At 42.1% G+C, this 144,179-nt stretch overlaps 2 protein-coding genes and 1 long non-coding RNA gene across 4 annotated transcripts; 2 read left to right on the top strand and 1 right to left on the bottom strand.

The window, feature by feature from the left end:
- Window positions 1-17,245: 17,245 nt before the first annotated feature.
- LOC120920541 (embryonic protein UVS.2-like) lies at window positions 17,246-78,638 on the top strand. Of its 2 annotated transcripts, XM_040332679.1 has the most exons (25): window positions 17,246-17,383; window positions 17,876-17,903; window positions 18,217-18,335; window positions 19,455-19,665; window positions 20,418-20,483; window positions 22,589-22,723; window positions 22,810-22,927; window positions 23,429-23,604; window positions 23,685-23,766; window positions 23,865-23,992; window positions 26,704-26,819; window positions 27,761-27,986; window positions 29,129-29,247; window positions 30,593-30,803; window positions 69,330-69,395; window positions 70,679-70,813; window positions 70,900-71,017; window positions 71,515-71,690; window positions 71,771-71,852; window positions 71,951-72,078; window positions 73,322-73,437; window positions 74,078-74,303; window positions 75,518-75,636; window positions 77,408-77,618; window positions 78,309-78,638. In XM_040332679.1, exons 1-25 carry the CDS (start codon window positions 17,303-17,305, stop codon window positions 78,314-78,316), a joined length of 3,201 nt encoding a protein of 1,066 aa, XP_040188613.1. In that variant the 5' UTR covers window positions 17,246-17,302; the 3' UTR covers window positions 78,317-78,638. The 2 variants fall into 2 exon arrangements, with proteins under 2 accessions (XP_040188613.1, XP_040188614.1); XM_040332680.1 differs by lacking the exons at window positions 18,217-18,335; window positions 19,455-19,665.
- A 26,592-nt stretch (window positions 78,639-105,230) lies between these two features.
- LOC120920545 lies at window positions 105,231-118,605 on the bottom strand. The gene is made up of 3 exons (XR_005744736.1): window positions 118,559-118,605; window positions 118,122-118,321; window positions 105,231-105,433 (listed from the first exon to the last, which is right to left on the bottom strand). It is a non-coding gene; the product is annotated as an uncharacterized LOC120920545 (long non-coding RNA).
- Window positions 110,818-131,472, top strand: LOC120920543 (embryonic protein UVS.2-like). Its single transcript, XM_040332682.1, has 10 exons — window positions 110,818-110,932; window positions 111,016-111,133; window positions 112,248-112,423; window positions 112,506-112,587; window positions 112,687-112,814; window positions 116,264-116,379; window positions 117,410-117,635; window positions 124,141-124,259; window positions 128,298-128,508; window positions 131,012-131,472. The coding sequence occupies exons 1-10, from the start codon at window positions 110,854-110,856 to the stop codon at window positions 131,017-131,019; spliced, it is 1,263 nt and encodes a 420-aa protein (XP_040188616.1). The 5' UTR covers window positions 110,818-110,853; the 3' UTR covers window positions 131,020-131,472.
- Window positions 131,473-144,179: the final 12,707 nt, after the last annotated feature.

A 144,179-nucleotide genomic window follows, 5' to 3' on the forward strand; every position in this document is an offset into this window, starting at 1 on the left:
ATCTATTTTATTTATTTTTTACATTTTTTGTAATGACTTTGTGTCTTTCTCATTTTATTATGTCACACTGCTTAGTAAATATCCAGTTGTATTTTGTATGCAGTAGAATTGATTTTTACAGCTGACATATAATGACATGTTTTTCAAGAAGGCTATGGATTACATTTCCAAGCTTCAAGGCAAAAGAATTACATTTTAGACATGGGAGATAAAGAATAGAATTATATGTAAATCTTTAAAGGGATAGTTCACCTTTCCAGAAAACATGAAAAGGTGACCTGACACAGGACGCAATCCCCTCCTGCAAGCCCCTCCACCATTCCGAGAATTTGAAATCCTCACTGCTTTCTTTCCTCTCCATCCAGCACTGTAAGGACGGACCAGATGGATTCTGAGTGGACACCGTCACATGGATGGGGCACATCCTGTGATGTACAATAGAGAAAACTAAATTTTTGAACTTACCTGTAAAATAATTTCTTCGGGGCATATGTCACAGGACACAGATGTCCTTCCCCTCCATGTTAGGGTGTATGTCTTGTTTTTTTGCCTGTGTCCAATCACCTATAGGTGGTGTATAACCTTTATGAGTAAAGATTAATATAGCTGCTCTGTGTCTCATGATAAACTCAAAGAAATGGGTTTTACTGGTAAGTGCGTAAATCCAATTTTATTCTCTATGACAGTCCATAGCACTGTCATGGTGATATTAAAATATTCCATAAAGAAATACCCTTTTCATAAATGTTATTTGAATGGATATAGGGGGCCTCAAGTGCTGCTCCTGACATAAACAAGTGGTATAATTTTCAGTAAAAAACAAAGGGATAGAGAGGTGCCAAACAGCCTCATAATGTAGTAATACACTATACAGGTGAAACTCAAAAACATTTGAATATCGTGCAAAAGTTCATTTATTTCACTAATGCAACTTAAAAGGTGAAACTAATATATGAGATAGACTCATTACATGCAAAGCAAGATAACTCAAGCCGTGATTTGTCATAATTGTGATGATTATGGCTTACAGCTCATGAAAACCCCAAATTCACAATCTCAGAAAATGAAAATATTGTGAAAAGGTGGAATATTCTAGGCTCAAAGTGTCCCACTCTAATCAGCTAATTAAGCCATAACACCTGCAAAGGGTTCCTGATGCTTTAAATGGTCTCTCAGTCTGGTTCAGTAGGAATCACAATCATGGAAAAGACTGCTGACCTGACAGTTGTGCAGAAAACCCTCATTAACACCCTCCATAAAGAGGGAAAGCTTCAAAAGGTAATTTCAAAAGAAGTTGGATGTTCCCAAAGTGCTGTATCAAAGCACATTAATAGAAAGTTATGTGGACAGGAAAAGTGTGGAAGAAAAAGGTGCACAAGCAGCAGGGATGACCACAGCCTGGAGAGGATTGTCAGGAAAAGGCCATTCAAAAGTGTTGGGGACTTTCACAAGGAGTGGACTGAGGCTGGTGCACCAAGAGCCACCACACACAGAGGGATCCTGGACATGGGTTTCAAATGTTGTATTCCTCTTGTCAAGCCTCCTGACCAACAAACAATGTCAGAAGTGTCTTACCTGGGCTAAAGAAAAACACAAGTCATCTTTTCTGATGAGAGCAAATTTTGCATCTTATTTGGAAACCAAGGAGCCGGAGTATGGAGGAAGAATGGAGAGGCACACACTGCAAGATGCTTGAAGTCCAGTGTAAAGTTTCCACAGTCTGTGTTGATTTAAGTCGAGGGTCAACGCAGCCGTCTACCAGGAGATTTTGGAGCACTTCATGCTTCCTTCCGCAGACGAGCTCTATGGGGATGATGACTTCATTTTCCAGCAGGACTTGGCACCTGCCCACACTCCCAAAAGCACCAAAACCTAATTCAATGACCGCAGGATTACTGTGCTTGATTGGCCAGCAAACTCGCCTGAGCTGAACCCCATAGAGAATCTATGGGGCATTGCCAAGAGAAAGATGAGAGACATGAGACCCAACAATGCAGAAGAGCTGAAGGCCGCTATTGAAGCATCCTGGTCTTCCATAACACCTCAGCAGTGCCACAGGCTGATCGCTTCCATGCCACGCCGCATTGAGGCAATAATTGCTGCAAAAGGGGCCCAAACCAAGTACTGAGTACATATGCATGCTTCTACTTTTCAGAGGTCCGATATTGTTCTATGTACAAACCTTGTTTTATTGATTGCATGTACTATTCAAATTTTCTGAGATTGTGGATTTGGGGTTTTCATGAGCTGTAAGCCATAATCATCACAATTATGACAAATCATGCCTTGAACTATCTTGCTTTGCATGTAATGAGTCTCTCTCATATATTAGTTTCACCTTTTAAGTTGCATTAGTGAAATAAATGAACTTTTGCACGATAATATCATTTTTCGAGTTTCACCTGTATTACGAAAAGTAGGATGCCTGCCTTAAAGCGGAGTTCCAACGACAATTAGCATTTTTTAAATGTATGTCCTTTCATCCTGCGTTTTTATAATATAAATCCGGTCACTTGCGATTTTACAATCCGCCGCCGATCTGCATAGATATTCAAAAAAGATCGTTTTATAAACTATGTCTACCCCGTTGTCATTTTGCTTTTGGGCATTGTGAAGCCCACAAGCACTTACTTCCTGGAAGTCTTGGATGGGGAATGATAATTGGACAGCGCACTGCATCCTGGGAAATTATGACACACATTTCCCAGGAGCATTAGAGGGAGATGATGTCAGAATCCTAGGTGGTTTCAAAGGCAGATTTTGTGGGACTGCATAGCAACAGGCATTTCCAGATGAGTAAAAAAAAAAATATTTTATTTTTTTTACTTTTTTAGGTCTAATGAGCACAATAATGAAAAAAAAATTTGGGATGGAAACTCCACTTTAACACGCATATGAACTTTGATGGCTTATGCCGCGTACACACCATCGCTTTCTGCGATGGAAAAAAACGTCATTTTCAAAAACGTCAATTTAATTGACTGTGTGTGGGCAAAAACGTCGTTTTATGTCTTGTAAAAAACGACAGAAAAAAATTGAAGCATGCTTCAATTTTATGTGTCGTTTTTGGCCGACGTCGTTTTCTGTGTTCTAAACATTGACCGTGTGTACGTAAAAACGTCGATTTAAGCCCGCGCATGCTCAGAAGCAAGTTAGGAGACGGCAGCGCTCATTCATGTAAAACGACTGTTCAGAATGGAATCAGCACATTCGTTAAGGTGTTTTTCAGCTTATAGACAAGAAAAGAAAGCGCTTCTTTAACCCCTGCTTTTAACTGCTACCCAGAAATGGACGTTTGTTGCGGCTGATCTTGTTACATAGTTATGACAAGCTTTTAATTAGTTTCTTTCTTGTTTGATAATGTTTATGTTTGTGTTCTGTTATTTAGTTGTATCTTCCATCTTAAACATTTTAAATATATATATTGGTCCACCTTTGTTTTTCTTATATTATTTTTTGTCACCAATTTGATTTGTAATCTCTATTTTGTGTTTATTTAGGAGTGTGTGAAGTGTCTGCAACAACCTAATTTTTTAGTTAACTCACCCACAAGCATGTTTTTTTACCTTGTTAATGTTTGCATTATTTATTTTGTAATGGGTCTGCCCACTCAATAATGATCTCTAAAATCTACAATAAAGAAACATGGTGAAATTTGGCTGAAAAATAAACATTTATTTTAGTCTTCCTAAAAATTTGCAAAAAAAAAAGGTGGCAACCCAAAAACACAACATAATAAAAACAAAGATGCCAAGGTAGGCAGCACATTAGAGCATGCTTGATTTTTTCTGAAAACAAGGGTCCCTGAAGCCACAAATACAGCCTGTGAGTCCACATTAAAATTCCATCAGGGGCACCGTATTATTTCTTGGGCTTTTTCTTCCCAGCAGCCTTTCCTGCAGTCTTCCCTGCAGCCTTCCCTGTAGCCCGAGTCCTTGGGGGCTGGGTTCCTGGAGGAGATGAGGTGGCAGGAGCCAGAGCAGCCTCATGAAGTGGAGGAGCAGGAGCAGGTGCAGGAGCAGGAGCAGGAGCAGGAGCAGGAGGAGCAGCAAGGACAGGAGGAGCAATCCGCACAATGTGGGTGTCGTCATCGAGCTGCCCCAGGGATGCCATGGTTATGGCTTGGAAGATGAGGAGTTTGCAGCGCACACGCTGGCTCTGCTCCAGATTGTACAGCTTGGCTGCAATGAGCGCTGCGAACCCCTCAACTTCACTGGGTGGCTCTCGGATGGCTGCAGTAGCTTGGCGAAGCAGGCCCTGGGTCTCCTCCTCCATTTGTCGCATACTCCTGAGCCGTTTATTGGGATTGCGGAATGGAGGGATCCGGGAGATGGTATCCCGCCGGCGTGCCTCCTGGGTCCCACTGGGGCCTGCCACCTCCTGGCTCCCAGTGGGCTCTGCCACCTCCTGCCTTGCAGTTGGCCCTGGCTCCTCCTGGCTCCCTGTGGGCCCTGTCTCTTCCTGGCTCCCTGTGGGCCCTGGCTCTTCCTGGCTCCCTGTGGGCCCTGGCTCTTCCTGGCTTGGGTCTGCCTGTGTATCAAAAAAAGGAACATATGTTATTTGTGTTTGTCATTAATCACACACATTTTTACAATCATGAGTGATGCAAATTGAATGTCAATATATATTACACACAGGGTCGCCATCCCTAATTATGTGGCCCCTTAAACACCTTCAGACATGGTCCCCCTGGAATTATGTGGGTTGTTGCATGCCTAATTTAGCAAATAAGTGGCCTTTTCCCCAAAAAATATTTTATTCAATTTAGTGTCAACTAGATAGTACTCAAAAAGGGTGTCTTCCATCTGGGACCCCTTGCAGGTGTATTGCGTTACTCCCCCCTACTGGCCTATCTGAAAATGCCACCCACTCCTTCATAAACATTATTAATTTGCCCATTTTGACCCCATCATGTTTTCCCACTACTGACTATTGATCCTATCCCTAAACTTACGAGATTCACATAGAATTTAGAACAATAGTAACATACATTTAACATTATTACTATACTTGTCATATACTAACTAAATTCATACAAAAAACACATACCATTCTCCATGGCTCACAATTGGGGTCCTCCAGGAACTCTTCCTCTTCCTCCGAGCTTGCCTGCTCTTGTCTGCAGGGAACACTGGAGGATTGGCTGCTGGGAAGCTGGGAGCTACCTCTTGGGGGAAGGGTAGACATGGATGCCCTGGTCTCAATGTGGTCGTCCAGGAACTGCAGCTGACTATAGTACCACAGGGTTGGTTTGTATATGGAGTCAGCTGCAGCCCCAGACCTCATTGAGGCCAGGACTTGGACCCGTTGGGCCCTGTAGGTGCCCCTGATGGAATTTAGTTTGCTTTTCACAGTGTCTGTTGTGGCGTTGGGGACCCTTGTTTTCAGAAAAACAAGCATGCTCTGTCTAGCTTTTTCCCTGGCATCTTTGTTTTTATTTATTGTGCTTTTGGTTTGCCACAGAACAGGATGTTCCTTCCATTTTTGTATGAATTCTGTCAGGAAATCAGCATCCTTGAAGGGATCCATTCTTTCTGCACATGAAACAGAAGCCAAAACATAATGTAATTAAAGCCACTAGCTTACTTCCCCTAACTAGCCCACAAACTCATTCCCTATTCACTATAATAAAGTCGGAATAAAAAACTTACGTCTCGTCGTTATGAAAGATCGTGATTTACGCCTTCTTCCACAGACTATGCACGCCGTTTACAAACACGTCCCATCCCTTTTACACTACGCACGCGTGACGCTCCGCACGACACCCCGCCCCTGACGTTCGGTATCGTCCTTTCCACGCCCCTTCTCTGTCGTTTGGTGAGGGAGAAAAGATGGACAACATGGAGGTGTATTCTAGCTCAAGCCAGGAGGCAGGCCAGGCCCAACCACGCCGCAGATTCCGCTGCAGAGCCTCCAATATGAGTTTTAACGAAATGGTGGAGATGGTCACCATATTGAGGAGGGAGGACTATGATGCCAAGCATGGCCCCTACATGCATCCCAATAAAGTTAAAGCCCAAATTATGGAGAAGGTCATCCGTAGGCTCCAGCGGAAGTTTGGGAAAACCAGGAGCAGAGAGCACCTGCGCAAAAGGTGGTCGGATTTAAAAAAAAGGGAACCCCACCAACTTTACAAAATTAATAGGGTGATTCGAAGAAGAAGTAAGTTTTTTCCATGTGTATTAATTATTTTGGTGTGTTCTTTGTGCCATTTTTTTTTTTTTTGCAGGTTGACCATAAAATGAATATTATGAATGTGGACGCATGATGCAGTCGTCGTAGTCGTCGTTCATTCGCTGCCTTTCAATAATCCAATACCATATTAATGAGAAATGGCATCATGCCTAGTTTGCATGTGCAAAGGGGAGTTGAAGCACTGTATCTGAACTAAAATCGTAAATTTAGGAATTGTGGGCGAATGAACGACGACTCCTATGACCAATTAGTCGACACAAATATGAAAGTTGTGACATTTTTGGGGCTTAAAAAAAAGGTGTATTCAATTCTGGTATTGATGTAAATGTGTTTCAGCTTATTTTATAAGAATACCTTGAGATTCCCAAAAAGGAGCGTTTGCTACTCCTTTTTTTATTGAACATGTGTACTCAGTAGCACAATTGTTTGTCACAATCACAACCTATGTTGGGTCACACACAGGGGTGAGCAGATCCAGGGGAGACTTGGTTAGCTTACATATCTAAAAATAAAAATTTGGTCAACAGATTTGACATTACTTTGTGAATGTATTAAATACTGGTCTATTTTCTGGATAATTGTTTAAAAATCAACAATATTGCCCTTTTGTTTATAATTTAGGAATATTTTGGGGTCATTTCAGGCCGCTCGTAATGTTTGAACCTCATGTTTTCCCTTTCTTCAATCTTGTAGGGCACAATGAAGCAGAAAGGCAGGAGGCACAAGCCAATCAAGCCACACCCCCGAGGGATGTAGAGGAAGAGGAACCTGCCTCAACATCCGGTAAAGTAACATCTACCACATTTTCTGTGAATATAGATATAGGCATACAATCTTTTAACACATGTTTTGGTTCCACATTTCAGGAGGAAATCGGGCTGGTCAGGGACTGGACACGTATAGTGCCCAGCTCCTCATCGGCGAGGTTCTCACCTGCAGGGCCCAAGTCGAGGACATACGTCTGGCCTGCCGTGAAATACGCCACAAAGCAAAGACGCTGGAACGGCAGCTTAAAAATTTTATTAATGTTTTGGGGAGGGTTTAATTGTTTGTGTAATTTTTTTTTACCTTGAATTTTAAAAACACCAAAAAAAAAAAAAAATTTTTTTTGTACTAATCAAAAAAAAGACAAAAAAAATATAAAAAAATTATATTTTGTACTAATCAAAAAAAAGACAAAAAAAAAATTAAAAAATTATATTTTGTAATAATCAAAAAAGACAAAAAAAATATAAAAAAATTATATTTTGTAATAATCAAAAAAGACAAAAAAAATATAAAAAAATTATATTTTGTAATAATCAAAAAAGACAAAAAAAATATAAAAAAATTATATTTTGTAATAATCAAAAAAGACAAAAAAAATATAAAAAAATTATATTTTGTACTAATCAAAAATAAAAAAGTAAAAAATAAATAACATTTTGGACTCCAAACAATTTGTGTGTAGTTATTGGTATCAATGCAGACTCATTCAATTACTCAGGCATATTTGTAGAGTTATTAAGATTTAACACTCATGTGAATTTATGACATCCCAAACACATGGCTGGATGAGAACCTAGGAAAAAGAAACATTACCCCCCAAAACTTAAAAATAAAGAAAATTGAAAAAATAAACACTGTTTAATCAAACAAAAAGTAAATTTTATTCTTTAGTCAAGATCAGGCATTTCAATGGCCCCCCTCCCCATAAAATAGTCCACATATGATTGACGCACTGCACGTGCGGTTTGGGGGGCCAAGCCTCTATGGCTAGCCTGATGTCCCGGCTCCGGAGCCACAACATCAGCCTCATCAGGCAATACCGTCAGATAAGTTTGTGAATTTCGTTTTAAAAAATTGTGTAAAATGCAACAACATAGGATGATGTAATTCCATTTGTATTCCGCAAGGTTTATTGCTGTTAAAAACAATCGGAATCGGCTGGCCATGATTCCAAAGGCATTCTCTACCACACGTCTTGCTCTGGCCAGCCGATAATTAAAAACCCTCCTCTCATGGGTGAGGGTGCGTACGGGAAATGGCCTCATGAGGTGGGGACCCAAACCAAAAGCCTCATCTGCAACAAACACGAAGGGCAGACCCTCTTCGTTCTCCTCCGCAGGTGGCAATCCTAGGTCCTCCGACCGAAGCCGTTGGGCGAACTCCGTCTCCGCAAAGACACCGCCGTCCGACATCCGGCCATTTTTCCCAACATCCACGTACAAGAACTCGTAATTGGCAGAGACCACCGCCATCAAAACAACGCTGTGGAACCCCTTGTAATTGAAGAAATGGGATCCACTATGGGGTGGGGGCACAATGCGGATGTGCTTGCCATCAATGGCTCCTCCGCAGTTCGGAAAGTTCCAACGCTGGGAGAAGTCCGCTGCCACAGTCTGCCATTCCTGTGGCGTGGTGGGGAACTGGATAGAAAGAAAATAAAAAATACATTCAAACAAAGATTTTCAACAGAATATAGCTAAAATTACAAGGGATCCCACCAACAATTCCACAAAAAAGGTTAGTATTAAAAAATAACATGTGAACACTAAGCATATTAATCACCCCCTCTGATGTTCAAAAAATATATTTAGGGGGAGTGGGGCCCAAGATGAGTTTCTCACATGAGAAACAACCCCACAACAAAAAAAAAATTATAATAAAAATAAATATTATTATGTAGTTCAAAAATCTAGGGGGGGGGGTTTGGACAATGGAGGCCACAAATAAACGGGGATATAGGGACACACAAAATGCAGCACTACAATGGAGGCCACAAATAAACGGGGATATAGGGACTATGCTAGGTGGGTTTGGCCACAACATAGAATGATGGACAGGTTGGCTAAATTAAATAAACATGTAGGGCTTTACAAATTGTGTAGAACAGCATACATAGAGACAAAGTCAGCATTCTGAGCATATTAGAAACATTTATTTTTTTATTTTTTTGGGACATAGTTTGACCATTGAAAGAACACCACTTACCTTAACATAGTCCTCCTGAAGGACCTGAATGATGGCCGAACAGGTCTCCGGGATTATGAGGCCCAGAGCCTGGGGGGAGATGCCCGTTGAGAACTTCAAGTCCTGCAGACTTCTCCCTGTTGCAAGGTAGCGCAACGTAGCAACTAGCCTCTGCTCAGCAGTGATGGCTTCCCGCATAACGGTGTCCTGCCTGGTGATATATGGCGACACCAAAGCCAAAAGCTGCTGAAATACGGGGTCAGACATCCTAAGAAAATTCCTGAAATCATCAGGGTTATTTTCTCGGATCTCCCGCAGCAGAGGCATATGAGAGAACTGGTCCCTGCGTAGCAACCAGTTCTTGGTCCACAACCTCCTCCTCACCCTGTTCATGGACCGTCGCTGGGATGCAGCACACATCCTAACAACAAGCACAGCACGATCTCGGCGACGAGTTCGTACCCGCAACATGGCTAGAAAACGGTCGTCAAATCAGATCAGACTAAAAATTACGCCCTGAAGTAAAGAATGACCTTTGAAGAACGACCTGCTAAACAGCACCGTGCACACAAAACGTAATGCCAAAACAAATACGTCCTTAGTACAAGCACTGTATCACAGATCCGACAACAAATAGACAAACTGTACGACAGAAAACGAAATTTAAAGCACAGTCACTGAAAATCACGAATCGTATCTCACCAAACTTTTACTAACACGCAGCAACACGATATCAGCAAAAGAGGCCGTCTTCCGCATGGAAACGACCCTTTATAGTGACGTCGTGCGTGATTGACGGAACTGCGCTGTGCTAGAGCGTTGTGAAAAAGCGATGGTGTGTATGCTACGTCGTTGTTCAAATTGAAGTTTGAAAAATGACGTTTTTTTAAAGCACATAAAGCGTCGCATTTTTCCATGGTGTGTACGCGGCATTAGACTTATGCTGCGTACACACCATCACTTTATGTGATGAAAAAAAATGACGTTTTTAAAAACGTCACTTTAATTGACTGTGTGTGGGGGAAAACGTTGTTTTATGTCTTGTAAAAAACGACCAAAAAAAATTGAAGCATGCTTCAATTTTATGTGTCGTTTTTCAAAAGTGCACTTTTTACTTCACAGAAATTGACCGTGTGTAGCAAAAAACGTCTTTTTTTAAGGCCCCGTACACACGACCAGTTTCCTCGGCAGAATTCAGCTTCCGACCGAGTTTCTGGCTGAATTCTGCCGAGAAACCCGGCCGTGTGTACACTTTCGGCCGAGGAAGCCGACGAGGACCTCGGCGAGGAAATAGAGAACATGTTCTCTATTTCCTCGTTGTTCTATTGGAGCTCTCGGCCCGCCGAGCTCCTCGGCGGCTTCAGGGCTGAACTGGCCGAGGAACTCGATGTGTTTGGCACGTCGAGTTCCTCGGCCGTGTGTACGGGGCCTAAGACGTTTTTTCATCCACGCATGCCCAGAAGCTACTTATGAAGCAAGCTTCAATGGTAAAACGTGGTGGAACGTAACCTCACTTTGCAAGATCATTGTGAGAAAACGATGGTGTGTAGGCAACTTCGTCTTTGAAAATTGAAGTTTCAAAAACGTCATTTTTTACTTCACAGAAAGTGTCGTTTTTTTTCATCACATAAAGTGATGGTGTGTACGCGGCACAAAAGTCCTGACCTCAACCCGATAGAACACCTTTTGGATGAATTAGAGCAGAGACTGTGAGCCAGGCCATCTTGTCCACATCAGTGCCTGACCTCACAAATGTGCTTCTGGAAGAATGGTCAAACATTTCCATAGACACACTCCTAAACCTTATGGACAGCCTTCTCAGAAGAGTTGAAGCTCGTAAAGCTGCAAAGGGTGGGCCAGCGCAATATTGAACTCAGTGGACTAAGACTGGGATGCCATTAAAGTTTTTGCGCTTTGTAAAGGCAGGTGTCCTAATACTTTTGGTAATATAGTGTATTTTATTCAGTAAAGCAATCTTCAAACCAGTAAACATTGCACTTACAAGTCAAGAAGGAGAATGGGCATATGACCGAGTAGAGAAAGTCCCATAACCAAAAAGCCGACTTCACCTGGCAACTGCCAACCACCGGGGAGAAGCTGATAGTGCTGGCTGGAAAGGACGCCTCTACACAGAATCGCAGTGCAAATCTCTTGCTGCTTGTGATTAATTGCAGAGAATCATGGGAGATGCATTTCGGAGAGCAACTTCTATCCTTCTTCAGACAAACTAACAGCAACCTCCGGGATGTAAATACCTGTCCAGCAGGGTGGGTATTAACCATTAATCATCCTACCAGATGCTGATGATCGTTGTGTGATCTATGGCATATGAAAAACGCATGGCATACTAAATTTAAGTTAGGAAATACCTAAATAGATAAAACCAAAAAAACGATTGATGGAATTGTGATGGATCAACCTCATCTATGTACATACAATAATTTTATATAATTTTATCTCTATGCAATGATAATAAATCCCTTTCGTGACTAAGCCTATTTCTGACATTTGTTGCTTGCAAGTTTAAATCTGTATGATTTGCTAGAAAATTACTTAGAACCCCCAAACATTGTATATATATTTTTAGCAGAGAATCTAGAGAATAAAATGGCGATTGTTTCAATATCCTATATCACAATTCGATTCAGTTCACATTTGTAGCGCTATATAAGTAATTCATTCACTCACTCACAATATATTTGCGCAGTGGTCTTTCAAATGCAATTTGTTAGGAAAAAAGACACGTTCATGAACTGAAAATAAACTAAACAGTAAATTTAGCTCAATTGTTTTGTATCATGTGAAGGATGATGTTACGCCAAGTGAATAGATACCCAACATGTCATGCTTTAAAATTGCGCACACTCGTGGAATGGCGACAAACTACGATACCTAAAAATCTCCATAGGTGGCACTTTAAAAAAAAATAATGGGTACCAGGTTGGAGTTACAGAGGAGTTAGAATTATTGCTCTCGCTCTGACAATCATGGCAATACCTCACATGTGTGATTTGAACACTGTTTACATATGTGGGTGCGACTTATGTGTGATGCACGAGCTCACGGGGACGGCAACGCTTTATTTATTTTTTGTTACTTAAAAAAATTAATTTGATCACTTTTATTGCTGTCACAAACAATTTAAACATCCCTTGTGACAGTAATAGGTGGCGAAAGGTACTATTTATTGATGGATCGGGGGTCTAAAAGACCCCAAATCCCTCGTTTGCATTTCAAAGTATTCAGATCGCCAAAAACGGAAATTCTGAATACTGTCACTTTTTTAAAAACTGGCATCATTGGCGGCCGAGTAAACAGGAAGTGATGTTGCTTGCGTGTTTACAGAGAAAAGACTGAAACAAAGCCGTTTCCAGCTTTGTGCCAGTCTCTCTCTAGCCGGCGGAAGTGGACCGGGTATCTCGCTCCTCCAGTAAAACAGCCGAGCGGCTTTAAGATGCTGATCAGTTGTTATCCCTGAAGAGCCAACTGCCCACTCTAAAAAACAGTACTGGGCTGATGCCTGCAATTGCAGGCAACATCTAGGTATAACCCCTGAAAGACAAGGCAGCATATATGGTATGCGTACGCTCAGCGGGAAGGGGTTAAATTAATTAATTGATAGTAAATTTGGGCTTAAAAACCTATAAGTATAACAAATGTATATAAATATACTTGAGGTGATTCTACCCATATTAGTGCAATTGTGAGAGAGATAATTGAGTACTGTTCGTGATAGTTTTATATTTGCACTAACGTGATTTTTCAGGACAAGTTTTCGGGGTATGTCCCCTTCTTCAAGGTCCAAGCAGTACTGCTTGGACCTTGAAGAAGAGGACATATCCTGAAAGCTTTTCCTGAGAAATTGTTTGTTAGTGCAAATAAAAAGAGTATCACGGTCACTGTTCTAGACTGATATTCCGAACTGATGATCAATTGGACCAAATCAGCACTGTTCCTACTGGATGGTGATTCTACACAACCAATTGCCCCCGCTTGTTATACCTATAACAGATAAATTTAAGTATTTGGGATTCTATGTGACGTCCTTTCCCTTAGATTATGGTTCACTAAACATCTCCCTCCTGCTAAACGAATTCTTTGATAAAATAAAATTTGGAATAAATTGCCATTGTCAATTGCAGGTAAGACAAATCTCATTAAAATGATTTTGATGCCCCAGCTTTTCTACCCATTACACAACTCCCCTATGGAGCATATCACAATGTTCACTCTCCTGCACTGTGTGGTAAGTCCAAACTTGTTATCAGACTCTTATCTTAACATATTAGTATATGTGGATAATGCACACCTCACTGCCTTCCAAAGACTGGGGAAGTCCAAATGAACAACTCCCCTACGGTTGTCCCCTTAAAAACAGTAAATTCCATCTTTAGAACTCTGCTATGGGGAAAGTGAACATCACAAATCAAATTGGAACATTTACAACAGCCTAAGGATAGGGGGCCTAGACCTTCCTAACCACATGGCTCTATTATATAGCTGCACAACTGCAGCATTTAATTGGCCCTAGGTTTGCCTCTACACAATCTGTTGGCGATCACATTCCCTCCATGACCCATATTATGCTGGCCCATGTCCAGAGAGACTCAATCTCAGAGGGTCTTGAGGCCCTTAGTTTTGCTAAACCAAATAAGCTCCTACCGACATACGATCTTATTCAAAGTATAGCCCGATACGGCGTAACGATAACTATTCAGAACTCGCCAAGTTAGTGCATGGCGCTCAGTTGAAGGCAAGTGGGATAGTTACTATGTCTCAGGTTTTTAAGGATGTTTTTCTGTTACCTTTACCTGCTTCCCTGCAAGACGTATACTCTCTACCTGCCCATATGCAGTTTTTGTACTTACAATCTTGACATGCAGTCAAGGCACAGGCCATGCAGGAATGGTATCTCCCCCCCCCCCCCCCGTATTTTCAACTCTATCAAAATGGCTGAAAGCTCTAAAAACCTTATTTCACAATGTTATAGCATGTTTGTTGTTCCACAAAGTCCACCCTAGCAAAGCGACTTTGCTTTGAGAGAGAGCTAGGTCCGATGAGGTGATCAATAGTAAGTGGCGTTTCAGGCTGTGGTAACCTGCTCTTTGGCCCAGAAGCTCTCTCAAATTTACATTCTCCTACACTCTCACTACACTCCCCTGAAGCTTTATAAGATGGGATACAGTACGGAGCCATCTTGCCAAAGATACAGAAGGGACCACTGTGATATAATCTATCTATTATGGCATTGCCCCAAACGTCATCACTATTAGGGGTTGGTTTTAGATACATTAAACATGGTATTTAAGGTAAACATCCCACTGGACCCCAAATGCTTTCTCTTAAATGTTTTAGAGGAAATCATTGAGGCTGAATACTCTAGGATAGCAGTGGGAAGGTCCCTTTTCCATGCCCACAGATTCATTCTAATACTGTGGAAATCCCCTGACCCCCCTACACACTGGGTGTCTGCTGTGGGTAATGCTCTGCTTCTAGAACACCATATTTTTACATGACAAGGTTTCCCGGTAAGATAGAAAAGGTTGGAGACTGTGGTTAGACATCTCTGGTTTCAGCCCATGGGAACTTGTTTATCAGAGGTTGTTCCTGTGTCCAAATAGACCATAGGGTTCTGTTTTTCATTTAAATTAGGATGATTATATGCGCCCCTGTTGCCCCTTAGGTGGGATGGAGTCAAGGATGCACAATACCAGCATTGTATTTGATATGAGTATGTGGACACGGCATCTGTCTGTGTCAATGTTTCTGTAATTACTGCCTTTGGATATCTATGTGGATGTAAGCTTTTTTGTATTGTCTTGTTTTGGACTTTTATGTTGCCGTTTAATGCAATTAACCGTTTCCTTATTTAAATGTGGATAAGAATAAAAAAAATCGAATACATGAATGAAAAAAATATAGCTATATTTGGAATTTAATTTAATATATCTACAAAACTAAAATGAAATGTCGAGCATCATTATTGCTTCATTAGCAGAAACAGGAGCCATTGGCTTGGATCCACTAGTTCTGGGACTTTCTCTGCTTGGCTATATGCCCATTCTCCTTCTTGGCTTGATAATGCAATATTCATTGGTTTTAAGATTGCTTTACTGAAAAATGTATTACTACATTATGAGGCTGTTTTGGTCTCCTCTCTACCTTTGGGATGATTTGGGCTCCTCTGTGCAAAACCACTGCACAGAGCAGGTAAGTATAACATGTCTGACAGTCTACTGACTGGAATGCTACCAGCTGATTGGAGAAAAGCCAATGTAGCACCAATATTTAAAAAAAGGGTCAAAATACATCCCTGGGAATTACTGACCAGTTAGCCTGACATCAATAGTATGCAAGTTCTTGGAGAGGATGATAAGGGACTATATACAAGATTTTAGTAATGAAAACGGTATCATTAGCAGTAATCAGCATGGATTCATGAAGAATCATTCTTGCTAAACCAATCTATTAATCTTGTATGAGGAGGTGAGCTGCCATCTGGATAAAGGAAGGCCCGTAGATGTGGTGTATCTGGATTTTGCAAAAGCATTTGACACAGTTCCCCATAAATGTTTACTCTACAAAGTAATGGACCATAGAGTGAGTACATGGATTGAAAAATAGGTAAAAGGGAAAGTTCAGAGGGTGGTGATAAATGGGGAATACTTGGAATGGTCAGGGGTGGGAAGTGCGGTCCCCCAGGGTTCTGTGCTGGGACCAATCCTTTTCATAAATGACCTGGAGGATGGGGTAAACAGCTCAATCTCTGTATTTGCGGACGACACTAAGCTAAGCAGGGCAATAACTTCTCCGCAGGATGTGGGAACCTTGCAAGAAGATCTGAGCAAATTAATGGGGTGGGCAACTACATGGCAAATGAGGTTTAATGTTGAAAAATGTAAAATAATGCATTTGGGTGGCAATAATATGAATGCAAGCTACTCACTAGCGGGTGAAACTCTGGGGAAATCTAGGATGGAAACTAACAAACAGAATATTGGCATGCATTAAAAAGAGGATTAATTTGATTAAAGCAATAATTGTCACATTCTACAAGACTCTGGTCGGGCCTCACCTGGAGTATGGTGTCCAGTTCTGGACACCAGTCCTCTGGAAGGATGTACTGGAAATGGAGTGAGTACAAAGAAGGGCAACAAAGCTAATAAAGGGTCTGGAGGATATTAGTTATGAAGAAAGGTTACAAGCACTGAACTTATTCTCTCTGGAGAAGAGACGCTTGACAGGGGATATGATTTCAATTTACAAATACCGTACTGGTGACCCCACAATAGGGATAAAACCTTTTTGCGGAAGGGAGTTTAATAAGACACGTGGCCACTCACTAAAATTAGAAGAAAAGAGGTTTAACCTTAAACTGCGTAGAGGGTTCTTTACTGTGAGAGCGGCAAGGATGTGGAATTCCCTTCCACAGGCGGTGGTTTCTGCAGGGGGCATCAATAGTTTCAAATAACTATTAGATAAGCACCTGAATGACCGCAACATTAAGGGATATACAATGAAATACTGACATATAATCACACACATAGGATGGACTTCAACCTCACCTACTATGTAACTATGTTTATTTTTTTTAATGAAAAAAATAATAGATTTTAATATCACTTTATGCAATCAAATTTTAATTTAATACAATCAAATTTCATATTAAAAGAGAAATGATCTCTGTTAGTATACTATGGGTTTTTGCATTTTGCAAAACATCATTGCTCATGGCACTGTAGTGATGAATTATCTCATAGAATGGGTATAACCTTGAATACAAAAATACATGTAAAATTACATTGCCAGTCCCAATTTATTTAAATTTTAGCTGGACAAATCAGTTGATGATGAAGGACTTTTTATGTAATTATAGACAATATTCAGGAGACCATGACAATCAGTTACAAGCTGGGCAGCTGAACGCCAAGACAATAATAAGATAATAATGACCATAGTGTCACACATGAAATAATTATATGGTTCTAATTCCCATACACGTCCACTTAGGTCATTCTTGAAATTTGGTTTCCTGTCTCATGATTGGTCAGATTTTCTCTGGTACCTGTATAAAAGGTGATAGAGAAGACGAGTGTCAAACCAAGCTTCAGAGAGAAGATATTTCACATTACAGTGAAGGAGAATTCTGAACAAGATGAATGAAAAAGTCTTCCTCCTGCTTCTGGGCTGTGTGACGGGGCTGGTGACCAGTCTACCTCTATCTGCACAAATACAGGTGAGATGATGAGCTGATATGAACAGTACAGGGGACAGGTCAAAACTATATTTAGAAAAGTATAACATCCAATAAGTTACCAATATTAGTTAGTAGTGAAGTGTAACTCTAGCCAAAATTCTTTCCCCTTAGTATTGGATGAAGTGGTGGGGGGTTAGGAATCCTCTTAGAGTTTAACACTTTCTTATTACTGTTTGGATCCACTATAGGGAGATTTGACTTTTGTATAGGCCATTGCCACTAGGACAGAAAGTGAGGGGAAATACAAAATGTTATAAATGTGAACAGAACAGGGAATACGGTAAAATCTTCCAATGATGACTGTTGTGGTAACATTTGTCTAAGAAAGGATTTTACCTCACTTTTGAGAGATTCCCAGTAGGGCTGAGGAGGGCTCTGCCGGGTGTAGAAGAGTTGGGGCCAAGACTTGTTATCTCTTATTATTGTATTTCATTTGAAATAAGATATTGATACAAAACATTTACTTTTCAGTACAATCTACTTGAAGTGAACAAAGATGGTAAGCTTTTTAACATTCTTATTTAAGGAATAATGTTTGCTTTCTTTCTGTTCTCTATCATCTGTTTTGTTTGTTCTGCTTTTCCCCCAGTTCATTAGACTTTTTTAATAACATTCCTAATCCTAAATCCTATTTCCTAAATCAAAATTGCTTGCACTGCTCCATTGGCCCTAATCAGCCTAGCCTAAGAGGAACCTGGAACTCCGAAAAGGGAGGATGAACTATGTATATACAGTATACACATAAACATAAAATGATGTCATGTACTATTATGAATCTCCTTACTATAATGATTATATCTATATTCTTACAGTGCAGTGTGGAGGATCCTTCTTTGACTCTCAAGGCCGCTTCACATCTCCGGGATACCCAGGGAACTACAGTCCAAACATGAATTGTAACTTCACCATCACAGCTCCTGTTGGAAATAAGGTAAAACAAAATGCCTTCAAAATTCTCCCTAATTATTGGACTTCCTCATTCTCTAAAAGTGTTGGTGGTAATTTGTGAAGCTGGCTGAGAACTGGTGGTGTGACATTTGTAAGTGGTTTATGAAGATTTACTTGACTTTGCAGCACTGGACTCATTTCTGCCATCCTGATTGGGAGTAACAGGAGCACAGGGGAGAGGAAGGGAGGGGGCTGATCAGTTTCTTGAGTCTATTGTAGACCGGTGAATGACAAAGAAATCAGCCAGTAATGTAGGAGGAGCACAGAAGATCTCCCAGCTCTGGATTTTTCCTCCCTTGTCCGGAAATTGTAGATTGGTGACCATTACACCGCAGGAATAGAAAGGACTTCCTTTTTCCAACAAGATTCCTAAGCACTGTGCAGTGTAATTCCTAAAGCGACATAAAATTCTTAAAACTAAAAATATATTTTTTTCACATTAGCAATCATTAGATGTGGTGGCTACATCCGTTTTCTTTGGCTTTTCCTCATTTTCACTTGGTGATCTGACCAGTAACACGCCTCCTGTATTAGTGAGACGCTACTCTGGATGAATGAGAACAAGAGGTACAGCAATCAGCAGCACTGTATGTTTGGGGGAGGGGAGTGTTAAATATATTAACAGATTTAAATACACTAACAAGTTGAATCCAAATTTCAGTTCACATTTTGAAATCAGTTACAGTTGTTTTTTTTCCTTTTGGGATAAAGGTTTTACATGAATAAATAAAGCTGGTCATTTTAAGCATCACTGTCAGTGTTGAATGATTTGGCTTATCCATGTAAACTAATACATTCTGCACGATAGCTTGTGCTTTTGAAAAACAACAGACTTGCTGGCTGGATCACTAAATGAACATAGAAAAAAGACTACAAAAGAAAAACAAAAGCAGCCATCACATGTAAAAATTGGTAAACTGCAATATAATAAATGTTTGCTCTTGGGTTTAATGTGGCTTTAATGTCAAATATTATTTCAGGTAGACTGTAACATCAATGAATTGTAAGAAACAAAATACTTACTTTAATGCTATATAAAATGATGTGTTTGTTGTATGAACACAACACTGTCATGTTAGTCATAAATGTATTTCTTTTTCAGATTGCTCTGACCATAAGTGACTTCCATTTAGAGTCTTCCAGTTTCTGTATGTACGACTATCTAACACTCTTCATGGATGGTACAAAAAGGGGTCCATTCTGTGGGGATCGCACCATCCCTGTGCTTTACTCCAAAGGCAACTCTATAGTTCTCGTATTCCACAGTGACCAGTCTACCCAGGCAAAGGGCTTCCAAGTCTCTTACACCTTCTGTGAGTAGCTCAGTTCTATCTGCTTATATCTAATATCAGCAATGGACGTTATAAGATAATAGAGGTCACTTTCTTGCAGTATTTTCCTTTCCATAAATTATTTATTTACCTGCAATGTGACTTTGAACTTGCAAATACATTTTGACTATTCTCAGAGTCACCTCACTAGCACAGTCCTGCTCCCTCATTGTTTCTCTTAGCCCTCCCATCTTCTGGGAGTGTCCAATTACTGTCTGTGCTGGCCCAGCATCTCTGCCCCTCACCTCCCCCCCATGAACATTGATTTAGCTGCCGTTGGAGGAGTGAAGAGGAATATTATAAAGTGTAATTTGAGTGAAATCTCTGAGTCTGCTGGGGCTGATGACATCACATCCAAGCAGCAGTTTTGAGCTTTTGGCAGTTTACACAAGGGAGATTTTTACATTTAATGACATTTCTAAAATATGTTAAATGCACATATAATCGTCTGCATGTTTTTTAGACCTTGGCAACAGGGTATTTTTTAACGTCATCTCCTATTGTTTAGGTGACAGTGTTTATGATAATCATGGTGATTAAGGCAAAGACTTAAAGAATTTCCCAACCAGAAGGTTCACAGATCAGTGATAGCTTTGTGGAGCTACCCTATAGTTCCATAAATTTATCATTCAAATTATAAAATGGGTTCAATATTTACACAAAATTAAGTCACTTGAATTTTTTTTTTGCGATTATTTCAGTAGATGTGCCTAATCAGTATTTTGTATACACAGCCCCAAAGAGTGAAGACTCCGAAGTGCCACAAGGGATCTTCAGCAAGATTTTGAAAGCTAATAAAGGTAATTATTCTAATCCACAGGATTCTTTATTGCATTATGATGGTGCTAAATCCAGGCAAGGGAACAGACAATAACCAATTATAATGCACAAAGTTATGAGTGTCAGGATCCTTTAAATCATGCACTGATGGACTAAACAATAGGGTGTGAGGAGAAATATGGCGTTATTGTATTGGGGTACAAGATCTTTGAATGAGTCTTTAAAAATCACTATTTTATTTCTAAAAAGACTGATGGGTTATTTTTATTCACTTCTACCATTGCAGTGAAACTTGTGAGATAGAGAGGTTGATGTATTAACCTGCCTGGCGGTCTTCCCGAGACTGACTCGGGGTTAGATTTTCCTGCTACGATCGGAAACCCCGAGTCAGTCTCGGGCTTGCCTCGCTAGATCCACAGGCACTTTTTACTTACCTTGTCCCTGGATCCAGCGATGCCACCGCGCTGTGTGAGCGAGCGGGACCTCGCTCGATTCACATAGTGCCTCCGTGTGACGCCGATCTCCGTTCCCTGCGACGTTACGACGCACGGGGACGGAGAACGGCGCCAAATTCAAAAATGTAAACAAACACATTACATACAGTATACTGTAATCTTATAGATTACAGTACTGTATGTAAAAAAAACACACCCCCCCTGTCCCTAGTGGTCTGTCCTGTGTCATGCATGTCATTTTATATAATAAAAACGTTTCTTTCTCCCTGCAAACTGTAGATTGTCCATAGCAACCAAAAGTGTCCCTTTATGTCAAAAATAGTTTTAGATCAGCTAAAAAACAGCGATAATAAATTATAATCACTTGCAGAATTGTGCGATAGCGATTTGTGGGGAAATTCGTCATAAAAAAAAAAAAATAATGACAGCAACAATTCTGCAACTGAGCAAATTTCAGTGATTTTAATTTGATTACATTATTGAATAATTGTTATTATAATTATATTATTATTTGTTATAATTATTTATAATTATTTATTATATTATAATTTATAATTTTGTTTTTAAAAAAATGTCATACCCGGGATGCCTATTAGAAGCTTGTTTGGTCAGATTTAAGTGAGTTATTCCTAAAAATTACAGACCTACAGTATAAAACGCCAAATTTCCTTGCAAATAATGGTACCGCTTTCAGCATGTTTTTTCGGAAAGAATCATACCGCCAGGGAGGTTAAAGGCTAATAGACTGTTCACATTCCAAACTTTGGAAATTGCACTTTGTTTGGGAATTTAGTAGAATATCGCATCAATAACTCTTGTAAAACTGTGTATTCTTCTGTTGTAATTTCTAGTTCTAAATCTACAATTAAAGCTGAACTCCAGGTAGATAAAAAAATATATATAAATTATTGCAGCTCTGTATTCCTTACTACATCTTAATTGTACTCTTTTAAATACAAGTGATGTAAGTACCTTCATTGTAGAGATCAGACTAGAGGTGGGAGAAGAAGCACAAGGAGTATGTTAGCTGTACTGTAGTGAGTGCTCCATTGTAATAGGAGGAGAGAGCAGAGTGACAGAGACATGAGACTATCATACCTGTAAGTGTTACTTCACTGCAGCAGAGCAAAATCAGGTCTCCTCCCCTGCCAAACAGGGCTGTGTGGAATCAGGTGCTTACAGATTAGCTAGTTAGTTTGTTTTGGTTGCCCAGTGGGAAGGGGTTCAGCTAAGCTTAGCATCTTCCCGGGCATTCTTTCTGCTGTGTCCTGCATGGGAAGATTCAAGAGACCTACTTCACTGCAGCAGAGCAAAATCAGGTCTCCTCCCCTGCCAAACAGGGCTGTGCTGGGTCACAGAACTGAGTAAAGCTGGGAATTTGGACTGCATGAAAATATCTAACATGTTTCTCCAGATGCACAGATTCCAACTGTGCCTATTCTATTCGGTTTTATACCCCAACACTGTACTATACTGCATCATGATTAGATGCAGCCGCTGTTAGTTCTAAAACTTTCTGTTTGGATCCATCCATTTTTCAATCAAAAGATGTCAGGTGAGAGGGAAATTACAGAACCACCCACATAGCAAAGTTCAGCCAGTTCACAGTGTATGAGCAGCTTAAATGCAATGCATTTTAGTGTATTAACTATAATTTTCTGTATTTTCAGATAGCAAAACACCCATGTATGGAGGCGATGTGCTGGTACAGAATGAGCGCAGTGCCATGAACTGTCCTTCTTGCCTTTGGCCTAAAAGTGATAGTGGTAGTGTTCTTGTTCCCTACACCATAGATTCCCGCTACAGTGAGTTCCCTCTATTTTCTCTTGCATTGAAGTATTTATTGCTATTTGTTATTTGTAGAAACCCAACCTTCTATCTCTGTTTCCAGGTGCCAGTGACCTGAACAGTATTGTGCTCGCCATGGCCGAGTTTGAAACATTGACTTGTGTGAGGTTTGTGCCTCTTACAACAGAAGATGATTACATCAACATCACTCCTGGTGATGGGTAAGGTTGTCTATTGTCTATCATAGTTCTTCACAGTAGGGAGCATCTAAAACATAAACACCTTAGACTTTACGGCACCTATTTGTGCATGATGGATTCTCTTTTGAATTTCCTCCAAAAAAAAAACAATAGAACTCTTCTGTAAATTTGAAAATACATGTGACAGTCACAAGCCAACAACAATGTGCTTCTTGGTTGTTTAATTTTTTTGTGTACCTAGCAGAAATAGCACAGGGACATAAGATATTTATCCTGGCACTGCTAACATTGAGTATATAGTAGAAAAATGGAAGTGACCTAGAGGGAGTGGGGCTTAGTGTGAACAGACTCAATGGATTCCACTTAAAATTTTACAATGAAAATAAAACCAGCACAAACAGATATTGATTGTTTTCTTTCTGTAGTTCAGATTCAATCATTGTTTCTATTAAAACTATTGTCTTAGGCTCCCACATGGTATTAAAGCATAACTCCTTTGAACTGTATATCTACAATTTCTAGCTGTTACTCATATCTTGGAAGAACTGGTGGAAGCCAGACAGTTTCATTGGGTGGAGGCTGCATCTACAGGGGGATTATACAACATGAACTAGAACATGCCCTGGGCTTCTACCATGAGCATGTAAGAAGTGACCGTGACAATTATGTTGACATCAATTTCCAGTATATCCCTAAAGGTACTGCAGACATTTACACAAAGCAAATTCAGTCATGTTTTCAAAGAAGAGACATTACCACTGCTTTTTTGTTGTTACAGGAAAATTGGGTAATTTTGCTAAAGCGGACACCAATAACCTGGGCAGTCCATATGATTACGGTTCAGTGATGCATTATGATGCGTAAGTCATGGCTTTTGTGTTAGCTGGTGAATTACCGATAAACTATAGAATATTTTAATGGTAATATGTCAATTTTTTCTCTATTCAACATTTTCCAGCTATGCATTCACCAACACTTCAAACAAACCCACAATTGTCCCCAAGCCTGACCCCAATGTGCCTATTGGGCAGACAATTGGACTGAGCGTCTTGGATGTCACTAAAATTAACCGACTTTATCAATGCAGTAAGTTTCTGTACATTCCAATTTCATGGATTTAAAACATTAGAAATTATACTTTTTTATGATTGCACTTTAAGTGAATTTTTACAGTTTTGCAAAATTTTGACAAAAAAACCCACAAAGGGCCAGATTCAGAGAGAGATACGACGGTGTATCTCCTGATACACCGTCGTATCTCTGACTTACACTGGTCGTATCTATGCGCCTGATTCATAGAATCAGTTACGCATAGATATGACTAAGATCCGACAGGTGTAACTGTGTTACACCGTCTGATCTTATCTGCAATTTAAAAATGGCGCGGGGGGCGTTCCCGCTGATTTACGATGAGAAATATGTAAATCAGCGAGATACGCCAATTCACGAACGTACACGGACCCGACGCAGTATTGTTACAACGTTTCCGTAGCGGCTTTCCCGGCGTATACTTACCCCTGTTTCTATGAGGCGCAGCCAATGTTAAGTATAGCCGTCGTTCCCGCGTCGATTCTTAATTTTTTTACGTCGTTTGCGTAAGTCGTTCTGGAATACGGATGGACGTCGTTTACGTAAGCGTGGAAACCACTGACGTCCTTGCAACGTCAGTGGGAGCAATGCACGCCGGGAAAAATCACGGACTGCGCATGCTCATTTAAATTGGCGCGGTGACGCGCCTGATTTAAATAGTACACTCCCCCTAAAATATCAAACAATATTGCGCAAACCACTGGTTGTCGTGGATCAGGCTGCCAACATAACAAAGTGGATACTTCGTGAAAAACAATATGAAAAAAATGTAGCGCCAAGAAATAAAAAGTAAATATAAATCACCTAAAAAGGATAATATAAAAGTGAATGTGACAGTCAAACGACTGGTATCAATGACTGCTCTAGTGACACAAAAATATATATAAAAACCTGTGAGGTAAGATCAAACACATGCAACTCAATTGAAAATACCAATGTGGATAGTGCAAAAAAGATGACAAGTGATCTAATCAACTATAAATAAATGAGACAGAACATCTGGTCTCTCATAAACACACACTAGTGTTGGATGAATAGTACAAGTACACAAAAAATCCTTGGCTTAATAAACCATACGTGATGGTGAGTTTAAAATAGTGCACCAGAAAAAGCGTCCGTGTAAGTACACCTTGAATGAACAAAAAACTGAAAAAATCAATAAAACAAGACTCCATACAAAAGTGAACAAAAAAGTCCTTAAAAGTACATATATGTTTCTTCAAATATTGGGGTGGAGCAAGAAATCTTCAACACAAATGACTCTCTTCATACATGGACATCAATTAAAAGGGTGGGTACTCTTACCAGAAAAGGTGGACCCTCAACCTCACCATACGGTGGGAGGGTCGTCAGGGCTTTGACAGACTACCGTCTGAATCTGGGAGTCTCCACTTGGGTTGGTCCAATCCAAAGATAACCTCACACAATCTTGATTGTCCGGAGAGAGTGTTGTAGAGGAAAATCAGCCCGTCAAGGTTGCTCCAAACACCCCGATTGGTATGCAAAAGGAAAACAATATAGAGGTGCTCCTCATAGTGTAAAAAGTAATTTATTATAAAATTTCAAATTGCACACACAGTGGCAAAAATCAAAAAATGAAGTGAAAGGCTGGCAAAGCCACACTTAGGTAAAAAATTATAAAACAGCAGCAAACTTAAAAATCAATAAAAAACCACAGCAACTGAAAAAAGGCAGCAAGCGCTCCCACCTTGGAAAGGTAAAGGAGAATTCCAAAAAGTCAGCAGTAGAGTTGTAAGAGAGCTATCACCCGACCGGTTTCGTCACGAGAGGACTTCAACTGGGGTATCTGACAGTCCCTCACACTCTACTGCTATAAATACCTGTTCATCCAGATCCGTGACAGCCAACACCTGGTCCGCCTCGCTACGATGGCGTGCGTTTCATACATGTACTTCCCTTAGCTCATTATGCGTTCCAAGACCGGAAATGGTCATAGGCAAGCGCTGATAGGGCTGTATAAATGTCATTCACTCTCCCCTCACCGGATAGGACAGAATAAAAAACTGGGTTTCTCATTGGAACGCAATAGCGTCATGACGTCAGAACGTCAGCGCTCCGTTCCTTAATGGTTGAGAAAGCTGTGTGGGTACACTCCCCCTAGCCGTTGAATTTGAATTCCGCCGGGGGATTTTTTGATCCGCCGCCGCAAGATTGGAGGTAAGTGGTTTGTGAATTATCCGCTGATCTATGTGAATCTAGCCCAAAATGTGCACTTTTGTCTCTGGCCCCTACTATGGGTGTACACAATAAATAATGTACACATATGTGGTATCCCTATGCATCTCAAATTCAATTTGGGTTATTTATTTATTTTCATTTAAGAACGATATAGATAGATTGAAAAAAAAATGATATTGCTTACAATTTGGCCAGTTTTCATTGAAAAAAAGTTAAATATCAGGAAATGTCGTTTTTACCATGAAATGAAGGCTCAATTTGCCCTGAACAAACAAAGTATAATACACAAGTTGTGACACGGCATTGAGGCAATAAGGATCTTTTATCTTCAATGTAAAGGGGTTAAACTCAAGGTTCATTTGATTTTAAGTTCAAAATTCCAGCAGTTTTAATCTAATAGAAGGTTAATACCCTTTCCCGTGTTTCCGACCAATATATTATTAATATTATTATCAGTCTATTCCTCCAATAACTAAATACAATTTATATGTCTATTTCTCCCTTCTCAGGTGTCTGTGCGACTTTGCTTAATAATAAGACAGGAATTTTCACTTCTGACAACTATCCCTCTGCTTATCCTGATAATGGTGACTGCGTTTGGTTGATCAGAGTTCCATCAGGGAAGGTGAGGAGACAGAAATGTAGAGATGCAAAATGTGACCCTAAATGTCTAGCAACCTAGCTGTGAAAATGAACTGCCATCTGAAGATTTTTTATGAATGTAAAATGTAGATGGTGTACAAAACAAAGAGACTTGACTACTAGTATAGAGCCACGCAATAGGTCCAAATACTCCCTACCTGAACATCACACTTTTGTACCTTTGTACATTGAAGTGGAGCCATTGCGGTGGTTTGACTTTATGGCTGAGACGGGGGTATAGAGAAGGTCGTTTAAGATGTAAATGCCTCTAAACCTCATACTCTGTTTCAACCACCAATTGCTCCATATGTTGGAATAATACTTCCCTTCATTATGGCCCACTTCATTGCTGGAAGCAACTCTGATGTGCCAGATTTCTTTTACCCCACATCTGATGGTGAGGTCATTGTAGGAATGGGGGTTTAGCAGGAACAAAAGGGGTTTTGGATTAATTTGTGGCTCTGGTTCTTACAAGTATGTTACCAATAGTAACAGTATTGCAATATCCACAGTCTCAGGTGTCTTTGACTTAACTCAATATAGCATAAAACAAAAGACTTCTGTTAAAAAATTCTTCCCCCCCCCAAATGTGTCTTGTTTAAGCTTATTGGTTTCCCTAAAGAAACCACAAGCAACAGATAATCAGAGGGAGCAGAAGAGTTCTGTTAACTGGAAAATCAATGGAAAATACACACATGTTTCAAGAAATATCGTAGATAGAAATGTCTATAGCTGCAAGATCTTTTAACAGAAATTAGAATCCTACATATTCTTGTGTTTTTTTTCTCTGAAGGACTGTTCAAGCATTAATATAGCAATTGATTGCATCATATTGGAATTACATATTAACCCAGTTTGCAGTTACAAGTATGGGAAGTTTGGGGTTTACTGTAGATAATACATTTTCCTTGTGTCACTTTTTAGGCTTCATTGAAATTCAGTACCTTTAATATCCAATCCACTCCTAACTGTGACTCAGACTACATGAGGATCTATGACGGTCCCTCTAAGAACTCTCCTGTGTTGTTGGATAAAATATGCGGAAGTCAAACTATCCCTCCAATCATCGCTTCCACAAGCCAGATGCTAGTCCAGTTTGTCAGTGACGGGGCTGTTGCTGGGGTCGGCTTCCAAGCTTCATATAGCTCAGGTATGCTGATTTATTTTATTGGTAAAGAAAGTGTTTAGAGAAAGACACTGAAGAATCATAGATACAGAGGAGATCCCTCCCAAGGAGGGACTATTGGCACAACAGTTTGATGCCATATAACCTCTGTTTGCAACCTTTGAGGTAATCCATGCAGTTTCTTAGTATATACAATTAAAATTACCAGTTAGATTGTTCAATGTGTATGTTGGTCAACTTTAAGAGTGATAACAATTACCTCTATGGCTTATTTTGGATCAGATACTGTATAAATTCTTCTTTCTTGTGGTATATCCCTGCTGTCTGCCCTTCTGCGAAACTAAGAAGTTGTTAAATTCCTATGGACTTCTTTGCGGTTGACAATATCATCCAAAATTCTCCAGTGTGGAGTGCAGTGACCAGACTTTCGTTTCCCCAGCACTGCATTAGTTAAATGCTTGCTTTGCTTAGGGCAGATTGGCAAAGTTAAAAAAATTACCCTGGCAGCCGGTGGTCATCTATGCTCTCCAATGTCCCAGTATGTGGGCGAGCCCTCAACAAGTTCATGTACAATGCATGACTGCTGATCCTGTGTTGTATTTGATGACATCTGAGAGTCTACAGCCAGGAGAATGGCAAAAAGAAGCAGCTTCAGGGACCAGTAGTACAGCATGGAGGAAGCCTGTGGGAGGGATAAATAAGATAATCATTTCAACTTATGTATCACCTTCTAGACTAAAGATGCTTGTATCCCAAGCAGTGCAGTGGGGGGAACAATATGGATAGATTTTACAGCATCTGTACGTATCCCATTTAGGACAAAATAATAGGTTTGTATGGTAGCCCACCCACCTCCACTACAGTTATTTATTTTCATAGGACACTCCTGTTTTCTAACTAGTGCTCTGTGAAACTCTTCTGGGTAAGGCAGAACGTGTGACTCTCTCCCATTCCTGCGCTGAAGCAGCATTTGGTGCCTGTGTAGGCCATCTCTACATCTGAGCTCTTCATTGAGGGTTGGAGAGTGGGGTCCTAGCCTAAGAGGAACTTGGAACTTCGAAAAGGGAGGATGAACTATGTATATACAGTATACATATAAACATAAAATGATGTCATATACTATTATAAATCTCCTTACTATATTGATTATATCTATATTCTTACAGTGAAGTGTGGAGGAACCTTCTTTAACTCTCAAGGCAGCTTCACATCTCCGGGATACCCAGGGAACTACAGTCCAAACATGAATTGTAACTTCACCATCACAGCTCCTGTTGGAAATAAGGTAAAACAAGATGCCTTCATAATTCTCCCGATATTGGACTAACTCATTCTCTAAAATTGTCACACAAATAAAATGTAATGTTGTACAGACACATTACAATCTGAATGTACAACCCCCTTTGAATTTACCAGTGTTCACCAGGGCCTACCTGATTGAATGGAAACGGAATGTATTGTTTAGGGCATTACAATACATGGCTGATGGCCAATTTAATGTATATTGCTCTAAGACTATCTACCACCAAGACGTTCTCGATCTTTTCCCAGTGATGACAGGAAGTGTTGGTGGTAATTTGTGAAGCTGGCTGAGAACTGGTGGTGTGACATTTGTAAGTGGTTTATAAAGATGTACTTGACTTTGCAGCAATGGACTCATTTCTGCCATCCTGATTGGGAGTAACAGGAGCACAGGGGAGAGGAAGGGAGGGGGCTGACCAGTTTCTTGAGTCTATTGTAGACCGGAGAATGACAAAGAAATCAGCCAGTAATGTAGGAGGAGCACAGAAGATCTCCCAGCTCTGGATTTTTCCTTCCTTGTCCGGAAATTGTAGATTGGTGACCATTACACCGCAGGAATAGAAAGGACTTCCTTTTTCCTACAAGATTCCTAAGCACTGCCTTTTATGTGCAGTGTCATTCCTAAAGCGACATAAAATTCTTAAAACAAACAATTTATTTTCTTCACATTAGCAATCATTAGATGTGGTGGCTACATCCGTTTTCTTTGGCGTTTCCTCATTTTCACCTGGTGATCTGACCAGTAACATGCCTCCTGTATTAGTGAGACTCTACTCTGGATGAATGAGAACAAGAGGCACAACAATCAGCATCAACCTCAGGTTGGGGGAGGGGAGAAATGTATTAGCAGAATTAAATACACAAGTTGAATCCAAATTTCAGCTCACATTTTATAATCAGTTACAGCAGTTTTTCTTTTTCTTTTGGGATAAAGGTTTTACATGAATAAATAAAGCTGGTCATTTTAAGCACACCTGTCAGTGTTGAATGATTTGGCTTATCCATGTAAACTGATACATTCTTCTGGATAGCTTGTGCTTTTTCAAAACAACAGACTTGCTGGCTGGATCACTAAATGAGCATTGAAGAAAGCCTAAAAAATAAAAACAAAAGCAGCCATCACATGTAAAAATTGGTTAACCGCAATATAATAATTGTTTGCTCTTGGGTTTAATGTGGCTTTAATTTCAAATATTATTTCAGGTAGACTGTAACATTAATGAATTGTAAGAACCAATATATTCACTCACTTTTATGCAATAAAAACGATTTGTTTGTTGTATGAACACAACACTGTCATGTTGGTGATAATTGTATTTCTTTTTCAGATTGCTCTGACCATAAGTGACTTCCATTTAGAGTCTTCCATTATGTGTATGTACGACTATCTAACACTCTTCATGGATGGTACACAAATGGGTCCATTCTGTGGGGATCGCACCATCCCTGTGTATTACTCCAAAGGCAACTCTATGGTTCTCGTATTCCACAGTGACAAGTCTACCCAGGCAAAGGGCTTCCAAGTCTCTTACACCTTCTGTAAGTAGCTCAGTTCTATCTGCGTATATCTAATATCAGCAATGGACGTTATAAGATAATAGAGGTCACTTTTTTTGTAAAACGCAGTGAGCTTAATGAAAAAACATATTGCATAAAGAAATGTAACACTGCTGTGGTGTAAATACAGATTTAATTGCAGGATCTCCGGTTAGATACAAAGCTGAATCATCTTCAATTACAACTATGAAGTACAGAACTGATGCTAGACTTTCCTATTAGATGACCCAGCAAGCACTGAAAATTAGAAACAGCATACAGTATATTGAATGTTTATATGTAAAAAAAAGATTTCCTACAAAAAAAAACAATACAAAAGAAACTAAAATACAATTGACCAAAACCCTCTATAGTCCTCCTTTAAAGCGGAGCTCCACCTTAAAGTGGAACTCCGGCTCATCGGAACCCTCCCCCCCTCCGGTGTCAATTTGACACCTTTCAGGGGGGATGGGGTGCAGATACCTGTCTAAAGACAGCTATTTGCACCCACTTCCGGCCACACAGTCTGCGGGTAGACTGTCAGATCCCGTGCCCCCCCCCCCATTGTTTTCTGGGAAACACTCGGCTCCCAGAACAAAGCGGGAGCCAGTCAGCACGGCGCAGCGCGACTCGCGCATTCGCCGTTGGGAACCGGGCAGTGAAGCCGGATCGCTTCACTTCCTGGTTCCCTCACCAAGGATGGCGGGGGGGCAGCAGAGTGACAAGGGATCGCTCGTCCTATGCTGCGGACGGCGCTGGACTCCAGGACAGGTAAGTGTGCTGATATTAAAAGTCAGCAGCTGCAGTATTTGTAGCTGCTGGCTTTTAATATTTTATTTTTCAGCGGACATCCGCTTTAAGCAGACATGATATTCACATGACCTCTAGTGATAGTAAAATCTGTTAATAAAATTCAGCATATCAAAATAAAGACCAACAAGCAATCAACCAACAATGTTCAAAAAATCATTGTTTATTGTATGGGCAGACTCTTTTTGAGTATACACCATTGATACTGGATATACAAATCCATGTAAATGTATTTCTGTTATGTTTTTTTGTTATAGATCAATGAGAAAGTATTAAGAATAAGGGCTAGGTATTATTTAAATATGGTTTTATTATTTACTGACATTTACTTCTCTTTGATTACAGTTCAATAGATGAGCAACTGATGTCACAAAGAGAAAATCTACCGGTTCTGGAAGGAAGGCGACATCACTACAGGACACAATGGGAATTTGATGGAACACGTATAGAAAAGTTCACACATTTGTAAACACATATATAATGATTAAATGTACATCAGATCATACTAGTGTTTGCAATTACATTTAAAAATACAAAATAATATTTCTGAAATGTTTTCTCATTTGATTGGTATTTTGATTGGCTTGGTTAGGAATAGGGGAGCTAATGTTGGCGTCCTCTGGTTTCATGGTGATTTACATTTATCCTATAGTGATAATTCTTATTTCTTTATCTTTCTTTTTACCTACTTATTATTTTGAGGGGGTGATTGGGATTTATATAACAGTCTGATCTGATGTTTTCCTTTCCTTTTTCAAAATAAACTATATTAAAGAATGAATCCATCTCTGTTATTATTTTCGAGTGACATCGTTTCTGATTCCTCAGCGTGAATTAAAGTGAGCATTGCAGTAAAATTAACCACTTCCATACTGGGCACTTAAACACTCTCCTTACCAGACCAATTTTCAGCTTTCAGGGCTCTCACACTTTGAATGACAATTACTCAGTCATGCAACACTGTACCCAAATGATTTTTTTGTTTTTTTTTCCCCACAAATAGAGCTTCCTTTTGGTGGTATTTGATCACCTCTGGGTTTTTTATTTTTTGCGCTATTAATGAAAAAAGACCGAAATTTTTGAAAAAATATGTTTTTTTCTTAGTTTCTGTGATAAAATTTTGCAAAATATTAATTTTTCTTCATAAATTTTGGCCACAATTTATACTGCTACATGTCTTTGATAAAAATAACCCACATTTTTGGGAAATTATTTGGTCTGTGTGAAAGTTTTAGAGTCTACAAGCTATAGTGCAAATCATAATAAATTATCACATATGATCACACCTGATGTATTGAAGGCCTATCTAATTTCTTGAGACCCTAACAAGCCAGGAAAGTACAAATGCCCCCCAAATAACCCCTTTTTGGAAAGTAGACATCCCAAGGTATTTAGTAAGAGGCATGGTGAGTTATTTGAAGTTGTAATTTTTTCCCAAAACACTTTGCAAAATTAAGATTTTTATTTTTTATTTAAAACATTTCACAAAAGTGTCATTGTAATAGCTTATTTCTCTCACATGGCATGTGCATACCACAAATGACACCCCAAAATACATTCTGCTACTCCTCCTGAGTAAAACGATACCCCATGTGTGAGACTTTTTCACTGCCTGGCCACATACCGATGCCCAACATGCAGGGAGCGCCATCAGGGGTTTTAGGAGCATAAATTGCACATCTAACTAGTTGACAACCTATTACACTTTTGAAGGCCCTGGAACACCAGGACAATGGAATTACCCACAAAATGACCCCATTTTGGAAAGCTAACACCCCAACGTATAATCTATGAAGCATTATGAGTCTTTTAAACGGTTCATTTTTTTCCAGAATTTTTTGGGAAATGTGGAAAAAAAATGAAAATGCTTTTTTTTTACACAAAGTTGTCCATTTATAAGATATTTCTAACACATAGCATATACATAGCAAACATGACACCCCAAAATGCATTCCGCTACTCCTCCTGAGTATGGCGATACCAAATGTGTGGGACTTTTACACAGCCTGACCACATACAGAGGCCCAATATCTAAGTAGCACTTCCAGGCATTCTAGCAGCATTAATTGCACATACAGTAGGTGAACCCGATTTTGTGTCAATCTCGCTCTCTTTCTCGGCGAGATTGAGCACCTACGAGCCCCATCGCGGGAGCCAGCGCCGAGCTGGCTTGCCGCGATGGAGACAGAGCCGTCATAGAAGCGACGGGAGATCCGACTTGGATTCCCGCCAATTCTACACGTGTGCGGCGTTTGTTATGAATCCTGAGGGGGAAGTCCCCGCCGGATTTTAAATAAAAATCCGGCATGGGTCCCCCCCTCAGGAGCATACCGGGCCCTTAGGTCTGTTATGGGTTGTAAGGAGAGCCCCCCTACGCCGAAAAAAACGGCGTAGGGGGTCCCCCTACAATCCATACCAGACCCGTATCCAAAGCACGCTACCCGGCCAGCCAGGAAGGGAGTGGGGACGAGCGAGCGCCCCCCCCCCTCCTGAGCCGTACCAGGCTGCATGCCCTCAACATGGGGGGGTTGGGTGCTCTGGGGCAGGGGGGCGCACTGCGGCCCCCCCACCTCAGAGCACCCTGTCCCCATGTTGATGAGGACAGGGCCCCTTCCCGACAACCCTGGCCGTTGGTTGTCGGGGTATGCGGGCGGGAGGCTTATCGGAATCTGGGAGCCCCCTTTAATAAGGGGGCCCCCAGATACCGGCCCCCCACCCTAAGTGAATGAGTATGGGGTACATCGTACCCCTACCCATTCACCTGCAAGAAAAGTGGTAAAAACACAAATAAACCACACAGTGTATTAAAATATTTTATTTTTCTGCTCCGGAGGCCGCCCCCTGTCTTCTTTATTAGCTCTTTTACCAGGGGGGGCTTCTTCTTTGACGTCTTCGGGTGGGTGGGGGCCGCCGTCTGGTTCTCTTCCACCGCCGGGGGGGGTGGCTTTTAAAAAAGCCCCCACCCCCCCGGCGGGTTTCCTCCGGCGTCTTCGGCGGGGCTCTTCTTCTTCCGCTATCCCGACGGGTCTTCTCCGCTATCCGGGGGGTCTCGCCGCTCTCCGCTGTTGACTCGTCGCACCCCGGTTCTTCGTCTTGCAGTCCGGTCCCTTCTTCCGTGCTGTACGTCTTCTTCCGCGCTGTGACGTCATGTTCTTCCGCCGAAGACGCCGGAGGAAACCCGCCGGGGGGGTGGGGGCTTTTTTAAAAGCCACCCCCCCCCGGCGGTGGAAGAGAACCAGACGGCGGCCCCCACCCACCCGAAGACGTCAAAGAAGAAGCCCCCCCTGGTAAAAGAGCTAATAAAGAAGACAGGGGGCGGCCTCCGGAGCAGAAAAATAAAATATTTTAATACACTGTGTGGTTTATTTGTGTTTTTACCACTTTTCTTGCAGGTGAATGGGTAGGGGTACGATGTACCCCATACTCATTCACTTAGGGTGGGGGGCCGGTATCTGGGGGCCCCCTTATTAAAGGGGGCTCCCAGATTCCGATAAGCCTCCCGCCCGCATACCCCGACAACCAACGGCCAGGGTTGTCGGGAAGGGGCCCTGTCCTCATCAACATGGGGACAGGGTGCTCTGAGGTGGGGGGCCGCAGTGCGCCCCCCTGCCCCAGAGCACCCAACCCCCCCATGTTGAGGGCATGCAGCCTGGTACGGCTCAGGAGGGGGGGGGGGGCGCTCGCTCGTCCCCACTCCCTTCCTGGCTGGCCGGGTAGCGTGCTTTGGATACGGGTCTGGTATGGATTGTAGGGGGACCCCCTACGCCGTTTTTTTCGGCGTAGGGGGGCTCTCCTTACCCATAACAGACCTAAGGGCCCGGTATGCTCCTGAGGGGGGGACCCATGCCAGATTTTTATTTAAAATCCGGCGGGGACTTCCCCCTCAGGATTCATAACAAACGCCGCACACGTGTAGAATTGGCGGGAATCCAAGTCGGATCTCCCGTCGCTTCTATGACGCGCTTGCTGGGATGTGCTGTCACTATTCCAGTGAGTGTGAGATGTCGGTGAGATCTCGGCACCCTGTCGCCGAGTATCAGCGCGACGCTGTCGTGCTAAAAGCACAATATCACAAACACCTACTGTATCATTTTCTGACTACCGATCACATTTTTGAAGGCCCTTCATATATCTAACACATAGCAGGTACATACCAAATAACAAAAGATTACCTGTGGTTTTAGAAGTGCAGTGGTCCACAGAGGAGAGCATCAGTCCAGGCAGCAGACAGGGATGAGGTCAGCGACAACAAAAGCAATCAATCAGGCAGCAGGCAGGAACACTGTCCATAGTTCGTACAGGCAGAGAAACTGTCAGCACAGCCAGAGCACAGCCAAAGCACAGCCAAAGCACCGCCAAAAGCACAGGTCCAGGTAGCAGGCAGAGGTGTCCCAGCAGAAATACTGTGCAAAGTCAGTAGAGGCAGCAGGCAGATATATGATCAACACAGCCAAAGTATTAGTCCAAGCAGCAGGAAGAAACATGGTCCATAATGTCATGGGTCATTATAGGCAGTAATATGGTCAGCACAGCCAAAGCATTGGTCCAGGCAGCAGGAAGGACCGTCAAGCTTAGGGCCAGGGGGACAGGGGTAGAGGCTTCTCCCACCCAAATCGCTTTGAAGCCTCCGGGCAACCAGACCCTGTTCTGGGAGCACAGAAAACTAAAAACTGGTTTTCTCTACTCAGAACGCTTTTCTGAAGCCCCTCACATATGTGAGACCCCTGTGTACTAAAAGTAAATGGCCAAAAGATCAGTCCAAGTGGCAGGCAAAAACGTGGTAGATTAACAGGCCAAGGTCGGTGCACGTGGAAGTCAGAAACATGGTTTAAATCGGCAGGCAGAGGCATCGTCGGTAAACAGGCTGAGGTTGGTACACATGGAGGTCAGAAACGTGGTTTAAATCGGCAAGCAAAGACATCGTCGGTAAACAGGCTGAGGTTGGTACACGTGGAGGTCAGAAACGTGGTTTAAATCGGCAAGCAAAGACATCGTCGGTAAACAGGCCAGGGTCAGTCAATTAACATGGAAGGTAGTTACATGGTAGCAGGCAAATGGGGAAATGGCAGTCTGTTAATAATAAGGGGAACTAATATTGGATGGATGTATGATACGTTTTGAAGCACTGTCCCAGGCACAGGCCAGGTTGGGAGGGACAATCAGGACAGTAACAGGTGGTGTCTCTTCTTACTCCTGCTCTGCTGCATACACGGCATTTTTTTTTGCGTTTTCTTCCAGATTCTGTGGGGGGGATGCTAAAGGGAAAGTGTCGCTCGTGAAGACGACTCACACAATCAGAGCGAATGCTTCCTGGGACGGGATCTTGTTGATAAATGAGAGCTTCAATGATATCCTTGATATATCTGAGGTAGGAGATTTGTGGGTTTTGAGTTGGCTGATTGGCTTTTTGGTAGCAGACAAACGAATTATAAAGGGCCATGTGAAACAAGTGAAACGCAACTTTTTTGTGCCAAAAATAGGACTTTCTTGTTGATAAGTAGGGCTGTAGCATCTGGTCATTTAAATCCACCCCACCCATGTACAAATTGTAATCGTGAACACATTCGGGCTTTGTAATAGGGCCGTGTCGTCTTTGGATCTCCACCATGGTGTCATTGTGGATGGTAGAGAGGATGTGGACATCTTTCTTGTCCCTCCACTTCATGGCCAACACCTCCTCGTTCCTCATGAATGACGATTCTCCAGTTTTCAAATTTTTGGTCAACAAATTTTGTGGGAATCCCTTCCGGTTTTTTTTGAAGGTACCGCAGGCCGGGGTTTGCTTGCTGTAAAGGTGACGAAAAAGGGGCAGGCTGGTATAATAATTATCAACATATAAATGATAGCCTTTTCCGAACAGGGGGTATGCCAACTCCCAGACAATTTTCCCACTGGTTCCAATATATGTGGGGCAATCACGGGGCTGGAGCTGGGAGTCTTTGCCTTCGTAGATCCTGAATGTGAACACATATCCAGTGGCTCGATCGCATAATTTATTTAATTTTAACCCATACCTGGCTCTCTTGTTTGGGATGTACTGCTTGAAGTGCAGTCGGCCAGTGAAATGGATGAGGGACTCGTCCACACAAATGTTTTGGTCTGGGATGAAAACTTCTGCAAATCTCTGGGAAAAGGCATTGATTAGGGGGCGTATTTTGTATATTTATCGTAGTGGGGATGATCTCGGGGAGGGCACTGTGAATTGTCATTAAAGTGGAGAAAACGCATTATCATGTCGTATCTTGTCCTGGACATGACAGAGGAAAATATAGGCATGTGTTCAATGGGGCGTGTAGACCAATATGAATGGCCTTCATTCTTCTTTGTAAGTCCCATATTGAACATAAGGCCCAAAAACATTTTAAATTCTTCCAATGTTAGACGCTGCCACTGGAACATGCGGGCGTAGGAAGAATTGGGGTTGGCGGCAATAAATTGGGATGCATATATATTGGTTTGATCCACTATATTCTGCATAAAATCTTCTGGGAAAAATAAACAAAAATAATCAAATTGAGAAAAATCTGTAGTGTCGGGCTGCACACCTGGCTGTGCGGTGAAAGGGGGGATGATAGCGGATCCTGAGTTGGCAGGCAACCATAAGGGGTTTGCCAGGGCATCGGGAAGGTAGGACTGGGGCAGGATTCTTCGAGTTGGGCGTGTATTTCCATTATTTGTACTGGGCTCCTCTTCCTGGGGTATGGCGCTGCTGGTGCTGGGCAGATCTGCAGATCTTGGTCCTGATCTTGGTCCTGATCTTGGTCCTGATCTTGGTCCTGAACTTGGTCCTGAACTTGGTCCTGAACTTGGTCCTGATCTTGGTCCTGATCTTGGTCCTGAACTTGGTCCTGATCTTGGTCCTGATCTTGGTCCTGATCTTGGTCCTGAACTTGGTCCCGATCGCATTCTTTTGGGAGGGACGGTTTCCTCCGGGGACTCATACTCTGACTCTGACTCTGAGCCAGTATCCTCCACTGGCTCGTATTCCGAATCAGAATCGGATAATGGGAGCTCCTCGCTGTTATCCGACATGGTGGAAATAATGACAAATGCCTCCTCGGTTGTGTAATGCCTTTTGGACATTATGGCAGTATGGCAGTACTTATTGTTGGGCCTGCGTAATAGTACTGCTGGTGGCCTGTGTGGTGGTACCGATAAAGGTATTAGTGGCGGGTATGGGTGGTGGTGGTGGTACCGATGGCGGTACGGGTGGTGGTGGTACCGATGGCGGTACGGGTGGTGGTGGTACCGATGGCGGTTTGGGTGGTGGTGGTGGTACCGTTGGCGGTATGGGTGGCGGTACCGATGTCGGTGGTACAGGTGGTGGTGTTGGTACGGATGGTGGTTGTACCGATGGCGGTACGGGTGGTGGCGGTACCGATGGCGGTATGGGTGGTGGTACCGATGGCGGTGGTACGGCTGGTGGTGTTGGTACGGGTGGTGGTGGTACCGGTACCGATGGCGGTACGGGTGGTGGTGGTACCGATGGCGGTACGGGTGGTGGTGGTACCGATGGCGGTTTGGGTGGTGGTGGTGGTACCGTTGGCGGTATGGGTGGTGGCACGGGTGGTGGTACCGATGGCGGTATGGGTGGTGGTACCGGTGTCGGTGGTACGGGTGGTGGTGTTGGTACGGGTGGTGGTGGTACAGATGGCGGTACTGGTAGCCTGTGTGGCGGTATCAATGGAGGTATTAGTGGCAGGAATGTGTGGTGGTACCGATGGCGGTGGTACGGGTGGTGTTGGTACCAATGGCGGTGGTACGGGTGGTGGTACCGATGGCGGTGGTAGGGGTGGTGGTGGCGGTACGGGTGGTGGTGGTAAGGGTGGCGGCGGTACAGGTGGCGGCGGTACCGATGGCGGTACGGGTGGCAGCGGTACAGATGGCGGTAAGGGTGGCAGCGGTACAGATGGCGGTAAGGGTGGCAGCGGTACGGGTGGTGGCGGTAAGGGTGGCAGCGGTACGGGTGGTGGCAGTATGGGTGGCAGCGGTACCGATGGCGGTACGGGTGGTGGTGGTACTGATGGCGGTGGTACCGCTGATTGACAGATTGGCTGATTGACAGGTGGGCTGATTGAATGGTGGGCTGATTGACAGGTGGGCTGATTGACAGGTGGGCTGTGTCAGGTCCTCTTTATTGGTGGGGGGGGAGGGGGGGCTGTGTTGTGCACAAACTACAGTAACAAACTACACTGATCTCACTTACTGATCCCTGCTCTCTCCTCACAAATCGGTGTGTGAGGAGAGATCAGAGATCAGGTACTAACTGCCCTGTTTGTTTACATTTGTGACCGTCTGTGATTGGACACAGCCGGTCACGTGGTAAACAGCCAATTTCATTGGCTGTTTACCCTGATCGGGGAAGCGCTGTGTCCATGGGACACGCGCCTTCCCCGATCCCCGCTCTTCAAGCCTCTGGCGGCGCGCACGGAGCACGCCGCCGAGTTTGTTTTGACATGTGATCAGCTGTGTCTTTGACACAGCTGATCACGTGGTAAACAGCCAATGAAATTGGCTGTTTACCGTGATCGGGGAAGCGCTGTGTCCGAGGGACACACGCCGTCCCCTATCACCGAGCTGCGCGCGCTAGGCATTATCCTGCAGGACGTTCGTGAACGTCCTGTCAGGATTTGGTAACCACTTCCCGGACGTCTATTTCCTATAGACCGGGCGGGAAGTGGTTAAGTAAATTTATTAGTTTCAGCCCATTCCCCTGTGAAATGCACGGCCCAGGGGCGTACCTACAGGGGTTGCATGGGTAGCCATTGCGACCCAGCCCCATGGGGATACCAGGGGGTCCACACAGCCTCCCTGTATGCCTGGATAGGGGAGCGGCGGGGGCGGTGGCATACAGAGGAGCCAATCCTCCATGTAGCTAATGAATTCCCGCTTCTCCTCTGCTCCCTCCCGCATACATTCAGCAGCTGCAGAAGCAAAATGGAGGACATTGGTTCATCCAAATGCTGCTCCTGCCACCTCCCTATTGTTATTCAGCTGCCCTGGGCTCCTGTGTGCTGTCTCCTGGCCCCCATTGTCCCCACAGTGCTGCTGGGTTTCCTCGCCCTACCTCTCGCTTGCTGCTACAGAGAATCTGTCAGGATGGAGTCTTGACTTAATGAATAGAATCAGTGAATGATACCGATCACTCCCTGTTTTTTTTTTTTTTTATTTATTCATAGCTGAGCCATACTAAACTGTGTTTACTATGCCTCCATTTATGAATGAATGGGAAGGTCTGTACAAGCTACTCCTGTTCATTCTGTGCAGCTGAGGTTGCATAAAAAGGGGTTGATGAATGTGTCCTCAGTCCATTTCTCTGTCTCAAAAGTGTGAAATGTCACTTAAATTTGTAAAAAAATTAAAATAAAGTAAAATGGTAAAAAAATAAAAAAACTACTGGCACCAGTGGCGGAACTACCAGGGTCACAAAAGTTAGAAGAACAAAAGATGATCAGGACAGCCGCACTCCAATCCAACGTAACTTTAATGTAAAAAAAATAGAAACAGGCACTACAAGTCACAGCAACGGAACGTAGGACAGCTGACGCGTTGCACACTAACTTCAGTGTTTACTCATAGCTGATTTTTCATGAAATGAACCTCTAATACATATATCAATCCTATCCAGACATGTGATCAAAAACAGGTGAAATTGAAAATGCAATTAAGGACTGCCAAAGCACTCCAATCCGGACTAATAAACACCTGCTGTAGTGGAGGTCATGAAGACCTTCTATTTTATAGAGCAGGTCGCAGGTGATCAAAATGTATTAAAAGGAATAGACTAAGGTTATTAATAATAAAAACACAATGCAAGAATACATATATGTTACATATAAATTAATACAGGCAACCACAAAAATAATTAAATACATACATAGAGTAGGTTTGAAAATAAATATGGTTTGTGAATACAGGTAGGGGTTCCCCACTACTTATTAAATGTGAAACGCCATTATGTGAAAAACAACAATATGTATCCTGTTTAAGTGAATATTATGGCCCAGTTTCACAAAGCACTTACGCCGACGTAAGTGCAAATGTGCGCCGTCGTATCTGTGCGCAAGACCCACAAACAGAGATGCGCCTAATAATAGGCTTCACCCTGCCGACGTAACTTGCTTACGTCGGCGTAGAGTGGGCGCACATTTAGGCTGGGAGCATGGTGCCGCTCCCATTGATTAGTCATTCAAACATGCAAATGAGGGAAATACGTTGATTCACGAACCTGCGTGCGCCCGACGCAGGCTAAGTTGTACGTCCGGCGTAAAGTTAAGCCCCAAAAAGGAGGTGTAACCCAGCAGCAGACATGCAAAGGTCTGCACCAGGGAACACAAGCCGGCGTATTTTACGTGTGTCTGGCTGGGCGTAGGTTATGTTCATGGCGTACAAAGTGATCCGGCGTATCTTAGGCAGTTGTTCCGACGTAGTTGTGAACATGCACATGGGGATGCGTCCACGTCACGGCGCATGCGCAGTTCGTTAAACGTATTTGTCTGGCGTTTGGACCATCATTTGCATGGGGTCTCATCCCGTTTGCATGGGTCAAGCCCACTTCCACCTACGTCGGCCTGCGCCTTCGAAACCTCCGCCACGCCGATGCAGCGTGGGGAGCACTGGCTTCCTAAATTCCATGCTTGCCTCTCTGCGCTGCGTCGGCGTGGCGTACATTGGTTTTTACTACCAAAATTACTTTTTTAGATGTTCTGCGGAGGGGAGAGGAGGAGAAGTGGCTGTTAGCTGCTTTTTTGAAAGACACACAGGGAGATCCGTGATTTTAACTTCCACCACCACAGTTCCGATCATCCCTGAGTCCAGATATCAGACTAGGCATCGGGAGCATTTGCAGGTGTACAAGTATTCCTGCAAATACTCGGTATCAGCACCGATTCCGATACTAATATCAGAATTGGTGCCACCCTACTACCAAAATTACTTTTTTAGATGTTCTCATCCAAAAACAAACTGATAGTCACCTCTCTAGTGAACGTTTCCGCAAACCGATAGCAGGCAATTCGCTACTTCATGCCTCAAGTTTTCACCCTAAACCCCTACTGGCCTCCATTCCCTACAGCCAGTATTTGAGGGCTAGGCGGAATTGTTCAGATGATGCCCGCTTCCAAAAGAAGCTAACATTTTGAGGACAAGACTCCTTGAGCGAGGCCATTTTAAAACCTCCCTCAAATGAGCCTACAAACGAGCATATAGTCAATCACGTCAGGATCTCCTATTCTCCCAAAGAGAACTGAAAAAAGATGATACTCTTAAGATCATCACCATCATTGCAACACAAGCAGGTAAAACACATACTAACCAAATATTGGCATCTACTGATAAGGGATGAGCTGAAAACCCCCTGGTTCAGTTCACACCAGAACATGCAAACGACAAAAAAATTGTGCGAACATGCGAACACCGTTAAAGTCTATGGGACAGGAACGTGAAAAACCAAAAGTGTTAAATTTCAAGGCTTATATGCAAGTTATATATAGAAATGGGGGGTACTAATGCGCAAACCAACGGGGGGAATAACTGGAAAAACGAAACTATAATAAGTAGAAGCCACCTGATGAATGTTCACACACTAATAACATTAAAAAATGGGGGAGGTAAGGGGGCGCTTACTAAAAAATGAATAAGACTAAATATACAAAACGTGCATTAATCATCAATAGTGCAAAATAAATAAGTGAAAATAAATAATAAAAACCTGTGAATAAATCTTCATAAAACTACATAAATAAAAATAGTGACAATCCGGTGCAAACAATTCTCCTGTGCACAATATCCATGTATGGAAGACAGATAATATGCAATGTGAAAAATATTAAAGATATAAATAAAATGTATTAAAATTAATAAAGTGCAAAAAAGCAGTCTTTACGTGCAAAATAGCAATTCTCAAAAACACGTGCAAACAGTACAAGTCTTTTTCCCACTCAGTGATTCTGTTTTTGAATTTGTTTTTTATTTTCTGACATGTTGGTGTTATATCTTTCACTTGGATGTTATAAGTTGCACTGAGTAAATACAGCTGGATAAAACAAAAATCTGTGTCTGTCTTCATTTCAGGCTGAAAAGCAACACAATATAATTATTTTAAAGGGGGGTGATTGTTTTTTATACCCATTGTATATATGGAAATGTATTGATGTAGGTAATTGTATTTCAGTTATGATTTACATGATATATATCTACCTCTGTGTTTTTCCTGAAGAAGGGGACCATATGGTGAGAGTGGGTGGGGCCAGTGAAATTAACCTGTTTCTTTGGCGTGAATGGACAATTCAAAGGTTTACTTTAGCTCACAGCTATTACTATTATTAGTATGTAAACATGTTACATGTGGTCACATGGTCATTACTAAGGTAAGGTTGTGTGTAACTGAGTTCATCTATTGTTTTTTTTTTGTAATGACTTTGTGACTTTCTCATTTTATTATGTCACACTGCTTAGTAAATATCCAGTTGAATTTTGTATGCAGTAGAATTGATTTTTTACAGCTGACATATAATGACATGTTTTTCAAGAAGGCTATGTATTACATTTCCAAGCTTCAAGGCAAAAAAAATGAAATTTTAGACATTGGAGATAAAGAATTAAATTATATGTAAAGGGATAGTTCACCTTTCCTGAAAACATGAAAAGGGGATCTAACACAGGACGCAATCCCAACCCCCTGTTCCCGCTGTACTTCCCTCCCACAATCCTGAACTGTCAGGGCTCCTGCAAGCCCCTCCACCATTCCAGGAATTTGAAATCCTCACTGCTTTCTTTCGTCTTCATCCAGCACTGTAAGGATGGACCAGATGGATTCTGAGTGGGCGCCGTCACATGGACGGGGCACATCCCGTGATGTAAAATAGAGAAAATTGGATTTTTGAACTTACCTGTAAAATATTATTTTTGGAGTATATCACAGGACACAGAGGTCCTTCCCAGGGGTCAAGTCCTGGGAAAAAAAAGTGTGGGAACTCCCACCCAAGATCCACTCCCCCACCAAAAAAAAAATGATACGCTCATATGCATAATTACTAAACCACGTGTTTTTTTTTTCGATCCACTGTACCTTAGTAATCCTGTATGTTACTGGCCGCTTCTGGTTTATGGATTTATCGGGTAGCAAGTTCTTTCTAAATCCCACAATAACTCACGGCAGACCTCCGCAATGTCTCCTGGGAACAATGACAAAAGCTCCCAGGAGACATTGCGGCATTGAGGAAGTGACGGAATACCCACACACTATCTGATGAATCCATATACAGGAAGCGGCCAGTAACATAAAGGATTACTAAGGTTCCCCTGACAGTGACTCGACGCTTAGTGAAGGATTGGCACGGGTGGCTCGGCTGCTCTAGTCCTGCAAAGGGAACTGAGTTCCTGCTGTGAAAAAAGTGCAGGAACTCCGTTCCCACGCATTCCAGCAGGACTTGAGCCCTGGTCCTTCCCCTCTATGTTAAGGTGCGTGGCTTGTCTTTTTTGCCAGTGTCCAATCACCTATAGGTGGTGTGTAACCCTTATGAGTAAAGATTAATTTAGCTGCTCTGTGTCTCATGATAAACTCAAAGAAATGGATTTTACAGGGAAGGGCATAAATCCAATTTTATTCTCTAGGACAGTCCAAAGCACTGTCATGGTGATATTAAAATATTCTATAAAGAAATACCCTTTTTATAAATGTTATTCGAATGGATATAGGTGGCCTCAAGTGCTGCTCCTGGCATAAACATATGGCATCATTTTCAGTAAAAAACAAAGGGATAGAGAGGTGCCAAACAGCCTCATAATGTAGTAATACAGTATATTACGAAAAGTAGGATGCCTGCTTTAACACGCATATGAACTTTAATGGCATCCCAGTCTTATTCCGCATACATGGACTTTTTTCATCGGAAATTCCGACCGTGTGTGGGCCCCGTCGGACTTTTTTTCCGTCAGTATTTAGAAATTTAACATGTTTTTTTTTTTTCGATGGAAAAAAAAAACGATAGGAATTTCCTATCGTCTGTGTGCAACTCCGACAGAGAAAAACCCACGCATGCTTAGAATCAAGTCAGCGCATGCTCGGAAGCATTGAAATTATTACATGAAAATTTTCGTCTGACAGTGTGTATGCAAGACTGATGGAAGTCAGCTTCATTGGAATTCTGATGGAAAATTCCATCGGATTTTATACCATCGGAAATTCCCATCGTGTGTACGCGGCTTAAGTCTAAGGCCCCATACACACGATAGAATCCATCCGCAGATAAATCCCAGCAAATGGGTTTCTGCGGATAGATTCTATGGTGTGTACACGCCAGCGGATCTGTTTCCGCGGAGAAATCTCCTCTGGGATGGATTCCAGCAGATCGGATATTTGCTGACATGCACAACAAATCCATCTGCTGGAATCCATCTCACCGGATCCATCCATCCAAAGGGATTCCCCGCACGCGTCGTAATGATTTGACGCATACGTGGAATTCCTTATATGACACGTCATCGCCAGAGGATTTCCGCACGGATTTCAATGCGATGGTGTGTACACTCCATCGCATAGAAATCTGCGGAAATCTTTGAGAGGATTTATCCGTGGAAACGGTCCGCTGGACCGTATCCGCGGATAAATTCTCTCGTGTGTATGGGGCCTTAGGCTTGGACAAAGTCCTGACCTCAACCCGATAGAACACCTTTTGGATGAATTAGAGCAGAGACTGTGAGCCAGGACTTCTTGTCCACATTAGTGGATGACCTCACAAATGTGCTTCTGGAAAAATGGTCAAACATATCCATAGACACACTCCTAAACCTTATGGACAGCCTTCCCAGAAGAGTTGAAACTCTTATTGCTGCAAAGGGTCAAAAGGTGGGCGAACTCAATATTGAACTCAACTGACTAAGACTGGGATGCCATTAAAGTTTATGCGCTTTGTAAATGCAGGCGTCCTAATACTTTTGGTAATAAAGTGTATTTTATTCAGTAAAGCAATCTTCAAACCAGTAAATATTGCACTTACAAGTCAAGAAGGAGAATGGGCATATAACGAGTAGAGAAAGTCCCATAACCAGTGAATCCAAAAAGCCGACTTCACCTGGCAACTGCCAACCACCGGGGAGAAGCTGATAGTGCTGGCTGGAAAGGACGCCTCTTCACAGAATCGCAGTGTAAGTCTCTTGCTGCTTGTGATTAATTGCAGAGAATCATGGGAGATGCATTTCAGAGAGCAACGTATGTCCTTCCTCAGACAAATTAACAGCAACCTCCGGGATGTAAATACCTGTCCAGCAGTGTGGGTATTACCCTTTAATCATCCTACCAGATGCTGCCGTTCGCTATGTGATCTATGCGGCATATGAAAATCGCATGGCATACTAAATTTAAGTTAGGAAATACCTAAATAGATGAAACCAATTGATGGAATTGTGATGGATTAACCTTATCTATGTACATACAATAATTTTACAGAATGTTATCTCCATGCAATGATAATAAATCCCTTTCATGACTAAACCTAGTTCTGACATTTGCTCCTTGCAAGTTAAAATCTGTATTTTTTGTTCGAAAATTACTTAGAACCCCCAAACATTATATATATTTTTTAGCAGAGAATCTAGAGAATAAAATGGCGATCATTTCAATATTTTATGTCACACAGTATTTGCACAGCTGTCTTTTAAATGCAATTTTTTAGGAAAAATACACTCATGAATTAAAAAAAAGAAAATACTGCAACTAAGCTTTTTCCAGCTTTGTGTCAGTCTCTCTCTAGCCTCTCTGGGCCGGGTCTCCCGGTGGGACGGGAAGCCCGGTAGGAGTGGCGGGAGGGGGGATGTCCCCTCTCGCTCCTCCGGTATAACAGCCAAGCTGATTTAAGCTGCATTGGTTGTTATCTCTGAAGAGCCAACTGCCCGCTATAAAAAACAGTACTGGGATGATGCCTGCAGCTGCAGGCATCATCCCGGTATCACCCCTGAAAGCCGAGGCCACATATATGCGTACGCTCTGCGGCAAAAGGTTAAATGAATTAATTGATAGTAAATTTGGGCTTAAAAACCTATAAGCATAACAAATGTTTATAAATATACTTGAGATGATTCTAGCAGGATTAGGGGAAAATTAAGTACTGTTCATGATACTTTTTTTATTTGCACTAACATATCATTTTTCAGGACAAGTTTTCGGGGTACGTCCCCTTCTTCAAGGTCCAAGTAGTACTCCTGGGTACTGCTTGGACCATGAAGAAGAAGACATACCCTAAAAGTAGGGAGGAGCTAAACACGGTTTGGTTCACAGCAGAACATGCAAACAGGCAAAAAATTTGTTCGAACGCGCGAACACTGTTAAAGTCTATGGGACACAAATGTGAAAAATCAAAAGTGTTTGGGGACCTGGGTACTGCCTCAGGGGACATGTATCAATGCAAAAAAAAGTTTTAAAAACAGCCGTCTTTTCAGGAGTAATGATTTTAATAATGCTTAAAATTAAACAATAAAAGTGAAATATTCCTTTAAATTTCATACCTGGGCGGTGTCTATAGTATGCCTGTAAAATGGTGCATTTTTCCTGTGTCCCTGCACAAAATGACATTTATAAAGGAAAAAAATACCAATATTGAATTGTCGGATCCTGGGAATACAGATAAAAGCCATTGAAAAAATCGGCATGGGTTCCCCTACAGTCCATTACCAGGCCCTTTTGCTCTGGTATGAATATTAAGGGAAACCCTGAACCAAAATTAAAAAAAAGTTTGTCCTAAAAATTTGGATGTTAGTGCAAATAAAAAAAGTATCACGGACACTGTTCTAGACTTTGTCCGATATTCCGAATTAATAAATAATTGGACCAAATCAGCACTGCTCCTACTAAATGGTGATTCTACACAACCAATTGCCCCCTCCCATACCTATATCAATTTAGCAGGGAGACGTTTGGTGAACCATACTAAAAAGGAGAGAAGGTCACATAGAATCCCAAATACTTAAACAAATTCTGTAATAAAATAAACATTTGGAATAAATTGCCATTGTCAAATGCAGGTAAGACAAATCTCATTAATATTATTATGATGCCCCAGCTTCTCTACCCATTACACAACTCCCCTACGGAGCATATCACAATGTTCACTCTCATGCACTGTGCAGTAAGTCCAAACTTGTTTTCAGACTCTTATCTTGACATGTTAGTATATGTGGATAATAGACATGTGCATTTCCTTTTCGTCCGAATGTATTTTGGTCCGAATTTCAGGTAAAAACGAACGTGCAGAATCTAAAATCCGAAAGATCCCTTATAAAAAAAATGCTTTATTTTCGTTTTCGTTGCTATAACAGTTCGATATAGATAGGAGATTCGACATGATGCTGACAATAGCAATCTGTGTCTATCGAATCTGCGGTCGAATGTGCCTAACCTTAACTCTATTAGTCCAAGATTATTCTACAAAGAGAGGAAAGATTCGACATAGAGAGAAAAGATTTGACATTATAGAGACAGTGTTGAAACACAGTGTTGTGTCAAAAGTTCTAAGAAGATTCAACAAGCAGATAAACTATACGACACTGCAATCGTAAATTTCCGGCCAAATGCTCGCCCCATAGGCTATAGAAGAATTTGAATGTTGGTTGACTAGTAATAATAATTTATAACTATAATTATTACTAGTCAAACAATATTACTATTCATGTATAGCTTGTAGGCAGAACATTCGACCAGAAATTGCGGCGTCGTACAGTTTAGCTGCTCCATCGAATCTTCTTAGAACATTCGACAAACACCATGAGCCTTCAATGAACAAAGGAGAGAAGGATATGGGAATCCCACCTATTTATCAAATATGTAGTACTCACCGATATTGTCGGGGGGTGCAATCAAAAATATAATGTACCAAGAGAGAAAAAAAGAAAAAAGAAAAATGACTGCTGCACACCCTTAAGAGTTATTACTACGTTTTATTAAATATCAGAAAATAGAGCATAAAAGGCATTAAAAACACACAGGTAACCAATTATGGTATAGTACCCTAGAAGTGACCTGAGAATACACTCACAAAACGAGACGGCAAAAATCAGTGACAAATTGAAAACTGGAGCTCGATCATCCAATAAGGAGATCTAAGTCCATAACTCACCCATTCACCCTCCACACAACACAAAGAGACCCCCCACCCAAAGCACATATAAAACCCCCACTGCCATCAATAATCCTAAAGATTTCCACACCATGCAGTGATTCCCTGTAACTACAGGTGAAAGTACCACCGTCTAAGTGGGAAAAGTTGCAAAAAAGAAGAAAAGCTCAAAAATGGGGACATGAGAAGGATCCACTATATAGTGGTATAGTAATACTGCTCAATTGGAGATAAATGGCAAGTGATAAATCAGATGAAAGAGATATAGTCCCAGGGACCGCAGACAATTCTACTAGGCTGGAGAAAAAAAGTGGTATATATATATATATATATATATATATATATATGTCTCTGCTCTTCAGATGGGTCGCCGCGTCTGGCGTAAACAGTTATCAGATAGTAACTGATAAGGAGGCATTCGACAAAAATATATATTTGAGACACTGTAGTAGTGATCATTATGTATCAGAGTTCACCTATGCTGCACTTAAGAGGACTATGCAACAATGTAGCCACAATTAATTGACGGGTTCCCATTACTTATGGGTAGTGTCCATTCTTTTTATTAGTGTATTCTCAGGTCACTTCTAGGGTACTATACCATAATTGGTTACCTGTGTGTTTTTAATGCCTTTTATGCTCTATTTTCTGATATTTTATAAAACGTAGTAATAACTCTTAAGGGTGTGCAGCAGTCATTTTTCTTTTTTCTTTTTTTCTCTCTTGGTACATTATATTTTTGATTGCACCCCCCGACAATATCGGTGAGTACTACATATTTGATAAATAGGTGGGATTCCCATATCCTTCTCTCCTTTGTTTATAGTTCTTTTGGTTCTGTATAACCTATTTATGGTTGAGTCCCACCCCAATATACTAAGGTGATCGTTGGATATTTAATTTGAGGCATTTATTCACGGTATTGAATACACTCATTATGGATATATTTATATGACATTTATTTGTCCACAGAATTCCACTCATTGTGACGGCATAGTGACATATATGGACATTTTTGTCTGATTTTATATGAATACTCATTCACCCATCAGACAATTACATTTGTGTTGGTGTGGGCTGTGAGTGCATGGTGGGAGTGTATATGTTGTGTTTGTTTGTAGTGTTCATATAGATACATGATTTGACCTCACTGACAATGGCTTTTTGTATTGATAGTGGAATAGAAAAAGAGATTAGAGCAGTATTCAATAAAGATGAACAGATAATTCCAAAACGTCAGAATGAATTTAGACAACTTTTTAGGAAGCATAGTAATCTAACTATCAAACATTTAAAGAGAAAATGGAATATCATTTCATTAGAGGCTTACATAGAAAGTAATATGATACCACGAGGTCTAAGGGAACGTATCATGCCTGCGGACCATTTACATAATGAGAGATTTCTAAAAAAAATGGACAGAGGAATCAGTAAAACATGGTTTACATATGATCGGTCTGATTGTAGAAGAGGAAAAAATACAATTAAATGATATAGAAATACAACTAAAAGAGAGTGTAGAATTACTTAATGAATATCAGGATCTTGAAGATTTCAAAAAATTCAATGAGAGGATAAAGAAGGAAGTCGAGGACTTCCAAAAAGAACAAAAGATTGGTAAACAAAAGAAGTTTCAACGTGACACTGCTGACTTTGAAACAGGGAATATTCTAGATTTAGAAAAAAAAAGAGGAAGAAGCAGATCACGCAATAGATTTCAAAAACAAGACCCCAGGAACAATAGTAAAGAGGGGGGAAAAAACGTGACCTTTTTAAAGAAAACAGACAAAACCACTCTCAAGGGAATAATGGTAGAAAAAAGAAACGAAGGAGAAGGAGAAATAGAAAGAACAGATATACACACGGCTCAAGAATAGAATACATCCAAGATGGGGAACTCTACTTTACAGGGGAACAGGGTAACCACACGGCTACAGAAAACACAGATATGAATGTAATTAACCTTACGGAACATACATTAAATCAGGATCAAATATCTGTGTTAGGAAAAGGCTTAGGCTTTTCACCATGTAACAAGGGTAACCCATTTGAGATATATAAAGATATATGTCTGTTTCTACGACGAGTCAATTTCAAACTCATGTTCTTTGGAAAAATCAAGGAACCACCTAGAGGAATGGAAATACTTGAAATTGAGGAGTCCCAAGTGGTTGACTTTTTGGAGGGGAATACATGGATAAATTCAGACATGTTAGACCCACCACCACCTTCAGGTCTAGCAAATAAATCTCAGAGATTCCCCAATTTCTCAAATAATAAATATCTTCAAATGTTCCTTGAAGCTACTACGGAAGATATTAGATCGATAAATTGGGAGAAAATAGAACCAATAGTAGACAATTTATCGCAGAGTGAGAGAAAGGCACTACAGGAATTAAAGGAATTATCTAATTGTATTATCAAACCCAGTGACAAGGGTGGAAATGTGGTTCTATGGCCAGAAAATGAATATCTTGAGGAAATCTATAAACAACTAAATGACAACCACTGTTATGAAAAATGGCCAGACAACCCATTCCCAAACCTTGTCATGGAAATCAATTACCGTCTTACAAAAGCTTTTGAGGTTGGATTGTTGACCCAAAAGGAATTTTCTTTCCTTAAAGTTATCAACTTTAACACACCGACATTTTATATCACACCCAAAGTACATAAAAATCGGAATAAACCTCCTGGTAGGCCGATTGTATCAGGGATGGGTGGACCTCTAGAAAGAATTGGTAAATATATTGACAAGAGAATTAAACATCTTAATCAAGAATTACCATCATATGTACAGGATTCGGCAGACATTCTGCGGAAATTAAAGGACCTGGAAATACCAGAGGACTGTCTATTAGCAGGCATTGATGTGGAATCTCTTTACTCATCCATCCCTCATACAATCGGAATTGATGCAGTGTCACAGTTTTTGGATATTAGACACCCTTTGGGGGGCCCACACAATGAATTTTTAATAGAACTCTTGGATTTTGTGTTAAATAACAACTACTTTGTTTTTGATAGTAAATACTATCGTCAAAAACGAGGCGTAGCAATGGGAGCCTCATGTGCACCCTCCTATGCTTGCTTACATTTGGGATGGTGGGAACGACAAGAAGTCTACCACCACCCTGCCTTTGAGAAACACGTAGCCCTCTGGGTTTGATTTATTGATGATGTCCTGGTGGTGTGGAGAGGTACTACAGCTGAATTTGAGAAATGTATGAGTGAACTAAATAACAATTCCAGAAATATCTTTATCACTTTTAAAGTCGATAGGGAACAGATTGAATTTTTGGATCTAATGATCCGCAAAGAAGGAAGAACAATTGTGACCAATACCTTCAGAAAACCAACAGCTGGAAATACCCTCCTCCACGCCACCAGCCATCATCCATGGGCACTCATCAGAGGAATTCCCATTGGTCAATTCCTCAGAATTCGGAGAAACTGTACACAAATTAAAGACTTCCATAAAGAAAGCAAGGAGCTAGGTCAGAGATTCAGGAAAAGAGGCTACCCTAATTCTACAATTAGACAAGCAAAATTAAGGGCAGTGAAACAAACACGTGAAAAAATCCTGGGTCTAGAACCGGATGATGAAAGAAAAGGAAAAATGGACAGAGAGAGGGTAGGCCTAGTGACTACATATGGTACTCACTGGGACTACCTAAGACAAATTTTGGGTAAACATTGGCATTTGCTAATGTTAGACAACAAACTGAAACAAATATTGGGTCCCCGTCCCAATATGATAGCAAAACGTGCACCTACTATAGGTGATACACTAGTTCACAGTGAATACACTCGAGGAAGCATAAAGGGCCAAACAACACTATCTTTTGCTAAACACATTGGAGGGATGCACCCATGTGGACATTGCTCAATATGTAAATACGTTATGAAAACTAACTCTTTTAAAAATTCTTCAGGCAAAAATATATATAAAGTTAAACCCTTTGTCAATTGCTCTACAACTTTTGTGGTCTACCAAATAATTTGCCCTTGTGGCAAGATCTATGTAGGAAAAACTATCAGGGAATTTAGGAAGAGAATAGGCCAACACATATCAAGCATAATAGGCAAAGATGATACATCACCGGTAGCAATGCATTTTATGGACCACCATGAATCAGTGGCCACTGGAATGCAATGCATGGTGATCTACAAACTGGAACTATCAAATAGAAGGGGAGATTGGGACAAAATCCTACAACAAAAGGAAGCTAAATGGATACTTCTTTTGGATTGTATGATGCCTAAGGGGTTAAACAGCGACTCATCTTTGCAATGTTTCTTGTAATTCATGCATAACTGATAGACACACGTCTTTTACTACACTTTGAACACCGACCCTGAAGGTGAGGTGCTGTCTGTGACCATTGCGATCAAATGCTCTTTGTACTATATAAATCTGACCGTGAAATAAAAATCGGAAGATTTGGGGACAGACCATGCGATATGGACAAGCATGGAACATAGAAAAGCCGGAAAGCCGGATGTAAAATGTGATTATTCGATCGGTATTATATGGACGCTTGAGTGTATGTATTATGCGCACACATGTAGTGAGTATGTTGAATGTCTCATGTTTGTGCGACCACGATCCACGTTTTCAATAAATACTATATGTGAAGGGTATATCTCATGCATATGCATTGTGTAGAATTGATAGTGATACGCCCTATGCTTTTGTAGGGAATATTGATCTACTATGGGATATGATATGTATAGCTATAGAAACTGACCGGGTGTTCCAGTCGCACTGGGTATGTATATACCCCTCACCTCTCTATCCGTGCTCCATCCATATCCCTTTTCTGGTTCCATAGAGATTCCAAGCAGTGTATTGCCTGGTGGTTAAATGCACTTGCCAGAGAATATGGAAAAGAATTTCCTCTGCGATTTGGATATTATTGTGAAATAGGAATCGGATGGTATGTGGATAGATCTTTTTGGATACGATATGTTTCAAATTTATAAAATATTATTTGGACATGTACTATATGGATGCATGGATGCAGTGTGTATGAATGCGTTTTTCCTATTGGGAATAGATTGTATGTGACAGCGCACACCAACATAGGTTTTTTGGCTATGGGTTTCTTTTTAATTGTATATTTACAAATTGATATGTAGAGCACCAGGTAAACCTAATGGTTAAATGAGATAATGGGTTGATTACACCTGATTGACATCTAGGTTAATTATGGATAGCTCTGAATTCCCTTTTTATAGGAGGTAAAGATCAATAGCCCCCCAGTTCTGACGAAGTTCCTAGTTCTAAAGGAATGAAACATGTAAACTCTTGGGGTACAGGGACCCCCCGATGCACATTTTGAACCTTAGTGCTTTTCTTTCTTTTGGAGCTCGGTAACATGGTTACCTTGAGCCACTAAGCAACTTAAGGAAAAGTATCACATGGAGACATGAACAGTGCAATCTGAACATAACTTGCACGCTCAAATTGGAGAGACTGACCCCATGGAGACCTAATACATTCTTTATTCTCAACTTTGGAGATTGGTATTTGCCCAACATCATTGAAGACACTGTATAATCGCAGTTTTATACTGGACATTACTATATTATTCACCTATCATTACTGCACTGAGGAGGAGTGCTTCAGGCTCTGTGTGCTACACATGGATGGATGGCTCGGCTGCAAATCTCTCTGGCAGCACGTGAGTACAGATTTGATGTGGTAGCTACGACTCTGAGCTACACATAACAGCCCAGCGGTGAGTACAACTTCAACCGTTTATTTTCTGTGGAATACTGATCAATTATCTGCTCACCAACAGTGTATATATCAACACATCCAATATTCATGTAAGCCTAGTTGCCACTAGCAGTTCAACAAGATTTTAATATCTGATGGACATATCTACTTGATATATTTGAATGGACACTACCCATAAGTAATGGGAACCCGTCAATTAATTGTGGCTACATTGTTGCAAAGTCCTCTTAAGTGCAGCATAGGTGAACTCTGATACATAATGATCACTACTACAGTGTCTCAAATATATATTTTTGTCGAATGCCTCCTTATCAGTTACTATCTGATGGAAATTGAATAACTGTTTACGCCAGACGCGGCGACCCATCTGAAGAGCAGAGACATATATATATATATATATATATGTATATATATATATATCACTTTTTCTCTCCAGCCTAGTAGAATTGTCTGCGGTCCCTGGGACTATATCTCTTTCATCTGATTTATCACTTGCCATTTATCTCCAATTGAGCAGTATTACTATACCACTATATAGTGGATCCTTCTCATGTCCCCATTTTTGAGCTTTTCTTCTTTTTTGCAACTTTTCCCACTTAGACGGTGGTACTTTCACCTGTAGTTACAGGGAACCACCGCATGGTGTGGAAATCTTTAGGATTATTGATAGCAGTGGGGGTTTTATATGTGCTTGGGGTGGGGGGTCTCTTTGTGTTGTGTGGAGGGTGAATGGGTGAGTTATGGACTTAGATCTCCTTATTGGATGATCGAGCTCCAGTTTTCAATTTGTCACTGATTTTTGCCGTCTCGTTTTGTGAGTGTATTCTCAGGTCATTTCTAGGGTACTATACCATAATTGGTTACCTGTGTGTTTTTAATGCCTTTTATGCTCTATTTTCTGATATTTAATAAAACGTAGTAATAACTCTTAAGGGTGTGCAGCAGTCATTTTTCTTTTTTCTTTTTTTCTCTCTTGAGCCTTCAATGACAGATTCAACCTTAATTAATTCGGATTTTCGGATGAATGCATTTTTTAACGAAATTAATAAAAACTAATTTTGGGTGTAACTAAATAATTGTATATTCGGACGTAAACGAAATTCCGAAACAAAATATTTCTAGTGGATAATGCACACCTCACTGCCTTTCAAAGACTGGGGGAATCCAAATGAACAACTACCCACTGGTTGCCCTATGTAGCACTACCCCTGGAGGAGCTGCTGGTTTGTTTTGGGTGGCACATTTACCTCGTGATTCTCCGAATTCCTAGGGGTGGATGGTGCATATAGCAGAAGTAAAGGAATGTCCGCAACAGGTGTCTTTTGCTGTGCTCTTTTTTACCCAGCCGGGTAATAACAATAAAACTTGTGGTGAAGAAGGTAGAGTTGAAAGAAGGAGCATAGCAAATTCAGGCGTACCAATAGGGAAACAGTCCTGCTCTCACGTGTAACACTTCTTGCGCCACTCCTGCTTGAGTGGGAATAGCCTCTCTCTCTCACTGACCTGGCAGCCAGAGTATCGCTCAAACTTTTGAGGATAAGTCTCTGCCACAGACCCTCCTGGAATGAATTCAGTGAGTAACCTCTGCAACAGGCCCTCTTGATTGTGATTACAGAGATAACCCGCCTTGGTGGAATTACGCCTGGATCTCCTTCAACTTCTTTCAGGTACCGACTGACAAGTGACCAGCCTCCCAGTGTCTGGATACCTCAATCCCCAGCGGATTGTCGAGACCCTATTAAATCGCCAGCCTCTCATTGGCTCTCCTCAGCCACCGAACAGCTATACCGCTTGGGATTTTCAGAATTGGAAACCCAGTCGACCACTGGGCTCCCTGCCACAGCTCAAATGTTCCGGACCAGCATGGTCCCGGAACCAGGATATCCAAGTGGCATGCACGCCCTGGCCCCTTAGGCCATAACGCCAGGGCGCTGTGGTGCAGACACCCTAAAGATGGACGCCGCACTTGAAGAAGAAGACCCAGAACTAATGGCGTCTGCCCCATAAATACCCTCCCCCAGCATGCACAGTGAGGCTCAACCCTCCTGATTGGCTGCTGGGGAAGAGCACCCAAACCTTGACTCCACTGCTGCCACCTACTGCCCTGGGGTGGAAAGACCACCCCAGCACAACAGAATGAGCCCACAGCACAGGCAAGCTGAGACAGAGACCCAATTTGAACATATCAACCAGATCAGAGTTTAACTACACTCTGATCTGCCTCTAAATTTAAATAGCACCGCTACTTTGAAGTAAACACGCCTACAACATGTCACTGGATATACAAAATATAGCCTGATATGGCGTAGCGATAACAATTCAAAACAAGCCAAGTTAGTGCATGCCGCTCGGTGGAAGGCATGTGAGATAGTTCCAATGTCTCCGGTTTTTAAGGATGTTTTTATGTTACCTTTTGCTTCCCTGCAAAACGTATATTCGCTACCCACCCATATGCAGTTTTTCTGCTTACAATTTTGACATGCAGTCAGGGCACAGGGGGACATGCTGAAATGGTAAATGCCCCCCCCCCCCCTATTTTCAACTTCATCAAAATGGCTGAAAACTCTGAAGGCCTTATGTGTTCTAGCATATTGTTATCTGAGTTCCACAAAGGCCACCCTAGCAAAGAGACTTTTCTTAGGGAGAGAGACCTAGGTTCGATGAGGTGATCAATGGTAAGTGGCGTTTCAGGCTGTGGTAACCTGCTCCCTGGCCCAGAAGCTCTCTCGAAATTACATTCTCCTACGCTCTCACTACACTCCTCCGAAGCTTTGGGATACAGTATGGAGCCATCTTGCCAAAGATGCAGAAGGGACCACAGCGACATAATCCATCTATTAAGGCATTGCCCAAAACGTCATCACTATTGGGGGCAGGTTGTAGATATATTAAACATGGTATTTAAGGTAAGCATCCCATTGGACCCCAAATGCTGTCTCTTAAATGTTTTAGAGGAAGTCATTGAGGATGAATACTCTAGGATAGCAATGGGAAGGGCCCTTTTCCACGCCCACAGATTCATTCTAATACTGTGGAAATCCACTGATCCCCCTACACACTGGGTGTCTGCTGTGGGTAATGCTCTGCTTCTAGAACACCATATTTTTACATGACGAGGTTGCCCCGGTAAGATAGAAAAGGTTGGGAACTGTGGTTAGACATCTCTGGTTTCAGCCCATGGGAACTTGTTTATCAGAGGTTGTTCCTGTGTCCAAATAGACCATAGGGTTCTGTTGTTCATTTAAATTAGGATGATTATATGCGCCCTTGTTGCACTTTGGGTGGGATGAATTTAAGGATGCACAATACCAGCATTGTATTTGATATGAGTATGTGGACACGGCATCTGTCTGTGTCAATGTTTCTGTAATTACTGCCTTTGGATATCTATGTGGATGTAAGCTTTTTTGTAGTGTCTTGTTTTGGACTGTTATGTTGCCGTTTAATGCAATAAACCTTTTCCTTATTTAAATGTGGATAATAATAAAAAAATAATTAATACATAAATGAAAAAAATATAGCTAGATATAGAATTTATTTAATATATCTACAAAACTAAAATGAAATGTCGAGCATATTGATCCAATATCAGTACATCTGGAACATTTGGAACAGAAAACTCATAATCAAACAAGAAAATATGTTATCATAAACCAAAGGGTGATCATGTGTTGAGTCACATTTTCCAGCCAGAACTATCAGTGCCTCCCCTGCACTGGAGGCTGCTGGTCCATTAGCAACAACAGGAGCCACTGGCTTGGATCCACTAGTTCTGGGACTTTCTCTGCTTGTCTATATGCCCATTCTCCTTCTTGACTTGATAGTGCAATATTTATTGGTTTTAAGATTGCTTTACTGAAAAATGTATTACTATAATATGAGGCTGTCATACTTTTTTTTTTTTTTTTTTGCAGTTTTGAGTTTTCCAAGAAGGCAGCAGCATGGCCAGTAGACATAGATAAATGGTAAATGGAATAGAGTCCATTACAGCAAGACTTGGTCAGTACATCGACAAGTTCCTTCAGCCGGCTGTACAAGCTACAACAGCATATCTAAAGGACACCAAAGATATGCTTAAGCTGCTAGAAGGAAGAAAAGACAGTGGCCCTGTATTGATGGCCACTGCCGACGTGTCTTCACTGTACACGATCATCCCCCACTACTTAGCGTGTGAAGCTACCAAATGGGGATTACGTCAACATACTGAATTGCCATGCATGCAGAGGAAATTCATTGTGAAATGCTTGGACTTTTGTCTTAAACACAGCCATTTTTGGTACAAGCACCAATACTATCAACAAAACACAGGCGTAGCCATGGGGGCCAAGTTTGCCCCCAGTGTGGCAGGACTGTTCATGTCCAAATGGGAGGCTGAATCCGTTTTCTCTGAGCAGCCAATGGAACTGCTGGTATACAAAAGGTATATAGATGACATTTTTATTTTATGGAGGGAAGACCAATGTCAACTTATCTCCTTTTTGGAAAAACTGAACCAAAACTGTAAGAACATAGTTCTCTCATGGCACATTGAAGAGAAACACATTTCCTTTTTGGATCTAGAGATTTCACGCATCAATGACCAATATACCACCAAAACCTTTCTTAAAAGTGTCGATCGTAACAGCTATCTCCCGATCACCAACTGCCACCACAAAAACTGGCTGTTCAATATCCCCAAGGGTCAGATGCTAAGATTTAGGCGGAACTGTACAAACCTAGAAGACTTTCAGATGCAAGCAACCACCATTGGTGAAAGGTTCTCTCAGAAGGGATATGAGGAGAAATACATCCAGGAGAAGATTGAAGAGACCATGAAGATACCCAGGAGCAAGCTTCTAGAAGAAAAACAGAAATCCATAAGCAGACCAGACCCTGTTCCCGTCATTCTTGACTAAAACATTCACTATAAGAAAATTGAAAAGATCATCACCCGTCACTGGCACATTCTAAGAGCAGATAACAAACTCAGAGAAGTATTGCCAGAAAAGCCGAAATTCGTTTACAAGAGAGCCCCCACTCTCCGGGACCAACTAGTTAAGAATGTCATAGACCCCCCCCCCCCCCCCAGAAAACAATTTACATTCTTCACGGGGAAGGGATTCTATCCTTGTAAGAAATGTTATGCATGTGTCCGTACCAAACGCCCAAATGAAAAGAAATCGACATTCCAATCAACCAGCAATGGTACCCATTATGAAATTAAAGATTTCATTGGATGCAACACCGAAGGTGCCGTTTATGCGTTGGAATGCAGCTGTGGGCTCCAATACGTGGGGCGGACTAAACGGCCTCTCAAGGTCCAGATAAAAGATCATGTAGTCAACATCCAAAAAGGATTTGATCAACATAGCGTATCCAGACACTTTGACGCGGTTCACAACAGAGACCCTTCCCACCTGAAATTTTGGGGGATTGCTCCCTATAATAGACCATGGAGAGGCGGACATAAAGTGAGGTCTTTGAGTCAGCTAGAATCAAAATACATATACAATATGGATACATTTGCTCCTAGAGGCTTAAATATAGAATTCGATCTGAACTGCTTCCTAAATGACTTTTAGTCCCTCATCCCTACTTTTCCGAGAGCCTTTCTTGCTTTGTCCTCTCCTTTCCTCTATCATCCTCTCACTGGTAGTATCTCACTAGTGCGAGCTTGACTCATCCAATAGCTAGTCTTTCCACCACTAGATTTCTCAAGCTGCTACCCATATATGTTGGCAATATGTTACCTTGTTCACCCATGTACTCCCACCATATGTCGAGTGTGAATGAATGAAAACTTATATAGCGCAGCACATGCGAATTTAATCGCCTCTGGGCGAGTGTGTGTGTTCTAGCACTTCTACATATTAGACTCTGTCTTCTCTTCTTTTCCATGCCAGTAGTCTGACATGGCTCATCGACTGGGACCCCCTCCCCCCCTCATATGTGTAAACGTCCTTTTTATCCCTATTTTTTATCCCTTTTTTACATATATTTTTAATTATCTTTTAGAGCCTAATCATATCCCATATATGATCCACTTTATGGCATCTTCGGTGTTAACTAAGCCTCTCCCATCCAGTTTAGCGTTCGGCTTCCAGAATAGTTACAAACCATTATAATGCACCTGGCAGCTGTGTCCCGACTGGTCAGCCATCCAGTGTTTTGACACAACGCCTTCCATGCTTTTAGTGTTGTCCCCATCCGTCCTTTAAAACTTCTCCTTTCATGTTTTTCATGTTTTTTAATGGCTTATCAATCCATATCTTATCCTTTTTGCTGATTTATATGCCAATACATGCTGTCTGCACACCAGCTGTGTTCTAATGTTAATTCATGACGGCAGTGACATTGTTCCCTATGGGCTCCGACAAAATGGCCGACGGATACCCATGTTTGCAGACATTTTGACGGCCTATTTAAGATCCCTCAGTACTATCTCCCGATGAAGTCATGTGACATGACGCCACGCGTAGAGACAGGAAGTACCAGACCTCACACACTCTGAAGGGAGAGATATGAGCTCGCTGCTCGTTTTGTTTGGATATTTCTGACATTTTAAATGTGAGTTTTTTATATGTTTTTATATTAAATACTTTTTGAAGCGGAGCTGTACTATGTGCCTTCTTCTCTCTTTGCCCATCTATACCTGCTTAGCATTTAGTGCCAGTATCCGTGGACGTTTAGGTGGAGGCCAAAGAGAGAGGATCAGCATACAATCAAGATCACAGACTGGGTCGCACAAACTCGCCGTTTGTAGGAGATAGGCCCACTGCTCACGGCCTCCATGTGAGTGCATGTGATTGATCGTTTTTTAGACCCTTGCTTCCAGTATTACGCCATATCTTCCTCTTTTTCTTGTTTCTTCCAATATGGTCATTTAATGTGGAGACTACATCTAGCCCTCATCCTGCTGGATCTTTGAGTACACCTTGAGTGGTATCCAGGCTATCCGTGCTATGGCCTTGAGGTGAGCATTCTATACCACTAGAGGTGTGCGCACCGAAGCTTGCTCTTCTCTGAAATATTGGATTTCCTGGTTTCTCATCACTTATTACTCACAGCTATCAAGGACTGCACCTTTTAAATATATGCTTTTTGGATGCAAGACTTTTATTTGCACTTGATTTCACTGGATTTTTACCCTTTATTATGTGTTGGGATCACTTACCTTTGGTCCTTAGTACCAATCCTGGACATTCATTTTGATAACTGTGTTTATTTACTTCCATGTTTATTTTATTTCCTTATAAGGATTTTGCTGCATCGTGTTAACCTTTTCCAGATCACCCACCTTCACAGTTCAGATTGCACACTGCTTGTAGAGTTCACCCTGCCCAATTGGTGGGACATTTTGATCACTGTTTTGTTTTGCTTTTTTGTTTATTGTTTTTTGTTTTTCGCCCCCTATCCCTCCATACCCACACAGCACAGTTATTATCACTCATTTCATAGATAGTATTCAATGTTTAGCAACCAGCTACACCTCCAGAGCGGCACAGTGTCAAAGTGGTTAGCACTTAGGTCTGGCAGCACTAGGGTGAAGACCAGGTTTATCCAAATTAAAGTGGTTCTAAAGTCAGAAGTTTTTTTTATCTCTATGCATTAAAATAAAAAAAAACTTTGTGCAGCAGCTCCCCTCAGACTCCCTAACACTTTCCTGAACCCCATCTTGATCCAGCGATGTTGCACGAGAGTCTTGGCTGCCCAGGACTTCCCTCCTCATTTGCTGAGACAGCAGCGACGCACCAATGGCTCTTGCTGCTGTAAATCAAAGTCAGTGAGCCAATGAGGAGATGGAGGAGGTGGGGCCGAACCATGGCTCTATGACTGAATGGACACACAGAGCAGGAGCGTTGGCTGGGGACCATAGAAGAGGATGATTTGGGCTCCTCTGTGCAAAACCACTGCACAGAGCAGGTAAGTATAACATGTCTGACAGTCTACTGACTGGAATGGTACCAACTGGATAGAAAAAAAGCCAATATAGCACTATTATTTAAAAAAAAGGGTCAAAAAACATCCCTGGGAATTACAGACCAATTAGCCTAACATCAATAGTATGCAAGTTCTTGAAGGGGATGATAAGGACAAGATTTTAGAAATGAAAACGGTATCATTAGCAGTAATCAGCATGGATTCATGAAGAATCATTCTTGCTAAACCAATCTATTAACCTTCTATGAGGAGGTGAGCTGCCATCTAGAAAAAGGAAGGCCCGTAGATGTAGTGTATCTGGATTTTGCAAAAGCATTTGACACAGTTCCCCATAAATGTTTACTGTACAAAGTAATGGATCATAGAATAAGTTCATGGATTGAAAACTGGCTACAAGGGCGAGTTCCGAGCATGGTGATAAATGGGGAATACTTGGAATGTTCAGGGGTGGGAAGTGCGGTCCCCCAGGGTTCTGTGCTGGGACCAATCCTTTTCATAAATGACCTGGAGGATGGGGTAAACAGCTCAATCTCTGTATTTGCGGACGACACTAAGCTAAGCAGGGCAATAACTTCTCCGCAGGATGTGGGAACCTTGCAAGAAGATCTGAGCAGATTAATGGGGTGGGCAACTACATGGCAAATGAGGTTTAATGTTGAAAAATATAAAATAATGCATTTGGGTGGCAAAATTATGAATGCAAGCTACTCACTAGGGGGTGAAACTCTGGGGAAATCTAGGATGGAAACTAACAAACAGAATATCAGCATGCATTAAAAAGGGGATTAACTTGATTAAAGCAATAATTGTCACATTCTACAAGACTCTGGTCGGGCCTCACCTGGAGTATGGTGTCCAGTTCTGGGCACCAGTCTTCTGGAAGGATGTACTGGAAATGGAGTGAGTACAAAGAAGGGCAACACACTAATAAAGTGTCTGGAGGATATTAGTTATGAAGAAAGGTTACAAGCACTGAACTTATTCTCTCTGGAGAAGAGACGCTTGACAGGTGATATGATTTCAATTTACAAATACCGTACTGGTGACCCCACAATAGGGATAAAACCTTTTTGCGGAAGGGAGTTTAATAAGACAAGTGGCCACTCACTAAAATTAGAAGAAAATAGGTTTAACCTTGAACTACGTAGAGGGTTCTTTACTGTGAGAGCGGCAAGGATGTGGAATTCCCTTCCACAGGCGGTGGTTTCTGCAGGGGGCATCAATAGTTTCAAAGAACTATTAGATAAGCACCTGAATGACCGCAACATTAAGGTATATACAATGAAATACTGACATATAATCACACACATAGGATGGACTTCAACCTCACCTACTATGTAACTGTTTATTTTTTTTAATGAAAAAAATAATAGATTTTAATATCACTTTAAGCAATCAAATTTTAATTTAATACAATCAAATTTCATATTAAAAGAGAAAATATCTCTGTTAGTATACTATGGGTTTTTGCATTTTGCAAAACATCATTGCTCATGGCACTGTGGTGATAAATGATCTCATACAAAAATAAATGTAAAATTACATTGCCAGTCCCAATTTATTTAAATTTTTGCTGGAAAAATCAGTTGATGATGAAGGACTTTTTATGTACGGTAATTATAGACAATATTCAGGAGACCATGACAATCAGTTACGAGCTGGGCAGCTGAACACCAAGATAATAATAAGATAATAATGACCATAGTGTCACACATGAAATAATTATACATTTCTAATTCCCATACATGTCCACTTAGGTCATTCTTGAAATTTGGTTTCCTGTCTCATGATTGGTCAGATCTTCTCTGGTACCTGTATAAAAGGTGATAGAGAAGATGAGTGTCAAACCAAGCTTCAGAGAGAAGATATTTCACATTACAGTGAAGGAGAATTCTGAACAAGATGAATGAAAAAGTCTTCCTCCTGCTTCTGGGCTGTGTGACGGGGCTGGTGACCAGTCTACCTCTATCTGCACAAATACAGGTGAGATGATGAGCTGACATGAACAGTACAGGGGACAGGTCAAAACCATATTTAGGAAAGTATAACATCCAATAAGTTACCAATATTAGTTAGTAGTGAAGTGTAAATCTAGACAAAATTCTTTCCCCTTAGTCTTGGATAAAGTGGTGGGGGGTTAGGAATCCTCTTAGAGTTTAACCCTTTCTTATTACTGTTTGGATCCACTGTAGGGAGATTTGACTTTTGTACAGGCTATTGCCACTAGGACAGAAAGTGAGGGGAAATCCAAAATGTTATAATTGTGAACAGAACAGGGAATACGGTAAAATCTTCCAATGATGACTGTTGTGGTAACATCTGTCTAAGAAATGATTTTACCTCACTTTTGAGAGATTCCCAGTATGGCTGAGGAGGGCTCTGCCGGGTGTAGAAGAGTTGGGGCCAAGACTTGTTATCTCTTATTATTGTATTTCATTTGAAATAAGATATTGATACAAAACATTTACTTTTCAGTACAATCTACTTGAAGTGAACAAAGATGGTAAGCTTTTTAACATTCTTATTAACCACTTAAGCCCCGGACCAATATGCAGCCTAAAGACCCAAGGGGTTTTTACAGTTCGGGACTGCGTCGCTTTAACAGACAATTGCGCGGTCGTGCGACGTGGCTCCCAAACAAAATTGGCGTCCTTTTTTCCCCACAAATAGAGCTTTCTTTTGGTGGTATTTGATCACATCTGCGGTTTTTAGTTTTTGCGCTATAAACAAAAATAGAGCGACAATTTTGAAAAAAAAGCAATATTTTTTACTTTTTGCTGTAATAAATATCCCCCAAAAACATATATAAAAACATTTTTTTTCCTCAGTTTAGGCCGATACGTATTCTTCTACCTATTTTTAGTAAAAAAAATCGCAATAAGCGTTTATCGATTGGTTTGCGCAAAATTTATAGTGTTTACAAAATAGGGGATAGTTTTATTGCATTTTTATTTTTTTATTTTTTTTTACTACTAATGGCGGCGATCAGCAATTTTTTTCGTGACTGCGACATTATGGCGGACACTTCGGACAATTTTGACACATTTTTGGGACCATTGTCATTTTCACAGCAAAAAATGCATTTAAATTGCATTCTTTATTGTGAAAATGACAGTTGCAGTTTGGGAGTTAACCACAGGGGGCGCTGTAGGAGTTAGGGTGCACCTAGTATGTGTTTACAACTGTTTGGGGGTGTGGCTGTAGGAATGACGTCATCGATCGTGTCTTCCCTATAAAGGGAATGACGCGATCGATGCGCCGCCATAGTGAAGGACGGGGAAGCCGTGTTTACACACGGCTCTCCTCGTTCTTCAGCTCCGGGGAGCGATCGCGACGGAGCGGCTATAAACAAATAGCCGCGCCGTGGTCCCGGATCGCTCCCCGAGCGGACCCGACCTCCGCATGTAGCGGGGGGGGTCCCGATCGGACCCCCCACCCGCTAATAGGCGAGGACGTACCCATACGCCCATGTGCCTGTACGTGCCATATTGTGGACGTATATGTACATGGGCTGGTCCTTAAGTGGTTAAAGGAATAATGTTTGCTTTCTTTCTGTTCTCTATCATCTGTTTTGTTTGTTCTGCTTTTTCCCCCAGTTTATTAGCCTTTTTTAATAACATTCCTAATCCTAAATCCTAATTCCTAAATCAAAATGGTTTGCACTGCTCCATTGGCCCTAATCAGCCTAGCCTAGAGGAACCTGGAACTCCGAAAAGGGAGGATGAACTATGTATATACAGTATACACATAAACATAAAATGATGTCATGTACTATTATGAATCTCCTTACTATATTGATTATATCTATATTCTTACAGTGCAGTGTGGAGGATCCTTCTTTGACTCTCAAGGCAGCTTCACATCTCCGGGATACCCAGGGAACTACAGTCCAAACATGAATTGTAACTTCACCATCACAGCTCCTGTTGGAAATAAGGTAAAACAAGATGCCTTCAAAATTCTCCCTAATTATTAGACTTCCTCATTCTCTAAAAGTGTTGGTGGTAATTTGTGAAGCTGGCTGAGAACTGGTGGTGTGACATTTGTAAGTGGTTTATAAAAATGTACTTGACTTTGCAGCACTGGACTCATTTCTGCCATCCTGATTGGGAGTAACAGGAGCACAGGGGAGAGGAAGGGAGGGGGCTGACCAGTTTCTTGAGTCTATTGTAGACCGGTGAATGACAAAGAAATCAGCCAGTAATGTAGGAGGAGCACAGAAGATCTCCCAGCTCTGGATTTTTCCTTCCTTGTCCGGAAATTGTAGATTGGTGACCATTACACCGCAGGAATAGAAAGGACTTCCTTTTTCCAACAAGATTCCTAAGCACTGCCTTTTATGTGCAGTGTCATTCCTAAAGCGACATAAAATTCTTAAAACTAAAAATATATTTTTTTCACATTAGCAATCATTAGATGTTGTGGCTACATCCGTTTTCTTTGTCTTTTCCCCATTTTTACCTGGTGATCTGACCAGTAACACGCCTCCTGTATTAGTGAGACGCTACTCTGGATGAATGAGAACAAGAGGTACAGCAATCAGCAGCAATGTATGTTTGGGGGAGGGGAGTGTTAAATATATTAACAGATTTAAATACACTAACAAGTTGAATCCAAATTTCAGTTCACATTTTGAAATCAGTTACAGTTGTTTTTTTTTTCCATTTGGGATAAAGGTTTTACATGAATAAATTAAGCTGGTCATTTTAAGCATCGCTGTCAAAAACAACAGACTTGCTGGCTGGATCACTAAATGAACATAGAAAAAAGACTACAAAAGAAAAACAAAAGCAGCCATCACATGTAAAAATTGGTAAACTGCAATATAATAAATGTTTGCTCTTGGGTTTAATGTGGCTTTAATGTGAAATATTATTTCAGGTAGACTGTAACATTAATGAATTGTAAGAAACAAAATACTTACTTTAATGCTATATAAAATTATGTGTTTGTTAGTCATAATTGTATTTCTTTTTCAGATTGCTCTGACCATAAGTGACTTCCATTTAGAGTCTTCCAGTTTCTGTATGTACGACTATCTAACACTCTTCATGGATGGTACAAAAAGGGGTCCATTCTGTGGGGATCGCACCATCCCTGTGCTTTACTCCAAAGGCAACTCTATGGTTCTCGTATTCCACAGTGACCAGTCTACCCAGGCAAAGGGCTTCCAAGTCTCTTACACCTTCTGTGAGTAGCTCAGTTCTATCTGCTTATATCTAATATCAGCAATGGACGTTATAAGATAATAGAGGTCACTTTCTTGCAGTATTTTCCTTTCCATAAATTATTTATTTACCTGCAATGTGACTTTGAACTTGCAAATACATTTTGACTATTCTCAGAGTCACTTCACTAGCACAGTCCTGCTCCCTCATTGGTTCTCTTAGCCCTCCCCTCTTCTGGGAGTGTCCAATTACTGTCTGTGCTGGCCCAGCATCTCTGCCCCTCACCTCCCCCCCATGAACATTGATTTAGCTGCCGTTGGAGGAGTGAAGAGGAATATTATAAAGTGTCATTTGAGTGAAATCTCTGAGTCTGCTGGGGCTGATGACATCACATCCAAGCAGCAGTTTTGAGCTTTTGGCTGTTTACACAAGGGAGATTTTTACATTTAATGACATTCCTAAAATATGTTAAATGCACATATAATTGTCTGCATGTTTTTTAGACCTTGGCAACAGGGTATTTTTTAACGTCATCTCCTATTGTTTAGGTGACAGTGTTTATGATAATCATGGTGATTAAGGCAAAGACTTAAAGAATTTCCCAACCAGAAGGTTCACAGATCAGTGATAGCTTTGTGGAGCTACCCTATATTTCCATTAATTTATCATTCAAATTATAAAATGGGTTCAATATTTACACAAAATTGAGTCACTTGAATTTTTTTTTTTGCGATTATTTCAGTAGATGTGCCTAATCAGTATTTTGTATACACAGCCCCAAAGAGTGAAGACTCCGAAGTGCCACAAGGGATCTTCAGTCAGATTTTGAAAGCTAATAAAGGTAATTATTCTAATCCACAGGATTCTTTATTGCATTATGATGGTGCTAAATCCAGGCAAGGGAACAGACAATAACCAATTATAATGCACAAAGTTATGAGTGTCAGGATCCTTTAAATCATGCACTGATGGACTAAACAATAGGGTGTGAGGAGAAATATGGCGTTATTGTCTTGGGGTACAAGATCTTTGAATGAGTCTTTAAAAATCACTATTTTATTTCTAAAAAGACTGATGGGTTATTTTTATTCACTTCTACCATTGCAGTGAAACTTGTGAGATAGAGAGGTTGATGTATTAAAGGCTAATAGACTGTTCACATTCCAAACTTTGGAAATTGCACTTTGTTTGGGAATTTAGTAGAATGTCGCATCAATAACTCTAGTAAAACTGTGTATTCTTCTGTTGTAATTTCTAGTTCTAAATCTACAATTAAAGCTGAACTCCAGGTAGATAAAAAAATATATATAAATTATTGCAGCTCTGTATTCCTTACTACATCTTAATTGTACTCTTTTAAATACAAGTGATGTAAGTACCTTCATTGTAGAGATCAGACTAGAGGTGGGAGAAGAAGCACAAGGAGTATGTTAGCTGTACTGTAGTGAATGCTCCATTGTAATAGGAGGAGAGAGCAGAGTGACAGAGACATGAGACTATCATACCTGTAAGTGTTACTTCACTGCAGCAGAGCAAAATCAGGTCTCCTCCCCTGCCAAACAGGGCTGTGTGGAATCAGGTGCTTACAGATTAGCTAGTTAGTTTGTTTTGGTTGCCCAGTGGGAAGGGGTTCAGCTAAGCTTAGCATCTTCCCGGGCATTTCTAAGTTCTGCCCCCCCATAGTAGGACGGCTATACTCGGGGGCTCGCTTTCTGCTGTGTCCTGCATGGGAAGATTCAAGAGTCCAACTTCACTGCAGCAGAGCAAAATCAGGTCTCCTCCCCTGCCAAACAGGGCTGTGCTGGGTCACAGAACTGAGTAAAGCTGGGAATTTTGACTGCATGAAAATATCTATCATGTTTCTCCAGATGCACAGATTCCAACTGTGCCTATTCTATTCTGTTTTATACCCATACACTGTACTATACTGCATCATGATTAGATGCAGCCGCTGTTAGTTCAAAAACTTTCTGTTTGGATCCATCCATTTTTCAATCAAAAGATGTCAGGTGAGAGGGGAATGACAGAGCCACCCACATAGCAAATTTCAGCCAGTTCACAGTGTATGGGCAGCTTAAATGCAATGCATTTTAGTGTATTAACTATAATTTTCTGTATTTTCAGATAGCAAAACACCCATGTATGGAGGCGATGTGCTGGTACAGAATGAGCGCAGTGCTATGAACTGTCCTTCTTGCCTTTGGCCTAAAAGTGATAGTGGTAGTGTTCTTGTTCCCTATACCATAGATTCCCGCTACAGTGAGTTCCCTCTATTTTCTCTTGCATTGAAGTATTTATTGCTTTTTGTTATTTGTAGAAACCCAACCTTCTATCTCTGTTTCCAGGTGCCAGTGACCTGAACAGTATTGTGCTCGCCATGGCCGAGTTTGAGACATTGACTTGTGTGAGGTTTGTGCCTCTTACAACAGAAGATGATTACATCAACATCACTCCTGGTGATGGGTAAGGTTGTCTATTGTCTATCATAGTTTTTCACAGTAGGGAGCATCTAAAACATAAACACCTTAGACTTTACAGCACCTATTTGTGCATGATGGATTCTCTTTTGAATGTCCTCCAAAAAAAAAACAATAGGACTCTTCTGTAAATTTGCAAATACATGTGAAAGTCACAAGCCAACAACAATGTGCTTCTTGGTTGTCTAATTTTTTTGTGTACCTAGCAGAAATAGCACAGGGACATAAGATATTTATCCTGGCGCTGCTAACATTTAGTATATAGTAGAAAAATGGAAGTGACTGAGAGGGAGTGGGGCTTAGTGTCAACAGACTCAATGGATTCCACTTAAAATTTTACAATGAAAATAAAACCAGCACAAACAGATATTGATTGTTTTCTTTAGTTCAGATTCAATCATTTTTTCCATTAAAACTATTGTCTTAGGCTCCCACATGGTATTAAAGCATAACTCCTTTGAACTGTATATCTACAATTTCTAGCTGTTACTCATATCTTGGAAGAACTGGTGGAAGCCAGACAGTTTCATTGGGTGGAGGCTGCATCTACAGGGGGATTATACAACATGAACTAGAACATGCCCTGGGCTTCTACCATGAGCATGTAAGAAGTGATCGTGACAATTATGTTGACATCAATTTCCAGTATATCCCTAAAGGTACTGCAGACATTTACACAAAGCAAATTCAGTCATGTTTTTAAAGAAGGGACATTACCACTGCTTTTTTCTTGTTTCAGGAAAATTGGGTAATTTTGCTAAAGTGGACACCAATAACCTGGGCAGTCCATATGATTACGGTTCAGTGATGCATTATGATGCGTAAGTCATGGCTTTTGTGTTAGCTGGTGAATTACCGATAAACTATAGAATATTTGAATGGTAATATGTCGATTTTTTCTCTATTCAACATTTTCCAGCTATGCATTCACCAACACTTCAAACAAACCCACAATTGTCCCCAAGCCTGACCCCAATGTGCCTATTGGGCAGACAATTGGACTGAGCGTCTTGGATGTCACTAAAATTAATCGACTTTATCAATGCAGTAAGTTTCTGTACATTCCAATTTCATGGGTTTAAAACATTAGAAATTATACTTTTGTATGATTGCATTTTAAGTTAATTTTTACAGTTTTGCAAAATTTTTACAAAAAAAAACACAAACTGTGCACTTTTGTCTCTGGCCCCTACTATGGGTGTACACAATAAATAATGTACACATATGTGGTATCCCAATGCATCTCAAATTCAATTTGGGTTATTTATTTATTTTTTCATTTAAGAACGATGGGCCAGATTCACAGTGGAGATACTATCTATGCGACTGATTCATAGAATCAGTTACGCATAGATAGCCATAAGATCCGACAGGTGTAATTGTTTTACACTGTCGGATCTTAAGATGCAATACCGCGGCCGCCGCTGGGGGGAGTTTGCGTCGTAAAACAGCGACGGGTATGCAAATTAGGAGTTACGGCGATTCCCGACGGTTTTTCGCGTTCGCTACGTCGCCGCTAGTCTAGTTTCCCGTCACAAAGTTAGTCGTTTTTTTTGGTGCCTTAACTTTACACAGCAATCGTATTGCTGTATAAAGTATGGTCGTCGTTCCCGATGTCGAAATTTAAAAAATAACGTCGTTTGCGTAAGCCGTCCGGGAATACGGAATTACGCTACGCGAGTCGCCGTTCGAAAAAATTACGTCACGGCGCGCAATGCACGGCGGGAGTTTGGAAACTGAGCATGCGCGATAGGTCCGGCGCGAGAGCGCGCCTAATTTAAATGGCACACGCCCATTTAAATTGGACCGCCTTGCGCCGGAGGCCGCCGGCGTAGGTTTTCATCGCAAGTGCTTGGTGAATCAGGCACTTGCGATGAAAAATTGCGGCGGTGTAACGTATCTACGATACGTTACGCCGCCGCTGCCCTACGTGAATCTGGCCGATATAGCTAGATTAAAAAAAAATGATATTGCTTACAATTTGGCCAGTTTTCATTGAAAAAAAGTTAAATATCAGGAAATGTCGTTTTTACCATGAAATGAAGGCTTTATTTGCCCTGAACAAACAAAGTATAATACACGAGATGTGACACTGCATTGAGGCATTAAGGATCTTTTATCTTCAATGTAAAGGGGTTAAACTCAAGGTTCCTTTGATTTTAAGCAGTTTTAATCTAATAGAAGGTCCATACCCTTTCCCCTGTTTCCGACCAATATATTATTAATATTATTATCAGTCTATTCCTCCAGTAACTAAATACAATTTATATGTCTATTTCTCACTTCACAGGTGTCTGTGCGACTTTGCTTAATAATAAGACAGGAATTTTCACTTCCGACAACTATCCCTCTGCTTATCCTAATAATGGTGACTGCGTTTGGTTGATCAGAGTTCCATCAGGGAAGGTGAGGAGACAGAAATGTAGAGATGCAAAATGTGACCCTAAATGTCCAGCAACCTAGCTGTGAAAATGAACTGCCATCTGAAGATTGTTTTGTACACCACCTACATTTTACATTCATAAAAAAGAGACTCGACTAGTATAGAACCACGCAATAGGTCCAAATACTCCCTACCTGAACATCACACTTTTGTACATTGAAGTGGAGCCATTGCGGTGGCTTGACTTTTTGCCTGAAACAAAGGTATAGAGAAGGTCTTTTAAGATATAAATGTCTCTGAACCTCATACTCTGCTTCAACCACCAATTGCTCCATATGTTGGAATAATACTTCCCTTCATTATGGCCACTTTATAGTCTTCAGACTATCATTACCACTTCATTGCTGGAAGCCTATTTTGGCAACACATGTTTCAAGAGACATCTTAGCTAGAAATGTCTATAGCTGCAAGAGCTTTTAACAGAAATTAGAATTTTACATATTCATGTGTGTTTTTTCTTTTTTTTCTGAAGGTCTGTTCAAACATTAATATAGTAATCGATTGCATCATATTGCAATTACATATTAACCCAGTTTGCAGTTACAAGTATGGGACGCTTGGGGTTTACTGTAGATAATACATTTTCCTTGTGTCACTTTTTAGGCTTCATTGAAGTTCAGTAACTTTAATATCCAATCCACTCCTAACTGTGACTCAGACTACATGAGGATCTATGACGGTCCCTCTAAGAACTCTCCTGTGTTGTTGGATAAAATATGCGGAAGTCAAACTATCCCTCCAATCATCGCTTCCACAAGCCAGATGCTGGTCCAGTTTGTCAGTGACGGGGCTGTTGCTGGGGACGGCTTCCAAGCTTCATATAGATCAGGTATGCTGATTTATTTTATTTGTAAAGAAAGTGATTAGAGAAAGATACTGAAGAATCATAGATACAGAGGAGATCCCTCCCAAGGAGGGACTACTGGCACAACAGTTTGATGCCATCTAACCTCTGTTTACAACCTTTCAGGTAATCCATGAAGTTTTTTAGTAAATACAATAAAAATTACCAGTCAGTCAGGCCCTTACACTATAAAGTTGTTGATAGATTGTTCAACGTGTATGTTGGTCAACTTTAAGAGTGATAACAATTACCTCTATGGCTTATTTTGGATCAGATACTGTATAGATTCATCTTTCTTGCGGTATATCCCTGTTGTCTGCCCTTCTGCGAAACTAAGAGGTTGTTAAATTCCTATGAACTTCTTTGCAGTTGACAATGTCATCCAAAATTCTCCAGTGTGGAGTGCAGTGACCAGACTTTCGTTTCCCCAGCACTGCATCGGTTAAATGCTTGCTTTGCTTAGGGCAGATTGGCAAAGTTTTCTGGCAGCCAGTGGTCATCTATGCTCTCCAAAGTCCCAGTATGTGGGCAAGCCCTCAACATCTTCATGTACAATGCATGACTGCTGATCCTGTGTTGTATTTGATGACATCTGAGAGTCTACAGCCAGGAGAATGGCAAAAAGAAGCAGCTTCAGGGACCAGTAGTACAGCATGGAGTATGCCTGTGGGAGGGATAAATAAGATAAGCATTTCAACTTATGTATCACCTTCTAGACTAAAGATGCTTGTAACCCAAGAAGTGCAGTGGGGGGAACAATATGGATAGATTTTACAGCATCTGTACTTATCCCATTTAGGACAAAATAATAGGTTTGTATGGTAGCCCACCCACCTCCACTACAGTTATTTATTTTCATAGGACACTCCTGTTTTCTCACTAGTGCTCTGTGAAACACTTCTGGGTAAGGCAGAATGTGTGACTCTCTCCCTTTCCTGCCCTGAAGCAGCATTTGGTGCCTGTGTAGGCCATCTCTACATCAGAGCTCTTCATTGAGGGTTGGAGAGTGGGGTCCTAGCCTAAGAGGAACTTGGAACTTCGAAAAGGGAGGATGAACTATGTATATGCAGTATACACATAAACATAAAATGATGTCATATACATATGCCCGGCGCAGATGTATGTGGATCTGCCCCAAAATGATGTCATGTACTATTATGAATCTCCTTACTATATTGATTATATCTATATTCTTACAGTGCAGTGTGGAGGAACCTTCTTTAACTCTCAAGGCAGCTTCACATCTCCGGGATACCCAGGGAACTACAGTCCAAATATGAATTGTAACTTCACCATCACAGCTCCTGTTGGAAATAAGGTAAAACAAGATGCCTTCAAAATTCTCCCTAATTATTGGACTTCCTCATTCTCTAAAATTGTCACACAAATAAAATGTAATGTTGGACAGACACATTACAATCTGAATGTACAACCCCCTTTTGAATTTACCAGTGTTATCTACCACCAAGACGTTCTCGATCTTTTCCCAGTGATGACAGGAAGTGTTGGTGGTAATTTGTGAAGCTGGCTGAGAACTGGTGGTGTGACATTTGTAAGTGGTTTATAACGATTTACTTGACTTTGCAGCACTGGACTAATTCCTGCCGTCCTGATTGAGGGTAATACAAAACCATTTTTAATGGTCTAGAAAAAACAACGTTTTTTTTCAACCCGATTCTTGTCAAGCCTGCCTTGCCTACACACACAGTCGTGAAAAAAAATGCTCTAGCAAAGCGCAGCGACGTACAACACGTACGACGGCACTATAAAGGGGAAGTTCCATTCGGATGGCGCCACCATTGGGGCTGCTTTTGCTGATTTTGTGTTATTAAAAGTTTGGTGAGAGGCGATTCGTGCTTTTCAGTCTGTTACAGCGTGACAAATGTGCTATCTCCATTACGGATGCTAGTTTTACCTGAACGAGCGCTCCCGTCTCATAACTTGCTTCTGAGCATGCGTGTTTTTTTCACGTCCTTAAAGCCTACACACGACCGTTTTTCACGACGTGAAAAACGACAACGTGAAAAACGACGTGAAAAAATAGAGCATATTCTAAATTTTTAATGCCCTTTTTTCACGTCATGAAAAATGCTCTGGAGCCCACAGACACAAGATCATTTTAAATGACATTAAAAAAAAAAGCGGTCATGTATATGTGGCCTCAGAGGAGCACAGGGGAGAGGAAGGGAGGGGGCTGATCAGTTTCTTGAGTCTATTGTAGAACGGTGAATGACAAAGATATCAGCCAGTAATGTAGGAGGAGCACAGCAGATCTCCCAGCTCTGGATGTTTCCTTCCTTGTCCGGAAATTGTAGATTGGTGACCATTACACCGCAGGAATAGAAAGGACTTCCTTTTTCCAACAAGATTCATAAGCACTGCCTTTTATGATCAGTATCACCCCTAAAGTGACATAAAACTCTTAAAAACAAAAATCAGATATTTTTACATTAGCAATCATTAAATGTGGTGGTTGCCTGTTTTCACCTGGTGATCTGACCAGTAACACGCCTCCTGTATTAGTGAGACTCTACTCTGGATGAATGAGAACAAGAGGCACAGCAATCATTAGCATTGTCAGTTTGGGGGGGGGGGCTTAAATGTATTAGAATATTTAAATACACTAAGTTGAAGTTGAATATAAATTCCAGCTCACATTTTATAATCAGTTACAGCATTTTTTTTCTCCTTTTGGGATAAAGGTTTTATGTGAATAAATAAAGCTGGTCATTTTAAGCACCCCTGCCAGTGTTGAATGCTTTGGCTTATCCATGTAAACTGATACATTCTGCTGGCTAGCTTGTGCTTTTGCAAAACAACAGATATGCTGGCTGGTTTACTAAATGAACATAGAAGAAAGCCTACAATAGAAAACAAAAGCAGCCATCACATGTAAGAATTGGTAAACTGCAATATAATAAATGTTTGCTCTTGGGTTTAATATGGCTTTAATGTCAAATATTATTTCAGGTAGACTGTAACATCAATGAATTGTAAGAAACAAAATATTCACTCACTTTCATCAAATGATTTGTTTGCTGTATGAACACAACACTGTCATGTTAGTGATAATTGTATTTCTTTTTCAGATTGCTCTGACCATAAGTGACTTCCATTTAGAGTCTTCCATTATGTGTATGTACGACTATCTAACACTCTTCATGGATGGTACACAAATGGGTCCATTCTGTGGGGATCGCACCATCCCTGTGTATTACTCCAAAGGCAACTCTATGGTTCTCGTATTCCACAGTGACAAGTCTACCCAGGCAAAGGGCTTCCAAGTCTCTTACACCTTCTGTGAGTAGCTCAGTTCTATCTGCGTATATGTAATATCAGCAATGGAGGTTATAAGATAATAGAGGTCACATATTTTTCTGTAAAGCAAAAGCAGCCATCTTAGTGAAAAAAACATATTGCATAAAAAAAAAAGTAACACTACTGTGGTGTAAGAAAAGATTTAATAGCAGGATCTCCGGTTAGACACAAAGCTGAATCATCTTCAATTACAACTATGAAGTACAGAACTGATGCTAGACTTTCCTAATAGATAACCCAGCAAGCACTGAAAATTAAAAACAGCATACAGTATATTGAATGTTTATATGTAAAATAAAGATTTCCTACAATTAAAAAAACAATAAAAAAGAAGATAAAATACAAAAATTATACAAAATCCACTATAGTCCTCCTTTAAGCAGACATGATATTCACATGACCTCTAGTGAAATTGAAATCTGTTAATGAAATTCAGCGTATCAAAATAAAGACCAACAAGCAACCAACAATGTTCAAATAATCATCGTTTAATGTAAGGGCAGATTCTTTTTGAGTATACACCATTGATACTGGATATACAAATCCATGTAAATGTATTTCTGTTATTTTTCTTTTGTTATAGATTAATGAGAAAGTATGAAAGAATAAAGTCTATGTAATATTTAAATATGGTTTTAATATTTACTGACATTTACTTCTCTTTCATTACAGTCCAGTAGAAGAGCAACAGATGGCACAAAGAGAAAATCTACCGGTTCTGGAAGGAAGCCGACATCACTACAGGACACAATGGGAATTTGATGGAACACGTATAGAAAAGTTCACACATTTGTAAACATATATATAATGATTAAATGTACATCGGATCATGCTATTGTTTGCATCTACATTTAAAAATACAAAATAACAATGCATAATTGTTTTCTCATTTGATTGGTATTTTGATTGGCTTGGTTAGGAATAGAGGAGCTAATTTTGGCGTCCTCTGGATTCATGGTGGTTTACATTTATTCTAAAGTGATCATTCTCATTTCTTTATCTTTCTTTTTACCTACTTATTATATTGAGGGTGTGTTTGGCCATTTCTTTTGTGCTATATATGACAGTCTGATCTGATTTTTTCCTTTCCCTTTTAAAAATAAAATATATTAAAGCATTAATATATCTCTGTTTTTATTTTCGAGTGACGTAGTTCCTGATTCCTCAATGTGAATTAAAGTGAGCATTGCAGTAAATTGAAGTCCATTTATTATTTTCAGCCCCTTCCCCTGTGAAATGCACTGCCCAGGGGCGCACCTACAGAGGTCGCAAGGGTAGCCATTGTGACCTGGCCACATGGAGGTCACAGGGGGTTCATGCGGCCTCCATGTAGGCCTGGATAGGAGAGCGGTGGGGACAGTGGCATGTAGAGGAGCCAATCCTCCATGTAGCTGCTGATTTTCCGCTTCTCCTCCTCTCTCTCCTGCATACATTCAGCAGCTACAGAAGGGAAGGGTTTCTCCACATGGGAAGGGGTTAACACCAGGGGGTGATCAACTGGTTAAGTGTGTTCCCTATCTGTGTGTTCTAACTGTGGGGGATGGGACTGACTATAGGAGATCGTGGTTCCCAGCCCGTAGGAACTCACAATCTCTCTCTCCTCACATAATTGTGATATGTGTGTTTACACACACAAGTCCCTGTCATTCTGACCACCAGTCACGAGCATCTGCACCCCTGCAGTGCAGCAGGTACATGCGCGTGCCTGGGGCAGCTCAATCGTGCCCGATATCCCGCTTAAAGGAACCGGCATACAGCTACGATGGTTCGTGAGATCGTGCCGACCTGCCGCAGTATAATGATGGCAGCAGGTCGGCAAGTGGTTAACAGTCTCAAGCAAATTGGTAACAGCATCTCACTGACAAAGGTGTCAAAGGTACAAAAACTCTTAACCATGTTATTTGCTCAGTAGAACAGTCCCAGTGTCACCTTGATGATGTTTACATTACCAGAACAGCTTTGGGTTAAAGAGGGTTGGCTGTTTGGCAGGGTGCGGTATAAGCTGCACTGAGCAGACCAATGGCCGATCCTTATCACCAGCTCTAAAGTCCAGAGCTAGCAAAGCCAGTGAAGTTGTTCCTATTCTGTCCCTCCTCCTCAGGAACCTTTCTCTAGGACTAGATGCTCTGTCCCTAGCCAACATGGATCCTTTACCTTGCCTTTCCATTTTGTAAATACATGCCAACTGTAGAGGGGAAGTGCAATTTTTTAGCACTGTCCTCACCAAAGATTGCCACAGAGGTCAACTAGTGTTGCAGTGCCCAATTAGAGCACTGCTCCCTTGGTGACACCTAAGGAGGCTCAGAGGAACAAAGTCCCTCTCATTCTCTATTCCCTCTGTACAGTGATTAGCAACGCAGCACCACCTACAGAGGAGAGAGTAAAACTGCCTACAAACATACATTCATGAGGAACTATTAGTCCGTTTTTTTACAGGAAGAGGGGGTCCTTCCCAGACTTGATAAGCTGACATTGCATTTTACTACTCCACTGGTCCTTCAGGTTCTGAATAACCTATTGGGTCAGACGGGGGATTGCAACTTGTTACATCATGCCTAGAGGAGTATTCAATTGACACTGGTATAGGATCATGCAGTGGAGTGTACTGGAGAGGTGAATACATGATTAGAGTTGAGCGGACACCTGGATGTTCGGGTTCGGGTCCGAACCCGAACTTAAAAAAAAAAGTTTGGGTTCGGGAACCCGAACCCGAACCCCATTGTAGTCAATGGGACACAGACTTTTAGAAAAAAAAATGCGCGGAGGTCCCCGCAAATTCAATAACCAGACCCTTTAGGTCTGGTATGGATATTAAGGGGAAACCGCAGTCAATTTAAAAAAAAAATGACGTGCGGTTCCCACTAAATATCCATAACCAGACCCTTCAGGTCTGGTATGGATATTAAGGGGAACCCCGCCGTCAGTTTAAAACAAAAATAACGTGCGGTTCCCCCTAAATATCCATAACCAGACCCGTTATCCGAGCACGTTGACCTGGCCGGCCACAGAAAAGAGGGGGGGACAGAGTGCGGCCCCCCTCTCTCCTGAACCGCACCAGGCCACATGCCCTCAAAATGGGGAGGATGTCCCCATGTTGATGGGGACCAGGGTCTCATCCCCACAACCCTTGCCCGGTGGTTGTGGGGGTATGCGGGCGGGAGGCTTATCAGAATCTGGAAGACCCCTTTAACAAAGGGGACCCCCAGATCCTGACCCCCCCCTGTGTGAAATGGTAATGGGGTACACTGTACCCCTACCATTTCACGAAGGAAGTGTAAAGTCTTGTAAAAAAACACACACACACACACCGTAGAATAAAGTCCTTTATTAATAAAAAAAAAAAGTAAAAAACTCCAGCGGTGATAATCCACTCGTTCCCGGCTTCCTGCTTCAACGTTGTCCTGATCCTACGATGGCTGCGGGTGATCTCCCGCTGGAGTTTTTTTTTTTTTTTATTAATAAAGGACTTTATTCTTCGGTGCGTGTGTGTGTTTTTTTTACAAGACTTTACACTTCCTTCGTGAAATGGTAGGGGTACAGTGTACCCCATTACCATTTCACACAGGGGGGGTCAGGATCTGGGGGTCCCCTTTGTTAAAGGGGTCTTCCAGATTCTGATAAGCCTCCCGCCCACATACCCCCACAACCACCGGGCAAGGGTTGTGGGGATGAGACCCTTGTCCCCATCAACATGGGGACATCCTCCCCATGTTAAGGGCATGTGGCCTGGTGCGGTTCAGGAGAGGGGGGGCCGCACTCTGTCCCCCCCTCTTTTCTGCGGCCGGCCAGGTCAACGTGCTCGGATAACGGGTCTGGTTATGGATATTTAGGGGGAACCGCACGTCATTTTTGTTTTAAATTGACGGTGGGGTTCCCCTTAATATCCATACCAGACCTAAGGGGTCTGGTTATTGAATTTGTGGGGACCTCCGCGCATTTTTTTTCCCGAATTCCGATCCCGGACCCGAACTTTTTCCAATTATTCAGGTTCGGGTTCGGGAAAAGCCCAAAGTCCGTACCGAACCCGAACAGTTCGGGTTCGCTCAACCCTATACATGATGCATTCTATGTCTGCTATATTTCTTACTTTTCCAAATGTGGGTAAAATGCAGGGTCACTGTAATGTTATACAGGATCAGCATAGACTTTTGTGTCTGAGAAATTACCCGAGGATAAAGACTCATACAAATGAAAAAAATATTGATATAAAAGTAATTTGAATATCATAGACCAAAACTCATTATAGTTCTCCTTTACCACTTCACCCCCGGAGGATTTGGCTGCCCAATGACCGGGCCATTTTTTGCTATTCGGCACAACGGCACTTTAATTGACAATTTCGCGGTCGTGCGATGTGACACCCAAACAAAATTGGCGTCCTTTTTTCCCACAAATAGAGCTTTCTTTTGGTGTCATTTGACCACCTCTGCGGTTTTTATTTTTTGCTCTCTAAACAAAAATAGAGCGACAATTTTGAAAAAAGAAATTGAATTTTTTACTTTTTGCTTTAATAAATATCCCCCAAAAATATATATATATAAAAAAATGTTTTCTCAGTTTAGGTCGATATGTATTCTTTTACATATTTTTGAGTAAAAAATTGCAGTAAGTGTATATTAATTGGTTTGCGCAAAAGTTATAGCGTCTACAAAATAGGGGAAAGTTTTATGGCATTTTTATTACAATTTTTTCTTACTAGTTAGGGCGGCGACATGCGATTTTTATCGTGACTACGAAATTATGGGAGACACATCAGACACTTTTGATGCTATTTTGGGACATTTGTCATTTATATAGCGATCAGTGCTTTTTCCTCAGTTTAGGCCGATACGTATTCTTCTACATATTTTTGGTAAAAAAATAAATAAATCGCAATAAGCGTACAGTGATTGGTTTGTGCAAAAGTCATAGCGCCTACAAAATAGGTAATAGAGGGGACTGACTGTGGGAGGTGACCGATCGGTGTCCCTATGTACAAGGGACACACCATCGGTCTCCTCTCCCTGACAGGACATTGCTCCAAACTGGATGGAAGAGCCAGGAGGAATCTGGTCAGAGAGGCTACCAAGAGGCCTACAGCAACTCTGAAGCTGTTGTAGGAACTTATAACAAAGTTTTGGTCATTGTGTGCATGTGACAACAATATCACAAATTCTTCACAAATGTGGCTTGTATGGGAGGGTTGCAAGAAAAAAGCCATTCCTCAAGAAAGGCCACATGAAGTCACCACTGAGCTTTGTCAAAACGCACCTTGAAGATTCTGAAGCAACATGGTAAAAGGTGTTATAAACAGATAAGATTAAAATTTAATTAGTTGGCCTCAACACCAAACAATATGTCTGAAATAAATCCAATACATCTCACCGTCCAAATAACACCATTCCAACAGTAAAGTATGAAGGTGGTAATATCCTTTTATGGGGGGGGAGGGGTTCTCTGCAGCAGGGGCTGCACAGACAGTATATCACAGGGGACAGGTAGAGTGCTGGTGAAATGGGCAGAGATTCACCTATATATTTCTCTACCTATAGCAATAAGCAGGAGGCCAGCCCTAAACAATGTACTGCACAGACAGTATATCACAGGGGACAAGGTAGAGTGCTGGTGAAATGGGCAGAGATTCACCTATATATTTCTCTACCTATAGCAATAAGCAGGAGGCCAGCCCTAAACAATGTACTGCACAGACAGTATATCACAGGGGACAGGTAGAGTGCTTGTGAAATGGGCAGAGATTCAACTATATATTTCTCTACCTATAGCAATAAGCAGGAAGCCAGCCCTAAACAATGTACTGCACAGACAGTATATCACAGGGGACAGGTAGAGTGCTGGTGAAATTGGCAGAGATTCACCTATATAGCAGGATACAACTCTCTGACACTGTCCCTAAGAATCAGCAGCAGGCTCTCCCTATCATAACTACAGCAGAGTGAAGATGAATAAAGAGTGCTTGTTCAGATGTCTGAAGCAGGATACACCTCACTGACACTGTCCCTAAGAATCAGCAGCAGGCTCTCCCTATCATAACTACAGCAGAGTGACGATGAATAAAGAGTGCTTGTTCAGATGTCTGAAGCAGGATACACCTCACTGACACTGTCCCTAAGCAGCAGCAGCAGCCTCTCCCTATCATAACTACAGCAGAGTGACGATCTGTGCTGTGTGCCTCTATCTAATATAGAGGCTAGTCACATGCTGGGTCACATGCTGCACTGGCCAATCACAGCCATGCCATAAGTAGGCATGACTGTGATCAGTTCCCAGTCACAGTAGTGAAACGAATGGCGATTGGCTGTCGTGCAGCGCGCCAATACATACCCGAACTCCGAACCCGAACCCGGACTTTTTTCCAATTATTCGGGTTCGGGTTCGGGAGCAAAAAAAAACCAAAGTCCGTACCGAACCCGAACTTTACAGTTCGGGTTCGCTCAACCCTAGTCTTGGAAACATTTCTTAGGTCTCTTCCTAACACCCTGCAGAAATGGGTGAGCCATGGCGGTCCGGAAACCGCAGACAAACTAGTAGAGCTGGTCGGAAGGTACCTAACAACAGAAAATGTGTCCCCTTTCCCCAGAGACGCACAGACTTTCCACCCCATTACCAGACCCTCCCCACCTATAGGTAAGACTGCATCAAGGGATGGGGGTGGAGAGAGGGACCAAAGAACAACTAGAGGTATTATCAGGACCACTGCTAGTGGTTGGCGAGAGCGGCCTGGAAGACCCATCCCACAAGAGAGGACCAGAAGGTTGATTTGTTACCATTTCTGGGAAGAGGGACATGTAGCAGCGGTTTGCCCAGCGGTTGATGAACCCATGCAAAAACCATGGCTTGGAGCGTTTTGGGAGGGGAGGAGTGGGGAGGAATGGGGAATGCTATGGGGTTAGAGTCAATTTATAAGCGACATAAGTTTAAGCAGGGGCATGGATGCCGGGGGCGGGTGGCAGTAGCTCTGTGATGGTCTCACATCAGAGCTCAACCTCGGGGGGGGGAGAACCGTAGGGCCGGATGGAGAAGGAGGGCCACGGATCCTTGAGCCTTTTGAAGGCTGCAATCCCCCATTATGTTAAGGGTGGTAGGGGGAGGGTTTGGGGGGGTAGGCCGGGTATGAGATGGTGTGGGTGGGGGGAGATGGGTGGCTCTAAGATAGGGGCGAGGGGAGGTGGATTTGGGGGGGGGGGCGGGTTTAGTTTGGGGTTCTCTCCGAATCTTCAGTGTAACAATACCATCTGGCAGACAACATAGGAACCCTAAAAATTATTTCATATAATGTACGTGGCCTGAACAATCCCATAAAAATAAGTAACATTCTGAGAGAATTAAAATATCTTAAAGCAGATATTGTTCTATTATGAGAAACACATATTTCACTGGACTCTAATCTTAAAATAAGCACATATGATTACCCGCTATGGTATTATGGGGACTCACCGATTAAACGTGCTAAGGGAGTTGCCATTGGTTTTGCCAGGGGTGTTAGATTTGCCCTGGGGGAGAGAATGGTAGACCCCGAGGGGCGCTATCTTTTCCTCAGGGGCAAATTAAATGAAATCGACTACTCTATAGCAAATATCTATGGCCCAAACCAAAACCCTGTTAAATTTCTCAAGGGAGTAATTGAGAGGTTCATGGATTTCAAGTTCGGCAGGGTAATTATGGCCGGAGACATGAATCTCTGCCTGGACCCAGATGCCGATTGTACGTCACGTGTACAGCGGGGCGGGAACGTACAACGGAAATCACTTAAAAAGAAATTACATCAACATCAATTGATGGATGTATGGAGAATACAACATCCAAAATTACGTGATTACTCATTCCGCTCTGCTGTACACGGGACGTACTCTAGAATTGACTTATTTTTGGTGGACCATGGATCTTTGGAGACAGTCAAAAGTTCCGATATTGGAATAGTAACTCTGTCGGATCATGCTCCAGTATCAATCAATTTAAACATAGCGGGAATACAAAAGAACAATAGAACATGGAAAATTAATGAGGATCTAATGCAAGATGAAGAGATGGTAGATAAGATCAAAAGGGAATTAGAACTGTATTTTAAAGAAAATAGCTCAGAATATCTGTCAGAAGCATTAGTTTGGGAAGCTCACAAGGCCTATATCAGAGGTATTCTGATTGCAATCGGAACAGCTAAAAAAAAAGAAAGTAGGAAGAAACGTGATGAGTAACATAAAACAATCCTTGATCACGAACAGAGACATAAACAAACAGGTGATTGCGTAGCTGCACACTCGGTTATTCTAAAAAGGGGGGAACTAAGGGACCTTATTGAACAAGAAAATAGATCGGCCTGTCTTAAAGTTAAGAAAGAGAGGTATCAATGGGGGGACTTGTCGGGTAAATATCTAGCCAAAATGTTAAAAAAACGATTCTACAAGAAATTTTATTGAAAGCATACAAACGAGTAAAGGAAATAAGGTATATACAACCCCTGAGATTGCGGGAATATTCCAAGAATATTACAGGAGGCTGTACTCGATATCTCAAAACGATCCCCCTGAGAAAGTGAAAAGGAGATCAGAATATAAAAAAAAATCTTAGAGGAAGCAGGTCTAAAAAAAATACCAGTAGATAAACTTAGGTTTTTCCTAATTTCCATTTCTGTTATAGGGTCCTCTAGAAAACGAAGTGAGTCTCCAATAGGGAAAAGCCCAGGTCCTGATGGGCTAACAACTGCGTATTATAGGAAATTTAGTGATATCTTAGTTCCTAGGATGTGTTCTTATATGAATGGCATCGGCACTAACTGGGATATTCGTCGTGAAGCACTAGAGGCTGCAAGTACGATTATCCCTAAAGAAGGTAAAGACCCTTTATTGTGTTCCAGTTACAGACCTATCTCCCTATTAAATGCGGACGTAAAGTTGTTCGCCAAAATCTTAACTGGTAGAATGAAGAAAATCATGAATAAACTGATATATAATGACCAAGTGGGGTTTATCCCAGGTAGGGAAAGTAGGGATAACAGTATTAAGTCACCGTTACTGATACAGAGAATAAAAGATGGTAAGTCCCCAGGTCTACTACTGTCAATAGACGCCGAAAAAGCTTTCGACAGAGTGGACTGGGGATATCTTCAGACTACTTTAGAGTTTTACGGGGTAGGCCCCAAGATGATGGGGTGGATAAAAGCTCTATATAACCACCCAACTGCCAGGGTTAAGGTAAACAGGATGGTATCCGGTCTTTTTGAGATGTTTAACGGGACCCGACAAGGTTGCCCCTTGTCACCCTTATTGTTTATCTTGTCTTTAGAACCTTTACTGTCTACGATTAGAAATAACCCTGACATTGAGGGGATACAGACAGATGACGGAGAACATAAAATTGCGGCTTACGCCGATGATATTCTGTTATATATTATGAATCCAACTACATCTCTCCCTAACCTTTTAAAAACTCTTAGGCCCCATACACACGATAGAATTTATCCGCGAATACGGCGATGACGTGTCGCGCCGTCGCCGCGATTATGACGCAGCGACGTGCGCGACGCTGTCATATAAGGAATTCCACGCATGCGTCAAATCATTACGACGCATGCGGGGGATCCCTTCAGACGGATGGATTCGGTGAGTCTGTACAGACCAGCGGATCCATCCGTTGGGATGGATTCCAGCAGATGGATATGTTGTGCATGTCAGCAAATATCCGATCTGCTGGAATCCATCCCAGGGGAGATTTATCCGCGGAAACAGATCCGCTGGCGTGTACACACCATAGGATCTATCCGCTGAAACCCATTTGCTGGGATTTATCTGCGGATGGATTCTATGGTGTGTACGGGGCCTTAAAGTCTACGGAGAAGTTTCTAATTTCAAAATTAATCCCTTAAAATCTGAAATCTTGAATATTAGTGTGAAAGCACAGGACGTAAGCAGATATAAAGAAGACTTCCTATTTATCTGGAGAGATACTGTATTTAAATACCTAGGTGTCAATATAACAACATCTCTTGTGTCAATTTATCAGCATAATTTTATTCCACTATTGAACGATATTTAAAATGGATTTAAACAAAATAGCTTCCAGACAGAGGTCCATATTAGGAAGAATAAATAGTTTCAAAATGTTAACTCTGCCCAAGATCCTATATAAATTACAAATGTTGTCGATTGCAATACCAGAAGCATATTTTAAAACATTAAAAAAGTTATTAATTCGATTCATATGGCGGAAAAAGCCCGCATAAGCATGTCTATACTAACCAGAGACAAGGCGCATGGTGGTTTGGGGTTAGCAGACATCAAGGCATACTATACGGCCATTCACATGTCACGGGTGGTTGAATGGGTTAGAGAAAATAAAGAAAAACTATGTGTTAAATTGGAAAGTAGTTTAAATAAAGCTAGGTTAGGGAAGGAGATTTGGATTCCGGCACAATTTAGACAGTTAAAAAAGCACTTGTACACGATTACACGGACATCTATGGTAATATGGGATAGGGTTCACAAAAACAAAAAATGGGGATATAATTCCTTACTAATCCCCACTATATGATACAAATTATTTTGCACCGGGGAAAGTAAGCTTGTCTGGGAGTTGGATTAAAAAAACTGACGTAAAATTAAGGGATATAATGAAAGATGGTAAAATTTGTACTTATCAGGAACTTGGGGAACATAAAGAAATGTTTGAGTTGAATTGGCTGAGATACCTACAGTTGAAACATTTTGTGGACTCCCTTCCTCATCCGATCAGGCTAGAGGGAAACCTGCTCCCACTAGAGAGTATATGCCTAGCCTCGAGCGGACGTGGCGGGATCTCACAGATCTATAAAATACTGTCGGGACTAAAAAATAAGGGGCTACCTCTGTATATTAAAAAATGGGATGAGGAGTTGGCAACAGGGGATATTGAGAAAGATTATGGGAAAATATTGGAGATGGCGCACATCACATCAACTAACTGTGGGATGATAGAAATGAATTTTAAATGTATATCACAATGGTATATCACCCCGGATATTGCACATCGATTCCAAGGGGAGACTTCCAGATTCTGTTGGAGGGGTTGTATGGAACCCGGAACTATGTCACACCTATGGTGGACCTGCCCCAAAATCAATAGATATTGGCATAAAGTTGTATCAGTAATCAAGGAAATTACTGGAATTAAAATAGCAGTCGACCCGTGGGTGTGCTTGTTCCATGGGACAAACATGACTAGTAAACAATATATGAGAACTTTGCTCCCCCATATCCTGAATGCAGCAAAGAGCCTGATCCCTAAACAGTGGAAAGATCCCGAGAGCCCAACAATGAGGAATTGTCTTGGTAAAATAAACAACATCTATTATATTGAACAGCTTAAGTTTATGGGTGAGGAAGGTGAATGGGGGATTTAAAGTGAAATGGCAGGACTGGGTTGATTATAAGTCATCACAGAGTTATCTAGTTCAGATGGTATAGGTTAGGAAGCGCATTTTAGCAAAAGTTGATAAGTTAAGAGACTGAGGTCCGGAGAGAAAGGGGAGGGTTTGGGTATGGGGGGGGGGGTTGGGTTAGTGGACTTGGGTAGGGGCACTTGGGTTTTATTACTATGGAAACTTTTGCACTTCTTGTACTTTGCCATTCTGTGGCCATATCGGCTTAAAAGGTCTATAAACATAATGACATAACAAACAAAGCAAAAAATAGTAATTTCCTACCATGATGCGAACCAGGATGGAGACAGTGTATGAATGCAAAATTGATTATGTCTCCGGTTAGTGTTCTCTGAGTCGAAAAAAAAAAAGAAAGAAAAAAAATGCTTGAGCTAGGGGTGATATAAGAGTCAAATAGTGATTGGTCCAGTCCCATTGTCTTAGTACCCAAACCAGATGGAAGTTGGCGATTTTGTAATGATTTTCGCCGCCTGAATACAATCACTAAGTTTGATACCTATCCTATGCCCCGCATAGATGAACTGATTGATCGCCTAGGCACTGCCCGGTACATGACGACGTTAGACCTGACCAAGGGTTATTGGCAAATTCCTCTCTCGGAGTCGGCCAGGGAAAAAACAGCATTTGTAACTCCAGAAGGATCTTTTCAATATCGGAGGATGCCTTTTGGCCACATTTCAACGCACCATGGATAAGACCCTTCGCCCTCATCGAGCCTATGCTGCTGCATACCTCGATGATGTGGTCATCCACAGTGAGGATTGGGACTCACACTTACCAAAAGTTCAGGCTGTGTTGGATTCCATCTGGGAAGCCGGGTTTACAGCCAATCCAAAAAAAAGTACCCTTGGGTTAGAAGAGGCGAAGTATCTGGGGTATACCATTGGAAGAGGTCTAATCAAGCCCCAGATAAACAAAGTTGAGGCTATTCAGGATTGGCCACGTCCCGCCAATAAGAAACAGGTTTGTGCATTTTTGGGGATCGCAGGCTATTATCGCCGTTTTATCCCCCATTTTGCCTCACAGGCTGCTCCCCTGACCAATTTGACCAAAGGGAAGGAGTCTGTCATGACCAAATGGACTCCCGAAGCAGAAACAGCTTTTCAGGCTTGAAAACAGGCCTTATGTAGTCAGCCAGTTTTAAATTCGCCTGAATTTTCACGGGACTTTGTGGTTCCGACAGATGCATCAAATGTGGGGTTAGGAGCTGTACTGTCCCAGGTTATTAAGGGGGAGGAACAACGTGTTCTTTACCTCAGCCGAAAGTTGAAGGCCCATGAGGAGAATTATGCCACCATTGAGAAAGAGTGTTTGGTGGTGAAATGGGCTTTGGATTCTCTCCAGTACTACCTCGTGGGTAGACAGTTTGAACTGGTGACGGATCATGCCCTATTGAAGTGGATGGCACAAAACAAGGAGACCAATAGGAGAATAAATAGGTGGTTCCTGGCCCTTCAGGAATTTAGTTTTGTGGTAACACATCGCCCCGGTATTAAAATGGGGAATGCAGATGGTTTGTCCCGAGTATATGCGTGTCTGGCAACCTGTGTCCCAACCCTAGGGTTGAAACAAGAGGGGGGGTATGTGACAAGAAGTCAGGTAAATCTGGGGGTGTTGTCTAAGACGGGAGATACATTTCTGCCTTGTTTAGAAAATTTACCAATTACTATCGGGTGTCAGCTGCAGAAGTAGCCAGAAAGGTTTAGGGACGTTGGATAGCTTCAGCTGTTCAGAATGAGGAAATTTGGCCTCTATAAATTGTCCAGAGGATTACTACTCAATGCTGCATCCTGAGGCTTGTTGAGTTAAGGAGAGCAGTGAGCTGAGGAAGACTTCTGAAGGTGAAGTGGTTGTTGATATCTTTGCTGTGTGATAAGAAAATCAAAAGACTTGTTTTCTGCTGGAAGACCAGCAGTGTATGCCCAGCAGTAGGCTGTGCCAGACTCCATAGGTAGTTTCCTGTGTTGTGAAGGTAGACGGCCCAAGTGGCCAGGGTTTATTTTATGTTTTATTTTGTTTATGCTGTTTTGATGCTTGCACTTGTTTCCAGCAATATGGAAGAATAAACCATAACCCTTGTTTTTCAACCACCCACGGCTGCCTCTCTGTATAATTCAGTGTGTAGTGAACCCACTCAGGAGGTCACACACCCCGCTACCGAGCTAATCTCTTACTATATATATATATATATATATATATATATATATACACACACACAGTATATCCAAACAAGTTCTTTGCGCATATTTAAAAACTTAGGTCCAGATTCTCGTAGGTGCGGGCGTTACGTAACCTATTTACGTTACGCCTCCGAAACTTAGACGGGCACTTGCTCCGTAAGTTGCGGTGGCGTAGCGTAAATAGACCGGCGTAAGCCCACCTAATTCAAATTTGGAACAGGGGGCGTGTTTTATTTAAATGTTCTATGACCCGACGTGATTGACGTTTTTCACGAACAGCGCATGCGCCGTCCGTGGAAATCTCCCAGTGTCCATTGCTCCTAATACGCCGCAAGGACATATTGGTTTTGACGTGAACGTAAATTACGTCCAGCCCCATTCACAGACGAGTTACGCAAACAACGTAAAATTTTCAAATTTCGTCGTGGGAAGGGCGCATGCGCCGTCCATGGAAATCTCCCAGTGTGCATTGCTCCTAATACGCCGCAAGGACGTATTGGTTTTGACGTGAACGTAAATTACGTCCAGCCCCATTCACAGACGAGTTACGCAAACAACGTAACATTTTCAAATTTCGTCGTGGGAACGACGGCCATACTTAACATTGGTACGCCGCACTTACACCACTGTATAGCAGGGGTAACTTTACGCCGGGAAAAGCCTAACGTAAACGGCGTAACTGTACTGCGTCGGCCGGGCGTACGTTTGTGAATTTGTGTATCTAGCTGATTTACATATTTCGACACGTAAATCAGCGTACACGCCCCTAGCGGCCAGCGTAAATATGCAGTTACGATCCGATGGCGTAAGAGACTTACGCCTGTCGGATCTAAGGGAAATCTATGCGTAACTGATTCTAAGAATCAGGTGCATAGATACGACGGCGCAACTCAGAGATACGACGGCGTATCTGGAGATACGCTGTCGTATCTCTTTTGAGAATCTGGGCCACAGGCAGCATTTCCCAAGATCTATGAATTTATTGTGATATCTCTTTATAGGCTCTGGTAATCCTTAAAGCGGGGGTTCACCCTTAGAGGGCACTTTTCCCCCTTAGATTCCTGCTCGTTATTACTAGGGGAATCGGCTATTTATTTTAAAATATGTGCAGTACTTACCCGTTTACGAGACGCATCCTCTCCGTCGCTTCCGGGTATGGGCTTCGGGAATGGGCGTTCCTTCTTGATTGACAGGTTTCCGAGAGGCTTCCGACGGTCGCATCCATCGCGTCACGATTTTCCGAAAGAAGCCGAACGTCGGTGCGCAGGCGCAGTATAGAGCCGCACCGACGTTCGGCTTCTTTCGGCTACGAGTGACGCGATGGATGCGACCGTCGGAAGCCTCTCGGAAGAATGTCAATCAAGAAGGAACGCCCGCTCCCGAAGACCCATACCCGGAAGCGACGGAAGAAGATGCAGCTCGAAAACGGGTAAGTACTGCTCATATTTTAATATAAATAGCCGATTCCCCTAGACCGAACGAGCAGGAAGCTAAGGGGAGATTTTTTTTTTTTTTTAAATGGGTGAACTCCCGCTTTAAGTTTACCTGTATGATGAGACAGGTAATAATTGATGTTTCCTAGTACCATGTATACATTCACAGATTTTACTTTAGCTAGTAGCTATTACAGGCATGTAATCGTGTTACATGTGACATGGCCATTATGATGGTAAGGTAACTGAGTTCATCTATTTTTTGATTTTTTTTAATGGCTTTGGGACTTTCCCATGTTATTATGTAACACTGTTAATATCTAGTTGCATTTTGTATGCAATAGAATTGATTTTTCACAGTTGACATTTAATTACATGTTTTTCAAGAAGGCTATGAATAACATCTCTAAGCTACAGGGCAAGAGAATATATTTTTTTTAATGAAAATGGGAGTTAAAGAAAAGAACTACATGTAAATCTTGAATTACAGCGGAACTTCACTCTTTCAATCAGCATTGACTATTTTAAATTCTTATGCTGCCCCCATTAATAAACAGAGAGGAAAGTATATTGGGCCAGATTCACATAGAACTGCGGCGGCGTAACGTATCGTAGATACGTTACACCACCGCACGTTTTTATCGCAAGTGCCTGTTTTACCAAGCACTTGCATGAAAACTTACGCCAGCGGCCTCCGTCGTAAGCCCGCGTAATTCAAAGGGGCGTGTGCCATTTAAATTAGGCATACTTAACCCCTTCCCCGCCCCCTAGTGTTAACCCCTTCACTGCCAGTGGCATTTTTATAGTAATCCAATGCATTTTTATAGCACTGATCGCTATAAAAATGCCAATGGTCCCAAAAATGTGTCAAAAGTGTCCGAAGTGTCCGCCATAATGTCGCAATACCGAAAAAAAAATTGCTGATCGCCGCCATTACTAGTAAAAAAAATATAATAAAAATTACATAAAAATACCCCCTATTTTGTAAACGCTATAACTTTTGCGCAGACCAATCAATAAACGCTTATTGCGATTTTTTTTTACGAAAAATATGTAGAAGAAAACGTATCGGCCTAAACTGAGGAAAAAAAAAGTTTTTTTAGATATTTTTGGGGGATATTTATTATAGCAAAATGTAAAAAATATTAATTTTTTTCAAAATTGGCTCTCTATTTTTGTTTATAGCGCAAAAACTAAAAACCGCAGAGGTGATCAAATACCACCAAAAGTAAGCTCTATTTGTAAAAAAAAAAAGGACGCCAATTTTGTTTGGGAGCCACGTCGCACGACCGCGCAATTGTCTGTTAAAGCAACGCAGTCCCGAATCGCAAAAAGTACTCTGGTCTTTGGGCAGCAATATGGTCCGGGGGGTAAGTGGTTAAGCAAAATAAAGCATGGATACATGGGTGAGTTTGCTTAGTGTCTTATTGGTGAATCCATTGGAGTATTCTGTACCTAAGGAACTCCATGGTCAGAATATAACCCAGGCCCAGAAAGCATTAGTAAGCTCTCTGCCCAACATGGTCCATGCTGATTTCAAGTTGCCACTTCATGACGTACTATCCCTAGGTCCATGGTGGCTGTCATAAGGTTCCCAGTCATTCCCCTTATATCCTCATCTAGAATAGGTGGTCTATGCATGAGTGGACTTATCCTGACAAAGTGCGTGTTCCACCAAAGAGGTTTGCATAGCTATACCCTATGAAGAAAAAAAATCCATTAAGAAATGGAGTATGCCTTCAGTGAATTCAACAATCTCTTATCTTAATAAAAGTCCTACCTGTACTGTGGATGATGTCCCAGTCTTTAACCACTTAAGACCCGGACCAAAATGCAGCTAAAGGACCCGGCCAGGTTTTGCGATTCGGCACTGCGTCGCTTTAACAGACAATTGCGCGGTCGTGCGACATGGCTCCCAAACAAAATTGGCGTCCTTTTTTTCCCACAAATAGAGCTTTCTTTTGGTGGTATTTGATCACCTTTGTGGTTTTTATTTTTTGCGCTATAAACAAAAATAGAGCGACAATTTTGAAAAAAATTCAATATTTTTTACTTTTTGCTATAATAAATATCCCCCAAAAATATATATAAAAAAAAATGTTTTCCTCAGTTTAGGCCGATACGTATTCTTCTACCTATTTTTGGTAAAAAAAATCGAAATAAGCGTTTATCGGTTGGTTTGCGCAAAATTTATAGCGTTTACAAAATAGGGGATTTTTATTTTTTTACTACTTATGGCAGCGATCAGCGATTTTTTTTGTGACTGCGACATTATGGCAGACACTTCGGACAATTTTGACACATTTTTGAGACCATTGTCATTTTCACAGCAAAAAATGCATTTAAAATGCATTGTTTATTGTGAAAATGACAGTTGCAGTTTGGGAGTTAACCACAGGGGGCGCTGAAGGGGTTATGTGTGACCTCATGTGTGTTTACAACTGTAGGGGGTGTGGGTGTAGGTGTAATGTCATCTATTATGTATCCCTATAAAAGGGATCACACGATCAATGACGCCGCCGCAGTGAAGAACGGGGAAGCTGTGTTTACACACGGCTCTCCCAGTTCTTCAGCACCGGGGACTGATTGCGGGACTCCAGCGGCGATCGGGTCCGCGGATCCCGCGGTCCCGTTCACGGAGCTTCGGACCGGGTCGCGGGCGCGCGCCCGCCACCCACGACTGGACAATAGAACAGCACGTACCTGTACGTGCATGTGCCCAGCCGTGCCATTCTGACGACGTAAATGTGCAGGAGGCGGTCCTTAAGTGGTTAAGGATCTAGCTGATAAAAAAAATGGAAACGTTGTTTAAGGCATCGTTTGCTTTGGTATTGGATGCTATGCAGCAGGAAGTAGCAATAATTGGTATCTGCCAAAGCTTTAAGGGGAATGTAGTGACTTTCTAGGAGAGCGTGATCTGAAAGAAGGTTTAGCCAACTTCATTTGGGGTCTTTGTTTTTCAAGGCAAACTTGAGAAAGAGAGAAACGTGCCCTTGAAACATGTTGTTGTGGCAGCCTGCCGAGCGTGGCAGACCATTTTCAGATTATCTCTCCCTAGAGCCCTAGAAGCAGGCATGGGATGTTGTTGTGTGCAGCCCTTTTTTCCCAGGTCTGCTGGTAACATTGAGGAGTAAAGGAGATAAAGGAACACCTGGGTAGCAATGACCTTAACATGATTTCATTTGATGTTAGCTATAAGCAAGAAATACATACAGGAAAGATAAAAACACTTAATTTCAAGAGAGCAAATTTTCCAAGGATGAGGGCTGCAATCCAGGACTTAGGCCCCGTACACACGATAGAATCCATCCGCGGATAAATCCCAGCGAATGGGTTTCAGCGGATAGATGGTGTGTACACTCCAGCGGGTCTGTTTCCGTGGATATTTATCCATCGACTCGCTTTTCAGCAGATCGAATATTTGCTGACATGCTAAACAAATCTATCCGCTGCGAATCTATCCGACGGACAGATCCGTTGGTTAGTACACAATATCCGCGGATAAGAACCACGCGCATGCTCAGACCAAATAAGGGGATGGGAGCACTCGTTCAGGTAAAACTCTTGTTTGTTTGTGATATGGCACATTCGTCCTTTTAAATATCTAGTGTGTCGTTTATTGCCTCTTGTTTTTTCGGCGTTCTCTTGCTAGAATAAACCCGTTCTCTTGCTGATGCTATCTATCCAGATGTTGGAACTTTCTTTTTGTCCTCCACATGTCTATGTTTATTTTTTTTGGTTTTTAATTTAATGTTGTTTCTTTTTTTTTCCTTTTCTTTTTTTTTTGTGCAATTTATGTCACCATTGTTTTTTCTTGCACTTTTTTTTCTTTATTTTTTTGGTGCAAGTTATGTCACCATTGTTTTTTCTTGCACATTTTTTATTTTTTATGTTTTTGTTGTGCAATTTATGTCACCATTGTTTTTTCTTGCATTTTTTTTTCTTTATTTTTTTGGTGCAAGTTATGTCACCATTGTTTTTTCTTGCACATTTTTTTTTTTTTTTTTTTGTGCAATTTATGTCACCAGTTTTTTCTTGCACATTTTTTTTTTTTATTTTTTTGTTGTGCAATTTATGTCACCATTGTTTTTTCTTGCACATTTTTTTTTTATTTTTTTTGTGCAATTTATGTCACCATTGTTTTTTCTTGCACATTTTTTTTTTTTTTGTGCAATTTATGTCACCATTGTTTTTTCGTGCATTTTTTTAATTTTTTTTTTGTCAAGTTATGTCACCATTTTATTTTGGCGTGTGTTTTTCCTTTTTTGTTTTCCCAAGTTGGTACGCCAAATGTACCCCCCCCCCCCCCAAGGAGTTGGTGTCCTTTCTAAATGACACATATTATTTGCTAAAATGTTTCATACCTAATCACCACAGTATTAAAACACAATAGACAAGGTATTTCAGTAAATCAAATAACCATTTATTTTGGCCATAAACAAAAATAAATTACCTAGAACGGCAGCACTTGATGAGATAGCAACATACATGCAGACTTGTGTTCCAGACTGCACAGGCAACATAGTCAAGGAGAAAATGGCAAACCTTGAGGACCACATACCGAGAACTAAAAAGAACAACCACAAAAACAAAAACCAGGAGCAGCAGCAAGTGAGCCAATGGAGCCCAGGCTGTGGTAGTCCAAAAAAAAACAAAGTTTTTGGGGGATCAAATGGAAGGCCGGGAATCATCTTCTCCTGTTCCTTGTAACCCTCCTTGCAGCCTGCATTGCAGCAGATCTTCCACGGACCTGTCCATGGCCCCTTGCAGGTCGGGATTATGTGGCAGCAGGAGGAGTTAGCAGGTGTTGGGCAGGATGGGCTGGGTCACTCAGCTCTGTGTCATTGGTCAGCCAGCCCTGGTGCATCCATAAAAGGACCTGGTTAAACAGGTCCTTGGCACGCCTCTGATCGGCCTCCCCCGCTTGGGACATTTCGTGCGCCACGTAGGCACTGTAGGCCTCAGTGGGGTTGAGGGGGGCCCTCATTAAGGCGCTAGCCTCACGTATCATCTCGAGGCTCTCATCCTCCACTTGCCTCCTGCGCCTCATTAGGCCTGCTTGCCTGACCCGGGGGGGAGGGGCTTGCCTGGTGGTGCTGACCCTGGGCCTGGGGCCCTGCTGACTGGTGCTGGGCCGGCCTCCTCCTCCTGGCTGCCAATGACCCCTTCCTCCTGGCTGGCATGCATCTCAGCATCAGTAGCCGAAATCTCATGGCTGCTCCCTTCTTCTGTGGCAAAAAAGTGACATGTTTTACAATTTGGCACAAGCAAATCACACACATTTTCATGCTCTAGACTGGTTTGTTTTATCTTACTTTAAACTAGAATAGACTCTCCTTCTGATCCCTGCACTTGGCATCCATGACCCCTATTTTTATGCCCATGACTTTTATAGGCCATTTTTTGTTTTGGGATTACAATATCAACTCAATAAACAAACAATAATTAGCAGCCCAAAAACATTTAGAAAAATACTCTACCTCATCAGAAGTGGAGAGTCGCAGATTTTCATGCATGCCAGCCAGCCCCTCACCGTGCTCCTCCTGGCTGTGGTGATCCGTGGAAGGTCTGCTGCGATGCCGGCTGGAAGGAAGGCTTGACATTGATCGCCGGCCCTCCATTTGATCCCCCAAAAACTCAAGCTCTTGGTAGTACCACAGACTGGGCTCCGTGGACTCGCTTGCTGCTGCTCCTGATCTTTGTTCCCGTAGTTCTCTTCTTTTGGTTCGGTATGCGGCCCTCAGGTTATTCATTTTCTTCTTGACCATCTCGCTGTGCAGCCGGGGAACCCATGTCTGCATATATGTAGCTATCTCATCAAGTGCTGCCGTTCGTCGGTCCCGCTTCGAATACAGGGGATGTTTTGAATCCCAAAGTAGGGGCATTTCCCTAAATTTTTCAATTAGGCGAGAAATAATGTCTTTTCCCACGATGTGTTCCATGTTTTTTTTTTCTTTGGCAAATTTCAAGATTAACACTGTTAAAAAAATAATAATTAAGCATTAAAAAATGCACAGCATTCACATTGTATTAATATGTGGCCCCAGATTTATCAAGTACTATGCAAACACAGTGTCTCCTGCAGCTAAAATGCTGGCCAGCTCTGCCCTATTGTTGTGACCAAAAATGAGTTCACATGCAGACCCTTTTTGAAAGAAGTTTGCTGAATACGTGTAATCTAGAACCATCCACAATTTTGAATATTTTGACCATTCCTCAAGGCACTATTTCATGTGTACCTAGCATGCCCCTAATCATTCCTGACATATAAATACACTTCCTAATAACCTCTGGCCAACCAACACAGAACAATACTTGCATGATCACAATACACCTGGCAAAAAGTACAAATAGGTAGAGCATTCTTCACATCTAGATTTAAGTGATGTGTGAAAGCATTGTGAGAAGTAAATACCGTTTTGGGGACACAAGAAACATAAGTAGCGTTAAAAGGGTGCAAACAACAGACAAAACCCCAATCCCATGGCTCTCAAGTTTCTAGGCCTCTGCTGATCCCATGTTGTAATTTCTTACCTTATTATCTCTAGCTCCTCGTGAAGCACGATCAAATAATCTCCGCGTAACCTACGTAATCACGTAGGTTCCCTTTTATACACTCCGCGTGTGCGTGACACACCGCCTTCGTCTCCATTGCCATGCCCCCTAATCAATGTTAACTCAAAAAATATGGCGTTAACTGTGTAACTTCTGTCAAATGTTCTAATAATCTCAGCGTAAGCTACGTAATCACATAGGTTCCCTTTAATAGGCTCCGCGTGTGCGTGACACACCGCCTTTGTCTCCATTGCCATGCCCCCTAATCAATGTTAACTCAAAAAATATGGCGTGAACTGTGTAACTTCTGTCAAATGTTCTAATAATCTCCGCATAAGCTACGTAATCACGTAGGTTCCCTTTAATAGACTCCGCGTGTGCGTGACACACCGCCTTCGTCACCATTGCCATGCCCCCTAATCAATGTTAACTCCAAAAATATGGCGTGAACTATGTTACTTCTGTGAAACGGGCGAATAATCTCCGCATAACCTACGTAATCACGTCTTATTCATTCTCTACACTCCGCGTATGCATGAACCGCCGCCCTCGTCCCCGCCCATGACGGGACATTTCCTGTTTTCCACGCCCCTAATCTCTGTGGGAAGGAAAGATGGCGATGTCACACAAGCGTGCACGGAGCTCTCAGGCCGCAAGTGAAGTGACAGAGGCAGGAACGTCGCGATCCCGGCCAAAACGATATAAGGCCACTAATATGTCTTTCGACGAAATGGTGGAGCTGGTAGAAATAATGCGGAGGAAGGACTATGATGGGCAATATGGGCCATACAAAACCCCAAACCGCAGGAAGGGGAAAATTATGGAGAAGGTGGCAAGGAAAATGCAGAGGATGTTTGGGATCACCAGGTCCAAGGAGCAGCTACGGAAGCGGTGGTCCGACTTGAAGCTCCGTGAGTCACATCAATTGAAGAAAATAAAAAAAATTCTAAAAAAAAGTAAGTTCTTTTTTTGTTTGTGGGGGGGGGGGGACAATTTTATTAGTTTAATGTTTGGTCAGGTACATTTCTACATCTGTATCCGTGGCCTGGTTGTACTTCTGAACACATGTTGAAATAGTATTTTTTCTAAAAATATCATTTGCTTGGCCAACGAGTGTTAATAGGAATCCTTGTTCACATCAGATTGCTTCTCACCAATACGATGTTGGCCCAGGAACAACACACCTGGACATGCCTCTCTGGCCAAAAACATTGTTTGTAAACATTGTGTAAAAATATATTTTTGTAAAATTTGAATCCTAGAATGGGAAATGCAAACAGTGCTACTAAGCAGGTGTTTTCATATCTGTAATCCAGAGCACCTGTGTCTCCCCCAAAATATTACACTAAAATTTGTATGGTCTCAGCTCCAAATTTTAAGGGGGGGACATCCATGTGTGTCACTTCGCTAAAAAGGGACTGAATCAGAGCTTGGCCTAGAAGTCATCCAAAAATGTAGGTTTGGGGTGATAAGACAACAAAACTCAAACAAAAAAAAGCCTCTAAACTTCAATGCAATGTGCGCGATTTCTGCTCTCCAATATCTGTGTGCTGATGAGTATACCTTTTGTTTTTGTGTTATTTATAGGGGAAAGAAGACGCCAGCATTTCGAGGAGGCAGAGAGGGCCAGACACGCCCGGAATCTGCCATCTGGCCATGTGGAGGAGGAGGAAGGAAGAGAGGAGGATGTGGAGGAGGAGGATGTGGAGGAGGAGGAGGAAGGAAGAGATGAGGATGTGGAGGAGGAGGTGGAAGGAAGAGAGGAGGATGTGGAGGAGGAGGAGGAAGGAAGAGAGGAGGAGGTGGAAGGTAGAGAGGAGGAAGGAAGAGAGGAGGATGGAGTAATTTTAAATCTGGTAGTTGTGGAGGATGAAGATGAAATTGAAGAAGATGATTTTGGTGATTTTGAAGATGGTGGATTGGTGGAAGAAGAAGAAGGAGGAGTCGTGGAGGATGAGGGGGAAGTGGTTCAAGAAGGAGGAGTTATTGAAGATGGAGAAGTGGTGGAGGAGGAGGAAATCCGCACAACATCAGGTCAGTGTCACCCCAGCTTTATAGGGCAAAACAGATGTAGATAGGGTTGCCACCTCATCCCTTTAATCCCGAACACATATGGATTACACATGTTTTGTGGCTAATGTAATGCAGATATGGCACCAGGTGAGTTAAAATACCACCTTTTAATCAGCCACAGAACCTGTGTAATTAATATGTGTTCTGGTTTAAAGGGATAAGGTGGCAACCCTAGATGTATATAGGCGGTAAAATTGGTAATTTTATATTTTTGATTCATTTTGTAGGGGATGAAGATGCTGTTCCACATTTTTCTCGCGCAAGTGCGGGAATAATTATCCAGCAAGTGATGGAGTGCAGCAGTGAAATGGAGAATATGTGGCAACAGATGGTTCTCATGGAACAGAATGTGCGAAATGTAATTGTCGAGTGCTGCACCGAGCTGGACACTATGCGGCAAAGAATGCAGATTATAGAACAAAACTATAAAAACATCATTGACATGATGGGCCGTGTCAAAGACTGAACACCCCCCCCCCCCCGCCCATCCCCAAACCTGTTTTAATTTTTGACTCAGCAACACGCCAAAATTTGAAGATGCACACACAGTGTGTCAACATGTGCTATCTGCCATCACAGAATCTCGAATATCTGTGCTTTGTGGGTACAACCCCCTCCTCGATTCTCAATTAGTTTTCGAGGAAGGGTTTGCTCCCACAAAACACAGACATTGATCACCCATGATGGCAGATAGCACATGTCACCCTTTGTCTGTGTTTCTATGTTGTAGAACTGACATTTGGCGAATTGCACTGAATGTGTGCATCTTCAAATTTTGGCGTGTTCCGGTGTGAAATCACACCATGACTGTTATTGTGAATGTAAAAGTGACACATTTGTGTTTTTAAGTTTTTGGACATGTTTTATTTTTTGTAGCAAAAAAATGGCTTCCAATCAACAAGCCTGAAAAATCATAAAAACTTAAAAAAATATATTTTTAAAAACAAATTAGTTAAAAAAGAAAAAATTGGGTAACAAATCTATCCAAAAAATGTTACCAATCTTTTTTTTTTTACTAAAAAAAAAAAATTAAATATTAATACATAATTATTCAAAATGTAATTAAAATTTTAGGACAAAAATATAAAAATAAAAAAAATTAAAAAAAAATTGTTTAACAAATATATTAAAAAAATGTTAGCAATATTTTTGATAATAATTACCCCTAAAAATTTTGAAAAGAAAAAGAGATCAAAAATCTCAAACATGTTTTGGAAAAAAAAAAATATATAAAAAAAAACAAAAAACATTTGGTTAAGTTTACACTTGGTAAATAGAATATTTGTGTGAAAAATGGTACAATTGTACTACATTGTTTGTGAACACCAAAAAATAAAAAAAAACATTGTTTGGACAAAAAAAAAAAAGAGAAAAAACACAAAAAATAAAAAATAAAAGCCTTGCAAACTAAAAATGTTGGCATGTTTATTACTAAAAATCTTCTTAAAAAAAACAAGGAAAATGAAAAAGCTGCAAATAAAAAAAGCTTTTCCAAAATCCTAAAAATGAGTGGCTTTATTCTTTTATATGCTGAATACCCAGTTTGGAGATGAGTGAATAATGTGCAATTGTGTTTATTTACTAAAACCTGAACCATACATTTGGCACTAGAAGTGCACTATTTTTGGTGAGAACCAGGAAGACAGATAAAAAGAGAAAAAGCAGTAATGACAAACAACTGTATAAAGTCCAATGGTCTAATTATTTATTAGTTCTGTGAATATTTCTTTCTTTTGGGGGCCGAATTAGAAAGAAATATGATCTGGCATAGCAATGGCCCCCCGACCCATGAAGTACTCAACATATTTGTCGCGTACCTCACGAGCTGATTGGGTGGCAAAGCCAGCGCGACCAGTGTCCAGCCCAGGGAGAGGATCTGAGAGTAGTCTTGCCTCAGAAACGCTGTCGGGTAGGTACGTCTGGGAGTGCCTGCATAAAAAGTTGTGCAAAATGCAGCAGGCAAATACAATGGTGTTCAATTTATATTCCGCCAGATGTATCGCTGTCAGGAAAAGGCGGAACCGGTTGGAGAGGATCCCAAAGGCATTCTCGACTACCCTCCGAGCCCTGGCCAACCGATAATTAAACACCCTCCTCTCTGAGGTGAGGTCCTCTGAGGAAAAGGCCGCATTAGGTGAGGTCCAAGCCCGAAAGCCTCGTCCGCTAGGAACACAAACGGAAGTCCTTCCACATTATCTTATCTTCATCTGGTGGCAGTGCCAGACCCCCAGTTTGTAGACGATCGTAGAATTCAGTCCGTGAAAACACTCCCCCATCTGACAGCCGGCCGTTCTTCCCCACGTCCACATATAGAAACTCATACTGTGCCGACACCACCGCCATCAACACGATACTATGAAAACCCTTGTAGTTATAATAGTAGGACCTCGAGTGGGGTGGGGGCACAATGCGGACGTGTTTCCCATCTATTGCTCCACCGCTGGGCAAATTGGGAAGCCACAGACTGCCATTCCTGTGGTGTGGAGGGTAGCTGTGGGGACAAACAAATAAAGAGATTTAGTACTTTGGCACATAAACATTGCAAACAAAATACAAAAACCATCATTGTGCAACATCAACAACAGGATTCACATTTCCTACAAGCATTGTGAAGTGAGTCTTTCTTAAAAAAAATATAGGCCCACTTAATTATCAGACTCCACAACCCTCTGATGATAGAGCAAGAAACAATTTTCGGGGGGGGGGAGGGGGGGCAGAACTACAATGGATTAGACAAAAAATTTAAAAATTATTTTGTAGGTGTGTTTGGGCCTAGGATAGCATGCTGGACAGGTTTATGGTGGGTAAGGACAAAATATGCAGGTAGGCCAAAAAGATGAACATGGAAAGGTTAACAACATGCATGGGGAGAAAAGGGAACATCCAACACACAGCAGATTACAATCTCATGGTTATTAGGGAAGAAAACAAGATTAGACTTTCGCACACATTTAAAAATCAAACATTGTGATGTTAAAATGAGGGAACTTACCTTAATATACTCCTCCTTCAGAACTCTGATGATGGCAGTACACGTCTCCGGTATGATGACCCCAAGCGACTGCGGAGAGATGCCTGTCGAGAACTTGAGGTCCTGCAGGCTCCTCCCAGTCGCCAGGTACCGCAACGTGGCAATAAGCCTCTGCTCGGCCGTGATGGCTTGGCGCATCACAGTGTCCTGCCTCGTGATATAGGGGGACAGAAGATCCAGCAGACGGTTGAATACGGGTCCGTCATGCGGAGAAAATTCCTAAAGTCATCAGGATTATTCTCCTGGAGTTCCCTAAGCAGAGGCATATGAGAAAACTGGTCACGCTGGCGCAACCAATTCTTGGCCCAGAAACGCCTCCTCCCACTGTTCCTGGCCAAACAACTGGTTCGCTGGACATGGCCATAAGCAATTCTATAACCAGCACCAATTCGCGAGAATCAACGCTGCTGCTCCATCATGGCTTCAAACAGGCCGGCTGGTCAGTCAAGAACACACTCCAACAGAAAGCACTCGCAAATCCAGCACAACCTGCAAAGAACGCGCGACAAACAGATACCGGCTTGCAGCTCGTTTCTGCGTTTGCAGTTTCGTACTGTGCGCTGGTATCTGATTGCCAACTACGATCCCACAAGCACACGCACTGAACCCGAGAATACAACCTGTTAAAACGCGGAGACTGAAAAGCGCGAATCGGCTCTAACCAAACCTTCACTAGCACGCGGTAACACAGAACTAGCAAAAGCGGAACAGAGGGCGGCGCCGTTGACTTTGGTCTGCCCCTTTATAGTGACGTCGTACGTGGTTTACGTTGAACACGTTCTGGTCCGAGGGGATTTTTATCCGCTGGTGTGTACACGCCAGCGGACCAACAGATAAATCCGCCGATCCGCTGAAATCGATCCGCGGATAAATTCAAGCGGATGGATTCTATCGTGTGTACCAGGCCTCACAGATAAACTTGTCTATGTAATTATAGACAATGGTCAGGAGGTCATGACAATCATTTACAAGCTAGACAGCGAAACTTCAAGATGATAATGACCATAGTGTCACACATGAAATAATTATACATTTCTAATTCCTGTACACGTCCACTTAGGTCATTCTTCAGGTCAGCTTCCCTGTCTTATGATTGGTCAGATCTTCTCTGGTACCTGTATAAAAAGTGATAGAGAAGATGAGTGTCAAACCAAGCTTCAGAGAGAAGATATTTCGCATTACAGTGAAGGAGAATTCTGAACAAGATGAATGAAAAAGTCTTCCTCCTGCTTCTGGGCTGTGTGACGGGGCTGGTGACCAGTCTACCTCTATCTGCACAAATACAGGTGAGATGATGAGCTGACATGAACAGTACAGGGGACAGGTCAAAACCATATTTAGGAATATGTTACTGACAGCTAGTAGTACAGTGTAAATCTAGCCAACATTTTCCCTCCTTTAGTTGTGGATAAAGTAGCAGGGGGTTAGGAATCCTGTTAAATTGTAACACAGTCACTTTCTTATTATTGAGTCCCGTGTAGGAAGATTTGACCATTGTCATGGCCATTGCCATTAGCACAGAAAGTGAGGGGAAATCCAAAATGTTATAGTTGGGAACAGAACAGGGAATACGGTAAAATCTTCCAATGACTGTTGTGGTTACATTTGTCTAAGAGAGGATTTGACCTCACTTTTAGGAGATTCCCAGTAGGGCTGAGGAGGGCTCTGCCGGGTGTGGAAGAGTTGGGGCCAAGACTTGTTATCTCTTATTATTGTATTTCATTTGAAATAAGATATTGATACAAAACTTTACTTTTCAGTACAATCTACTTGAAGTGAACAAAGATGGTAAGCTTTTTAACATTCTTATTTAAAAAAAGAAATCTGTTCTCTATAAGCTGTTTTGTTTATTGTGCTTTTTCCCCAGTTGATTAGTCCTTCTTTTTATAACATTCCTAATCCTAAATCATAATTTCCAAGTCAATAATTGCTTGTACTGCTCCATTGGCCCTAATCAGCCTGGGCAGATAATCCATAAAAAGATTTTTCTTTGTCCATCTAGATTTAGTCTCTAAGGAATATTATTCCACATTTTTTTTAACTCTTATGGTAAACATCCCTTACCTTAAAGAGACCCTTTCACCAATTTAAAACATTGAAGATAAAGCCATAGAAAAATCTCCCTCCCTTTTTCTGGGAGTGTCAAATTACTGTCTGTGCTGGCCCAGCATCTCTGCCCCTCCCCTCACCTCCCCACAGTATCTTTCATTTAGCTGCTGGGGAGGAGTGAAGAGGAATACTATAAAGTGTCACTTGAGTGAAAGCTCTGAGTCTGCAGGGGCTGATGACATCAGATCCAAGATGACCGCAATCAGCAACAGTTTGGAGCTTTTGGTTGTTTAGGGAGATTTTTAACAGTTAACCACTTACGGACCGCCGGAATATGCTGCTACTTTGAAGAGGAATACCGTTGTTATGGTAGCAGCTAGCTACCATAACCCCCAGTACCCTCTTTCAAGAGCAGGCGGTCCGCTTTCAGATAAAAGTGGTCTCTGTGACGGATTCGCCGCAAGATCACTTTTATCGGCGGAGGGAGAGGGCCCCCCGCTCTCTCTGGTGCCCTCTGCTGCTTACCGGAGCCGTCGGCAGCGGCGGAGGCAATCGGATGCTGTCCCTGGCTGGGTATGGAGACGGGTGAGGGGAAGATGGGCCGCCACCCAATCCTCATATCACTGCAGGGCGGAACCAACGTCAAAACGTCACTTCCGCCCAATGCTCTTAAAGGGACATTTTTTTATTTTAAATGACAGAAAATGTATTATATTTTTTGACTGCATTTTAGTCTAAATATGAGATCTGAGGTCTTTTTGACCCCAGATCTCATTTAAGAGGTCCTGTCATGCTTTTTGTCTATTACAAGGGATGTTTATATTCCTTGTATTAGGAATAAAAGTGACCCAAAGTAAAATAAATACGATTTTTTTTTTTTTTAAAGCACCCAGTCCCTCATGCGTAGAAGCTAGCACAAACGTGAGCAGCGCCCGCATATGAAAACGGTGTTTAACCCACACATGTGAGGTATCGCCCCAATCGTTAGAGTGAGAGCAATAATTCTAGCCCTAAACCTCCTCTGTAACTCATAAAATGCAACCTGTAGAGCTACTCTTTTTTATTAATATATAATTACATTTTTGTAAAATGGGTTCAATATTTACACAAAATTACGGCACTTTCACTTTTTTGGTTGCAATTATTTGACTAGATGTGTCTAAGGCCTATTTTGTATACACAGCCCCAAAAAGTGAAGATTCAGAAATACCAAAGGGGATCTTCGGCAAAATTATTCAAGCTAACAAAGGTAATTATTCTAAACCGGATTTTTTACTGCATTATGAGGGTGCTAAATCAAGGCAAGGGAATAGACAATGGGGTTGATTTACTAAAGTTGAAAATGCTAAATATGGTGTAGCTCTGCATTAAAACCAGCCTCCATGTTTTTTTTTTCTCAAAGCTTATTTAACCACTTCCATACAGGGCATTTTCACCCCCTTCCTGCCCAGACCAATTTTTAGTTTTCAGCGCTGTCGCACTTTCAATGACAATTGCGCGGTCGTGCCCTTTTTTCCCACAAATAGAGCTTTCTTTTGGTGGTATTTGATTACCTCTGCGGTTTTTATTTTTTGCGCTATAAACAAAAGAAGAGCGACAATTTTGAAAAAAAAACACTATCTTTTACTTTTTGATTTAATAAATATCATAATTTTTTTTAAAAAATTGTAAAATTGGTAAAGAAAAACGCAATAAGCGTATTTGATCAGTTTGCGCAAAAGTTCTAGCGTCTGCAAAATAGGGAATAGAATTATGGATTTTTTTTTTTTACTAGTAATGGCGGCGATCTGCGATATTTATTGTGACCGTGACATTGCGGCGGACATATCGGACACTTTTGACACATTTTTGGGACCATTCACATTTACACAGCGATTAGTGATATAAAACTGCACTGATACTGTGTAAATGTGACTGGCAGGGAAGGGGTTAACACTAGGGGGCGCAGAAGGGGTTAAATATGTTCCCAAAAGTGTGTTCTAACTGTAGGGGGAGGGGGACTCACAAGGGGAGGAGATCGATGTGTGTTCCTCTGTACTGGGAACACACATCAGTCTCCTCAGCGCTGACAGGACATGGATCTGTGTGTTTACGCACACAGATCCATGGTCCTGCCGTGATTGCGGGCAATCGCGGGTGCCCGGTGGACATCGCGGCCACCGGGCACGCGCACCGGGTCCCGAGCAATGTGGCGGGGGTGCGCGCCCCCTAGCGGCCGGAAAAGCAAGGACGTCATATGACGTCCAGTCTGAAAGACAAAAGGTTCCCGCCGACGTCATTTTACTATGACTCAGTAGGGAAGAGGTTAAACAAGCTAAAGTTAGAAGCGTATTGGCAACCATGCACAGCTGCACACGATTTTGCACTCTCTAGTTTTAGTAAATCAACCCCAAAAAGCAATTATAATGAATAGGTTATGGGTTTCAGGATCCTTTAAATCATGGACTAGCCAATAGCATACGCTCTTCTCTTATGCCCCGTACACACGATAATTTTTTGTGATGAAAAAAAATGTCATTTTTTATCATGAAAAAAAATGAAATTTTTCCAACTTCATCATTAAAAATGATGTTGCCCACACACCATCGTTTTTGAAAAATTATGAACAAAGTGACGGCACTCTAAAGGGGAAGTTCTATTCGCCTTGAGGCTGCTTTTAGCTGGTTACTTGTTAGTAAAAGACGATTTGTGCTTTTTTGTCTGTTACAGCGTGATGAATGTGCTTACTCCATTATGAATGGTAGTTTTACCTCCCGTCTCAAAACTTGCTTCTGGGCATGTGCGGGTTTAAAACGTCATTTTTGCCCACACACGAACATTTTTTATGACACAAAAAATGACATTTTAAAAAATGACATAAAAAATTCAAGCATGTTCGAATTTTTTTTTTGTCATTTTTCAGAAGACATAAAATGACATTTTGCCCACACACAATCATTTTAAATGACATTTTTTAAAATGTCATTTTATTTCATCACAAAAAGTGATCGTGTGTACAGGGCATTATGGTAATAGCTTTTCATGATTGCTGAATGATTCTTTAAAATCAGTATTCCATTTCTAAAAAAGGAGATTGCACTTTGCATGAGAATTTAGAAGAAAATCAGCATCAATATCTCTAGTAAAAGTGTGCATACTTTCTTTTGCAATTTCTATTTCTGGAGATACAATTAAAGCTGAACTCCAGGCCGATAGAAAATTTCAGAAATTGATGCAACTCTGTAGTCCTTACTGCATCATAATTGTACTCTTTTAAATGCAAGCGATGTAAGTACCTTAATTGGGGTAGGAGAAGTAGTACAAGGAGTATGTTAGCTGTACTGTAGTGAATGCTCCATTGTAATAGGAGGAGAGAGCAGAGTGACAGAGACATGAGATTATCAGACCTGTAATGTCTTGTACACACGATTGGATTTTCCGTCGGCATATGCTCCGACATATTTTTCAAACGGAATTCCGTTCCAGCTGTGTTGCATACACACTGTTACCAAATTCCGACAGTCAAGAAAGCGGTACAACACTACGATGAGTCGAGAAAAATTAAGTTCAATGCTTCCAAGCATGCGTCGACTTGATTCTAAGCATGCATGTTTTTTTCTCCGTCTGAGTTCCCTACAGACGAACGGAATTTCCAAAAATTATTTTTTTCTGTTGGAAAAAAAGAGAACATGCTCTCTTTCTAAATTCCAAAGGAAAAAAGTCAGATGGGGCACACACACAGTCAGAATATCCGATGAAAAAAATCCGTCTGACTTCCGATCGTGTGTACAAGGCATAAGTGTTACTTCACTGCAGCAGAGCAAAATCAGGTCTCCTTCCCTGCCAAACAGGGCTGTGCTGGGTCACGGAACTGAGTAAAGCTGGGCCTGTGGACTGCATGAAAAATATCTAAAAGAATGTTCCAGATGGACAAATCTTCTGCTGTGCCTATTTTATTCTTCTGTATATCCCAACACTGTACTGTACTACATATGATTAGATTCAGCTGCTGTTAGTTCTAAAATTGTTTGTCTGGAACCGTCCATTTTTTTTCAATCAAAGGATTTCAGGTGAGAGAAGACTGAGGCCTCGTATACACGACCGAGTTTCTCGGCAAAAACCAGCAAGAAACTTGCTGGGAGATATTTTTTTGCTGAGGAAACTGGTCGTGTGTACATTTTCGTCGAGGAAACTGTCGAGAAACTCGACGAGCCAAAAAGAGAGCATGTTCTCTATTTCCTTGACGGGAATGGAAAAAATTGGCTTGTCGAGTTCCTCGACAGCCTAACAAGGAACTCGACGTGCAAAACGATGTGTTTCGCCCGTCGAGTTCCTCGGTCGTGTGTACAAGGCCTGACAATGGCACTCATATAGCAAACTTCAGCCAGTTCACAATGCCTGGGAAGAATACGTTTTAGTATATTAACTGTAACCATTTTCTGTATTTTCAGATAGCAAAACACCCATGTATGGAGGAGATATTCTTGTACAGAATGAGCGCAGTGCTATGAACTGTCCTTCTTGCCTTTGGCCTAAAAGTGATAGTGGTAGTGTTCTTGTTCCCTACACCATAGATTCCCGCTACAGTGAGTTCCCTTTTTTTTTTTTCTTGTATTGAAGTATTTATTGCTATTTATTTGTAGAAACCCAACCTTCTATCTGTTTCTAGGTCCCAGTGACCTGAATAACATTGTGCTCGCCATGGCCGAGTTTGAGACATTGACTTGTGTGAGGTTTGTGCTTCGTACAACAGAAGACAGTTATCTTAACATCACACCTGATAATGGGTAAGGCTGTCTATTGTCCATTACAATTCTCTACATAAAGAGCATCTAAAACATAAACTCCTTAGACTTTACTGCACCTGTGCGTGACAGATTCTCTTTTTTATTTTCTCCAAAAAACAAACTATAGAACTGCTCTGTACATTTTCAAATATATGGGAAAGTCACAAGCCAACAACAAGGTTCTTCTTGGTTGTCTTTGTTTTCTGTGTACCTAGCAGAAACAGCACAGGGACTTTTATCCCAGTGCTGCTTACATTGAGTAGATGAATGGTAGTGACTGAAAGGGGGAGGGACTTGGTGTCAACAGACTCAAAGGATTCCAATGAATAAAATACATATTTTACAATCAAAATAAAACCAAATATGTGTGTTCAAACATGAGCAGTGGATCCAATGCTAGGAAGCCAGCACAACATTACTTAGCTTCCAAACTCCATACCTCTTATTAGAACTGGGCACATGCATAGGGCTACACCTGCCGATATGAGTTAAAAAGTTCAAAAGTTTAAGGCCCCGTACACACGAGAGGATCTATCCGCTGGGATTTATCCGCAGATCAGTTCCAGCGGATAGATCCTGTGGTGTGTACGGCCCAGCGGATATTTATCCGCGGATATTTTTCGGACCGATGGATTTCCAGCGGATAAAAATTTCTTAGCATCCTAAGAAATCTATCCGCTGGAATCCTGTCCAGCGGATTGATCCGGTGGTCTGTACAGACTCATCGGATCAATCCGTCCGATCCCCTCCCTCGCATGCGTCGTAATGATTCGACGCATGCATGAAAGTCTTTACCTTCCAGCGTCGCGCACGTCACCGCGTCATCATCGCGGCGCGGCCACGTCACCGCGGATGGATTACGCGGGGATTTCGATCTGATGGTTAGTACAACCATCAGATCAAAATCCGCCAGAGGATTTATCCGCGGGAACGGTCCGGAGGACCGTTTCCAGCGGATAATCCTCTTGTGTGTACGGGGCCTAACACAAACAGATATTTATTGTTTTCTTTCTGTAGCTCAGATTCGATCATTGTTTCTATTAAAACTGTTGTCTTTGGCTCTTAAATGGTATTAAAGCGTAACTCTTTTGAACTGAACATTTACATTTTCTAGCTGTTACTCATATCTTGGAAGAACTGGTGGAAGCCAGACAGTTTCATTGGATGAAGGCTGCGTCTACATGGAGATTATACAACATGAACTAGAACATGCCCTGGGCTTCCACCATGAGCATATGAGGAGTGACCGTGACATTTATGTGGACATCAATTACCAGTATATCCCTGAAGGTACTGCAGACATTTATACAAAGAGAATTTTATCGCTCATTTAAAAAAAAGAGACATTACCACTGCTTTGATCTTGTTACAGGACGCTGGGGAAATTTTGGTAAAGTGGACACTAATAACCTGGGCAGTCCATATGATTACGGTTCAGTGATGCATTATGATGCGTAAGTCATGACTTTAGTGCTAGCTGGCGAATTAATGATAAATGATAACATATTTTAATAGTAATATGTTAATTCATATCTCCATTTAACATATTCCAGTTATGCATTCAGCAACACTTCAAACAAACCCACAATCGTCCCCAAGCCTGACCCCAATGTGACTATTGGGCTGGCAGTTGGATTGAGCGTCTTGGATGTCACTAAAATTAACCGACTTTATCAATGCAGTAAGTTTCTTTACATTCCGTGTTACGTGTTAGAAGTTTGAAACATTAGAAATTATACTTAATAATTGTATTTTAAGTGGATTTCTACAGGTTGGAAAAACATTGTTTTGATAAAAAATAAAATGTGCACTTTTTTCTGGGCCCTACTATGGGTGTGCACAATATATAATGTACACATATGTGGTATCCCCAATGCATCTAAAATGCATTTTTGGTCATTTGTTGGTGGTGGGTCATGGTAATGATAACAAAGATACAGCTAAATTAAAAAATAAATATTTACTACCAAATAAAGGCTCGATTTGGCATGGTAAAATTTACCTTGATACACAACGTAGTTGCAAAGATATGTACCCTTTTAGTAACACATGCTAAAGTTGCAACGCTACATTTAGGCAATAAAGATTGCTTTTATCTTCGTCATAAAGGTGTTCATTTGATTTTAACCACTTCTCTCAGACTTATCTGTACATCCTCTGGTTAAAGTGGTGCTACCAGGGTCATGACTAACGCTGCGATCATGACCCTGGCGTTTTTTTTTTTTTTTTTTAACTAGCAATGCTGCATAATTTTAAAATTACAGAGCATCTAAATAGCCACTGAATCCGTTTTAAATGTGGCCCCTCCCCCTTACCCTCTGCCTTCTGCTATCTTCCCTTCCTTCCCTGGCTCTCCCGTTCCACCGAGACGCTTGGGAATGAAGCCGGAGGTCCGCTGGCTGGCTATAGGGATGAGGGAGGAACGAAAGTTCCCGATCGTCTCTATGGTCTAGGAAACCGGAAGTAATGCCAATTGTGTCACTTCCAGTTTCGATTCACATGCGCGTGAAAGCATCTGATCAAACCAATATCAATTTAATCAGATGCTTTTGAGGCCAGAGGAGAGATCTGGGGTCTAAAAAAACGAAGAAAGAGGTCCTGTCACTGCCCCAGCTATCACAAGGGATGTTGTCACTTGTGACAGCAATAAATTGATCAAAAATCAGTTTATGATTGATGTCCACCCATGCTCACGTGCAAGATCAAATGTGCACGTTGGTCCCACATACATATGTAAATGGAAAGAGCAGTAATACTAGCACGAGAATACAAGCACCAGACTTCCTGTCTAACTGTAAACTGGTAACCTGAAAATACTATTAAAGCACCGCCTATGGAAATTTTTAAGTACAGTATCGTAGATTGTCGCCAATTTCACGGGCGTGCCTAATTTAAAAGCATGACATGTTAAGTATGTATTTACTCGGTGTAACATCATCTTTTATATTTTACCAAAACAGTAGACATGTGCATTCGTGCGAAAGCATTTTCTTCCGAATTTCGGGAATTTTCGCATTCGTTTTAACAAACGATAACGAATATGCAGAATCCGAAAGCCGAAAGATCCGACATAAAAAATGCTTTATTTTAGTTTTGTTGCAACAACAGTTCGATACAGATAGAAAATTCAACATGGCGATGACAATAGCAATCAGCATCTATCGAACCTGCCGTCGAATGTGCCTAACCTAACTCTATTAATCCAAGATTATTCGACATAGAGAGAAAAGATTCGACATTATAGAGACATGAAGAATCGAGGAAGCTGCTAAAAACATACAATTGCTGTGAGCGGACATTTATGGTCAAATGCTCCTCCCATAGGCTATAGAAGAATTCATATGTTGGCTCACTAGTAATAATAATTAATAAATATAATTATTACTAGTCATACAACATTAGAATTCTACTATAGCTTGTGGGCGGAGCATTTGACCGGAAATGTACGACTGCGGCGTCATCCAGTTTAGGTGCTTCGTCAAATTATTTATAGAACATTCAACGGACGCCATAAGCCTTCAATTGACAGATTCAACCTTAATTAATTCATATTTTCGGACGAATGCATTTTTTTATGAAATTAAATAAATAAAAACAAATTTCGGGAGTAACTAAATAAATGTATTTTTTGGACGAAAACTAAACAAATATTGTGTGACATAAAAAATTGCAACTGACAATTTTTTTTTTCTCCAGAGCCTTTTCTTTCAGAAAATGTATAATGTTTGGGGATTGTAAGTAATTCTCTTGTAAAAATATACTAATTTTCACATGCATATGGAAGTGTCAGAATAGGCTTGGTCAAGTGATTAGGTTTTAAGTTTTAAGGGCCTGATCCTCAAAAGGGATACGCCTTCGTATCCCTGTTTCTATCTATGGAACTGATCCACAGAATCAGTTTCACATAGATAGGCAGAAGATCCGACATGTGTAAGGGACTTACACTGTCGGATCTTAGGATGCAGTACCGCAGCCGCCGCTGGGGGCATTTCTCGTCGAAATGCCGCTTCGGGTATGCAAATTAGCACTTACGGAGATCCACAAAGCTTTTACGCTTCGTTTTTTCTCCGTAAGTATTAGTTTGCTGTCGCAAAATTAGGGCTGCTTTTACAAGGCCTAAACTGTTTACACCTTGTAAAAGTAGACCCTTCTACCCCGCGTCGCTGTCATTTTTTTTTTTTTCCGCCGCAACTCGTTTTTTTTTTACGCCCGTCGCGATTCTCAAAACCCGGTGCAACGTAAAACCGCGCAAAGCACGCCGGGAAAATGACGTCGGGAGCATGTACGTCCGGCGCGGGAGCGCGCCTAATTTAAATGGGACTCGCCCCATTAAATTAGGAACACCTTGCGCCGGACGGATTTCAGTTACACCGCTCAAAATTTCTAGGTAAGTGCTTTGTGAATCGGGCACTTAGGTAGAGATTTTGCAGCGGTGTAACTTAAATAGGAAAAATTACGTTCCGCCGGGTTTTTGTGGATCAGGCCCTAAGTTCCAGCTGTTGTAATCTACCGTATATACTCGAGTATAAGCCGACCCGAATATGAGCCAAGGCACCCAATTTTACCACAAAAAACTGTGAAAACTTATTGACTTGAGTATAAGCCTAGGGTGTCCATCTGTGTGCCTCACTTTGCCTCACTGTGTCTATGTCCATGCCTCACTGTGTCTATGCCTCACTGTGCCCATGCCTCACTATGCCCATGCCTCACTGTGTCCATGACTAGACTGACGTTTAACATAGGAGTCTATGGAAGGGGTGCCCGGTTTGAAAAATCGGTGCTCCCCAGCAATGGGTTCCCCAGACAACAAACTTTGCACACTTATAGCGGAGAAATGGGGCTATATGTGTGCCAAGTTCCAGGTCCAGGAGACCTACGACCGGCCGGTACCGGTTTCCCAAAGTCCGGGAGATCAGGCGCAAGAAGGTGACTCGGGTATAAGCCGAGGGGGGCATTTTCAGCACAAAAAATTTGCTTAAAAACGTGGCTAATACTCGAGTATATATTGTATACGGTAATAAAAATGTAATACCCCCTGCCCTGTTTCCCACCATTTAATTATGAATAGTATTATTAGTCTATTTATCCAGTCAGTAAATACAATTTATATTCCTATTTCTTACTTCTCAGGTGTCTGTTCTACTTTGCTAAATAATGAGACAGGAATTTTCACTTCTAAAAACTATCCCTCTGCTTATCCCAATAATGTGGACTGGGTTTGGCTGATCAGGGTTCCGTCAGGGCAGGTAAGGAAACAGAAATGTAGACAGGTAAAATGCAACCCTAAATGTCTAGCAACCTAGCTGTGAAAATTAACTGCCATCTATAGATTGTTTTGTAGACCACCTGAATTTTTTTTCATTAATTAAAAAAAAAATGACTTGACTAGTATGCTGCAGAGCCAAGAAATAGGCCCAAATACATCATACTTTTGTACATTGAAATAAACATAAGACTACAGCATCTTGTTTTGTCATATTTTGCCATGAAGAAAGGTTTTTAGAGATACAGAGCCATAGCAGTGGTTTGACTTCATGGCTGGGTCAGAGGTATAGAGAAGGCCTTTTAAGATGTAAATGCCTCTGAACCTCATACTCTGTTTCAACCACCAATTGCTCCATATGTTGGAATAATACTTCCCTTCATTATGGCCCACTTTATAGTGTTCAGACTATCATTACCACTTCATGGCTGGGTTCCTATTTTGGCAACTCTGATGTGCTACATTTTTTTTACCCCACATCTGGTGGTGAGGTCATTGTAGGAAAGGGGATTTTAGTACAAACAAAATGGGTCTTGGATTTATTTGTGGCTCTGCTTCTTCTAAAAAAAAAATGTTACCAATAGTAATGGTTTTGCAATACCCACGGAAACAGGTTTCTTTGATATTTTCAATAAAGCATTTAACTAAAAACTTTTCTTAAAAGTTTCTTTCCCCCAAATATGTCTTGTTTAAGCTTATTTGTCGCATCGAAGATACTACAAGCTACAAATCAGGAGGGAGCAGAAGAGTTCTGTCAACTGGAAAATCAATGGCAAACGCACACATGTTTCAAGAGACATCTTAGCTAGAAATATCTATAGCTGTGAGATCTTTTAATAGAAATTAGAACCCTAACATTTCTTGTGTTTTTGTTTTTTTTCTGAAGGACTGTCTATGCATTTCCTCGGTTGTATTATATTGCAACTACATAAAAACTCAGTTTGTTGTTACAAATATGTGAAGTTTGGGGTTAGATAGATAAGATAATACATGTTCCTTGTGTCACTTTTTAGGCTTCACTAAATTTCAATAGGTTTAAGATCCAATCCACTCCAAACTGCAAATCTGACTACATGAGGATCTATGACGGTCCCTCTAAGAACTCTCCTGTGTTATTGGATAAAATGTGCGGCAGTAAAAACATCCCTCCAATCATCGCTTCCACAACCCAGATGCTGGTCCAGTTCGTCAGTGATGGGGCTGTTGCTGGGGTCGGCTTCCAAGCTACATATAGCTCAGGTATGCTGATTTAGTTTAATGGTAAAGAAAGTGTTCAGAGAAAGACATTGATCAATCATAAGAACAAAACACAACTGAGTCGGTATAGAAACCGCATCAGTGATATAGGACTTTATGGTGTGTCGTGTCAGGGGTAGGTGAGCCAATGATACCAGGTATAACATTTGTATAGAAAAATATCAAAATGTATTTAAATACATAAATGAAAAAAATTAGAATGCAATGATAAAATCATTGGTTGCCCTGTTACAGACGAGATGCACATGAAAGTTAGATGAGTTAGATGCTAGTCGCTGACATGTTTCGCAAAAGGGAGCGTCTTCTGGGCGCCGCATTCATCTACAATACATTCTCATCTGATAATATGTGAAACAAGAAAACAAATTAATCACATATAATGTTTAACGGGCATAGGATAAATTTATTCTTATATTAATACAAAGCAGTAAAAAGTAATAATAATAATAATAATAGATGCATGCTCACCAACAATTGTGGAATAACAAACCATGTCAGCGAAGACAAATGGGATGCAACAAGGGGGGGGGGGGGAGAGGAGATAGAAATGGTCACAAGGTGGAAGCTTGTCCGAGCTGCAGCTTAACCCCCTGCGGGAGTCAGAACCGCAAGGTTTATAGTGAAGTCGTTCCCCTGGTGATTTTGGCAGGTAGGTATAGCAAAGAAATCTATAAGAGTAACAATGGTGACAGCTAGTAAAGGTCATATGTGTATGAGTCTACGAAATCATACATATTAATGTATAAATGCATGGCAATAGTTTGCTAGTGTTAAATAGCATACCTATAAATACTGATCATAGTCACCATATAAATATATATAGAGATTCTCCCATTAATAATGCATAGCAAAGAAAAGAAAAAGCTGCATCAAAGCAAAAAGTTAGAAAAACAAATCTTACATACCTGCTATTGCACTTAAAACCACCTAGATAATCATAGGGGCAGGTAATAGACACAGATTTTTGGGGAGACCAGTCCCCTAGGGGGCTTTGATAGATAGGTCAGTATGTTGGAGGTAGTCCCAGAACCTGTATAATTCATATAGTTATGACTGCTGTCTTAAAAACAGAAATGATAATACTGCATTTAATAAACCTGTATATGTGGGGCTGGTCAGCACAGAAGTGTGGATCCTGGATATATAATGCTCTTGAAAATGCCGGCTGTCACTTAATCAGCAATGATGTATACTTATAATAGCATTTCCCAATTATTAAAGAGGGGGTAGGAGGGAAAAAACGCTTGGCCAAATAAGGAGGAGTTTCCTAAACAATAAAATAATATAAAGTAGTATGAATAGCACAGGACAGCAGAGCAAGGCAATTAATCCAGGCTCCAAATCACACTTCAAGAAGTCCAGTGCTCAGGCGCCACATAGAGAGGATAAAAGAGAAGAAAAGACAGGTCCTGGTTCCTACCTTGGTGAGTGTAAGCTTTAGGAGTCCTCCCCTGGATGTCTGTATGTCTCTGTATCCCCGGCGTGTTTGAACCACGCTGGTGGTTAAATGACCAGGGCGACCCGGAAGTGAAGGGTCACAATGACCCCTGACATCACTTCCATCGGATCCAGACTGGCCAGCGTATTGTGCAGATGGGCCAAAAACGGCCACACTGCACATGCACTGCGATCTATATGGATGGGAAAACCCATCCTCAGCAGCAGGATCAACAACTTCACTGCCTGGAAAGCTGACGCTCTGACAGCGCCACCTAGTGGTTCCCCACCCAAATTGCTGGATCCACACATGTCTGCCGACAAGGAATGAAAGTACACATTTGGTATTCTACATAGAAAATATATAAAGTATAACGTAGTGATATAATACATGGCAGTGTGCATCATCAAGTCATCCATTATTAAATATAAACAGCGATTCAATGAATGCACCAGTCCTCCAGAGGGAGGATTATCAATTTAGACAGATTAACATAAAACCTGATAGACTGTCACTTTACCAATTTGCAGATAAAAATATACCAGAAAATATACCAGAAAATAGCCACTAGATGGCAGATGTGGGCTTGGATTCATACTGATTCTGAATGTAAAAATAAAAATAACAATAAATATAAAAATCAGTCATTAATCCTGCAGACATTTCCATAACTCATCTATAAAAATAGTTTAAAGGATAAAGCTGAATTTAAGCCTGGCGTATAGGTGGCTCTTTGATTGAAAATCCAGCGGGTTTCCTGCTGTAATATTTCCTTGTCAAAATTACCTCCTCTCGGAGCTGTGGTGGCTCAACGCGATTGGCACTGCGCTGACAAGCCATTCACCTCTGCAGCTAGGGGTTCGGATCCTGGTCTCGGCTACATGTGAATTGAGTTTGGTGGTCTCAGCCCGGCTCCCGGTGGGTGTGCTATGCGAGGTAAGCCTGTGCTTAGTACGCCCACCCCCCTCCCACAAAAACCACCACACTTACACGCACTCGAAATTGGGTTAACATCACGCACTTTGACCACGCGGTCTCTAAAAAGAGAGGTGAAGGACTAACGGGGCTGGTTGAGCGCGCTAATCCTCTCACTCCCTTATAGGGAGTCCCTCTGCCCCGTTGGGCTTCAAAGCGGAGCAGGTAGGGCAGGCTGTGTGGGAGGACCCCCTCACACACCTGCCATTGCCACCCGGGGCATGGAGAAAGGTGGCAGATTGCCTCTGGGGGAGGCCTGCCTACTCCCAACTCCTGCAGTCCGGCTCCTCTCTCGAGTACACGCACAAAATACACTTAAAAAAAAAAAAAAAATTACCTCCTCTTTCTGAGGGAGAGATAACCTCTAACACAAAAAATGAAATCACAGCACGGTCAAAACTGTGTTGCAATCCTACATGATTACAGATCGGTGTATATAATAGGCCTGCTTCCAAATAGTACAGATGGTCCTGAATACGTTTGGCGAATGGTCTTTTTGTCTTACCTATGTAGAACGCACCACAGGTACAGGTTGCTAAATACACAACCCCCACCGTGGTGCAGTCCACATAGGTCTTCGATTTATGGTAGCCTCCCCTTGGCAGGGGGCAACCCCTCCCCTCTTTTACCCAGGGACATCGATCACATTGACCGCATCTGAAGGTCCCTTTCTGTTCCACTGTATTGGCAGATATTGTGCCTACACTTAGGTGGCTATGTACTAAGTTGTCTCTGATGGATCTTGGTCGTCTGTAGACGATTTCTGGTTGTGTTGCCACATATTTCGAGACCACAGGGTCTTCCGCAAGGAAATGCCAATTATTGGCTATAATCCGGCGAAAGACATCTTGATTGTCACTGAACGTAGTGATGTACTTAGTTGTGGAATTGGTTTCCTTTCTTTTAGACTCAAAAATTAAAGTTTCTCTGGTTTTCAATTTAGCCCTCTGATAGGCTTGTCTCAATACCTTCTTGCTATAGCCTCTCAAAAGCAATCTCTGATAAAGAGCTTTTGATTCTATCTCAAAGTCTGCCTCTTTGGTACAATTTCTCCTGATCCTTAAATATTGTCCGAAAGGAATACTTCTTACCAGCGGGCGGGGATGGGCACTTGAGTAGTGCAAGATTGTATTCCCTGCCGTTTCTTTCCGATAGAGATTACTATGTATGAGACCATTCGGATCAATAATTAGCTTCAGATCTAAAAAGGGAATACTCGTGGGGCTTGATTGAATCGTAAATTTCAAGTTAAAGCTGTTATGAGAGATGTATTGCATAAAGTTTGCTAATTGATCGGCTGAGCCCGCCCAGACGACTAGGACATCGTCGATGTACCTCCGCCACAAAAGGATGTGGCAGAGGTACATTGCGGCGCCGTCATCTGCGAACAGCTCCCTTTCCCACCCCCCCAGGTACAGGTTGGCATACGATGGGGCACACAAAGTCCCCATCGCAACCCCCTATACCTGGAGGTAAGTGGAGCCATTAAAGAGAAACGCATTTGTGGTAAGAATGTGTTCCAGTAATGACGTGACAAATCTACAGAGTTTCCAGTTGTGTCTGTCCTGCTCTTGTAGGAAACTTGCAATAATTTCAACACCTTTGGAGTGAGGGATACTAGAGTATAAAGCCTCTATATCAATGGCTGCTAGGATAGTACCAGCTGGGACATTCATACCCTCAACAGTTTTTAAAAGATCCAATGTGTCTTTAAGGTAAGAGGGCAAGCCCATAACATGTGGGCGGAGCTGGCAGTCTATGTATTTACTTGCCGTTTCTGTGTGGCAACCGATGCCAGACACAATTGGTCGTCCAGGTGGATTTTTGATGTTTTTATGTACCTTGGGCATAGAGTAAAAGGTAGGGGTAACTGGCCATTTCACATTAGGATATTCGAAAAGATCATTGTCTATTAATGAGTGCTCAAAAGCATCTGCTAGAATAGATTGGTATTGATTTCTAAATTCTACTATGCTTTCATTTGGGATCTGCCTGTACCATTCACTATTGTCAAGGATTTTGTTACACATGGCAACGTAGTTGCACTTGTCCATTACAACCACGTTGCCACCTTTGTCCGATGGTTTTACTACGATTTCATTGTTCTTAGCTATTTTATGGAGAGCTTCCTGATGTTCTATTGATAGGTTTGATTTCCTGCTTGCTTTAGAAAAAGGGAAATTCTCGATCTGCTTTTTAGTCTGTTTGAGGAACGCCCAAATAGCGGGGCTAGTTTGAAGGTTTGGGAATTTTTCAGACTTCGCCCTAAATGTATTAGGTTCGACAGTCTTATCAGTTAATTGTTCATTCTCCTCTGTTGTCATCAGGGTCCCCCGTTCTCTCGTTCTCATCCAATAATTGTATGAGAATTTTGAGTGCTCTAAAGTCTTGTACTTTGTACATATCCTCCTCTCGGCCAATTATTTTTCCTCGGTCATTATCAAAGATAAACTTATAAGTTAAATTCCGAGCGAACAAATGCAGATCTTTTGCTAGTGTAAATTTGTCAATTGGCTGAGCGGGACAGAAACTTAGTCCTAATCGTAGGACTTCCGTTTCAGAATTTGATAGGTTGTAAGATTATAGGTTGATGACATCTAAGCCTACTACTTCAGAGGGTGATTGGGCATTTATTGTTTGATCATAAAAGTGTCTATTTTCCCCATTTTCATTTGAGATATTGGGGTTAGGGCTGTATGGATAGTTCCCAAAGGGATCGGACCAGGGTTCATTTTGGTCTGAGAGTTTTTAGGGGTGGCTCCTAGTTCTCTAGGTGGGGGTCCTTCCCCGGTTTCATTAGGTTCTGTAAACATAGTCAGAGATTGAGTTCCCACCACCAGGTCACCTTGAGTGTCCTTACAGACTTCAGAAGTGTTGTTACCCCCCTGACATGTCTGAGATTGAGTTCCCACCACCAGGACTGGTGCAGTCTTGTCTGTTTTGGAAACCAACCATAAAAACCTTTTCAAATATTGATCAATCATAGTTACAGAGCCAAGGAGGGACCGGTGACACAACAGTTTGATGTCCTCTAACCTCTGTTTGCAACCTTTGAGGTAACCCATGAAGCCGATTACATAAATATAAAATCAGAATTACCATTCACACTATAAAGTTGTTGATAGATTGTTCAATGTGTATATTTGTATACATTAGGAGTGTTAACACTTACCTCTTTGGCTTATTTTGGATCACATACTGTAAAAATGAATCTCCTTTGCTGTATATGCCTGCTCTCTGCCCTACTGCAAAACCAAGAGGTTGGCAAATTCCCATGGATTTCTATGAGGTTGACAATGTCACCCAAATTTCTCCAGGGTAGATTGCAGGAACCAGACTCTCTTTTCCCAGCCAGCACTGCATGGATTAAATGTTTGCTTACTTAGGGCAGTTTGGAATAAAATAAGTACAAAAACTTACCCTGGTAGTCAGTACTCTTCTATTCTCCCCAATGTCCTGGTATGTGGGTGAGCACTCAACATGTTAACGTACAATCATGACTGATGATCCTGTGTTATATTTGATGACATCTGAGAGCCTGTAGCAAAAGGAAGCAGCTTCAAGGACCAGTAGTACAGCATTGAAGAAGTCTATGGGAGGGCGAAATAAGGTAAGCATTTTAACTTAATTATCACCTTGTAGACTAAAGAAACATCAAACCCAAGCAGTGCAGTGGGGGGAGAGCAAGGTGGATACAGCAGCCTGAATTTGTGTTTTGTACTTACATCATTTAGGACAAAATAATAGGTTTGTATGGTAGCCCACCCACCTCAACTACAGTAAGTTATTATCACCACACTCCTCTTTTCTCACAAGTTCCCTGTGAAATGCTTCTGGCAGATCATATGACTCTCTCCCCTTCCTGCCCTGAAGCAGCTTTTGGTGCCTGAGTGGCCGATCTCTAGGTCTGCGTCCTGCTATGAGGGTTGGAGAATGGGGTCCTAGCCTAAGACCAACCTGGAACTCCAAAAGGGAGGATGAACTATGTATATACAGTATACACATAAACATAAAATGATGCTATACATCATTATAAATCTCCTTGCTTTATTGACTATATCTATATTCTCACAGTTCAGTGTGGAGGAACCTTCTTTAACTCTCAAGGCAACTTTACATCTCCGGGATACCCAGATCACTACAATCCAGACATAAATTGTAACTTCACCATCACAGCTCCTGTTGGATATAAGGTAAAACAAGATACCTCAATGACTTTCCCTAATTATTGTACTTTAAAGTGTCAAACAAGCCAAATGTTATGGAAGACAGACACATTACAATCTGAATGTATAACCCCCTTCAAATTCACCAGTGTTCACCAGGGCCTGCCTGAAATAATTGAAACTAAATGTATTGTTTAGGGTATTACACTGTTAGCAAATCTAAAAATCTGGAAAAAAAATTGCATGGCGTCACAGAGACACTCTGCCCTAAGTGTAATGGTGGCCCAGATAACCTAATCCACATGTTGTGGGAATGCCCCAAACTCCATCAATACTGAAAAGTAGTTCTAACTATTATAAACAGGGTTATACAAGTAACCTTGGCAGAAGATCCAGGCTTGTATCCATTAAATAGTTAAATAGTTACATACTTAGTCGAGTTAGTTGAGAAAAGACATAAGTCCATCTAGTTCAACCATAAAAATAAATAAATACAAAATTATATCATACAATCCCATATACACAATCCTATACCCACAGTTGATCCAGAGGAAGGGGGAAAACCCCAGCAAAGCATGATCCAATTTGCTACAGGATGGGGAAAAATGTCCTGCCTGATCCTCTGAGAAGCAATCGGATTTTCCCTGAATCAACTTTACCTATTAATATTAGTACCCAGTTATATATTATGTACATTTAGAAAAGAATCCAGGCCTTTCTTAAAGCAATCTACTGAGCTGGCCAGAGCCACCTCTGGAGGGAGTCTGTTCAACATTTTCACAACTCTTACTGTGAAGAAATAGTTCCATATTTGGAGGTGAAATCTCTTTTCTCCTAGGTGTAAATAGTGCCCATTGTCCTCTGTGATGACCGTAAAGTGAATAACTCAACACCAATTTCACTATATGGACCCCTTATATATTTGTACATGTTAATCATATTCCCCCGTAATCTCATCTTCTCAAGAGAGAATAAGTTCAGTTCCTCTAATCTTTCCTCATAACTGAGCTCCTCCATGCCTCTTATCAGTTTGGTTGCCCTTCTCTGCACTTTCTCCAGTTCACCAATATCCTTTTTGAGTATGATAGAGGAGACTGCCTTACCAGAGGACACATACATTCCTATCATCAGGGTACTATTTTAGGCTCATAAACAAATTGCCCAGAAATGGTTGTCCCCAAAAACTCCAACTTTGGAGGAATTGAACACTGAAACTAACAACACCCTATCTAGAGAGAAACTAATCTTTCAACACAGACACTGCCCTATGAAATTTGAAAGGTTATGGGACATGTAGCTCGCTATCCCAGGCTTGGCCCCAACATTACTCATTCTACATCGATTATTTTCATGAGCGGGAGAGAACTGATTAGCATGCCTTGCTTATCATGGAAACAGTAAACTGTGTACCCCCAAAGGCTTGATCATTCATGAGATCCTCATTTGTTGTTTGCAATAATCACACAAGTCATGTGGCATGGTAAATGTGATACTTTATTGTCCCAAAAGTTAAAATACATATTGTACACTGTTGGAATTGTGTTACACAACAGTTTTTATGATAGAGTATGTACAGGTCTTGAAAATATGAAATACACATACAGTATCTCACAAAAGTGACTACACCCCTCACATTTTTGTAAATATATTTGTAGCATCCTCTACCTTAGGTAGGTAGGTACTAGAGTAGTGTGTTTTTGTTACAGCCAGTGCAGGTAAATTTAGACAGGCCTAGCTGTGAGCTATGCCTGTTTGTTTTTGATCTGAGGGCTGGGGAGTTGTTTAGTGTAGCAGCAGGTGACTAACATGTACTTTATCTCTCTGGCGCCTCCTTTATTTCCAGAGGGTTCTGGAAAAGAGGCAGGGCAGAGAGCAAGAGTGACATGGAGTGTATCTGGAAGCCCTGACCAATCCCCAACTAGGATTAGCAGGGGCCAGGCCTCCTATACTCATGGTCAGCCTGCTAGAGGAGGAGTTGTCGGGTAGAAGAACTGAATGATGGAGTGTTAGACTGTTGTGGCCCTTGAGGGAACCCCCTTTCTGGGGAGGTGAATTTGGGTCTTGAGCTCGGGACCTGGGAGGGAGCCTCTCTCTACACGGTCATTGAAAGATGTCCTGGAACAGGAGCAGGAGGAGGACAGTTGGGAGCACTGCCGGGCAAGTCATTCAGGAGGGATCCGAGCCGGGCTTGGTGAGTGAGAAGCACAGTGAAAAGCTCTGGGAGAGACATGCCTGGATTGGATGTGAAGCCAGAGAGAGAGACTGTGGTGTTGTTGAAGTCAAGTTGCTGCAGCCAGGAGGGTTGGCAGGATTGGCACTGGACTTGCTGGAATCAGTAATCCACCAAGTATCAGTTAGCACAACTATTATTTTCATCTAAAATGGTTGTTACCACAGAAAGGACTGCAGACCCCCACCTGCAAATGGCTACTAGGAAAATGTTAGGACTTATTCAGAGTAAGGCGTAACAATGTGCTAATGGTGACAGGAATCTAGAATTGGACAGTAGAGGAAAGCAAGTGATCTCAAGTAGTGTGCTGGTGGAAATGTGAAGTAGGATTGATTGTCAATTTAGATTGAACTACCTTAATTTCAACTAAGAAAGATTCATCATTTGGGCATCCCATGTCCCTTTTCCCATCCACGTTTAATCCCCTAATAAAAACAACAAAAACAAGTAAAACGCTGTTCATTGACTGGAGAAAGTGTGCCTGAAATGGATGTTTGACCAAGCAGGGTGATGTGTGGAGCTGAAACACGCAGCGACCCCACGGGGTCACCACTGCATTTTGTTATATTTTTTCATGTGACAACACTGAAGAAATCACACTTTGCTAGAATGTAAAGTAGTGAGTGTACAGCTTGTATAACAGTGTCAATTTGCTGTCCCCTCAAAATAACTAAAAACACAGGCCTAGATTCACGTACGGCCTTTCCACGTTGCGCGGGCGTAGCGTATTTACGCTATGCCACCACAACTTAGAGAGACAAGTGCTGTATTCACAAAGCAGTTGCGTCCTAAGTTACGGCGGCGTAGCATAAATTGGCCCGGCATAAGCGCGCGTAATTCAAAGTAGGCTGGTAGGGGGCGTGTTGTATTTAAATGAGGCTTGACCCCATGTAGATGCATGGCCAAACGAACGGCGCATGCGCGCGCATGCTCAGTATCATGTCGTATTTACTCCCAAAGAAACGTCGGCTTAATGCCTGTGACGTGAACGTAACTTACGCATAGCCCTATTCGCGTACCGTTTACAGAAACGACGTAAAAAGATATGCTTGTTCAGACGTCCATACTTTGCATGGGCTGCGCCACCTAGAGACCAGCTTTATCTTTATGCCGGCGTATATCTTACGTAAACGGCGTAACTAATTGCGACGGGCGTACGTACATTCGTGAATCGACGTATCTTGCTCATTTACATATTCAACGCGGAAATCAAGGAAGCGCCACCTAGCGGCCAGTGTAATTATTGCAACCCAAGATACGACGGCGTAGGAGACTTACGCGGCTCGTATCTTGGCCAAATCTATGCGGAACTGATTCTATGAATCAGGCGCATAGATACGACTGCGGCCATTAGGACTTACGACGGCGTATCTGGAGATACGCCGTCGTAAGTCTTTGTGAATCTGGGCCACAGGCATTAATGTCTAAACCACTGGCAACAAAAGTGAGTACACCCCTAATTGAAAATGTCCAAATTGGGCCCAATTAGCCATTTTTGATCCCCGGTGTCATGTGACTCGTTAGTGTTACAAGGTCTCAGGTGTGAATGGGGAGCAGGTGTGTAAATTTGGTATTATCGCTCTCACTCTGTCATACTGGTCACTGGAAGTTCAACATGGCACCTCATGGCAAAGATCTTTCTGAGGATCTGAAAAAACAAATGGTTACTCTACATAAAGATGGCCTAGGCTATAAGAAAATTGCCAAGACCCTGAAACATATTGAATAATAAGCAACAATATACTCACTTGCTTTTATACCATAACAAATTATGTGTTTGTTTATTGCATGAACACACCACTGTAATGTTAGTCATAATTTTATTTATTTTTCAGATTTCTCTGACCATAAGTGACTTCCATTTAGAGTATTCTGGATTATGTGAATACGACTATCTAAAACTCTTCATGGATGGTAAACAAACAGGTCCTTTCTGTGGGGATCGCACCATCCCTGTGTTTAACTCCAAAGGCAATTCTATGGTTCTCGAGTTCCACAGTGATGATTCTACCGTGGCAAAGGGCTTCCAAGTCTCTTACACCTTCTGTGAGTAACTCAGTTCTATCTGCTTATATCTAATAACAGAAATGGACGTTATAAGATAATAGAAGTATCATTTTTTTAAAATAATATTTATCTTGAATTATATTGCCTTGATAGTTTTACACTACCAAAAGTATTGTGATGCCTGCCTTTACGCGCAGATGAATTTTAATGTCATCCCAGTCTTAGTCCGTGAGTTGGCCCACCCTTTGCAGCTATAAAAGCTTCAACTCTTCTGGGAAGGCTGTCCACAAGGTTTAGGAGGGTGTCTATGGGAATGTTTGAACATTCCTCCAGAAGCGCATTTGTGAGGGATAGCCCCTTTCTGTTCCAACATGGTGCGTACCAGTGCATAAACAGGGCCCATAAAGACATAGATGAGCAAGTTTGGTCTGGAGGAACTTAACTGGCCTGCACAGAGTCTTAACCCCAACTCAATAGAACACCTTTGGGATGAATTAGAGTGACTGTGAGCCAGGCCTTCTTATCCACATCAGTGCCTGACCTCAAAAATGCACTTCTGGAAGAATGGTCAAACATTCCCATAGACACACTCCTAGGCCTTGTAGACAGCCTTCCCAGAAGAGTTGAAGCTGTTATAGCTGCAAATGGTGGGCCAACTCAATATTGATCCCTACTAACTAAGACTGGGATGCCATTAAAAATCGTGTGCATGTCAAGGCAGGGGTCCCAATACCTTTGGTAATATAATGTACCGTATATACCCACATATGATAAGCTTACTATTGTATTAGGTCGGCCACAGTGTTGCCAACCTACCCGATTGAAATTTACTGGCATGACACCCGAAATTTATTGGAGCAGCCACGTTTTTACTGCCATTTCACAAAAGTTACTAAATTACATTTTTAGGTGCAAATTTCAGTATTTAGGCTACAAACAAATACGCTAAGCCAATAGCATTGTGATTTGAGGTAGATATTAAGGTCAAAAACATATTTTTGTTATTTTCGATATAATAAGGGCAAATTATTTAGTCACATCACCCCCTGCCTCCATCCCCCTCTGCCACTAACACCCCCTGCCTTCACCCCCCTCTACGGTGCCACAATCTCCCTCTGCCTCCAATCTCCCCCAGGCCCCCTGCCTCCATCGTGCCCTGCCTCCATCCCCCTCTGCCGTGCCACCAACATCCCCTGCCTCCAATCACCCCCTGCCACTAACACCCCCACCTCCAAACTCCCCCTGCCTCCATCCCCCTCTGCGGTGCCACCGCAGCCACCATCACCCCCTCCCTCCAATGACCCCTTGCCTCCAATCTCAATGCGCAGTTCCAAGCCGGACCCATCTCGGCTATTTTTACTGGCACATTCCCACAACCACAGACATTTACGAAAGGGAGAAAAAAGTGCCCTTTTTTACGAACTGTCCATAAAAATACAGACGGTTGGCAACACTGGTCGGCCACACACGGTGCAAATTTCTTTCCTGCAACCACGGGTTGACAGGGGAATCAGCAATTGTCTTTTCCTGGTGGGGGGCCCTACCGGGAGAAAAACATTCAGCCTGCCCATTAATGGTTTAAATCTTGGTCGGTACAGCAAGAACTGTTTATGGCTGGCATAAGTATGTGGTACAGTTTTAGAAATCTTGTATGTTTTAATCATGTTTAACTATATGTTTAACAATGTGTACATAAGGGGGAGACATGTTTGCCCATCACAGTTGTAGATTGTACTTCCAGGTTTCTTATGCTACACAGTCAGTGTGATTGACCGCTGCTCTCTAACCTTGCAGGTCTATGGTCAGGGCTGACTACATGAAAACTACTGACTGTTAATAAGGTTGCCTGTGCTTATAGTTATTTATTATAATCATGAGCAAAAAATAATAATAATGCTCATTTCTTTCAACCTTCCTAATAAAATAAAAAAATCATATTGCATAAAAAATGTAATATTGTTTTTAATAGCAGGATCTCAGGTTACACACACAGCTGAATGATCTTCCATTATAGTTTACAAGTGCAGAACTGGTGCTAGGCTTTCCTATTAGAGAATCCAGCAAGCAGAGAACACACTGATAATTAAAAACAGCATACAGTATAATAAATGTATATATGTAAAATAAAGATTTCATACAATTCAAATAATAACAATATAAAAGAAATTGAAATGCAATTCACCAAAACCCATTATAGTCCACATTTAAGCAGACATGATATTCACTTGACCTCTAGTGAAATTAAAATCTGTTAATGAATTACAGCGTATCAAAAAAAAGACCAACAAGCAAGCAAAGATAACAACGCAATGTGCAAATAATCATCATTTTACTCTTTTTTTTATTTTTAGTAGATATATTTAAAAGTTTACTTATGGGCAGATACCTGTTGAGTATGCATCATTGATACAGAATATATTCATGTAAATCTATTTGGTTTCCTTTTGTTATCGATCAATGAGAAAGCATAAAACAAAAAGGTCTAGGTATTATTTAAATATGGTTTTAATATTTCCAGAAATTAACCTCTCTTTGATTACAGTTAAATAGATGAGCAACAGATGGGACAACGAGAACATCTACCGGTTCTGGAAGAAAGCCAACATCACTACAGGACACAATGTGAATTTGAAGGAGCACGAATATAAAAGTTCATACATTTTTAAATGCCTATATAATGGTTAAATGCACATCGGTTCATGTTAGTGTTTACAATCACATTTAAGAATAAAAAAAATAAAAAAAATCATAATTGTTTTATAAATTGATACCTATTGATTGGTATCTTGATTAGCTCGGTTAGGATCAGGGGAGCTAATTTTGGCATCCTATGGTGTCAGTTTGATTAAATTGATTCCATAGTAATAATTGTTATTTCTTTATGTTCTCCTTTCCTACTCATTATTTTGAGGGAGTGGTTGGCCATTTCTTTTGTGCTATATATGACAGTCTGATCTGATGTTACCATATCCTTATTAAAAATAAAATATATTAAGGCATTAATCCATTGGTGTTCTTATTTTTGAGTGGCATAGTCCCTGATTCCTCAATGTGACCTAAAGTGGTACTATAGGTTAATTTTTTTGTTCTTGTTTTTTTAAACAAACATGTCATACTAAAGCCTCATACACACGATCAGATTTCAAACAAACTTTTCCCTGGATTTTTGTTTGAAGGGAGTTGGTCGGGCACACCCATAGCATACACACGGCAGAACTTTTCTGCAAACTTTCCCAAAACTTTCCCAACATCATGTGGTTTTTCTGCTCTTTTCTGCTCTTTACCACCACCCTTTGGTCAACTTCTGCTATTGTTGGTTGATTTTAACATTGGTTCTGGGCATGCGTGTTTGTACTTCGGACAAAAGTCCGATGGATTTCTGTACACACGATAGGACTTTGCATCGTAGGACTTTTTCTTGCCGAAAAGTTTGTCCGTTTGCAGAGCGAACTTTTGTCCGATGAAAACCGAAAAAGTTTGACCGATAGAGCGTACACACGATCGGATTTTTTTGAAAATGTGCTCATTTTGAAGTTTGTTGTCAAAAAGTCCTACCGCGTACGGGGCTTTACTGTCAGAGATCAGCGTCTAAGGTGACCAGACACATAGCTACACAAGGGAACTGAGACCAAACAAAGTATATAAAGTGATATTTATTTACAGTGAGAAATAGCAAACAATGAACACAGCAAACAATTAACACAGCAAACAATTAACACAGCAAACAATGAACACAGCAAACAGAACCAAAAACCCCACTAACAAGAGCTGTTGAACCTGAAAAACGAAATACATATAAATACAGACCAAGCTAGGGACAAGGGTGCAAGGGTTGCAAGGATGGGGGGACCACGGCTGGGGACAAAACAGAGGGAGGCAGGAGCAAGGCACAAGGGTGCAGACTGGACAGAATAAGCAGCAAGGCAGGGACCAAAATCGTTACGCACCGGGGAAGGGAGGAGAAGCCTTAAATAGCCCCTAGGAAGCTGGACACTAATTAGCCTGATTACAATAGCCTGCTGGGTCCTGGGAGACACCTGCTGGTGGACACTGGAACTGCAGAAAACAACCCAGAGCAGGATAGTGCCACCAGCAGGTGAACCTAATCCTAACACTTACCTCCACTGTGCAGTTCTCTTCTGGGGTCCCACGGTGGCTCTCGCGGCTCCTATCCGCAAGAGCTAACCCCCTCTGTGAAGCTCTCTCCTGAGGGGGTTACATTGAGGGCGTGCTCCTGTGTGATACAGTTGGCGGCCATAGCGCTGAGTGTATAACTCGGGCCCGCCCCCCGGCACGCTGCGTCATTGGCCTGATTGATAGCTGCACAGCCATTGGCTTCCGCTGCGGTCAATCTAACCAATGAAGAGTCGAAAAAGCCGTTTGGAAAACGACACAGGATCGCGTCCACAGAAGTTCGGTGCTCAGGTGAGTAAAACGGGGGCTCGGCGGGGCAGGAGAGTGCATAGGATGCCTTAAGGTGAAAAAACACGAAAGTTTACAACCCCTTTAAAGTGAACATGGCAGTGAAATGTGAAGTCCATTTATTAGTTTCAGCCCCTTCCCCTGTGAAATGCACTGCCTAATAGTAGTTAAAAAATGGACCCGTAAAGAAAAAAGGTAGAGCAGCCAAAATCTGTGTCAAGTCTGGAGTGTCTTCTTTGGAAGATTTGGTGTACTTATCACTCCCAAGAAATCTTACAAGAAGGATAGGGATGTCATACCATGCAAAGTGGAGCACAGAGATGAGGAAAGCATGTAATTTACACAACTGTGGCAGGGCCAATTGGTTGGTACCCAAGGTGGAGAAAAGGGATCTGTGAATTTAAGTCCGTTGGTTGAATTTAATGGTCAGACGTCTTTTCTCAACCCTGAAAACAAGTGTGCTACACAACACAAATTTGTAATAAACTAATTAATGGTACTTGGACAGTTGCTGCCACAAGATACCCAAGCAAACTGATAAATTATCAATATAGAAAATACAGTGCTATCCATTCAAACTATGCAGGAGAAAAAAAATTCCCTGCAAGCAGCATCTTTGGAGCGGTGAGAGGAGGGGTGTGTATATCGCTCCTTCACCGCTCCTTTCCATTGAAAACAATGGGACACCACGGTAATACCGCCAGCAATGGGCCTCTGCAGAGACGCATTGCCGGCGGTATTAACCCTTTTTCGGCCGCTAGCGGTGTTAATACAACATCACTGTCGGCCAAATACCGCCACAATTCCGCGGCAATTCCAACGGTATAGCGCCGCTAAAAATATTGGCGCTATACCGCCACCGCACATACTGCCCCAGTGTGAAAGGGGCCTAACATGAGAGTCTGACATTCATCTGGTAATCCCTAAGAATGGCTGGTTTGAGTTTCTCAATCCTGTCATGATAAAACTTTCTCAATCCTGTCCTGATATTATAGCAGAAGGATTTGGGCTAATAACAAGGGTTTCCTTCCCTATTTCTCTGTGCCTACCATGTCCCCCTTGCTTAATATATGAACAAATGGAGTCTTATGTCACAGTGCTGGAGAACATTGGAACCAGATATCCCTGGGGATTACCAGACTTTCTTGGTAGTGCAAGGAGTCATATACTTCTGGTGAATGTGGGAAAAGTTAGGGGGGAGGGGGTGTCACAAAGTGTGAGTGCTGAACCACAAAATACAGAGTATACCACAAGAAATCATTTTTTGCTATTGGTTTGTACTAATGGGGAACAGCATGCAAAACTGAACACTTAATGTATGGACTAATTTTATAAAGACGTTGAGTTTGAATGTATCCCATTTTTTATTTATTATTTAAGTATGCTTTAAAGTGGTTGTAAAACCCTCAAAAACATAAAAAAAACTGCAAGGCAAAGGCATAATGAGCTAGTATGACTAGCATACTAGCTCATTATGAATTACTTACCTTAAATCGAAGCCCCCACAGCGACCCTCGTTCATCTCCTCCACCGCTGCCATGATACCCAAAGTGACTTCCGGGTATCGCCGCTCCGGCGTTGTTACTGGCCAGAGTGGCAATGATGTCACTCCTGTGCATGTGCGCGTGACCGGCACGAACCCCACGCATGATTGCTTTTCCGGCACTATCCCATTCAAGAACCAGTACGCTCAGTGCGCCTGCGCTGTAGACATTGGTGCTCGATTTTCTGCAAATATCTCCTTAACCATGTAGGTTAGGGGGATAGTGCAAGCACCTACAGGTAAGGCTTAATGTAGGCTTACATGTAGGTACAACTGGTATCAGATGGTTTACAACCACTTCAAGTGAGCATAGTTTGGGTGGCTAGCACTGTATTTTCTGTATTGTTAATTGTAACCACTATTGTGTAAAGACAACTAAAATATCACCCATTCCTATTATTATAACATGCTCCTTGTAGACGTGAGATTTATGTTCGGGCCTATGGAGTGTTCAACACAAACTCTAGCTGTTTGAGGTTCACCAAATGAGGATACTAATAGCTTAGAGAAAAGATTTGGGACTTTATTTGAAGTATGCGGCCGAATTGGCAATGTGAACGTGAAGTGGCTGGCAAACATGAAATACACCTAATAACATTATGTCATCTTGTATATATAATGGCATAACATAAACACATTATATAAAATTGTAATTGAGTTTATTGAATAAACATCATATAATAGCATATTAGCAGATCGCATAAGTAGCATGTAAATTAATAAAAATCACACAATGATGGTATTGGAACCACCAGACACAAAAATACATTGTCATGGAAATGCAATAAAGTCTGTCAGCTTACCTGTCTCCATGTGATCATTAGAGGCCTGACTCTCTTCCTGGCTGTCTTTTATCACCTTCCTCCCTGTATGGCTCCACCCCAGGCCATCCTAGGAAGCCTATATTAACCACTGCACTGCTAGTCTGCTTTGCTGTTCAACCTTTGTTTGTAGCTTGAGGTCCTGTCTGCTGTGTGCTAAGTTTACATTCCTGTGTACCAAATTTGGCTCATATCTGACCACTCCTGCTTTCCGGTTTCCCTGACCCTTTGCCTGTCCCTCGGTTACCATTGTCTGTCTGTTGCCCTGACCTAGGCTTACCCATCACTATCGCTTGTCCTGGTTGCTGCTTCCCCTCTCTCCCTGCGGAGCGTGACCTAGGGGACCCCAGGGGTCGCGACCTGGATCCAGCTGCAGCGAAGGCCATCCTCACCACCAGAGGCTCTGGTGAACACCAAGCTGGGTCTTAGACTCCGCGCCCTGGGGTATCTTGGGCTCACGCTTCCTCTCTGTTCGCAGCAGTGGGCTATAGGGTTCACTACCCTGTGGTGCATCCCTGACCCTAACAAGGTGCACTTGTCACCTGGCCACAGGTGACCTGACATCCATGTACACATACATAGAGCAAAATCATAGCATATTGGTCTAGGCCAGTTTAGCATAATGTAATAATAAGTTGATAACACTCTTGATTTAATGATCATAAAAGGCATCTATATAGCTTGACGCGTTTCATGGATACCTCCAATCTTCAGGAGCAGATGCAGTATCACTGTCTATAAAAAATATGTAGAATAATTTAGGGGCTAGCCAGAGGTCAGGCAGAGGAAGATAAAAATAATAAATCTTGGACTAAGGACGGTAGCCTTAAAATATCCATTATTACTTACAAAGGACCTGTATGTGCAGGTGACGGACACCAAAGGCAAAAATCATTAAAGGGGTTGTAAAGGTAAAAAAAATCCCTAAATAGCTTCCTTTACCTTAGTGGAGTCCTCCTTCACTTACCTCATCCTTTGATTTTTCTTTTAAATGTCCTTATTTCTTCTGAGAAATCCTCACTTCCTGTTCTTCTATCTGTAACTCCACACAATAATGTGACACATTCTCCCTGGTGTGGAGAAAGCCTCTTGAGGGGGGAGGGGGCGTATTGCGTATTGCAATTTTTTTTCCGAAAATGCCCTGTAATGAAGCGGTTAAACACTCAGGATGAGGCTTGAAACTTATATTCGGTGTATATGATAAGAGGGGCGGCTTACCAGATAAGGTGGATCTCAGATTATAGAGATCAAACTCGCTCAGCAAAAGGTCATTCAGCCTCTGAATACTCCTCCTGGGACTCCTCCAAATCCGGTATCCCTCCTGATACAGTGAACTGCTGTGCTCATACGATATTCCTTACGAATGCGATGGCAGATCCTTCTGCATGGTCTCCCACATTGGAATATGTTTACAAGGTAAAAAAGAAGAAGAGGCTTCATGGTGCAGTATCTCCATTTAAAAGATGTATTACAGGCTTCACAGGCACTGACTTCCAAAAGCATTAAAAGGATTGCAAACAGCCGCGGCTAAAGCCAGCCAGCTGATGCGTGGTGACGTCAAAGTCTGGTGCTCCACCCGACGCGTTTTCCCATACAAGGGATTGACTGGGAACGGAGGCTAGGTCTAGGCGTCATAAACGATGCTCTAAATACACCTACTGCAGGAGAGACACCGGAAATGTCTTTACAGTCTGATCCCATTTGGTGTCATCTATACCAATGGATTCAATATGTGTTTTATATATTAAAAACCATAGTAAATTTGCATTCAAAGCATATACTATAACATATTATTGGTACAATTAATTATCAACTTTATACGTAAAAACATTGTTATATTATAAAAAATGACATTTAAAAATCAGTTCATTTAAACCACATTTAGTATCAGTACATCCCCACTGTTATACCGGCATTGCCTCATGGGTTGTATTTGACAATTAAAATAAAAAATGCTAATTATTAATTAGAAGACCTTATTCAAAGGAGACATGCTATTTACTGTATCAGAAATATTAGCCGTGTCTCTTATACCCTACGACCAGCACATTAACCCTTCAATTCCATAATGGATGGCCCATCCCGCAAGGAAATTTTCTGGGAAGGGGGGTGAGAGAAACAAGATAAAAGCCAGGGGCTATCGATTGTCTATATAGAAATTGATATCGATTGTGTCAGGGAAGGTTCCCCCTGCTGGTGTTACTGCCTAGTATTTGGCGTGCAGTACTGTGGCCCACCACCAGGTGTCTCCCGACAGTTTTGGACTGTCGGGGGAGTTCTTCCCTGGTGGTGTTATGTTATCCCTGGGCTGCAGTACTGGCGTCCACCAGCGGGGGATTCTTGGCAGTGTGGAGCATAAAGCCTTTCCTGCGTTCAGGTGTGACCTGAACGCAATTAGCAAGCATATATATACCCGGCGTGTGCAATCAGTCCTGGCCCTGGTATACTGTCAGGAGAGTTTAGTAGACCAGTACTGTGTGCCTACACAGAGGAGACCAAGACTGTATGCAGTGGAATAAAGGTGTTTATTTACAAATAAGTGAACAAAACTTGTGGGACAACCAGTGCACAATAAACAGCAAACAGTATGTACAATCAAAGGGAGATACCGTATCATAAACAACGCCAGGCCGAGGTCATACACAGGGGAAGTCAGCAGATGGGTGAGGATGGGAACACAGCGGATCAGGGAGCGGATGGATGGACGGGCTGCGAGGTAGGAAATCCAAGGGAAGCAGGAATCAGGAAACAGGGAGGAAAGTCCAGGCAGGGATCAGGATCAAGGATCAGAATCAGGGTCCAGAAATCAGGGTCAGGATACAGGCTCAGGATCAAGGTAAATAGACAGATACCAGGGCCAGGACTGATTGCACACGCCGGGTATATATATGCTTGCTAATTGCGTTCAGGTCACACCTGAACGCAGGAAAGGCTTTATGCTCCACACTGCCAAGAATCCCCCGCTGGTGGACGCCAGTACTGCAGCCCAAGGATAACATAACACCACCAGGGAAGAACTCCCCCGACAGTCCAAGACTGTCGGGAGACACCTGGTGGTGGGCCACAGTACTGCACGCCAAATACCAGACAGTAACACCAGCAGGGGGAACCTTCCCTGACAGATTGATAGAAATTGATATCCCATTCAACGTTAAGCCCCAAGGGGCTATAACATTGGATGTCAAATATCCATCTGGTTTCCCTATGTGAGATGTGTCTTTTGAGGTTATTTTCTCTCCAATGTGGGGAATACCTCTCTATAGCAATAACCTAAAGGAGAAAAGGATCCCTCTAATGGTGAAGGCGGAAATGTTTAGAAACACTATGCCCAATAAACCCCCTCCTTATGTTGGCTAAATGTTCCCCTATTCTTATGTTACCTGCCCTAGTGGTCCTCACATATTGGAGGCCACACAGACACTTCAGGAGATAAATAACCACTATAGTTCCGCAATCAGTTCCGAAATCAGTAATATTGTACACCTTTGAAGTAACTTGTATGAGGAGGGATACCGGCTTTGGAGGATTCCCAGGAGGAGTATTCACAGGCTGAATGACCCTTTTGCTGAGTGAGTTTGATCTCTATAATCTGAGATTCACCTGATCTGATAATCTGCCCCTCTTATCATATACACCAAACAGAAGTTTTAAGCCTCATCCTGAGTGTTAAACATCACACATTTTTTAATGAAGCACTATATGGATTTGAATACATACACCATTTAATTTGTATTCGTTTTTTATTGTATTTGGTTGCGCAATTTGACTTCTTTCCACAAATTTATGAGCTGAATATTCAGGCTATTTAAGTTGCCGCACCTAACACATAGTCACATATGTTTTTTGTATTCTAATTATTATTTTTCACTATCCCTATACATTAATATATTTATAGCAAGACCGGGGACAGCGCATATTTTCCACTTTACAGTATTTATTTATTCACTTACTGGCTTCTTAGGGTTAGGTGAAGGTACAGTATTTATTTATTCACTTACTGGCTTCTTAGGGTTAGGTGAAGGTTGTAGCATGAGACAAACTATAAGAAACATTAAAAATGCTTCTGGTAGGTATAAACTCTCAGATGTATTTCATCTGTGTATTTAACTGTTTACCTGCAGTTCAGCTTCAACCCCTTCCCACCCACCCTGGCATCCTCTTTAAAAGTTCTTAAAGCCCAGGGGGTGGAAAGGATAGTCGATCATATGGCCAATGTGATTGGATGTCACAGAGGTCATATGATCGGAAGCCAGTCCTGCCAGCTACTGATGTCTTCTCAGGACCAACACTCATATTTGGCAGCTTGGTCTTTGTGCTGGGAGCACACTCCCAGCACATACAGTGCCTGCCGCCGAGAATGTGTTTTTAGCACGACGGCATCGCGCTGATTCTCGGCGACAGGGTGCCGACATCTCGCACTCGCTGGAATAGTAAAAGCACATTCCAGCAAGCACGTCATAGAAGCGACGGGAGATCCGACTTCAATTCCCGCCAATTCTACACGTGTGCGGCGTTTGGTATGAATCCTGGGGGGGAACTCTCCGCCGGATTTTAAATAAAAATCCGGCATGGGTTCCCCCCTCAGGAGCATACCGGGCCCTTAGGTCTGGTATGGGTTGTAAGGAGACCCCCCCCCCTACGCCAAAAAAACGGCGTAGGGGTTCCCCCTACAATCCATACCAGACCCATTTTCAAAGCACGCTACCCGGCCGGCCAGGAAAGGAGTGGGGACGAGCGAGCGCCCCCCCTTAACATGGGGGGGTTGGGTGCTCTGGGGCAGGGGGGCGCACTGCGGCCCCCCCACCCCAGAGCACCCTGTCCCCATGTTGATGAGGACAGGGCCCCTTCCCGACAACCCTTGGTTGTCGGGGTATGCGGGCGGGAGGCTTATCGGAATCTGGGAGCCCCCTTTAATAAGGGGGCCCCCAGATACCGGCCCCCCACCCTAAGTGAATGGATATGGGATATGCTCTTCTTCGCCGCCGTCTGGTTCTCTTCCACAGCCGGGGGGGGGTCGCTTTTATAAAAGCGCCCCCCCCCCGGCGGGTTTCCTCCGACGTCTTTGGCGGGGGGTGGTGTGCTTCTTCTTCCGCTATCCGGGGGGTCTTCTCCGCTCTCCGGGGGTCTTCTTCTATGTTCGCCGCTCTCCGCTGTTGACTCGGCGCACCCCGGTTCTTCCTCCCGCTGTCCGGTGCCTTCTCCTTCAGCGCTGAACGTCTTCTTCTTCTTCTTCTTCTTCTTCTTCTGTGCTGTGACGTCGTCTTCTTCTTCTTCTCTTCTCCCGATGTTGACACATCGCCTCTTCTCGCTGCAATGACAGGTGCGCGGCTTGCATCTGACTTATATAGGCCTCACAGTCCCATCATGCTCCGGTACCTACCCACGTGGGTAGGTATCACATGGGTAGGTACGGAGCATGATGGGACTGTGAGGCCTATATAAGTCAGATGCAAGCCGCGCACCTGTCATTGCAGCGAGAAGAGGCGACGTGTCAATATCGGGAGAAGAGAAGAAGAAGAAGACGACGTCACAGAAGAAGAAGAAGACGTTCAGCGCTGAAGGAGAAGGCACCGGACAGCGGGAGGAAGAACCGGGGTGCGCCGAGTCAACAGCGGAGAGCGGCGAACATAGAAGAAGACCCCTGGAGAGTGGAGAAGACCCCCCGGATAGCGGAAGAAGAAGCACACCACCCCCCGCCGAAGATGTCGGAGGAAACCCGCCGGGGGGGGCGCTTTTATAAAAGCAACCCGCCGGGGGGGGGGGGGGCGCTTTTATAAAAGCGACCCCCCCCGGCGGTGGAAGAGAACCAGACGGCGGCGAAGAAGAGAGGCCCTCACCTGAAGACGTCAAAGAAGAAGCCCCCCCCTGGTGAAAGAGCTAATAAAGAAGACAGGGGGGGCCTCCGGAGCAGACTAATAAATTATTTTAAAAACCCTTGTGTCGTGTTTATTAACTTTAACTTTTTGCCTCCAGGTGAATGGGTAGGGGTACGATGTACCCCATATCCATTCACTTAGGGTGGGGGGCCAGTATCTGGGGGCCCCCTTATTAAAGGGGGCTCCCAGATTCCGATAAGCCTCCCGCCCGCATACCCCGACAACCAACGGCCAGGGTTGTCGGGAAGGGGCCCTGTCCTCATCAACATGGGGGCAGGGTGCTCTGGGGTGGGGGGGCCGCAGTGCGCCCCCCTGTCCCAGATCACCCAACCCCTCCATGTTGAGGGCATGCAGCCCGGTACGGCTCAGGAGGGGGGGGCGCTGGGGCAGACTAATAAATTATTTTAAAAACCCTTGTGTCGTGTTTATTAACTTTAACTTTTTGCCTCCAGGTGAATGGGTAGGGGTACGATGTACCCCATATCCATTCACTTAGGGTGGGGGGCCGGTATCTGGGGGCCCCCTTATTAAAGGGGGCTCCCAGATTCCGATAAGCCTCCCGCCCGCATACCCCGACAACCAACGGCCAGGGTTGTCGGGAAGGGGCCCAGTCCTCATCAACATGGGGGCAGGGTGCTCTGGGGTGGGGGGGCCGCAGTGCACCCCCCTGCCCCAGAGCACCCAACCCCCCCATGTTGAGGGCATGCAGCCCGGTACGGCTCAGGAGGGGGGGCGCTCGCTCGTCCCCACTCCTTTCCTGGCCGGCCGGGTAGCGTGCTTTGGATACGGGTCTGGTATGGATTGTAGGGGGACCCCCTACGCCGTTTTTTTCGGCATAGGGGGGGGGTCTCCTTACAACCCATACCAGACCTAAGGGCCCGGTAATGCTCCTGAGGGGGGAACCCATGCCGGATTTTTATTTAAAATCCGGCGGAGAGTTCCCCCTCAGGATTCATACCAAACGCCGCACACGTGTAGAATTGGCGGGAATCCAAGTCGGATCTCCCGTCGCTTCTATGACGGCTTTCTCTCCATCGCGGCAAGCCAGCTCGGCGCTGGCTCCCGCGATGGGGCTCGTAGGTGGTCAATCTCGTCGAGAAAGGGAGCAAGATTGACACAATATCGCGGTCACCCACTGTAGACATTACCCGTCCAGAAACACATATGTGCAGCATTGGAGCGTTAAAGCCCAGCTTTTTATCATTGCACATATGAGTTATTGCGGCATAAGGGGGTTAACGTATATATTATATTATATTCTGTCATTGGCTCACTATCTTCTAGAGCAAATTCTGCTAAACCCTTGGTCACTGAAGGCCGCTGGTGGTTCAGATCAGATTGGTCATCCACCCTGCCTCCTGCATCCTCCACATTAGAGGGGAAGGGCACTCGTGTTGGGGTCTGGGCTTCATCCTCCTCCATCCCTTCTGGTTCCTCCAGGAGAACATCAGGATTGTGAGATTGAAGAAGTCATTTTGACCGTCATCTGCAGGAACAAATGGTTAGTGGTAGGCCAGGGGTGGCAAACTCAAATTCAGCGGGGGCCGCATTAGCAGTATGGTTGCCCTCAAAGGGCCGGTTGTATCTGTAAGATTATGTGTCCACTATTATCATAAATAATTGTCACTGCATTTGTTTATTTAAAAATATAAAAAAGCCGCGCCCAATGATTATAGTTAAAGTCTATAGTACTCAGCAGGTGATAAGGATGATTAGATCCCATAGGACATTGTTCATATATTGCAGGTGGAGACTTCAAAGTTGGTTCGTGTATTAAAATAATGGCTGATCAAAAACTCCAAACCACCAGGTGACATGCATACAGTCAGTGCCAGCCCTCCACCGTAAACAAAAGCAGCTTACCAGATGGCAAGCCTTTAACACAATTGGCTATAGCCCAGCCACGGCCTTTAAATCCCCAGGTCACTTAGTTGGGACACTCCGTCACTCCAACAGGATCCCAGGCACGGGTGTTTGTGATACAGGGTTGCGGTTCAGCCACAAATAAGCCCCTCAGCGGAACAACAGCAGTCAAGCGATCCCAAAAGCATGTATCAGAAGATAGAAAGGGACGCAATAGCGTTATATCGCAAGGTATAACAATCTATTAAAAGCAGTAATGTACTTACAGCAACGAGGTTAAAAACAGCATGTAGCGAGTAAATAGTAAAAGCCAGCCGGCTTGAAGGAGCCCTCCTCCTTGGCGTGGTGACGTCACTGACGCAGCCTCCCAGACGCGTTTTGTCACTAATTGGACGTTATCAATGGGGGTAGGGCTTACAACAGTGAGGCACCATAATATAGCAGCCACTCAATGCAAAGGGCAATCCGATGGAAGCAGACCCCGCCATCTTTGTTGAGGGAAATATGCCCATACAGCAGCGCCTATCGAACGCCGCCGGGGCTAGAGTTTAATCTTTAAAAAACAACCGCAATTCATTATTATAACGGGATTGGGCTACCACTCGTTGCAAAATGGTAGTGTTATAGTCAGAACTCATCAACGGTCCTAGACTGTCATCTAATCTGTTAGAAAAAAGGAAGGGGGGGAAGGAAATACCTCTTCCCTGACCCCAACAATGGTAACTGACTACATATGCTTATACATTAATCATAATGAATGTGCTTTATATGTAAACTAGAAATTATATATAAAAAAGAGAAAAAGGAGAATTCTCCTCTAAAGTAAAAAACCCGCGTCTGTTCCCATAGGGCCCTTTCCAAAGGTTCACATCAGGCATTGTTTATGAAAGCATTTACGTCCGTTTCGATGTTAAGGCCATGGGAGCTATATGATTTTAACCGGTGGATCCACCCCATTTCCATTTGGGAAATTTCCCTGACCAAATTACTGCCCCTCCAGTGTGCCTTAAACTTATCTATTCCAAGGAATAGAGTGTTAGTTTATTACTGGTTTTATGGAGCGCAGGATTCAGGAGTTTGCTGCGTACGAAATGTAGGATACAGGAGTATGCTATGGACCGTGTGCAATATCTGACCTCTGCACCCTCCACTCTCCTTCCATCCACCCTGGGATGGGATGGGGTG

Source organism: Rana temporaria, chromosome 13 (assembly GCF_905171775.1).
Source record: "Rana temporaria chromosome 13, aRanTem1.1, whole genome shotgun sequence".
Lineage (NCBI taxonomy): Eukaryota > Metazoa > Chordata > Amphibia > Anura > Ranidae > Rana > Rana temporaria.

Excerpts from the sequence above, each read along its gene's own strand:
- LOC120920541 (XM_040332679.1), top strand. The coding sequence starts at position 17,303 with ATGAATGAAAAAGTCTTCCTCCTGCTTCTGGGCTGTGTGACGGGGCTG. Across the intron at positions 23,767-23,864 it reads TCAGTGATGCATTATGATGC|CTATGCATTCACCAACACTT; the intron begins GTAAGTCATGGC and ends AACATTTTCCAG. Across the intron at positions 71,853-71,950 it reads TCAGTGATGCATTATGATGC|CTATGCATTCACCAACACTT; the intron begins GTAAGTCATGGC and ends AACATTTTCCAG.
- LOC120920543 (XM_040332682.1), top strand. The coding sequence starts at position 110,854 with ATGAACTGTCCTTCTTGCCTTTGGCCTAAAAGTGATAGTGGTAGTGTT. Across the intron at positions 117,636-124,140 it reads CCAAGCTACATATAGCTCAG|TTCAGTGTGGAGGAACCTTC; the intron begins GTATGCTGATTT and ends ATATTCTCACAG. Across the intron at positions 124,260-128,297 it reads CAGCTCCTGTTGGATATAAG|ATTTCTCTGACCATAAGTGA; the intron begins GTAAAACAAGAT and ends TTTATTTTTCAG.